Source organism: Numenius arquata, chromosome 18 (assembly GCF_964106895.1).
Source record: "Numenius arquata chromosome 18, bNumArq3.hap1.1, whole genome shotgun sequence".
NCBI lineage: Eukaryota > Metazoa > Chordata > Aves > Charadriiformes > Scolopacidae > Numenius > Numenius arquata.
In genome coordinates this window covers 6,261,828-6,399,069 of record NC_133593.1, presented here as the reverse complement: position 1 = coordinate 6,399,069, position 137,242 = coordinate 6,261,828, and the positions used below count along the sequence as shown (strand labels likewise).

The 137,242-nt window shown below is 44.7% G+C and overlaps 12 protein-coding genes and 2 non-coding genes across 16 annotated transcripts in view; 6 read left to right on the top strand and 8 right to left on the bottom strand.

The window, feature by feature from the left end:
- GUSB (glucuronidase beta) overlaps window positions 1–9,294 on the top strand; it is a 12,097-nt gene extending 2,803 nt beyond the window's left edge. The window contains exons 4-12 of the mRNA XM_074160713.1: window positions 638–780; window positions 1,300–1,487; window positions 2,403–2,555; window positions 3,360–3,538; window positions 3,918–4,064; window positions 5,197–5,281; window positions 6,839–7,015; window positions 7,660–7,795; window positions 9,069–9,294. Coding sequence (XP_074016814.1) covers window positions 638–780; window positions 1,300–1,487; window positions 2,403–2,555; window positions 3,360–3,538; window positions 3,918–4,064; window positions 5,197–5,281; window positions 6,839–7,015; window positions 7,660–7,795; window positions 9,069–9,226 — 1,366 coding nt within the window. The 3' untranslated portion in view covers window positions 9,227–9,294. The remainder of the gene's footprint in view (window positions 1–637; window positions 781–1,299; window positions 1,488–2,402; window positions 2,556–3,359; window positions 3,539–3,917; window positions 4,065–5,196; window positions 5,282–6,838; window positions 7,016–7,659; window positions 7,796–9,068) is intronic.
- Window positions 9,295–11,649: 2,355 nt separating this feature from the next.
- Window positions 11,650–28,445, bottom strand: VKORC1L1 (vitamin K epoxide reductase complex subunit 1 like 1). Its single transcript, XM_074160677.1, has 3 exons — window positions 28,222–28,445; window positions 16,470–16,579; window positions 11,650–15,768 (listed from the first exon to the last, which is right to left on the bottom strand). The coding sequence occupies exons 1-3, from the start codon at window positions 28,413–28,415 to the stop codon at window positions 15,542–15,544; spliced, it is 531 nt and encodes a 176-aa protein (XP_074016778.1). The 5' UTR covers window positions 28,416–28,445; the 3' UTR covers window positions 11,650–15,541.
- Window positions 28,446–32,072: 3,627 nt separating this feature from the next.
- CHCHD2 (coiled-coil-helix-coiled-coil-helix domain containing 2) lies at window positions 32,073–34,624 on the top strand. Its single transcript, XM_074160558.1, has 4 exons — window positions 32,073–32,252; window positions 32,753–32,999; window positions 33,596–33,758; window positions 34,285–34,624. Exons 1-4 carry the CDS (start codon window positions 32,203–32,205, stop codon window positions 34,293–34,295), a joined length of 471 nt encoding a protein of 156 aa, XP_074016659.1. The 5' UTR covers window positions 32,073–32,202; the 3' UTR covers window positions 34,296–34,624.
- A 1,513-nt stretch (window positions 34,625–36,137) lies between these two features.
- Window positions 36,138–43,822, top strand: PHKG1 (phosphorylase kinase catalytic subunit gamma 1). Of its 2 annotated transcripts, XM_074160496.1 has the most exons (10): window positions 36,138–36,208; window positions 38,466–38,599; window positions 38,886–39,061; window positions 39,391–39,445; window positions 40,008–40,073; window positions 40,262–40,425; window positions 41,026–41,116; window positions 42,087–42,240; window positions 42,324–42,449; window positions 43,073–43,822. In XM_074160496.1, the coding sequence occupies exons 2-10, from the start codon at window positions 38,517–38,519 to the stop codon at window positions 43,322–43,324; spliced, it is 1,167 nt and encodes a 388-aa protein (XP_074016597.1). In that variant the 5' UTR covers window positions 36,138–36,208; window positions 38,466–38,516; the 3' UTR covers window positions 43,325–43,822. The 2 variants fall into 2 exon arrangements, with proteins under 2 accessions (XP_074016597.1, XP_074016598.1); XM_074160497.1 differs by lacking the exon at window positions 36,138–36,208 and having other exon boundaries at window positions 38,517–38,599; window positions 38,886–39,039; window positions 39,396–39,445.
- A 360-nt stretch (window positions 43,823–44,182) lies between these two features.
- On the bottom strand, window positions 44,183–50,407 carry SUMF2 (sulfatase modifying factor 2). The gene is made up of 9 exons (XM_074160498.1): window positions 50,353–50,407; window positions 49,734–49,890; window positions 47,637–47,751; window positions 46,997–47,041; window positions 46,635–46,785; window positions 46,050–46,105; window positions 45,513–45,597; window positions 44,816–44,981; window positions 44,183–44,403 (listed from the first exon to the last, which is right to left on the bottom strand). The coding sequence occupies exons 1-9, from the start codon at window positions 50,405–50,407 to the stop codon at window positions 44,298–44,300; spliced, it is 936 nt and encodes a 311-aa protein (XP_074016599.1). The 3' UTR covers window positions 44,183–44,297.
- A 1,015-nt stretch (window positions 50,408–51,422) lies between these two features.
- On the bottom strand, window positions 51,423–59,322 carry CCT6A (chaperonin containing TCP1 subunit 6A). Its single transcript, XM_074160501.1, has 14 exons — window positions 59,157–59,322; window positions 58,789–58,852; window positions 57,173–57,307; window positions 56,366–56,539; window positions 56,098–56,201; window positions 55,283–55,393; window positions 54,581–54,740; window positions 54,243–54,325; window positions 53,752–53,848; window positions 53,476–53,623; window positions 52,542–52,675; window positions 52,328–52,430; window positions 51,943–52,015; window positions 51,423–51,763 (listed from the first exon to the last, which is right to left on the bottom strand). Exons 1-14 carry the CDS (start codon window positions 59,288–59,290, stop codon window positions 51,691–51,693), a joined length of 1,593 nt encoding a protein of 530 aa, XP_074016602.1. The 5' UTR covers window positions 59,291–59,322; the 3' UTR covers window positions 51,423–51,690.
- LOC141473464 (small nucleolar RNA SNORA15) lies at window positions 55,536–55,671 on the bottom strand. The gene has a single exon (XR_012463561.1). It is a non-coding gene; the product is annotated as a small nucleolar RNA SNORA15 (small nucleolar RNA).
- Window positions 56,675–56,806, bottom strand: LOC141473465 (small nucleolar RNA SNORA22). Its single transcript, XR_012463562.1, has one exon. It is a non-coding gene; the product is annotated as a small nucleolar RNA SNORA22 (small nucleolar RNA).
- Window positions 59,323–63,347: 4,025 nt separating the features above from the next.
- On the top strand, window positions 63,348–74,532 carry PSPH (phosphoserine phosphatase). 2 transcript variants are annotated; one of them, XM_074160751.1, is made up of 6 exons: window positions 63,348–63,500; window positions 69,459–69,617; window positions 70,304–70,438; window positions 72,026–72,171; window positions 72,950–73,098; window positions 74,349–74,532. In XM_074160751.1, the coding sequence occupies exons 2-6, from the start codon at window positions 69,478–69,480 to the stop codon at window positions 74,457–74,459; spliced, it is 681 nt and encodes a 226-aa protein (XP_074016852.1). In that variant the 5' UTR covers window positions 63,348–63,500; window positions 69,459–69,477; the 3' UTR covers window positions 74,460–74,532. The 2 variants fall into 2 exon arrangements, with proteins under 2 accessions (XP_074016852.1, XP_074016850.1); XM_074160749.1 differs by lacking the exon at window positions 63,348–63,500 and having other exon boundaries at window positions 69,284–69,617.
- Window positions 74,533–78,173: 3,641 nt separating this feature from the next.
- On the bottom strand, window positions 78,174–93,882 carry NIPSNAP2 (nipsnap homolog 2). Its single transcript, XM_074160926.1, has 10 exons — window positions 93,654–93,882; window positions 89,172–89,311; window positions 89,049–89,094; window positions 86,107–86,201; window positions 84,097–84,167; window positions 83,555–83,695; window positions 83,095–83,126; window positions 81,753–81,847; window positions 80,822–80,905; window positions 78,174–80,008 (listed from the first exon to the last, which is right to left on the bottom strand). The coding sequence occupies exons 1-10, from the start codon at window positions 93,737–93,739 to the stop codon at window positions 79,944–79,946; spliced, it is 855 nt and encodes a 284-aa protein (XP_074017027.1). The 5' UTR covers window positions 93,740–93,882; the 3' UTR covers window positions 78,174–79,943.
- A 595-nt stretch (window positions 93,883–94,477) lies between these two features.
- Window positions 94,478–98,200, bottom strand: MRPS17 (mitochondrial ribosomal protein S17). The gene is made up of 2 exons (XM_074160728.1): window positions 98,078–98,200; window positions 94,478–96,789 (listed from the first exon to the last, which is right to left on the bottom strand). The coding sequence occupies exons 1-2, from the start codon at window positions 98,198–98,200 to the stop codon at window positions 96,499–96,501; spliced, it is 414 nt and encodes a 137-aa protein (XP_074016829.1). The 3' UTR covers window positions 94,478–96,498.
- Window positions 98,201–104,522: 6,322 nt separating this feature from the next.
- On the top strand, window positions 104,523–124,961 carry LOC141473354 (merlin-like). Its single transcript, XM_074160811.1, has 18 exons — window positions 104,523–104,530; window positions 106,020–106,137; window positions 107,892–108,017; window positions 108,377–108,499; window positions 112,164–112,247; window positions 113,006–113,074; window positions 113,291–113,373; window positions 114,588–114,663; window positions 115,076–115,213; window positions 116,942–117,016; window positions 117,794–117,907; window positions 118,350–118,472; window positions 119,049–119,266; window positions 120,174–120,276; window positions 121,029–121,156; window positions 121,744–121,894; window positions 122,582–122,791; window positions 123,803–124,961. Exons 1-18 carry the CDS (start codon window positions 104,523–104,525, stop codon window positions 123,836–123,838), a joined length of 1,983 nt encoding a protein of 660 aa, XP_074016912.1. The 3' UTR covers window positions 123,839–124,961.
- An 8,302-nt stretch (window positions 124,962–133,263) lies between these two features.
- LOC141473301 (C-C motif chemokine 5-like) lies at window positions 133,264–134,018 on the top strand. The gene is made up of 3 exons (XM_074160729.1): window positions 133,264–133,336; window positions 133,640–133,748; window positions 133,925–134,018. The coding sequence occupies exons 1-3, from the start codon at window positions 133,264–133,266 to the stop codon at window positions 134,016–134,018; spliced, it is 276 nt and encodes a 91-aa protein (XP_074016830.1).
- Window positions 134,019–134,271: 253 nt separating this feature from the next.
- On the bottom strand, window positions 134,272–136,499 carry LOC141473371 (E3 ubiquitin-protein ligase PHF7-like). Its single transcript, XM_074160835.1, has 9 exons — window positions 136,475–136,499; window positions 136,196–136,287; window positions 135,994–136,095; window positions 135,568–135,692; window positions 135,326–135,485; window positions 135,101–135,207; window positions 134,863–134,976; window positions 134,502–134,620; window positions 134,272–134,396 (listed from the first exon to the last, which is right to left on the bottom strand). The coding sequence occupies exons 1-9, from the start codon at window positions 136,497–136,499 to the stop codon at window positions 134,272–134,274; spliced, it is 969 nt and encodes a 322-aa protein (XP_074016936.1).
- Window positions 136,500–137,242: the final 743 nt, after the last annotated feature.

Here is a 137,242-nt window from a genome sequence, read left to right as displayed (position 1 = left end):
AGGAGGAGAGTGCACTGAGTTACTGCATGTGTTTTATACGCAGGGAACTGAAATTAAGTGCCAAGTTGAATCAGTGGCAGATTTGAGAATTATAGAGTGGTTTGGGTTGGAAGGAACCTTAAAGATCATCGAGTTCCACGCCCTGCCCTGGGCAGGGACACCTCCCACCAGACCAGATTGCTCAAAGCCCCATCCAGCCTGGCCTTGAACCCCTCCAGGGATGGGGCAGCCACAGCTTCTCTGGGCAACCTGGGCCAGTGTCTCACCACCCTCACAGTAAAGAATTTCTTCCTAATATCTAATCTAAATCTCCCCTCTTTCAGTTTAAAACCATTACCCCTCCTCCTATCGCTACACTCTCTGATTGAGAAGCTTAAATTCAGCTGGAAACTACAAGTACCAGCTATCCTGAAGGATCAAACATATTCAGTGCATTAGATATTCGTTAATTGATAGTTCCCTTCAGTGTAGCAGCAGTAGCACAACTGAGAAATAGACCCATCCTGTTGTAAAGACTATTTTACCAGCTAGCATCTATTTTTACATGGCTATTTTACATTGCTAGCATCCATATGCTGCCTTCAGTTCTTGTGTAATGAAACATAATGTAGCCATTTCTCCTGTCTTGCTCACTCAGGTATCCCAAGAACTATTTTGTACAGAACATCAGGTTTGATTTCTTTAATTATGCTGGAATCCATCGCCCGGTTGTGCTTTACACCACTCCTTCTGTCTACATAGATGATATTACTGTGACAACTACTTCATCAGAGAGTGTTGGTAGGTCCAGAACAATTACAGCAGCTACCTCAGGCTCCAAATGGAGATGACAAGGGCAGCAGAGAAAATATACTGCAAAAGTCTGATTAAATTTGTATCACAGTGGCTTTCTCTTGGACCTGAGTTGGTCTATTGCACAGCTCAGCAGCTGCAAGAATATGATAGAGAGTTCAGAAGCAGCAAGAAAATAAAGAAGCACTTGCAAAAGACTACTGTTAAAGTGAAAGGATGATGAGGTGTTTCTCAAAGTAGAATTTCTCAGTAGGGGCAGTCTTCCTGCTACTTAAAGCAGGATTATCTCTAAGTAACAGAATTGTGTGATACACAAATTTTGCTGGAAACTTCTGGACCTCCAGACAGACAGGTCATGCTTCCTACATTCTATTCATGCCACTCTGTTGCTGTTCTACATCTCCCTAATTTTTTAATGCTGCTGTATGTGAAAACCCTCTAACATTTAATGCATGTGTTTTTCCTTTCCTGGCAGCCTCTGATTGTCTTTTGTTTCCTTTGAACCAGCAATGGTGCAGTATCAGGTGTCGGTTGTTGGCAGCACACTCTACTCCTTGTCCCTGAGTTTACGTGACCAAGAAGGGAAAGTGGTTGCTACAGGCGATGGGCCAACTGGAGAGCTAAAAGTCCTGAACCCAAACCTTTGGTGGCCTTACCTGATGCACGAGAACCCTGGATACCGTTACTCCTTAGAGGTAACAGTGACATTTCTTCCTTTCTGTGTGCGTTCCCTCTGACTAATAGCGTTAAGGAACTGCCATATGGCCCATCTTCCGTACTCATCTTCTCCCGCAGATCCTGTTCATGTGACCAGAGTGGCATTGCTAATTAGATAGTAATCAAATCAAGCTTTGCCAGCTTCCTGGATGCTGAATTGAAGGGTCTGTCGGTACGAAGAAGGGGGAATGCCTGGAGTGCACGCACACACTCTCAGATGCTTGCTCTTCGCATTTAGGGCCCAATCCATCCCTTACCAAAGGACTGTTTGACACAACACAGGGGAGGAGATACCACAAAACCAGAGAGTCTCTGAGGAGCAGGCTGCTAACCGCTTCCACATGCTTTGCCACGCAGTGAGCTTTCTTCCCCCTCTGCAAGAGTTCAGTGTCAATAGCATGAGCCTGAAAGACTGAGTTAAGGATGAGTAGTGATGTAGATGCAGAAATCAGGGCAGATGAGCTGCTGTGAGTTTCCAGGGGCTCAGGTTTGTAGCTCTTGTGAGCATCTTGTGACATTTCAGTTGTTGGTTGGTATCAAGGTGCAGAGCAGAAGAGGTGTACCGCTGCCTTGCCAGGAGTGATGAAATGGCCCAGATGAATAAGGGGAGACAAACAAGCCCCAGAAGGGTCATCCAGGCTTCATTCTTCATCCTTCAGCTTCCCCAGCTTGGATTTCTATTTTCTGTTCAGTCAGACCTTGCTCCTTCCCTGAGGAGATACATGGGGACCACAAGAGGTGGCTGAAGCAGTGGCGAGGAGCAAGCAGGGTGCCGAGGCAGGGCCGGGAAATGGATGGGCAGTCAGGACAACCCTTACAGACAAGGGGGAAGGAGGACAGGGCATCCCTGTGAAGCCCAGCACGTCACTCGTGTCTCTCCTTTGGGAATCCAGGTGAAAATGCAGGCGCAGGTGAACGGGGCATTGCTGGAGGATGTGTACACGCTGCCGGTCGGCATCCGCACCGTCCATGTCACCAGCACGCAGTTCCTCATCAACGGCAGGCCCTTCTACTTCCACGGCGTCAACAAGCACGAAGACGCAGACGTAAGTGTGCAGTGCAGGTGGCGGGGGCACCTAATGGCACCTCGCTTTGTGCCGCTCAGGTGGCAACCGCTCTTACCTCTCCTCTCCACCCAAAGGGGCTGTTTCCTCACACCCTTCTCCCGGGTGGGAGCTGCCAGGGTGAACATTAAGGGGACACCATGCCCAGTCCTGCCATAGTCATGACATCAGGGCTCATTGGCGAGCCCGAGCCCTGCTGGCAGAGGAGCTAAACGACCCCCCGGCCGTGGCTTCCAGTCAGAAATAGCGGCTCCCGGCTTCCCCACCCGGGGAAATGCCGGTGACCGGAGTCTCCGGCGGGGAAGGTCCGAGCCGCAGGGCTGCGAGGCGCGGCCCGGCCGCTGGGCGGCCCCACAGCCGCGCCGGAGGCCGCGTCCCCGCCCCTCACCTCAGGGGCGGCGGGAGCGCGGGCTCTCCTCAGAGGGGAGGGCACAGGGCCCCGCCGGGCCAGGGCCTCCTTCAGCCCTGGTCACCTCATGGCTAACAACTGTGACAGGGAGGGAGAGGGCAGCCCAGGCAGGGCAGAGCAGCGCCCCGAAGTTGCCAGTGCCAGCGGCTTGGCTGCAACCGCCATCCCCTCTTGCTTCTCCAAACACTCAGGGTCTTAACTGTGCGTGTGGCAGCTCCCCTCAGAAAGGCACACAGAGGTGGTGCAGTCTAGAAATGGTGCCCGGGGCTGGAAGCACTCCAGGAGCAAGCAGGGCAGCAGTGGTGCCCAGCTAATGTGTGAGGAGAAGCCCCCATCTGACAACATGATGGGGTGTGATGTCTCTGTCCCTTCCCCAGATCCGTGGCAAAGGCCTCGACTGGCCCCTGGTCATGAAGGACTTCAACCTGCTGCGCTGGCTGGGGGCGAACTCCTTCCGCACCAGCCACTACCCCTACGCCGAGGAGATCATGGACCTGTGTGATGCCTATGGCATCGTGGTGATCGACGAGTGCCCGGGAGTGGGGATTAAAATGCCGTAAGCAATCGCTCAAAAGGACCCTTCCCCTTGTTTCCAGCTTCACCCCTGTCGCCGCGTCCCCTTCCCCTCCCGCGGCGCCCATTGTCCTGATAATGGAAGTACTTTGCTCTATTTAGAAATCGGCCCATTGCGCCACGTGTGCCTGGCGAGGTTGGGCAACGGCAGGGCGTTTTGCCACATGGCCATCGCGTCATTTGGTCTGGCTTGATTAACAAGCCCAAACCATGGCCCTGAACTGTGCAGCAGGCTTTGGGGAAATAGGGCAGAAGCCATATTCAGTGTCCAGGCTCAGAGGCTTGAGTTTTCACAGGGAAAGGCAAAGGGGATGGATTTTATACCCTCACCTCACTGGATCTTTCTTCCTCTTGTCTTTAAGCGAGAGCTTTGGGAACAAGTCCTTGCAGCATCATCTGGTTGTGATGGAGGAGCTGATCCGCAGGGATAAGAACAGGCCGTCAGTTGTGATGTGGTCAGTAGCCAACGAGCCGGCATCGGAGCTGCCCCCAGCAGCTTACTATTTTAAGTAAGTGCGTCTGCTTGTACACAGAGCTGAGGCTTGAATCTTGGCAGATGCTGCTGCTGCTTCCTTTAGGATGGCATAGAGAAGTAATAAAGAGCGAGCAAGCATTTTTTTTGGGAACCCTGAAACACTACCCAGAGTTGCAAATTAAAAATGTAACCACTGCATGTGTTGAACTGATGTTCAGAGACACACAACAGTCTCAATCTGTTATTTTTGAATCAACCTATTTTCCTCTGCAAAATTGCCAGGAGTCCATTTGGTCTGAGCATCTCTTCTTGACCGAAGGGTCCAGCAAAGGCAGACATGATGGGAACAGGATATTCCTTGTTACCAGTGGAAGACAAGTGCTAAATTCAAAGCTGAAAAATAATTTGCCTTTAATTCTGAAGACGAGGTTCTTCAGTTAATGCTAGTTATTTCTCCCTACAGACCCCTGGGGCTTATTTTTAAAGAGATTTAAGCTTTGGATAGCCAAGAGTACCCCTGTAATGGGGTAGCAGCCTGTCCCTAGTAGCTGTAAGCGCATTAGGAGGTAACTATGAATTTTCATTCTTCAGAGTGATCCACAACCTTCCTGCAATATGAAGGTAGCAGCAGAGCTTGACACTCCCGTTCTCTCTCATCTCCCTCTTTCAGGGTACCCTCAGAAGCAGCCAATCTTTGACTGCTCTGCCTGCTGTGGCGTAGGGCTGGGGCCTCGTGCCTTTGCAGGAACACATCCCAGGAGCTGCTTAGAAATTTTCCACTACCCTTCTCACATTTTCATCTTCAAACTCACTGTCCCTTCTCCAGCTTCTAAGCTGCTGACACCAACAGACAAATTAACATGCCCGTGTTTGGTATAGTTTCACTCTGGTCTCCTTTCAGGTGGAATAGCAACCAACTTTGTGACAGATAAAGGTCTCTTTGCCATGATATTTATACTTCTGCAGAACTGGCTAGAATTGCAGGCACTGTATAGCAAATGATCACTAAGTATCCTGCAGTATTTAATCAAAAAAACCTCTACCTACTAAATCAAAAGCAGCTCTAAATGTCTGAGGGGGGGTGGTGAAAGGACAGAGAGCTTGGGGAAATGGGGCTCTGTTTATCCATGTTGTTGTTGAAGTCTTGCTTTACTGTTTGCAAACAGGACAGTGATAGCTCGCACTAAAGCTCTGGATCCCTCCAGACCAGTAACCTTTGTGACAGATGCTAATTACGCTCTTGATCGTGGTGTAAGTTTACTTTATTTTCTAGCTCTTTGTTTTTAAGTTCATACATTACATTTCCTTCTCTTGTCATTTGTTTTACAGTCCTTTCCCCCCACCTCCCCAAGTTTACTGGAAATATTTAACAGGGAGAGGCAAAAGAAAACTTACGTTTTTGTTTCTAGTACAAAGCATCTTATCCTGTAGTTGTAGTCCAGCTGAAAAAAAATATCTGTTAAGAGAGAAAAACAGTTCTTTGTCTTAAGTATTAAAGATCGGACCCCTGGGTTCTATTAACACTGTCATGCTTTGCTATTCCATTGATTGGGTTTTCACTTGCAACTAAACCAAAGCTTAAACCTCTTTAAAATGCTAACAGCCCTTGTGGAAGTCTAAAGAAGGAAGCTTTGCTTTAATTCCTGCTTTAAACTGCTCTAGATCTTATTTGGCAGATGTCTGCTTATGTTGAATAATCAAGAAGCTCTTCCAGCTTTATAATTAAAGCCCTAGAGCTGTAGAAATAGCCAAAAGGCTCTTGGATGCCTGTGCCTTAAGCTGGCCAAAGCACAAACCAACGACCTTTAACACAAAAATAAGTTTCCAGGGTAGTTCCTATGTACGTTTTAATTTTTCAAGATGGCTTCATAATAGTCAGTACTGTACAATAAACACTTCTGGCAGGTGAGTTTGTAGGTATATGACACGACTACCGCACGTCCCCGCTACAGGTTACACCTTGTATTTATTTTTTTTCCAAGCTGTGCTACAATTAGCAGGAATGGCCTCCTGTAACTCCAAGAGGTCTGTTCCTCCCCACCCCAGGAAAATAAAAGCGATGGCCTTAGTTTTGAGGGTGCCCAGCAGGGATCTGCCCTCAGATATCACCGTTTCATCAGGCACACACAGACTCCGACATCCCATCCCCACGAGCGTGTTCTGACCAGCTTGAGGAGACACAGGAAAAACAGAACCAAAGAATACATCTCATACACTGATGTGATATTAGAACTTTTTTTTTTCCTTTTATTACAAAACATGTTAAGAGAACATTGAACAAGTTACATACAACATCACTTTATCTTTAGCGGGCTTTGTGCCCTTTTATCGTACTGTCCATGTGGTAGAAATGGCATATAACTTGCAGAATGCTTAGTCTTAGTATTGCACCATTGATGCACAGATTTAGTTGCTAGTCAAAATATTTGACCACTAACTTGATAATCACATTCCAATACTCAAAAAAGTACATCTAAGTGTACCAGCAAGCCAGAGACATCTTGGAAACTCAAAAACTTCTAACAAACCTGAGGATGAAATGAGTTGATCTTGTCTAACTCTTTGATTCCCTAAGGCTGTAGGAAAAAAGCCAAATTTATGCGCTATTAGCTTGTTAATTTTATCCTGCTTTTTTTCTGGGAAAAAATAAAATGTCACATTGGGAGGGCCTTAGTGATAGGGAAAAAGACTTTATTGTGTAATGAAACTGTATTCCATGAAACGGAGCAAAACGAGGATTTAGGTTTACGAGTGAAGGTTGTCTACCCCGAGCCCTGTGACAAAACACTCTCACCTTGTTTTCTGTAGGCTCCTTATGTGGATGTAATTTGTGTAAATAGCTACTTCTCCTGGTATCACGACCCAGGGCACCTGGAAGTTATTCCACTACAACTCACAACCCAGTTTGAGAACTGGTATAAAACCTACCAAAAACCTATTATCCAGAGTGAATACGGAGCAGACTCGGTTCCTGGACTTCACAGCGTAAGTGTTACAGATGCTATAGATGGAAATAAAGCATCGCTTACAGGGTCAGCAAAATTTAATTAGAAGACACAAGTACCATTGAGCCTGACTTCTTAGTTTTGAGATCCATTAGCTTGTGAGCATCCAAAATACGCCAGGATTGTAATCCTGCTCCACTAAAAATCAATGAGCTTTGCCACTGACTAACAAAGGTTAGATTCTACCGAAGGAGAAGTTCTTAGCTTTGAGTAAAAGCACTGAGCATTTTGAAATCTGTACTCCGGTATTCATAGGAAACACTTAATGGGAAGATACGACTCTGGAGAGCGGAGAATTCGTTTCACGATGCTGTCCTGCATTGAAGGGGGCGGCACTCCTATACCCATCACGATAGAGCACCATTACCAAGCAATACCACAAACTTCTCCCCAAATATATCTGGCGTTATGTTTGTACTTTATGTGCCTTTCCCGTTGTAACGTCAGGAGTCACTAATCATCACGAACAGCCATTGTTAATGCAGCAGCAATGAACAGACCAAGCAATTGTAAAGCTTGTTTTCAGGAAGCAGGTCCCCAATAAATAGGAAATTAACGTACGGAGGCTTTGCTGAGATTAACTGTCACCTTAATTCAAGGCCACCTCTTTTTTCCTGGCTGTAGGATCCACCTCTGATGTTCAGCGAGGAGTATCAGAAAGCCATGCTAAGGGAGTACCATTCCGTTTTTGACAAAAAGAGGAAAGAGTATGTAATTGGGGAGCTCATATGGAATTTTGCCGATTTCATGACTAATCAAGGTAAGCTTATATTTATATTCTAAGCAACTCTCCATCCTCCCTGCAAGTTTAAAGTGGTTTATGATACACAAAGAATACTGTGCTGTAGAGTAGGAGAAAAGGGCCCTCTGCTTACCAAAGACAGAGCACAGCTGGTTTCTGTGACAAAGTCCAGCATGACTGGAGCAAAAGGGACGGTCCTGCCTGGACTTAATGCATCCTCTCTCTCCAGCTTGAGCTCCTACATGTCCCACCTGCAAAGATGCTACCCAGAATGTGAGACAACGCCCTAGGGCAGAATGCCAGGGAAGCTCGTGAGCAGACCCAGGTTACTTTATTTCTTGGCCATCCTCAATTCAAAGCCTCAGTCAGCTGTTAGGGATGCGTCTCACTCACTTCATGCTTCATCTACAGCTGCCCTTAATAACACAGCACCTTAAATAACGTGTTATTAACTTGGTAGAGGTTTAGCAATAGAGGACCGGATGCCACACCGGTAGACAACTGTCCATCGCGATGCTCCATCCACATAAATAAGTGCATTCGCAGAGTATGGGGCATTACTTAATCTCCAGTGCAGACAGTCACACAGAAATTAAAACAATTACAACTCAGGAGACCTAGTAAGGAACCAGTTATGCATATGCCACCTGCGGTGAGTTAGGGTGGTGAACAGTCAGTGTTAATTTCAGGCAGAAAAACACCATTAGGAATAATCTGTAGAGCACCAATGTCGGTATTACAAAGCTAAGTCATCGCAGAGAAGCGGTCAGAAAAGTAGTACCAATATTAAATAGGAGAATGGAGAAAATGTAGACAGGTTTACATACACATAAGCAGTCCCAGTCTCTCTACATGTTGTGATCCTCTTCTCTAGTTTCCTATTAAAACTAAAACAGCCAAAAGGATACAGACACCACTAAAGACAGGACAGTCAAACAGTTAGTAATCAACATTTTCACCATCAAATTTCAAGGTGGAGCTAATGGCAGAAGAAACATCTGCTGTAAATATAATACTGATCAAGTTAATGGGCACACCTGAATTAACTGTCATCGACTTACCAGTTGCAAATACAATGGATTGCAGCAATATTGCTCAGTTACATCAATTAGTCTTGCCAAGATGACGCAAGTTACATCTGCCAAGTTCCCCGTTGTACCTGACTATCTGTAGAAGAAAGTGCATAGGTCTCTTCCACCTAACCTGATTAGTACCTACATTGTAACAGTTCACAGTAGGGGATATAAGAGCATTTTATATATACTTGATTTATTTTATAACTTCTCTACAGGGACCACACGTGTTTTGGGGAACAAGAAAGGAATATTTACCCGCCAACGACAGCCCAAGTCAGCTGCATTTGTTCTTAGAGAAAGGTACTGGAAGATCGCAAATGAATCGAGCTGTCTTCCTCCTATAATAAAATCACATTCCCTCTTTCTAAAATGAAATCAAAAGGTACAGTGGCTGGGTACTATGCTGAACTTGTTCATTAAATTTCTTTTTAAATAATACTTATGCCCGACTCAAGTCTTGCACATCTAATGCAATTTCTAGTCCACCTGAATTAGTGACTATAATACAAAGCAAATCAGAAACACTATTTTCCTACACATAGCCATGTCTGTAGGCTTCCTCCTTCCAGGTAGTAAAATGAATATTCAGAGTTTCAAGGAACTGAACTTAAATATCCTGACTGAGGTATCTGTTTATGGCAAAAAATAAAGTAAAACTACATGATATATAAATCAATGCTAAAGACTGAAAAAAAACCAAGTTACTCTAAACGAACATCACATCCCTCCAATGCAAATGAGGTTCTCCAGTTATATTCCCCTAGCAGTTACGCTACTCAGATCACAGCAGATTGTCCACAGGATTACTGACGAGCACAATTTAAATAGCTTCTCTGGCTGGACAGAACGTATGTGCCTGGCTGAGAAATTCTGAGAGTTCACAACATTCAGGAAGTGTATGAACCACCACTTCCGAGAGGATACCCGACACATTCCAGTACAGTATGGAATTCATACTACAGCAGCAAGGGGGAGTATGTAAGATAAGTAGGTACTACATTAACTGAACTATTAAAACTATTTATTTTAATCACAGTACCAGAACTGCCACTATTAGATGCAGTTTTACCTTCCAGCATGGAAGGGCTTCCTTCACATTAAATTGTCACTATGCACTACAGTTAACAGTAGCTGAGGGTAAATTTGATCTAAACCTTTTTGATACTGGTTTTGATACTTTTTGATACTGAAGCATTCTGGGGTAGGGCAATGTGTAAATTAACATGCACACACTACTTCAGACCGTGACATAGTGTAGTAACATCCTTTTCACACTGCACACCCAGTCTTGGAGGACTCCAAAGGCCAGGCTTTAGGCTGCAATAGATGATGCCAATACTCACAGAAGAGCTCAGTACACTTAGTCTGCAAACTTCTGATTGCAACATCCCAGGGTCGTCCCAAGAGCAGCCTCACCTGTAGCAGAACCACAAGATTGGAGGCTGCCTGCTGAATTTTGGAAGCTGGCACAATTATGTGGTTTCATTATTACAGTTCACAGATACCGCGTGAAACTCTTGCTCTATTTTTTCTGCAACTGGCTCTTCTGCTAGTACCACCAAAAAATTACCAAAATGTCTCTGCTATTATGAAGAAAATATTTGCTCTTACGTTGTGTGGTGGCCAAATTCTCTTTCCTTTAGATGTGGTACATTAGAAACCCACCCCACCTTCCACGCTGCCTCATGCAGAGTAAGGACATACACATTCACTGCAGACCTCAATTTTTCTTGTGTTTTTAAGGGGAAAAAAAAGAAACATACGATCAACATTCTGTGTGGTTATACCATATTAGGTCTACAGATTTTTCTATATCACTAAAAACCCAGAATATAAATGTCTATCCATAGTAAAAAGACGCTTGCTCAAGAGTACCATGGTATAAGAGTGACTACTGTATTTAAGCCCGCTGCTAGTGTTTGAAAGTAATTTCAACTTCTCCATCTCTAGACAGAAGTTTTTTTGAAACCTTTTTTCTTCCCCATCTCAACAGACGTGACACACCAACAGCCACCACGTCAAAATACAGATAAAGATCTGACATTGTTAACGTGTTACAAACTAGGGCTCGGATCCCTAGGAGAACACAGGGGGCTCACGGCTGCAGAAGAGAAAGCCATTACTTTCGTTCAGTCCAACAAGAGGGATGCAAAGATGAACATCCACACGTACGGGACGCACACGTTTCAGTCGTAGCTCCTGCTTGTTCTGAACAGCTCAGTGCAAAAACCCAACCCGCCTCATCCAGCCCTTCCCCAAAGCTCCCTCCCTCTCCCCAAAACCCAGGAAAAGGTACAGCGGTTTCCAGATACTTTGTGATCTCCTCAGAGAGCAGTCAGGCAGCCCTACAGATCCAAGGAAAGCAGGAAGCGCTACAAATAACATGCTTAACAGGGGTTTTTTATGTGCATGTTGCTTAAAGAACTGTAAACAGTTAAAGCCTCAAGTCAATGCTGCTCAACCTTTACACGCCCGCGTGCACACAACATCCAGCGAGACACGATGAAGCTGCAGAAATTCTATAAACTGGTATCTCTGGGGACCCAGGTGCTTTAACCCCTCTACTGCTAACACACGATGTCTATAAAACAAAAAATAATCACAACTGAGTACATTTCTAGAAACAGAATTACAGTACTGCCTTTAAAAACAGTTTCTAAGGCTCAGACTGAGTCCAAAAAGGCCTCTGATTGGGTTCATTCAAGCTCTTCTGTTTCGACTGCATGAATGCAGCATAAGAATGATTGCAGCAAGACATCCACAGGTAATTTCTACATTTATTTTTTTTTTATACCAAAAAAGTTATGTGCAACAAATAGAATTCGTACATATTTACATTGTTTTACCTGTTAGCAAAATTGTATCCTAAACCTCCAATAGAGAATCTCTCAACCTATATTGATAAAAGGAGCATCTGCCCAATGACTCCATTTAAATGGATGTTTAATTTGGAGTTTAAAGCACTAGTAATAAATAGTCGATGGAACATACTATACAGAACACACACCTAATATTTAGGCCATGCTTAATACAGTTTTATGGTAACAGAATACTTCATCTTTTCTGGACCGGTTTTGTCTAGATCACCTTTAAACAACATTGGCAGAACCAAAGCTATTTGAGATCTCTCTTTGACTTTAGCCCATAGAAATTAGGAGCATCCAGTGCTGCCTGAAGCACCTCACCAGTCGTTAGGAACAGTCGAGAGACTCTACAGCAGAAGACAAATGCATCCTACGGTACGCAGAAACCTCCTCAGAAGAGAGATTTGCTGTCACTTCAGAGATCAAAGGTGGCAGGGAATGTTTCATTGGCCTTAGCGTTGCAAACACTTTACAGAAAGAAACTTCCAAGAACATTCATTTCCTAAACAGGACTTGAAATCTTCGTTGGCCTTAAGAGTAGCGAGTACCTTACAGTAAGAGGATTTCAGGAATGTTTAATTCCTAAGCGGGTTTTGGGATGAGGTTCTTTTGCCTTTCCAATCGGCCCCTCCCTGCAGAACTTCTGAGAGACGGGAGAAGGGGAAAAGCCCAAATTCAGAACCACTGTTCATAGATTATGAATTTTTTCCCCTCCGTTCTCATGAGTCTTGAGAGTGTTGAGACCACAACCGGAATCTGCGTGATGGCACTGCCCCCCGCCCCTCTGCCAGAGCAGGTATTATTGACTAGCATTTTATCCATAATCTTATATCCTCAAGATTTCTCAGAATTTGCCTTCAGATTTGTAAGGCTCAAATTAATATCGAGCACATATTTGCCACGACGTTTGTTTCGGGTGGGGTCAGGCAGGGGGGGCCGTTGCATAGAGAACTCATTAGATTTCCATCACATCACTAATTGTAACCTGAGCCATTTTACTGGAAGAAATATGCTGTTTCTATCATTGAGAGCAACGAGGAAAGAGTCAAAGAACTGGAAGCAAAAAGGTCCAAATTTCTACTGCTAATATTATTTTGCCCTTTATTCAGGCCAACTGCATTTCTGAAGCACAAGAGAGAAAAGTAGAAGAGTTAAAGAGTTAGGGCCATTTCTAGCAAATCACTTCCAGTAAAAAGTAACTGCAAGAAAAGCACACAAGACAAGAGAGTTCACAATTAAGGATCAGATTTGCGAGATCGTGCACAAAGTGTAGCTGCAAATTCTTCCAGAGACCAAACTCAATTTCCATTTGATCCCTACGTGCACACAAACAAGGACTGCAGACACCACGGCTGAAAATCTGGCCCTAAACAATTTTACTAAACAAACTGAATTAACAGACTATGCCCACACAGACAAGCACAAGACACAGTGAAGTTAGTCAACACCTATACTTTCAGCTGATGGGGCTTTTTTTTTTTTCCCCTCCCTTGATGTACTACACCCAGAGATTGGACCAAGTAATCATTGATTATACTTGTCTCCATTGCTGCTTGTTCTGAGATATTAGCACTGCGACTAACCATTTCAGGCAGCACGTGTTCACCTCTTCCTTGGATGAGAAGACACCTTAGTGTAGATCACAGGAATGCATCAAAATAAATCTATACAACGTATTAAACAGTGATATTGCCCCAAGGCTTGTCAGAGAACAAAGTGAAGCCTTGAGGGATGTTTAACATCATTCACTCCCCTCATATCAAAGTTCAAGGCATTTGAGAGACAGAACTAAACATCAAGACAAGCTTTAACTATACTCTGGTCAATACAAAACGCATTTAATGAATTGTTGTCTAAAACTGTTAGACAAGAGGGACAAGTAATTTAGTGTTACATGCAACAGATGTTACTCATACCACAGAACTCTATACATAAAAGCAGTTTCCACCTACATCCTTGATACAAACCAGAAAATTACTTCAGTAGTAATTTAAATGCTATTTTGTGAATTCAATCTAAAAATTTCTATTTTCTCTACAGAACACTGCATGTTTCACAGTCAAGTTTATCCTCAGCAATTTAGTGTTTATAATCCACTTAGCCATACAACGTAAGTGTGTCTCTGACATTCATGTTTAAGCAAAAAAAATCCTAAAATTAAGTTAAACTAATTCTTTAAATAAATGGGTACGCAGTTGGAATTCTTCATATTTAGAAGCTGACAAGGGCAAAAAGCAGCACAGCACCAATTACAGAAAGTAGCTGAACCTACACATTTTGGTGTCACAGAGTCTGAAACACAAGTATTTTACTTTTCTGAATCACATCATCAACCTTCTATCGCATTGATTTAACTGAAACAATATTGCTACCACTTCTCAGTCTAAAAACTAAAATAGATCTCTTAATACTCGTCTATCCCCAGCACGTTTGCTGGGAATTTTGTTTGTTTGTTTGTTCATTTTTAAAGCAAGGACACTTCTGCCTGCCAAGTTCAACACAGAGTATTTGGTTTAAGATTTTAAGACAGAAGGCACTTTTTACATTCAGCCATAGAATACTGAGCACAGAAAGAACATTTACAATTTTGTTCCTTTGTTTAAATCTGCAGTTTAATTTTTTTTTTTTCCAATTAGTTATTAGAGAGAGCAATGATAGCACTATATCACATTTCATTTTCGGGAGCACATTTACTTACTTATCCCACTAAACAGGTTTCCCTTCCAAGGGATCTTACGTGCGTCAGGCCTAAAGTTCATTTCCCAATATAGCACAAACCAAAGATCCTGATGAAGATCAATTAAGTAACTGCTTCTTTAGTGCACTACTTGGTTATCCCACTCAGCCGGTGGTTTCCACTGCAAAATGCAATTTTATACTGCAGCATTCATATAACATCAAACATTAGTAACACTGGCTGTCTGACCGCAGTTTAAAAATGAAACAGCTCTGCATGGAAATTAAGTCCTTTCAAAGAACACTCTTTGATGCACCAATCCCCAATCTGCATCATCATCCCACTGGCAGCTTTCTATTGACCACAGAGAGCTATTTTCATTCTGTACAGAAATTAATGAAGTTGTGGTTTAATGAACATACTTCAGGTTTCAGCTTTAATTCCATTTTCATGACTGGAGACAAAAAAAACAAACCCACACCCCAAAACCGGAACAAACCCCAACCATCATTGTTGTGGAAGCACTAGCAGTTAGTGCAGCAACACGGTGTTCTCTATAGAGATCACTTCTTCCATCGCGTCAGTCGACTCCTGGCTGCACAATCTGACAGCTCCTAGGCTAACAAAACTCATCGTACTGTGAGTTCTCCAGGGATGAAACCAATATTTCTAATTTTATTTACAGTATAAGTCCTAGTCAAATCTAAGTCCATCAGCTAAAAAAAAAAAGTAATACACATACTGTAAACATGGCAACATTAAATATGGTAATACTAGTCTAGAATATTTAATGTCATGATCACATCTTGTTATACCTGAATTTATATACAGGATATTTTATAGCAAGTGTTACCCACTTCACAAGTGGAGGGGGAAGAGAGAGAGTCTAGGTTTTGCTGTGGCTAAAACTCCTTCAAAGTAAAGTTAAAGCTTGTCTTTGATTGTATTAGAGCTTTCTTTCATAACCACATTTAAATTGAAGATTAGCACAAAAAAAAAAATTATCTAGGGCCCCTTCAAATTTATAATTAAAAATTCAGTTATGATTCTCAGGGAAAGTGTCTGATATGGAGAATAAAAAATTACTGCAAAATAAACTTAATGGAAGTTGGGTCTTCAGACTGTCAGTCAAGAGTTCAAACAGGCGTTATTCCTGTTTGGGTTGGAGTTGCCGTTTCCAGGCCTCGTTCAAATAAACTAGTCGTTTGTAGTTGATGATAAAGAGAATGAAGTTCAGCAAGTATGTGATGACGCAGACAATGCAAAATTCCTTCAGCACGAAGTACAGAATGTACGCCAAGTACAACGACCCTACTACAGACACTATGGAGGATGTCATGAGGATTAGAGCTGCTACTGCACTTGCTGTCATACCTGCAACAAGAGAGAGAGAGTTACTACCGCTGCTCCCGTTCCCCCCCTTCCACACAAAGCAAACAGCCTGAGCACTCTAATGCAAACTGAAGGCTACTCAGCAAGTTTGTTATCACAGAAAAGTCTGTTTAAAATACCATGAGTTCAAGATGGCTGACAAATCGCTATTTGGAGGGGAGCTTCTAGGTTCTGTACGACAGTCCTTTCATAAGTAGTATGTGTTGTATTTAACATCTTCCGTATTCCTGAGTTATGGGAAAGTTACAGGTTGGTCAAGTTATGTCTATCAATATTAATAGCTTTATAGTAGTAGTTACAAAGAAACACACATACATTACACCATGCACTTTTTTTGCCTGCTACCTCTATTACTCCTGCAAAACTTGCAAATTCCATTTTTATTTCCTCTCTTTTCTATTGCGCAATCCAATGCTAAATATATTTAAGGGAAAATACCAGTGCAGCAACTGTCTTGACACTTATTAATAGCATAGCAGGAGAAAATGCAATTGGTCTGGTTATCAGTTGGGTTTTTAAGCCCCTTGGATAGATGTATCATTAGACTGGTGCTAAAAGAAAAAAAAAGATAAAAATCCCATGCATTTATCTGGTCTCTTGCACATTGCGCAATGTATAATGCACTACTCTCATCACCACAGACCTGTTATACACTTTAAGCTCTAAACTGAATTAATACTTACCAAGTAGCATTTGTAGTATATAAAAGACGAGTCCAAAAACACTGTTTGACTGATTTAGTGCACTGTCCTTTCCAAAGATGGAACCCAACAGACCGAATCCTCGACCCCATCTGTAAAACAGTGAAACTAATTAACTTGTATTTGGGCACCTGCTGCTTTATGTCAGTATTTTCAATTCATCGCTGTTGGGAAAGAAAAAAAAAAAAAAGATACATATATTCTGACATGAGCACTGCACTCCTATAAGAAGTTCAGGGTTATCTTGGAAAACCAAGCAGCTTGCACCAGGAGGTGCACTAGGTACAACTTCATCCCACACATCACTGATTAAAGGTATTTAACACACCAGAAACTATTAAGTTCACGCAGTTGCAACTTCACCAAATACCATGTCTGCTTCGTAGGGTCGTAGTTTAAACCTCTTTTGTCAAATAAACACTTCCTCCCTCTACCGATAGCTTCAGCAGTCCTCTCCACCATTGCAAACTGGACACACGCTCACTCTACAGCTGAGGGAAAACAGTACTGCTTGGTAACCAGTTACTGCCTCTGCCAGCACTTACCTCCCTGGCATCCGAGGAAGCAAATCCAAACATATGTTTGCACTTCAGCTGCTCCCGATCAGTCTAACACCTTAGGAGGAACCCAAATCTGTCAAGCAGATGAGCTGGGGATGGTACCATAACAATATTCACAGACCTCATTTGTTAGAGCCCTCGCACAGTGTGACATCTTGAACTAGCACCTTCACCACAAAGCGACTTTCAGCCTTTTAGTAATACGGTAGAAAGCGGCACAAGCCCTACAAAACTGCTGCTGCAATAAGGGGGATAAAAAGGTTAAATTAGCAAACATATTTGTGCTAGAAACCATTAATTTGATGCCCTAAGGCAGATCATGCCATTATTTGTAAAAGCAAAGCGAGGACCCCATTTATTAGTGTCACTTGAAAATACGATGAGAAGTTATCATTACTTCAACACGCAACGGAATTCACTTTCAAGAGGTTAGGATTCTGCCAGCGTGTCTTTGGAGCACCGAGTCAAGCACTACGCAAATGTAAGGCTGGGTTCACATTATCAGGTTGACTGTCACATAACTACCTAAAAAAAGGTGCAGTTCCCCACTGCTGGTACAGCACAAAACGCTGGCGTGCTTCATTTATGCCAACAGAAGCGCAGCTTCCAAATAACTTGCTGTACTAGAGGCGTTGGTTCTAGTAAACCAAGACACAGCACAGGTTCACTCTCCGCACGCTACAGGAACGTTGCTGATACACCTCACCAAACGTCTGAGACCAGTGAAAGCTACCACCATAAGTACAATTTAATGCCATCTCTAAAATACTTTATAATCTTGGATATGCAAAAGGTTGTCCAGCTATCAAATGTAGTATTAAAGAGCCAGACAAATATATTAAAGGTATAGTAATTTTGCATTTAATACTCTATTTTCATTTTTCTGTGTTACCACATTTATAGATTTTTCAGCTTACTATCCACAAGTGCAACTTATTGTTCTAGTCTCCCAAGTGAGAATTCTTTGTAGGGTGACAATAAACTATTTGAACACACTCGGGCTTTTCTTACCAGGTGATGGAACAACGTAACTCAAAGTGTGCCTATGGCTGTGGTTCACCATCAGCCCAGCTTAAAGGTACTGCAGGGTGCTGAACTCCTACCCTCTCCCTGCCCCATCTGAAGCTCTCACTTCTTCTGATGCTCGTGAGATCCTGTCGTGTTTGAGAGCGAACTCAAGCTTAAAGCCTCAGAAACTGTAGACTACAGAATCTGTTCCTACAGTTAATCCGCAAGTGAATAAAATGTTGTTAATGGAAAGATAACAAGCTCAAGCCCTTCCTGACACTCAGTGTTCCCAAGCGATCTCTTTGTAGCTGCAAGAAGGTCAAAGCGTGGTGAGAGCTTTTTCCACATGCAATAGTTCATTAAGTCTCTTTTTGGCCTTGTAGCAGCTTTAAGGACACCAAGTATTAAATTTCAGTCCATGGAGTACAGCTCTAATCTCACATCTTATTCCACACACATCAAAAGAGCAATGCAGCCTATGGTTTAAGATGAAGCACTTTTTCCAGCCTTATAAGGTTTGAAGTGTGAGGAAGTTTTCTGCAACAAACTGAAAAGCAAAACATTTAGACTTTGTATACTTCTATTTCCACCTAATTTCTATCAAGAATCCTTCATCAATTTCCTCCTAATTCTATCAAGAAGGTCCCAAAACCCACTAAAATGCACAATGAACCAAGTACTTTTGCAGGCAACTGGAGGAAGGAAGATGAGTGTGATAATCATCCTTCTCACACCTGAGTTACGATAACTTTGAAAGCCTAAAAAACAAATAGCAAGAAGATTGCAGTCCTAACAACAGAATGAACACCAGCAAATAAAACATCAGGAAAAAGGGCTACAAACTGCTCAGGAGTTCTTTGCGGAACTTGCCTTTCTTATAAAGAATATAATTTACAAGAACTACTGTTAACTCGGATCAATTTTTTTTGGATACAGAATGCTAAGTCAAATGAACTGCGCTAATTAGAGAGTTGTTTGCACAGCAAGATAAAAGCTTAGTCCAACATCATCAACTTTTTCCTGGTACCGACTTGCGGCTCCTCATCCCTGAAGCAGTCAAGCTTCTGTTGTGCAAATCACGCTGAAGTCACCCTGGGTGATTCAGAGCACTGTGACAAACATGTGGCAAACCGGCTTTTGCCACACCCCAGTTTCACTCCTATTTAAAAAAAAAAAAAAAGAAAAAAGAAAAAGCAATCTGAACTACCTTCAAGGAATCATAGAATCATCCAGGTTGGAAGAGACCCTTGGGATCATCAACCAGTTTTAAAATAAATCTTTAAGATATCTTCCCGTGTGTTTCAAGTAACTCCAATTCCCCTCTCTGTCGAAGATGACACCCTGCTTCACTTCTCATTTGCAGGCACAACTTCTAATGTTCTTCAAAAAAGTTTTCAGAATAATAGTTGAGGAAATTCATGACAAAGCGTTTAGAACTGTTCATGGAGTTTCCCAACATCTAACGTTTAACACGACAGTAACTTTTAGTCCAATGCGCACTTCCTTTTATCAAAACCAGGTCTTGAAAATTATTATCCACTCTCTAAACTGTGTCCCTTTGGTTTTGTGATATTTAATGAAGCTCAGAAGCATTGCATTTTTAGAAATTTAAAGCAGTATTTGCATGTGCTTGACACTTCTTAAAGACAAGAACCAAAGTCATTTTGATCCACAAGTGACACATCTCCAATAAAATCTTATACTGTTAAATCACTACCTCCTTCGCACAATGATCAACATCCTCTATGTTCCAGAACAGTGTATTATGGGAGTACACTTAAACTTTAAACATTTTACCATAATTTAGCAGAGACAGTTCCACTGGCAGAAAGGCAACCTCATGCAGTACACTGGTATCTCAGTTATTTTAAAGGACAAGTAAACAACCTCCACGTTTAACAAGCTCGAAGCTGTAAGACTTATCAGTATTAGCTCAAAAAGCAACAGAATTCTAAGTCTGCCAAACACAGCAAGTCAAACAAACAAAAAACTATGTATTTACCCAGGAGTCAGACTATTATCCCATCCACTCTCCGTAAGAAATGCTATATTGGTTTTTCTAGCCGAGCACCCCAATTCTGAGAGTCACCTACAGATGATGTTTTAAAGGGCTTTTACAAAGAGATTATTCCCCAAGATCTCTCCTTGACCTCAATTATCATTAAATTAAGAATCAGCTTAGGGAACTTCTGAACTGGGGTTTCACCTGCATCAACATGCTCAGTAGCCAATCTTGAAGCCTTCCCGAAGGTACCCAGGTCCTCTCTGAACATATACTTTTGACCTCCCCAACATCCTTCGGAGAGGAATGCCAGAATCATGTCACCTCAATTTCACTTGGAATCCTTAGTTCTCACGTCAAGAAAAGAATTAACTACTGTATATTCATTTTAACATGAAAATAATGATACTAGATCAGGTCAACTCCCCCTAGTTTCAGTACCATGCCCCTAACATCAGTGAGTAGCAAATGCCTTGAACAAAGCACACACGCTTCCCAGTTCGGATTCTGGTCTCCTAAATGCCTGACTGAAAACACTATCAAATCCTTCAGGAGATCAGATTATTAAATGGCACATGTGACTCAAAATCTGAGAACACTCTGCATTTGTGCAGCAGCAGGTTTTCCAACACATTTCTCTCTCAATTTTAAAGTTTGCTGCAAAGGGTAAACAACAACAAAAATTATTATATTTTTTAATATATATTATAGATTATAATATCTATTTTGTGTATATATATATATATATATATAAAGCTGTAAGGGAAGAACTCAAGTTTTGTTTTCTGAGTACTAGTAGATTCCTTAAAAGCCCCTCATTTCAGTATTATTGTTCATCCCATAAACACTATTTTGTTATCAATGGCAAGCACCATTTACTACTTTGCAACCCTGAGGAAACAATAAATATTTTCTAAAAAAAGCCTACACCTGATAAGTCATACGCACATTTCCTTAAGCGTCATCTGACTTTTGAGATAAATTATGGCACAGAATGAAAGTTCTCAGGAGGGGAGTAAAGCTGGCCTGCGCTCACCCATCGCCTTCAGTAAAAAGCTCATATAAAGGTCAAAGGATCTGGAGCAACGTTAAGAAAATTCGGTTGCAGCTTCTTTACAGCTTCACTAGGGGATTTTAGATTAAGCCTAGTTCATGGTTACAAGATCACTTACGCCAATCTAAGAGTTTTAATAAATTAAAAGCCTTCAATTAGAAGCCAAAAGAAAGGAGATTAAAAATTCCCCATTTGTAAGCTTGCCAAGAGTGCTCAAAAATTTTGATACGCTTAATTTCATGTTTAACTCTATTAGCAGTGTTTACCATAAGCAAATGCGATTCTGTTCTTTAATATCCTCCAGCTCTACCTCAGAAACAGTCCAAAAAAATCTCAGTGTCTATACCAGCAAAGTCTCAAGCAGACAGTAGTTAATTATTTTATAGCAGTCTTTACAGAAGCACTGGACATTCAAGCCACAAGCCAACAGCACTGTATTCCTTCTATATAATCTATTTTATTAAGCTATCATAAATGAAGCCCAAATTTAAACTATAGGCACATTATTAAATTTACTGTGCATCAGTCAAAATAATTCTCAGCCCTATTGCAAATTCCAATCAAGCTAGAAATGATGTATTTATGAAAAGCAAAAATACACGTGTGGTTGAGGCACCATCCCTGGAGGCATTTAAAAGACAGGCTGACATAGAGCTTAGTGACATGGTTTAGTGATGGCTTTTTATCAGAGTTAGGTGGATGGTTGGACTAGATGATCTTAAAGGTCCCTTCCAACCCAGACAATTCTATGATTTGCCACTTTGCTCTGGTGAGACCTCACCTGGAGTACTGTGTACAGGTCTGGAGCCCTTTCTATGGGCTTGATGGAGCGGGTCCAGAGGAGGGCCACTAAAATGATCAGGGGGTTGGAGCACCTCTGCTGTGAGGACAATCTGAGGGAGCTGGGGTTGTTCAGCCGGGAGAAGAGGAGGCTCCGGGGAGAGCTAATAGCAGCCTTCCAGTACCTGAGGGGGGCTACAGGAAGGCTGGGGAGAGTCTGTTCCCAAAGGCCTGCAGTGACAGGACAAGGGGCAATGGGTTTAAGTTGGAAAAGGGGAGATTTAGATTGGATATTAGGAAAAAGTTCTTTACTCTGAGGGTGGTGGAACACTGGGAACAGGTTGCCCAGGGAGGTGGTTGAGGCCCCTTCCCTTGAGATATTTAAGGTGAAGCTCGACGAGGCCCTGGGCAACCTGGTCTAGTTGGGGGTGTCCCTGCTGACTGCGGGGAGGTCGGACTAGATGACCTTTGGAGGTCCCTTCCAGCCTGGACCAATCTATGAATCTCTCTATGAATCTATGATTCTATGTGTATACACTGTAAGGTTGAAAAAAAAAAAAGTAGTCCTGTAGCTCAGCTACTGCTCAACTATTAAGCCATCAATTTTTGTTAAACAGATGAGACAAAAATCACTTGAACTATCAGCTTCTGCCGCTTTGGGAACAATTTGCTGTAGTTCCAACAAAACTGTTTTTCTACAAACGTTCCTGAAACACTTTCCTTCCCCGGCACAGGGAATAACCTGCAGCTCGCCCTCAGCACGCACCCTCCACACCCTGCCTTCCCGACCAAGTCCACTCTCTATCGGCTCTGTCTGCGTCCTGTTTGTGCTCCCGCTGCCCGGCTGGCTGGCAGACCACGCGTGACAGATAAGCTTAGCTCACAGGGCAGGGTTTTTTTTTTCCCTTCAGCAGAGGTATTACTGTGAGTCTCTCTCCCCTCCCCTTTGGCTCCGAATCTGTTTCAATAAAACTTTGTAACTCGTACCCTTTGTTAAATTTTGCCATACAAAATGAAAAAGTATAAAATAAATTAATACATAACAGCAAAATCTTCTCTAGAAACCAGGCTAAAAAAGCACTATAATACAACGTATCTTGGCCTCAAGTTGTTTGTGATTTTTGGCTTGGTACCCTTAGCCGTAAAACTTCTCTTACTCATCTAGCTACAGCTACGCCAATTCACCATCACCTCCAACCTGCAGCACTCCAAATCCTGCCGAAGCAGAGCACTTGACACACTACATGTATTCTGTCTACACTGATTTCCCCAACCCCAATCAAGGAACTAGAGATCTTCAACCTTTCCTCAGACCACAAAAAACAGTGAATCCTTGCTACAGAATAACGGAAAAAGGACCGTTACACCTGCTATCTAACAACTTGCAATCCTCAGAAGTCAACAACCACCAATTTTAAATTACAGGACAGATTATAGCCGAGTCTCAGGAGGCAACATTTTCAGGTAAAATATTTCAGTAGCCTAAAAACCACAAATATGATTCCTGTTGAATGACCACCAGCTGCTCCACATACTGCCCTTCAGCAGTTTAATTAAGCTTCTATACAGAATCAATGACACCTAACAAAAACAATTAATTTGATTCAAGTTCAAGATATTACTGACCAGAAAAGAGCAAAGACTTGCAGAACTAGTAAAACTTAAAAACAAAAAAAAAGGCACATGGGCCTCATTTATGTGCACTGGTTCACAAAAGGGACTCGACAAGTTTTTCCCACTACCTGCACAAAGCTACTTCTGCCATTCCTCACCTTCCATCAGTCACTAACAACTGCAGCTCAACCTCAAACGTATCTGAATGTTTGTTTGCAGATACGGCAATAAAAAATGCTGGGACATCAGGAACTTGCCATTAGTATGAAAGATAACTGCTATATTATGTTCTTAACCTGGAATCATGCAAACTTGACGGACATCAAGTTTACAGGAACTCTCCCACAACAGAACTGAATGGGAACCTGCAATATAAACATCAGGTTAGGGAGGAGGTCAGAGAAGTTTTCTCCCATGTCCCATTTCCTTAGATAACAGGGTCGTTCTCATCAACTTGATCTCCGTTACGGTCTGCACTCTATAAAGATGCACCAGAAGAACAGTGCTAGCAAGGTGTGCTTCGCTGAAAAACCAGCACTGGTCAAAGTTTTAACTGCAATATCTTACAGGATAATTGCATGGCCACTCTGCAGAGGAACCAGCATAATTATACTCACACAACACAGCGCTGAAGTACTACATCACAAGACTAAGCAATTCAAACATAATACAAGTCTAAATTCACTGTTTAAAATGATTTATGAAGGTGAGCAGAACAATACAATAATACTACACTTGTCAGAGGCCACACCTGGCAAATCCAGTAAAACAACTGCCTGTCTGCACACATCTGTCCGCAACACACAAGATTTTACAGATGTGCATTTTCAAGAAGTACCAGATGATTATTTTGGTGCATCCCTGAGAAGGCAAACATGCACATTAAACCTTTTCAGAATAGGCATTTCAGAATGGCTCAAATACAAGAGGACAATCCAAGACCTTGCACATTAGCATAAAAGTTCAGACATCTATCAAATTATATCTGAGTGAACCCAAGTTCTTAAAATCCTATTTTGAGTGTAGAACTTCTTCAGTGAAGTCAGCTAAAGATGTTAACCTAGATCAATATTGACTATTGCCAAACCTCTTCAGTTACGCAGCTGGCCAAAAGCTACAAATATTGCTAAAGATATACAGTGACATGTGCCCTTTGGTCATTCATGCCAGCTGTCATTAAAACACATGCCAGGCTACAAAACTTCATTCAAAAAGAGCCATCCACTAATCTGCTCTGCAGAAACCTTAAATCAATCGAGACTGAAAGCTGAAACATATTAGAAGACCCAAAAGTCTTTCGGGGCATGAAAAAGAACAAAGCAAAAAGCTCTGGGTCTCTGCATTACTACTTAAATGTCACGTTTTATTTCAAGCCACGCCACTATCCACACTACTCGAAATTCATCTGTTAGTTTAATTCCCTCTGTGAAACTACTGTAACAGCAAAACAAAAATATTTTTCAGAAACTGCTATTAGCCAGTTTCATTATATATAAAGCCATTCTCAACACTTAATTATTCTCAAAGACAGCAATTCACTTAAAACCTCTACATACAACTGCCAAATGAAAACGTTAGGTATTTCCCAAATACCTTCCCTTATTACACACTCCTTGGTTGTTTTTCTTTGTAAACTCTTTCATGAACTTTCCCTGTGATAAAAGCTTGAAATATGCTGACCATTAACATTCTGAGTAAGGGATACTAGGAAGGTATCTTTCCAACACAATCTTCTGGATGAGTCAGTCTCTGATATAAGATTTTCCACGCTCCTCCCTCTGCACACTGGTAATCTTTTCAACATTTCTATTCTCATTGTTGTGCCAATACCAGATTTGGCTTAAAAGCAAGACTTGGAAATACCAACAGCTTATTAGTAGAAAAAAAAAATATTCCTCCTCAAAGACCAGAACTTAGTTCCAAAGTCAGCCAGCTCGGGGAAGAGAACACTAATTTATTCTAATTACTCTATACAGTTAAAATTAATCCCAGCAGCATGATGTGCTTTTCAAAATTCAGTCCACTGTGAAAGTCAACCCTTGAAATGTGAAGATGGGTTACATTCCAAATTCCATTAGTAGATCTAGCTTCAATAAAAAGTCACACAAACGAACACTCTAGAAGCCAGCAAAAGCCACAAAGTACAAGTTTGTCACCCATTTAACTCTGTAAAGTTAACTCTGCTAATCAGCTAATATAATTTTTGACTGTCAGTGTAATATCTTAATGAGAAAAGAAACAGCAAAAGTTAAATCTGCATTACATGTGAAAATGCTGGAAGGCAGCGTTTGAAACTCTGCTATCTCGGTGAAATGTAAGTAGTAGTTAAAAGTTCCTTTTAGAAATCAAATTTCAGAGAAACTTTGGTGACGTGTGGCAATAACAAGGAATATTCCATTGGAGAAAGGGAGAGAGAATGACCGATGGACAGAGAGATGTGGCAACACGGAAAATAAGATTAATTTCTTTCCATGTTATTCTTACTTCAAAGTTTAATAACTTGCCCTCTAGTCTTAGTTTTAAAGCAATACTCCTTTTTTGTCTGTGTCCTGTACAGCGTTGAAAGCACATTCTTCTCCAAATATGGTTTGACTGAACAGAACTTGCAGGCTCCTCTTCTACAAACTCCTTTTACCACCTGCTCTAATTACCAGGATCTATCCTGACATTTGCAGCACTTCAGTCTTTAAGCATGATTCTCCTAGCAACTGCTAGGGAGATTTTAGTTGATTTTATCCCTAAGTGTTCCTGTTATTACATAGAATTCCTGCAGTAAAGTTTTTACAGGTCTTCCCATGGCATACTCAACATTTCAGCTGCAGCATTACTAACGAGACCTATTATTACCAAGCATTATTTCATAATTACAAATAGCTAAAGACATAGTTGGAATTATTTTATTACTTCAAAGCATTTAGTAAACGTACATTAAAAGTATTGCTTCAAATTCCCTGTCTCAATAGCATCATTTACAATAACAATAAAAAAAACCTAACGAAGGACCAATTCTATACAAGAGCAGAATAGTACAAAGGCTACTTAGGTGCTTAAATCTCTGTTATTCTCTTATCACCTCTACACCTGTGGTAAAATTTAATTACTGACAATACTCATGTGATTTAATCTCAGTAGTTTACACGTCATTTTAATTTATAAGTTGAAGTTTTCTGTCAAACTTATTTAAGTCTTCTTCCCGTTCAGATTGAAACCTCTCATTTCGTGACACTTCTCAGATAGAGGCATGAACAAGCACTTTCACAAACTAAAGATTATCTGATGACAGACAGAAAAGCGGAGTTAAAGCCCCCATTCAATCACAAGAGCCTCCTTTCAGGCATCTGTAGATACTCATCTCTGTAACATAACACAGTCCCACTTCTGTCACCACATAAGTGGTTTTAAGACTAAGAGTTTCTTCTATGTTTTGCCTAAACAACTTAACCAGCTTCCACCCGGGCAGAGTACGGGCGCATTCTCCCCTGTTGGCTTGGTACGATAATACGGCAAATACTTTTACAAACTGTGACAGCTTTCATGCAGGTTACACTAAGAAGAAAAAAAAAATAATCTCAAGTACTCATTCATCTGAAGGCACTAACATGATAACAACAAAATGCTCATATATAAAGAAGGAAGCATTTAATACATACATTTGCTGAAGGACCAAACCCCTCCCCTTCCCAACTTGTTACGTGTAGATGCCTCTGCATATGCCTTTATGTGTCTCTACACATATACACACACACGTATATACGTGCACAGAGCAGTTTTGAGATTGCTAGACAAATCATCTTATTTCTTTAGTTGAAATACTTGAGAATATGCTTCCAGGGGAGTATTTCCAGTAGCATATTTATATTGGTAGCACTTGTAACCATACAGCAGATTAAGTCTTTTCATTATTATAATTCAATTAACTAGTTACTTGACAACAAGTCAACCTAGCAGCATATAAAAATTTATACGTGGACTCTCCTAACAGGAATAACAACCACTGACCTTTAGAAAGCAACTGCTAAAGTAATTACTGACAGGAAACTGCACAATAAATCAAGATTTGGACCGGGCTTTTGCTGCTGGGGCATACAAACCTTTCTCAAATTAAGCATTTCCTCCATATCATGAAGGCAGATCTTCTGTGCTGCCAGGTAACATTATAATGAAAAAGCAATTTAGATGCTCCAATTAAAACAACCCAAACCAATCATCCACAATTGTACATGTTTACGTTGGCCACAACCACTAGTCACACCTACAGCTTTTCACTCCAAAGTGCATTTGCCACTAAAATGCCTGTCACTCCACCCAATTGCCATTGATTACAACACAGAAACTGCGGGTGCCTCACCCTCCTGGCGCAGTGATCCCCCAAAAAAGCCGTTCCCACACCAGCCCTCCAGCGAACGGGATGCTTAAACCGTGATCCCCGACCCCTCCCCTTCCTCGGCCTGCCCGCCCTGTGCCCCCCAGCACAGACCCAGCTCCCTTTACGCCTCCGGCGAGCCCTCCCCGGGCCGAGCCCCGGCCCGCAGCCACAGGCTCCTACCGCCCGGCCGAGCCCCCTCAGCGAGCCGGACCGGACCCCCAGCAGCCCCCGCCTCATCCCTCGATGCACCGGAGACAGCGCTCCGAGGCCTGACCCCGCCACCCCCCGCGCCTCCAGCCCCTTCTCCCCGCGGCGGCCTGAGGCGGCTGCAGGTCCCATCCCCGCCTCACCTGGAGGTGATGGCGGCGGAGCAGCGGACCCGCTCGCTGAGGTCGCACAGGGCCTGGTAGTGAAGGTCGCGGCCCTTCTCCCGCTCCAGGTGGCAGGCGTAGAGGGAGAGCAGGATGCCGGCCGCGCACACGGCGGAGCGGGCCACCCGCTCCCAGCGCGGCACCGACACTCGCAGCAGGACGGGCGCCGCCATCTTACCCCCTCCCTCCGCCTCAGCCCCGCGACGCGCACCCGGCGCCGGCCCGCCGCGCACGCGCGCCCATATCCCATTGGCTCGCGGGGCGGGCGCGCCCCTCCCGCCCCGCCCCGCTGAACGGCGCCGGACGTGGCGCTCCGCGACGACGTCACGTCAGGCGGGGGCGGGGGACGAGGGGGGGGGCCCGTGGCGCGGAGGGCGGTTATGGCGCCGCCTGGCGGCCGGATGGCGGCACCGCGGGGCGCTCCCTCTCCCGCGGCGCCCCCCTCCCGCCCCACGGATTTCAGCAGGAAAATGAGGGGGTTTCCCCGCTTTTTTTTTTTTCCCCTCAGATCCGGGCTGTTCCGGGAAGTGCTCACCCGGCACGGCTGGCGTGAGGCTCATGGGTGATGTGCCCCTTCGCTGGTCTCAGAGAGGCGGGCACTCCAGGTTTTTATCCCAATTTTGGAGAGAATGAGCCAAAACGCCACAGGCCGCGGCCACGCAAAGCCCAGCTGGTGCCTCCTGGGCAGAGGGACCTCGCCGAGGGCCTGTTACATTCCCAAAGTTTACCCTGAGGCTTTCCGGGAGGCACAATTTGCACAAGTGATATAAAAAGCACATTAAGTTTGTTTTTTCCACCTGACTCCCGATGAATTTCCCCCAAACCCCGCTCGGCCTCATCTTTTGGAAGAACAGGCTTCGCACTTGAGAAATGGGATGTCCTCATCTGTTTCAGGGATCTAGGATGACATTGGAATCACACCCCTAAATATAGCCGGCCGACCTGCGAGCCGATAGCGCTGCTCGGAATTAGACGGATACGACCCAAGGCAATGGGGGCTGGATCATCTTTCCCTTGTGTGTCTCTGGTTTCTATCAAAAGCAGCACCAACACCCCCCCGGCTGTAGTCGAAGAAGCAGCAAATACCTCTGGTCTACCAACAGAAGAAGTCCTCTAGTAGCTAAAAACAATCTTTGCTCTACTGTGAACACCCACCACAGCCACCATTACGGCTTTATTTTGAGGTTGGCCACCGGCTCCTTGTGTCTCCTTCCCTTCCCCGTTTTCCCGCAGGCACGTCACGGCCGGGCATTAGCAGGCGGAAGAGCGAGTCAGTACGAAAGGAAGTTTTTTCTTTTTCCCAAGGAAGGCAGGAGGAGAAAGCACAAGGGCGGCATTCATGCCGCAGCCAACGCCAGCCCTGCCGACATTGTGCTGCAAAACAAAAGGAATTCAGAGAGAGACCTGTTGCAAAATGACTTCAGCCACAAGAAGGAAGCCTGCCAGCAAAAAAAAAAAAAAAAAAAAAAAGAGAAAAAAGAAAAGGGAAATTGAAAACCATTAATTAAAAAGAGTTGAGCAAAGCAGTCATTAAGAAATGAGTTGTTTGAACTCTAGCTAGCGTATAAACTAAATTAAAAATCTCCCGCTGTCTACGCCGTCAACGGGCACAAGGGGAGAGGGACAATGGGAAAGGAGATGACCCAAGACTGAAGGGGCAACCAAAAAAATAACAGGTGGACTAAAGCTGCAGGAAAATAAATCACCTTATCTCACACATTTATAGGTTAGCCCCTAACTAAGACAAGGTCTAATCAAAGGTTTTCCTTTTCCTAACCCAGATGGACACCATGGGCCGTCGGGCGCTGGAAGCATCGCTGAGCCTGGCAGCAGAGGACGGAGGAACGGGGCTGAGCCCTGCTCTGCCGGGCTCGGAGAGGCCCTGCCGTGCTCCGGGAGCGATCCACCGCCATCCCGGGCCAACCGCAGGAGAGGGAGTGCCAAATCCGAAGTGAATTCCTCACCGTCTGTCTGCGGTGTGAAACCCATAATGCTCCGCCGGCGTTTGACAAAACCCCAAACCCAGAGCTGCTGGGGAGGGAGCCAAGATGGAGGGAGGCCAAGAGCAAGAGAACCAGAGGGAAGATGCGCGGAGAGAGGAGCTCCTGCGGTAACGCCAGCAGCCTGAACTAAGGCACACACCGCTGCTCTGAATATATATATTGTTTATATTTATCTCCTAATAATTTTTACGTTAACAGCAGCTGCTTTTCCGAGCGAAGCTTTGCTGTTGGATTATCACTGCTACATAAACTCACAATATGGGCGCTTCCCTCGTCAGACAGTAGTTACATCCCCTCACACGAGAGATCTTGAAATGACTGCCCTTGCGCAGCCACCTCCCTCACAACTGAAGAAATTGTGAACAAGCAATTTTTTGTCGAGATAATGGCTTTAGAACAAAGCTATAATGTTGCAGGGCGGCAATCGCATTGTAGGGATGAACGCGTATATATGGACTTTAAGGATAAGAAGCGAGGTCCTTGCTTACAATGGGAAACGGAGTTGTTTGAAATTTCACTTTCTGTTGAGCCTAATTTGAGTTTATTAACTCATTAGGTCTAAGCCTGTGTACGTTAGTCATTTGGGCTCTTTTCATTATTTTCAATGGTTCAAGAAAAAACCAAACAACTTGTGTGCTGTATTAACTGAGCAAATAAGGATCAGATTTCAGCAGAACAGTTTTACCTCTAGTATATCTCAACTTACGTAGTAAACTCTAGGGACTATATTTTAATTATATTCCAAGGTATGAGATATAACTTCTGCCCTTCTCCTTCTCCTTATTAAAAAATTCCTTCTTTCCTAAAGGTCCGCTAAGGTTAGTAACTCACAGCAGATTTCAGGAATCATTTGTGTCTTGTCTAAAGAAATCCCCCCATTTAACGAAGTTAAGTGCAGTGCTGTTCCCTTTACCACAACAGCTCTGGATCTAGTACCATGACTACACAGTGGAAGACCTGACTTTCATTTATTCTCTTCCATTTGCTATTTTTACTGTGTCCCCTCCCTAGGCTATGCAATATCAGTCTTTTCAAGTTGTTTTTCACCATCTGTCTCAAAACTTCCTACCCTTTTTTTTTTTTTTTTTCCCCCACAAAAACCCACAGCCACTTCCAAACCCTGATTCAGGTGTGCAGACCTCTGAGGACAGCTAAGATGGGGTCAAGCAATTGGCAACGCTGGCTCTGTCACGACGTATCCCGTGTTAGAGATGCTGTGCACAAAAATAACAACTTAATTAATAAAAGACATTCCTCAAAATATGGACAGTGCCTCAAAACAAACCCGAAGAGCATACACCAGCCTGTGCAGATGGGTCTTGTGCATGGGGCAGAGAGGGGCCGGATGTGCCCTTACTCTTTTTGGGGTGGATCGTGGTGGACCCCAGCCTTTTGGGTAAAACCCAGCAATTCTGTGAAAGGCTGAAGGCCTTCTGGTGGCTCCTTCACCGTGTCATATGTGCCAACTCTGGGCTTCTCCAGAGAAAGCGATCCTCACAGGGCAGGCACAGGTTTAAACGCAGTTTAATTGTTTATTTTCACATCCGGACCCGCCGCCATCCCTCCCTCACACCACCATCCCTCCCTCACACCTCCGTCGTACAGCAGCACCCGCCACCACCGCTCCCTCACTCCACCGCTGTACAGCCGGACCCGCCGCCATCCCTCCCTCACACCACTGTCATGCAGCGGGACCAGACACCAACCATCCCTCCCTCCCTCCTTCTCTCCGCCATCGCCCCCTCACACCGCCGTTTCCCGCTCCGGGGCCTCCCCTCAGGCGGGCAGCCGGAAGGGGCGGGGCCATCGCCAAGCCCCGCCTCCCCGCGCGGCGTTACGCGGTGACGCAGGCGCGCGCGGCTGTTGTCGTGTGACCTTCAGCGGCGGCGGTCGGCGTGAGGCCGCTTTCTCTCCTCTCTCTCCGCTTCTCCTCAGCGAACCTCCCCTCGCCGTCGCCATGCCCAGGGGCGGCCGGAGCCGCACGTCCCGCGTGGCGCCCCCCGCCAGGTGAGGGCCGCCGGGCCCCTTCCCTTCTCCTCGCTTTCCCTTTCCCCGTGTAGGCCGCAGGCGGCAGAGGCCTTTCCGCCATTCCGGGGTTGGGTGACGCACCGGGGTGGGGGGGTGGCCCGGCCGCTTTGAGTCCGGTGAGCGGAGTGGGGTGGGTGCTCGGCGGGGATGGAAGTGGATCTCCTCAGGGCTCGCTCGGCGGCAGGGCCTGAGCGTTAAGGCCCTGTTTAATCAGGCCTTTTGAGGTTATATCTCATTTCCCGCAAAACAGCGGGGCCCTTTCTGGTGTTGGGGGTGCGGTTAGTCTTTAAAACGCAGCCAAAAAGAAGCCTGTAAACCTGGCCCTGTTGTGCATAAATCACTCACCAGAACATTGAGTTCCTGCCGTCAATGTGCCGGGTGTAACAAGGACAAACCACAAATGCGCTCTGCAACCAGGCGGCCTCTGCCCGGTTTGAGTTTGGAGTGATGATGTGAGGTTCCTCTCTATGTCCTTGCAGTCGGGCACCACCAATGAGAGCTGCATCACCAGCGCCTGCTGCTCGGGCACCTGTCCCAGCAGCGGCACCACCTTCTGCTGTGGCTGCTCCTGCACCGAAGCAGCCTGGGCTGATGGCACAGATGGCTACAACTGCTGCTGGGGTTGCTGTAGGCTCTGCTGTAGGCCATACCATAGGTCATGCACTTACAGGAGGATTTGGTGGAGGAAGCAGCTCTGAAGCTGCGAGGCCTGATATTACTTACCAGGTAAGAGAAAGCACAACTGGACACCAACTAATGAGGCGCAGTTAACGTGGGACATCATGTAACTTGGGCTGATGTAATTGCTATAGATGTAAAGACCACACAAATCATGGCTGGGAAAGCTTGGGTGACTTCATTGACTCAGTCTCCAAGGTAACTACTGTAGTCACCGTGATAGTTTTAAATGTAGGTCAAAGGGATACATGAGCGCTTGTGGTAGGGTATTGGTGTTCTTTTAAACTGTAGTAGCTCTCGGATTCAGACAGGACTTCATGTTCCAGGTCTGATGATGGTAAGATCTATTGCAAGACCTTTTTGTGCTGCTCAGACATTACGACAATGCTATTAGCTTGCCCAGATGCTGTCCAGAGTTACCTAAGTGTTTGTAACTTACAAAACTTACAAAGACTGTTCAGAACTTGTTGTGCCACTTCTGGAAGCCTTTTTGTACTTCAGCCCATTACTTTTTAAATGGAAAACAAATAACACATTTTGACTAAAACGCAGGGGAGGCATACACAGCAAGCTGTATGGGGACAGTGGGGCTTCGTAGGCTGGAGCTGTTGCATGGGCATTTATGGAGGTGTCTGCTCTTTCAGGAGCCGCAGGCAGCCCAGCCTGCCTACCAGCAGCAGCAGCAGTCCCAGTTTGCTCCTTGCCAGTATGAAATGAAGCAATTCCTGGAGTGCGCGCAGAACCAGACTGACCTCAAGCTATGCGAGGGCTTCAGTGAAGTACTGAAGCAGTGCAGGTTTGCTAATGGTAAGTAGATAGCGCTACCAGACCACTATATGAGCTACTCAGTAAAATTATTGTGGGAGTGTCTTTTTTTTCCAATCCATCTGGTAAAGAATGGGGATTGATACAGAGCACGTACGCTGAAGTGAGCTAAAGCAAGTTGCCGTTCTGTTTGGCTTCCTGTTTTGGTCCTGTACGTGGAGCTGGAGGTGATAGGGTGGAGGGAGGATGAATTCCTGAAGCCTTTGTGCTGAAGCGAACTGTTTGAGAGGGTGGTGGCTGCAGCGTGCTTGGAGATCAGCGTAGCACTGCTGGCCTGTAGCGAGCGCCGGTTTGGCACAACAGAGAAACCATCCTGGCCTGGGAGAAAGGAGAATGCCCAACGCGGGTATCGGGGTGCTCGGCTGAAGTCTGCAGTTCAACATCTCCCAGCAAACAGACGGGGGGAGAGGGAACACCCTAACAATCTGCTTTAGAGCAGGGAAGACTCCCTCCTCCCCAGGGATTCAAAACTTACTCTGATTAACTGTGAGAACTTCTTACCTTGCAGGTTTAGCCTAAGCCTTCCGAACAAGGTTGCTGAAGACCATCTTACAAGAACTGACCTATGAATGAAAAAAAAGCTTCAGTAATAAAAGTCTAAAGCTGTCTGATATCTTGTTAGTTCCAAGTATTCACACTGTCGTCCTCCTCGTGGCTTGATTCCTGCCATAGCCGCTGCAGACGTGATACAACTTACAGCCGCAAACTAATTTAGCACAAAATGGGAGAATGAACAATAAAGCGGGATGAACTAATTTGGGATAACTGTTTTGCTGATTGTTGTGTTGAATGTAAGTGATACGGTGTATAAATAAACTTCTCTCTCTAGAAGTACCGTGCTTTAGTGGACTTTGGAGCCAAGTCTCAAGGGCGAGCAGGCCAGCACTGATTTTTGGCAGGTGTCTGTCCCTGCCACCAGCGGTGCCTGAGGGGCTGGAGCTGCAGCAGCTCAGCGGTTGCCAGACATCTCATGCTTGGGCGTTTGAACCCCACGGGCAACTCCTGCTGATTAAAAGCTTTTAGGAACAAGCTCTATATTCAGATTGAAGACGTTCTGAGGAATACCTTCCCTCTGCTCAGAGGGGATCTCGGGGGTAGGCTGTTACCTGCTCAAGCCTACGCGACACCGAGCAGCTCTGCGCTTCTATGATGATGCAGCCGCGCGTCAGACTTGCAGTTCCCTGTCACACAAGCTGTGGGTTTGTTTTTTTTTTTCATCCTCCATCCCATGATGGAAGTCGTGGACTGAAATGAGAAGGTCCAGTTGGCTGGGGGGGGGAGGGGGGGCTGTGGCCTTCTCTCCCCTGGCTTAGTGACAAAGCTACTGCTGCCACATGAAGAAAAAAAAAAAATGTAAAATTACTTAAAGTATTTACTCATTCAAAGTGCAAACCCTTCCATGGGAGGGAGCAGGGGTATGCTTTGTACGTCCATCGTACGCTTCAGGGGTGGTGTAAACCCTGCACCGCCGGTACCTGGGGGGGTGAACTCAGGCCAGGAGCGTGGCAGGGAATAACCTTGCACCGAAAAGTGCAATTCCTGCTAAAAATACTTCTCTGGCATGACCTGTTTTTCCTGATCTGCCTTCATGCTGCTGGGTGTTCTGCCTGTTCCCAAGAGCCCCCGTCAGTCAGTCGCTGAGCTGGAAGCGGAAAAAAAATCAGTATTCAGAATGGGGAGGGGTTACCCCAAACGGTGGTGGTGGGGACAAGGACAAATCCTGCCTTTTCCCGGTGACACGAGCAGCTTTGCTTCCGCGGCCCGAGCTCACATCTCGGTTACCGGGTGTTTCACCCTCCTGGAGGGGGGGGGGGGGGGGGAGAAAAAGAGTAGAAATTGAAGCAGTTTGGGCCAGAAAAGCCTGGGCTGGGCTGCGGCTGAGTGCGCAGCAGAGCTCCCTGAAACCGCTCTCGGGGAGATACAGGCTTCGGGAAAAGCACCGCGGCTTTACAACTGGCCGCGCCGGGACGGCAGCAGCCCCTCAGGCGAGCTGGGCTAACGGCGACCGGGCGAACCGAGCCGAGCCGAGCCACCTCCGCAGCACCGCCGTTCTCCAGCGGCTGGGACACCACCCGTCGTTTAGCCGGAGGGCCGAGCCCAGGGAAGGGTTAAAGCCGACGGGGGAAGTCTCCGAACCTCCGCGCCTCTTCCGCGCCTCACCGCGGGGGGTGCCCGGGCTCTCCCCCCCCACACACACCGCCGCCACCGGCCACCTCCTCGCCTCACGCCCCGCCATGCCGAGCCGCCTTACCCTTTATTTTTGGCTCGGCGGAGCCGGGCGGCCCTGAGCCAGCAGCCGGGGCCGCCAGTTCCTCCCCCCCCCCCCTCAACCCCGGTGCCCAGGCCCCGCTCCCCGCCCGGCCGCGGCCCTCCCGCCCGCCCGCCATCGCCCGCCCCGGGCCCGGGGAGGGAGCCAGGCTGCCCGCAGCGAGGTGAGGCCGGGAGATACGGTGCTTGAGGGGATTTCGGAGCCGGCGTTGGGGGGGGGAGGATAGGTTTTAGCTTGATTTCAGGATTATTTTAAGCGTTATCGCCGGGAGCCCCCGGGAGGTGTCGGTTCGGGAGCCGGGGGGGGGGGTGGTATCTGGGCCGGAGGTGTGGAGGGGGGGGGGAAGGCAAGTGGCCTAAAAGCTGATTTTAGCTTGGGCTTTCGAGATTTATCTCAATAAATATTTGCATGATATTGACTATTTAGCAAGGGGAACGCACAAACCCCCGTTTGCAGGCGCACGGCGGGGGTTGGGGGGGGGGCAACGGCCAGCGCCGTTCGCAGCCCGGCATCTCTGCCTCGGGACAGACCCCTTTGCCCCCCACCACCTCCCCCCGACCCCCTTCTTCCCCCCCCCGACCCCCCTTCCACTCCCACGGAGCTCGTACGGCCCTGATAATAAACCCGTATTTATTATCCTGTCCGTGCCCTGCGCCGGCTGGAGATTTTAAACAAACTCCCGGGCTCCTTCCTGCTGGAAGAAGGTCCAGGGACCCTCCAGCCCTTTCCCACACCAGGGCTTTTGATTTTCGGCTTCAAAGAAATCCAAGTTGTTGGCTCTCCCCCCACCCCGCAGGTGTTTTCTTTTCCCTGCCCCCCCGTTCCTGCCTCTCATGTATAATTTCAGCCCGGACGCGGGTTCGGCATCGCTTACAATACTTCCAACGGATAAAATTTTTATGAATTAAATCAAACTGGTGGCTGTTTAGAAATGCCGCAGCCCTCGTTAGGCATCCCTCCCAGCAGCAGCCAGATACCCGAAACACAGCATCGGTCTCTATAACCAGGTCAGGACAGATACGCATTAATAATAAGATTTAAATGCACTTAGAGCTGCAAACCTGCCTGGCGGTGTCCTGCCAGAGTTATTGCCACCTCGGAGAAAAGGGCAAAGGAAAACCTGCAGTATCAAGGCTCTCCTGCCCACCGACTGTCCCTCTCCCAGCAACAAACTGTCACCCCAAGGTGACAATTTTGCCTCCCAGGTTGTAAGAGCTGCTTTCTACACAAGCTGCTTGGTCTCCCTGTATGTTTGCGGAGCAGTTGGACCTGGACAGTCGGGATTTCAGCAATGCCGGGCGCAGGAACAAGCTGAGGACATCCAGTTCCCAGGGCTTAAAGGGAAATGCCAGTGAAAATTAGGAATCACGACTACTGATTATTCCCCCCCCCCAGTCAAAATACTGTCATACTGCTCCTCCTCCAGCAATGGGAGCACATACCAAAAAAAACCCCAAACCAACCCAACCACCCCCCAGAATTAAAAAATAAATGGGGCAAAAGCTTTTCAGGAGTTTTGGAGGCTGCTGGCAGCTTTACTCATGTGGCCGAGGAAGCTCGCTTGGCTGCTGTCCTCAGGCTGGCTTGGCCCCATCTGACCCCACAGGGCTGGCTGTCCCCAGCCACGTGGTCCCACACCCTGACCCACTGAGCCCCCTGCCCCCCAATGCTTCACCATCCCTCGCCACCTATTTTCCCTCCTAGGTCCTTTTCCCTTTACTTTAAACACTTGTTTTTTCCACCTTGTTCTCAGCCAAACTATTCTGGACAACTTTGTCGTCTTAAAAATGATGAGAAAAAAAATGAAGACAAAAAAAAAAAAAAGGCCATGCGGATTTCAGCGCTTTGCAGGGGTCTTTGGGTGGTGTCGGCGTGGGGTGACATTTCTGGAGGCTGCTGCTGCTGGGGACCTGCTGTGCCAGCACCCCCTTGCTACTGCACGCCTTTCAAGCTTAAGGTTCAGCTCAGCCACTGCCTCCCCACAGTGGGAGTCTTAGAAATTAATTAAATTGCTTTTCCAGGTGGGAGACACCAGGAGAAGTGTGGCGTGGTCCTTAGCACATGGTAGGAGCTGGAGGACGATGCTCTGCAGGAAGGGACAAAGTTTTGAGGTGCTGCAGTGCTTCCCAAAGCCCTTGGCCTCAGCCAGGCTGCTTCTGCCTCTGGGGACAGCCAGGCTAGGGGTGATTCAGTGGGGTTTCTCCTGTTGTCTTCAGCAGAATCTTCACGGGGTCCTGAGAGCAAAGCTTTGCTTATCCAACCAGAAAAATACCCCTTCTGGTCTGTGGTCCAGAATCATTATCCTCCTTCTTCTTCTCCAGCTCAACATGTTCTCCTCCGGAGTGGATCAGGGACGGGGCAGGTCTCTGCTCCTGCCCTGGGAGCAGTGAGTGCCCATCCTTGCTCTTTTCTCCTTGCAGCCCCTTTCTGTCAGCAGACAAGCCCAGAGTGGCGCCAGGCAGGAGGCAGAGATGACCAAGGAAGAAGACTTGCCGGACTGGAACTCATCCAAGGAGTTTTATGAAAAATATGAGCCGAAGGAGGTTTTGGGCAGGTAAAGCTTGTTTTTTGGCAAACTGTGGTTTCACCTGCTCCAGTACCTGATAGGAACAGCATCCTTTGGGAACCTGATATGAACAGGGCCCATAGCAGCAGGAGGTTAAAAATAGCATGAAGCAGCACTTTGCATCAGCTCAAAATCTTCTGTCCCACCAAGACAGAGCAAAACTCTCTTGTAGATGAAAATACCAGCCAGCCCAGGGACTGGTGGCACGGCCGCAAAGTCAGGCTGGATGGGGAGGGATGGAAACCCCCATCTTGTCTGTGTTGTCCCTTGGCAGGGGGGTGAGCAGCGTCGTCCGTCGGTGCATACACAAAACCACCCGGCAGGAGTATGCCGTGAAGATTATTGACATCACGGCGGGTAACATATCCCCCAAGGAGGTCCAGGAACTGCGAGAAGCCACCACTAAAGAGATCGACATTCTCCGGAAAGTCTCGGGCCACCCCAATGTCAGTAAGTCAGGCTCTGAGCTTCAGGGCAAGGGGGTTTTCTGCACCATTTATTCTTTGAGGTGTCCCCAGGAAGGGTTTTTGGGGTGAAATCCTTGGAGGGTCAGAGCTCCAATGGTCCTAACACAACACAGGGTGCCTGCTTAGAGCATTGTTTGCTCCACTTTGCACACACACCAGTAGTGCCCACGCTGCCCAGGTTGTCTCCCAACCAAAACACCAGTGAAGATCTATGGCTCCTCATTAATTCAATCAGCACTCATTAATCAAATCAGCAATTATGGACAGGAACATGCTACACGCTGTGCTCACAGCCCCTGTGTTTTATTGCAGTCCAGCTGAAGGACAGCTATGAATCCAGCACCTTCTTCTTCTTGGTGTTTGACCTGTAAGTACCAGCTTGCCCATCACCATCTCCCCAAGCCCGTTCCCACTCTGCAGGCGGCCACCAGCCAACGCTCGCCCCAGCTTTTTATGGCCCAAACAGGGCAAAGCCGGGGGACAACCAGCTTTTGCGTAAGGTAGAAATGAGCCGGCAGTGTTTCCCCTCCGTCAGCGGCTCAGCGCTGCTCAGGTTTCCCCGTAACCTTTGGTGGGAGCTGTCACACGTCCCTGCGGGTTATTTATATGCCCAGCGGGACCAGGGCGCGCGTGACGCCGCAACCCCTGATGCCGGGGAGGCGCAATGGACGTCAGCGGAGGAGGATGGCATTGGGAAAGCCCTGTCCTTGTCCCATCCAAAACCTGCCCTCTCCGGGGACAGCCTTTCCTCCTCTTGCCCGATGTTTTGCAGCGATGTAGAAGCATTTTTACTCCTTTTCATTAACAAGTTGGCTTGTCATTTTGTGCAATGGGTGCCCCGGGGCTGTTAAAGGGCAGCGATCCTCCCCAGGGGCACAGGGATGGTTTGCCACCCGTTCCCCTGCTTCCATTTTCCCTCCCACACACAGGATGAGGAGAGGGGAGCTCTTCGACTACCTCACCGAGAAAGTCACCTTGAGCGAGAAGGAAACCAGGTAAGGCCAGATGCAGATGGCTGGAAGGATGACCTTGCAGCCAGCATGGCACCCAGGGGTCAAACAGCACCTGGGCTGTGCCCTGCGCTCAGGGATGGGGGCTGAGCTGCTCGGTCCCTGTCCCCGTCCCCGGGAGCGCGGTGCCGGTGGGTGTTCAGGGTAGGAAAGGTGCTGTGACCCCTCCCCAGGAAGATCATGCGTGCGCTGCTGGAGGTGATCCAGTACCTCCACTCCATCAACATCGTCCACCGGGACCTGAAGCCGGAGAACATCCTCCTGGATGATGACATGAACATTAAGCTGACGGACTTTGGCTTCTCCTGCCAGCTGCGCGAGAATGAGAAGCTCAAAGGTAGGAGGATGACAAGTTGGGGGTGATGCTGGCGTGGCCCATGGCTACCCCGTTGCTGCGGTACCCACGGGGAGTCAGTTGAGTCTCTCCAGCGCCATTCTCTTTGGGGCCAGTCTCGCTTCCACGGGTGCAAATTGGTGCCTCTTGGTTTGGGGTGCCCTCCTGCTCGTGCATGAGCCCAGCTCTGCCTTTGGCACAGGCTCCACACCGCACTCCGTGCCATGACAAAGTTGCTGCCCATTAGGAAAACCATCCTATTCTTTCTGCTTTTTTTTTTTCCCCTCCAGCTGACCCTTGTTACCCCATCCATTTACTGCCCAACATTAAGGTTTTTCCCCCACTCCCACCCTGTGAAGAGCCACATAACCAACAACTGGCATCCTCGACACTCTCTTCGCTCACATTTTAGCCATTATAATCCACCAAGAAAAGTCACCAGTGAGATGCACACAAGCTGCAGTTACTCCCTTGTGAGCACCATCGCTGTAAAGATCCCACCTGGGATCCAGACCCCCTCATCGACCGCTTCGGGGGGCAGGGGGAGGGACAACACAGATCCTCCTGGGAAGCTCAGGAGGATGCTCTGCCCCATCTTTGCAGAAATCTGCGGCACGCCTGGCTACCTGGCTCCCGAGATCCTACAGTGCTCCATGGACGACGAGCACCAGGGCTACGGGAAGGAGGTCGATATGTGAGTGAGACACCTGCCTTCCTGCCTCACCCCTCGGGCTGCTCCCAAAACGCACCCGCTTTGAGGCACAGCAAGAGTTGTGCAGATTTGAGTAGTTGGAAGGAATTAAGCGATGCACCAAAAAACACCCTTGTGGGCCACATGGGGCTGTCCTGGTGATCAGGGGCTCTGGCACAGAGTTGGGGGAGAAGCAGCCTGGGGAGGAGCACGTCTCCCCGCTTTGGCCCACCAGGGAGGAGGGAAAGTGACACTTTCTGCTCATAAAAATCAACTTGGGCTGGACTCCAAGACACAGAGCTTTTTAACCACACACTGTACCAAGACATTAACCTGAGGCCCCTGAGAGAGTAGCCACCTCAGGAAAGCCCATCAGAGCCCTGCAGGGACTTTGTCATCATCTCTGGTGGCTTCAGGCACAGATCTGCAGCAGTTAGAGCTGTAACCAACCACTCAAAACACACCGGGGCACTTCAGCCCCCTTTCAGTTTAGATGCCTCCATTAACTCCCAACGCCAGGACACTGCAAACCACAGCCTGAACTGAGACAGCCCCAGAGCATCCAACCTCACTGGCACCACTGTGTCCCAACACATCCCACCCTCCCGCATCCTCTCCCTCCCCTAAAAAAACCCAAGAAAGAACCAAGAAAGGCAAGTACCCCTGACTCACAGCTTCCTCCTGCGGCATCCAGGAGAGCAGCTCTACATCAGCTCAACTCAAAAACCCCAAGCCCCTCCCCAGCAGTAGGGCAGCCCCTGCTCCTTATTGCCCATCAGGGCTAACGAGCCCCAGCAGCGAGCTCAGCCTCCCTCATCAGACACCATGCAGGGCGGCATCCTGGTTTTCCAGGGTGGGAAAGCCCAGCACGTCCCAGTTGAGGGGATGCATCAAGCCACCCTTGAGACACAGACCCATCCGGGTGCCCCTGGGTGCCGCTTGGGGCTGGAGGGTCCCTCTGGGCTGCCTGCAGGTGGAGCACCGGGGTGATCATGTACACCTTGCTGGCCGGGTCACCTCCCTTCTGGCACCGCAAGCAGATGCTGATGCTGCGGATGATCATGAACGGGGACTACCAGTTCGGCTCCCCGGAGTGGGACGACCGCTCCGACACCGTCAAAGACCTGGTAGGTGCTTGGGGATGGGAAAACCTTGGCAGAGGGTTGCAGACATCTGGGACATCCTAGCTTAATCCAGTGCCCTTGTGCAGATCTCCCGGTTCCTGGTGGTGGACCCACAGCAGCGGTACACGGCCAGCGAGGCGCTGGCCCACCCTTTCTTCCAGCAGTACGATGTGGAGGAAGTCCGGCACTTCAGCCCCTTCCGGAAATTTAAGGTGAGGTTGGGTTTGGGGGTGGCTCAGCACCCTGAGCCCGGGAGCTGCAGGAACAGGGTGGTGGTGGGATGGGTTTCCCAGCTGAGCTGGGACAAACTGGGAGTTCAGGAAGGCTGATGGACCTGGGCTTCGGCAGGATGTGGCAGCCTGGGTGGAGATCCTTCTCCAAGCACCATTGCACTTACTTTCTGGGACTTCCTAAGGACTTTTTCCCAGAAGAGATTAAATAAGAAAAGGGAAAAGCCTGCTGCCTCCTCAAAAAAAAAAAATCCATTATAAAAAGAAAAGATTGCTTCTAAGGGGAAATCAATAAGCCTGACATCACACGGGTGCATAAAAGATGCAATAGTTGATAGCACAGAGGAATTCCCTACAGCCGGCCATTGGGACAGCTCAACGGTACCCAAAGTGGCATTAGGTGACGCATTTAGGACTGACCCGCAGATTTGACATTAAGGGCACACTTGGAAAAAGCCCGTATTGCTCACATGGGACTAAATACCTGTGCCAGGAGCTGGGCTCCCTCCCGACTCCTCCACACGGAGAGCAGCCATGTGGGATGCGTTGGGGCTGGACCGGTCCCATTGTAGGACGAATTCCATCCTGTTGTGTGTCCCCCGCAGGTGATCTGCCTGACCGTCCTGGCGTCGGTCCGCATTTACTACCAGTACCGGCTGGTGAAGTCGGTGACCAGGGAGCTGGTGGTGCGGGACCCGTACGCCCTGAAGCCCGTCCGCAAGCTGATCGACGCCTGTGCCTTCAGGACCTACCGGCACTGGGTGAAGAAGGGGGAGGCGCAGAACAGAGCCGCCCTCTTCGAGAACACCTGCAAGGCCATTCTGCTGACCCTGGCAGCCGAGGAAGGGCTGTTTTGATCGCCGCTGCGTAAGCCGACGAGTTTGCTCAGTTAAGGCGAGTAAAACCTTTGAAAACCAACTGGTGGTTTCTTTTGCTTTTTCTTTAGAGATACGGCTGGCTTTGGGTCAGTGCAAATGCAAACCCAGCAGATGGATGTGACTTGGCCCTGGGGTATGTTCTCCTCCAAGGGATGGGTTTGGAGAAATTGCCTCCAACAGCCGTAACCGGCTGCAGCTCCCAGTGTGCTTGGAGCAGCAGATCTGCCTGGGGAAGGCTCAGCCCATTTGGGGCAGTCCCAGGTGGAGAAGGGATGAGCAGTGCCTGGAGGGGTGGTCCTTGCCCACCCCTGTGCTCAGGGCTTTGGTGGCAGAGGTCCTGCACAGCTGGTTTGTTGCCCTTAAGTTGGCTGTAACACCTGGGGGAGGTAGGTCACTGGTTTGTGTCACCCACGCACTTGGAAATCAGACACATCTGGTTTTGTCACTGTTTAAGGGTCAATAAAGGTGCCTTACTTCACTTCTGGGAAGATTCAGAGGCTGGTACGATGCTGGGGTTTCCCAAGGAGATGGGGACCGATGTATGAGTCCCCCTTCCAGGGATGTGTCCCCATCACTGCCCACCAGCAGCCCCACGCCGGCAGTCACAGGGGGCCTGTGGGTGTTCGCTCGCCCTGGCTGGGGCTGGGGGTTGGAGCAGCTCTGTCCCGGTCACACACACACACACGCGCGCGCGCGCCCCTCTGCTGGTTTAAAACGGACACCAAAAGGAGAGCTGTAATATCTACTGCACCAAGAGGAGATTACAGACAAACCACCCTGTCTGCCATTCCCAGTCACTGCTCGTCCCCAAACGTCCCAGTGCAGAAAGGAGTTTTAGCTGAAAGTATTTATTTTTAATTTTTAGAACTGTCTGGGTTTAATGACAGTGACTTCTGGGGCTTACTGTTCATCTCCACAGGAGAAAATGCCTTCGGGTCTTCCCGGGTGACCTTCAGAGCTCGGGTTTGGTCCGGCTTTTCTCGGCCGTGACGGGCAGGACGTCAGCAGCGCAGCGGAAGCTGAGGTTGTCGGAGGCTGAGTCCGGCGTGTTCCCCATTCTCACAGGGAAAAGAGACCCAAAGTCAGGGATCCTGCCTGGGCAACACTTACATCCTTTCATGTGACCCTCCGTAACAGACTAGAAACATCTTCCACTTCCCTTGAATAACTTCACGAAAAGCATTTCATTCTAAATACTGGATGGAAAATAGACGTGGCAGTGGGGTTGGAACGGGATAATCTTTAAGGTCCCTTCCAACCCAAACCATTCTAGGATTTGAGAAGCAATTAGGAACGTATCTATAGCAGGAACGTTTTTAGCAGTATTTTGAGTATGTTTTTCCTAACTGCTTCTGAGAAAAATGGAGCAGGAGCAAACAAATGTCTTTTTTAAAAGAAACCCCCCTCCCAAATAAATCCAAGCCAGAAGAAATCGCTGCCAATCAGCAGCTGGGCATTGCCCAGACCTACCTGGTAGTAACGCGAGCTTTGTGATTCGCAGACCCGTCTGCAGTGTCGATCCAGGAGGCACCTCTCAGGACCTGCATTTTCTGGGTGTGCTGCCTCGCCGAGCGCCCCGGGGGCACGTACTCCGTCCCAGTCCACTCCCAGGTATTTCCCAGCAGGTCATACAGCCCTGAGACACGCACCGTTTTGCATCAGGATTACGAGAGCGCATTTATAAGGGCTGCAAAAGCACTTTGGTTTATGGGAGGGGGTGGGCAACACTCAAAGCATCACTGCGAGAGCGTGGTTTAACGGTGAGACTGGGAACCGGGAGCTTTTTGCCGTATTTCAAAGTGGCCCCAGTTTAGAACTGGACCTTTACCGTGTCTCACGATTTCCCATCTGTGTGAGGGCACAGCATACGCTGCCCTCAAAACAACGGGCTCGGGATTTTCAGACAAATCACAATAAATGGAAAATAAGTGACTTCTAATTAGAAACAGGGGCTGTTTTGGTGCATTGCAGTGCACCAGGTGCACATCAAGCCAACTTCAGTAACGACCACCAGTGCTTTTGCTGGGCTCGGCTATTCTATCAAGATGCTGATGTGATCCCACATCGTATCTGCAACTCTGCTAACAACTACAGGATTTTATAATTAGTGTTCACTTAGGAAGCGGATGCCATCCCCAAAACCAGGGTGGGGATGTCTGCTCCGTACCGTAGTTGTTCTGAGGAGGGAACGCTGCCACCGGCGAGACGCCGTGATAACCGTCTTCAGCCGTGTCGACCCTCGGGAACTTGCCCTGCAGGAAGAAAGATCACTCCGAGCAGAGACCCACCGCGGAGACCACACAAAGTCCTGCTCTTCATGGGACCGCGTCACACTTAAATAACGGAAATAACTCTCCATTGTAAATTAACTCTACGCAGCATTTCTGGCCGAGAGAGGAGGTCAACCATCTGAGGTCAACCATCTAAAGTCCTCCCAAGACAACCTCCTTTTCAAACAAATTTATGTATGAATTTTTGGAAGCACTGAAATCCCAGTTTCCCAGGGAAGCTGGGCTGAGTCTGCTCCCTCTAAGGCTATTTGGGATAACCCACCAGGAGCTGAATTTCAATACCCTACAGGTAAGGCCAGCATTGCTTCCCAGGACCACGCAGCCTCCTCAGGCAGCCACCCACACTCTGTGGTCGAGTGAAACACCACCCTCAGAGGAGCTCAGAGTAGACAGGATGATTTTTAGGATCTTACCTGCCAGAGATTTGTACGGTTCGGCTGAAACTTGTTTCCCCAGGGATACACCCTTTCTGCCAAGGAGGAAGAGAGACCTGTTACCCCTGTGTCAATCCAGCCTCTGCATTTCCCTACTTTTAACCAGGCTTTTAGGACCATCCTTTTCAACTCAGCTCAAGACACCAAGGGGGGTTATAGGAGTGGGGATTGTTGGTCCAGTCCGTACAGACACTGCCAAGGAGGCGAGGAGAGACAGGAATTGGCCACAGGGACATCCTTGGCTCATGCCAGGGAGTCCCACGCTCCCCCCAGTGATCCGAGCACCGACATGGGGATCCCAGGGGGTCGCTCTTTGCCCCAAACCCATGAAATGGTATTTTTATAGCTGGCAGAAGTGCTTTGTTTATGAAGATACATTAAAACTAAAGATAAGCCACTACTTCTTCCTATATTATTATTATTATTTTGACTCCTATACCAAAAGTGGTGGCTCAGCCCCCCAATTAACCTCTGAAAACATCCCTGGATGGAGGTTTGGATCTGGTAGAACTACCACTACTTCACGCCTTGGTTTGGAAGAAGGTCAGAGCTGTTGGTACGTACGCTCCAGTCCTCCCCTGGCAGCAAATTCCCACTCCTCCTCTGTCGGAAGCCTCTTCCCTTTCCAGGTGCAGAACGCCTGCGCGTCGTTCCAGCTCACATGCAGCACCGGGTAATCCAGCCTGTCCTTGATGCTGGAGCCAGGACCTGAGGGCTGGGAGAAATCGCATCAAACAGATTTTAATTGACATTATAAACTTCTCAATTAAAAAGGGACTAAAGGACAAAACAGGCCAAGGCAGGGAACGTGTCACAACCAGAAATGCCTTTTTTCCCCCCTATTTTCAGTCTATAAGGTTCAGCACACACTAACGCATGCAGGCTCTCAGCAGGGAGAGGACTCACCGCACCTGATTTTTACCCACCTGCCGCCAAAAAGCCTTCTCGATGGGCAGCCACCAAGGGGCAGACTGGGAAAAGAAACGACACCAGATTAAAGCTGAACTGGCAACAAACACACCCCTGGCACCGTGCTACAGCAGCGTGTGTAAAGCAGAGCGCTTGTTAGTCTGGAAATGGTTAAATGCTGCAGTTTGAGCTGGGTTATCACAGGCATTTTGATAGTGCTCTCCAACAGAGTAGAGGCATCTTGATTTTAAAAATTAAAATAGCTCAAGCAGCCCATACTGTTTAGTTTTTCTATTTTAAGATTTAATTAGAAAAGTACTTTGAAATGTGCTTTGCTCTCTCCCAGCGCACTGCAGCATCTCAGGAGTCCAGTCTGACAGCTTTTGGAGAGGATGTGGACAGAGGAGTGCCATAAATCAGCCCAGGCTCAACCCCCCCGTTAGTTTCAAAAGCAAAACAACCCCAAACTAAAGAAAAACCACTGAGAACAGCCAGGCTCTGCACTGAGAGGTAGCTGCTACTCAGCAGAAAAGCAATACTGGTAAAGGTCTCCCCTCCTGGGCTTTTCTTACTTAAAACAGAGAGGTCAGACAGGGATGTGATCAGAAATACCATCTCCATCATCATCACTGAAACCCCCATGGGATTTAGATTTACCTCCAGTTTTTGGGTGACTTTTTTTTTCAGCTCTTCAGATACGAAATCCTCAAAGACAAAGCTCCAGCCAAACGCTTCTGCTTCTGTTTTGTATTTCTTTGCTCTAACAAACTCCCTGGCATAAACACAACAGGCTCAGGCGTCTGGGTAAGTTCTTCAAGAGCCGCACCACCAAACGCAGCCGTCCGCGCACGCAACAAGTTCAAAGCAAAGCAAAACGCGGACGACCTACAGACACCCCATCTGCCGAGAGTCCCGGCTCCTCCCAGCACAGCTCCGCTCGGTGTGATATACGTTTAACAGATAAACCAGTCCGATTTGCATCACAGATCTGATAGGGTCCGGTAAACAGGTAAACTCCCCCCCCTGCACTCCGGTCTTCTGTAAAATCTAACAATTGCACAGATCAAAAATCATAGAATCATAGAATGGTTAGAGTTGGAAGGGACCTTAAAGATCATCGAGTTCTAACCCCCCTGCCCTGGGCAGGGACACCTCCCACCGACCAGGTTGCTCAAAGCCCCATCCAGCCTGGCCTTGAACCCCTCCAGGGATGGGGCAGCCACAGCTTCCCTGGGCAACCTGTTCCAGTGCCTCACCACCCTCACAGGAAAGAATTTCCTCCTAATATCTAATCTAAACCTCCCCTCTTCCAATTTAAAACCATTAGGTGCTGGAGCAGGTCCAGAGAAGGGCAACGAAGCTGGTGAGGGGTCTGGAGCACAAGTCTTACGAGGAGAGGCTGAGGGAGCTGGGGTTGTTCAGTCTGGGGAAGAGGAGACTGAGGGGAGACCTTATTGCTCTCTACAACTACCTGAAAGGAGGGTGTAGAGAGGCGGGGGTCGGTCTCTTCTCCCAAGTTACAGATGATAGGACAAGGGGTAATGGCCTCAAGTTACGCCAGGGGAAGTTCAGGTTAGATATTAGGAAATATTTCTTTACTGAAAGGGTTATCAGACATTGGAATGGGCTGCCCAGGGAGATGGTTGAGGCACCATCCCTGGAGGTATTCAAGAGAGGAGCTGACATGGTGCTCGGGGATATGGATTAGTGTTGGGTGGTGTGGTGGTGTGTGTGTGGGTTGTGTGTGGTGTGTTGTGTGTGTGTGTTGTTTTTTTTTTTAGTTTTATTTTTTTTTATTGGTTGGACTAGATGATCTTAAAGGGTCCCTTCCAACCTAGGTGATTCTGTGATTCTGTGATTACCCCTTGTCCTGTCAAATCCCCTAAAAACCACTAGAACCTACGCCTCCTGTTAGTTAAATCTCACCAAAATGGAAAAAAAAAAAAGTCACATATCGCCGAATCGCCTCACCCTGCATCTGTCCCATTTGTTTCCCCATTGCCCAAGGCGCAGTAATTGCCACTACTGTGTGTCACTGGGCAGTTACTGGTGTGTGGGAGCGTTGGTTCTTTTTAACCAACACGGGCTGAGCCAGGCAAATAAAGGCTTTTCCCCCAGAGCATTAATCAGTGCTCTGTTAATGGGCTTTGATAAAATACGTGGAATGGTTTACAAATGGAAATGGAACCTGTAAAACCTGGAATCTGAAGCAGTATAGCCTGGTACGGAAAAGACACACACGCTAAAGACACACACACTGAAAAGCATGTTTGCAAGGGGAAGAGGAGGGAAAAAGGGGGAGGAAAAGGAGAAAACAAGGGGGAGAAGGGGGAGAAGAGAGGGAAAAAAAACAGGGGGAAGGGCAGGAAAAAGAGGGAGAAGGGGGAAAGAAGGGGGAGAAGAGTAGGGGGAGAAGAGCTGGGGGGAAGGGAGAAGAGAGGGAAAAAAGAAGGGATGGGAAAGGGGGAGAAAGAAGGGAGGGGAAAGGCGGAGAAAAAAGGGGGAGTAAGGGGAAAAAAGGGGAAAAAGGGGGGGAAAGAAGCACATTACAAGCTGCACTGGTAAGATGCTTCAGCTTACACCCGTAGAGGTGATTTATTACAGAAAGACACATTTTTTGTCCTAAGAGAAGTGCTGGGAGCATCGAGCGTTGGGTTCCGGAGCCGGGAACCAGCCCCAGAACCCCAGCACCAACAGCCACATCCCCCCCCCCGCCGCCGCTGGGGCCCTACGGACCCAAACCTCCGCTTTTACCTGAAATCCCTGTTTGTGACGGGGTATTTGTCGACAGCAAACGGCTTCACCGTCACCGCCCTGACGGGCCCCTCTTCATTCCTCTTCTCCAGGAAACTGGATCCCATCTGAAACTCGCCCCCGGGCAGCTGCACCATGCTCTCATCCTTCCCGAATGCTGAAAGCGGGAAAAAAATCAGTACGAGAATTTTAATTTTTTTTTAAGTTAATTTTTTCTTCAATTAAAAAGGGAAGAAATTCAGTACCAGAACCTTTTTTTTTTTTTTTTTTAAAGTTAATTTTTAAACACGACGGCACAGAACAGCCTGCATTATTTGCCAGAAAGTCACTTTATTTACTGGAGCTAGGGTGCCGTATAATAAGCGACTACGATTAGCATCCGTAGAGGTCTCGTGTATGTTTTGATAACAAGCTTAAAATATTTTTGAGTCCCATTTTCAGTATTCCCCTTGGGAAAGGAAGGGCTCCCAGCCTGGTTAAATCAGCACGGCAGCTCCTTTAATTAATGGTTTGCTGCAATTAGATGAAAGAGGAACCTATAGAGGGAGGAACGAGGTGATTTTTACGGCTTCCCACCGACGAGCCGAGGCAGAAGGGCCGGCAGAACCCGGGCACTCACCCGGCAGCGCCCAGTAGCCCAGCAGCAGGGCCAGCCCCGTCGCACCGGGGACCATAACGGGTACCGGGAGCTCCGGGAAGAGGGGCAGGAACGGCGGGTCCGGCCCGGAAACGCTGCGGGAAACGGGGAAGTGCTTCCGGGACCTCCCCACGGCGGGCACCGCCCGCAACACCCCACGTGGTGTGTGTTTCACATGCAAAAGGCGGGTTTCTTCTCTTTTTCTATTAAAAAAAAAAAAGAGGTTGTTTTTATAGTCTATAGACTAACGATCTCTGCTAGTGAAATTAAACCCAGCTCAATTCTTTTCAGTGCCCCTTATTCAGGGAAGAGTCCAAAAAATCATGGTACCATTGAAGATTTCTCCTCCTCAGTGAAGTCACCGATTTACTTGTGCCTACATAAAGTGAGAAAGCATTTATCTTAACTGAAGTTATGGTATACATTGTATATCACAGTCTGAAGTATAAAAATGCCGTATGGAACTTATAAAAGAAACCTCTTCAGGATCTAATGGCCTTTCGCTCTTAGGGTTGTCCGTTAACATAACGAAGCTGGTTTCAGGCTGCAGGAGCCCTTTCCCCTCCAGTAAACCCAACCCCTCCTTGTGGAAGGCTCCCTCTAATGATCTCCTAATTGTCCATAAATAAAGATTGCTAATCGTCCATAAGTGACACAGCAGGACCAGTGTCAAAAATCCACCAGTGTGTTATGACAAGGACAACAAACATGCAAGAGGTCTTTCAAAACACTTCAAACCTCCCGGAGTAAATTAACTCAACTTTACCTGTGAGCAAGTACAAAACTGCAGAGCAATTAGTTTAATCCACCTTTATGCTTAATTAATAAATTCCAGGTCTGAACTCGCCCCCCACCCCGCCAGCAGCGGAGCCTCGAGCAATTATTTCACAGCCCCTCCCAGGAGCAGGAACACTCTGCCGTGGCAAGTATCGGAAGCAATAACGGAGTCCAGCACAAAGAGCTGGGAGCCAGGAGCTGCTGAAGAACGGTCCAAGCAGAACATTCAAGACCTTGGCCCAAGGAAGGTGAAGTTTTAAATAACCGACACCCATAAAGCACAGAACATAACAGTTTATTGGGTAAAAAGGAAAGCAACTTCAGTTGTACACTTCAGTGAAATCAAAAATAAATAACTGATTTTTAGAGCCAAATATTTGACTAGTTGCTAATATTTTGAAGTGGCCGTGTTTACCAAAGAGGGGCTGCTCGTCAGAGCAGTAATTCCTGTTGCTGGGAGAATCCACCGGGGCCAAGAAAAGCGCGCCTGGGGGTCGAATTCAGCTGCCGGAGCTGAGCGCCGTCGCCAGCAGCAGACCCAGCTCAGCCCTTGAGAGAGGACATTCCAGCTCGCATAATTTCATCCACCAAGAGAATGTTGCTGGCAATCACCGTGCTAGGAATATTAAATAAATATTGTTAGAATACCTGTTTTGACATAGTTCATAGCTTCATTTCTGCTTTTCAAGAGAGTTTCCTCAATGTGGGACCCCTCGATTCCCCATTACTCGATCAATTTAAACACCCATTTAAAGCACCCATTGCTATTTGAAGTGAAAACACTGTAACACTTACCACGAATGAAGCAGTTGCTTTTTGACATTATAATTATCCCAGATTCCAGCTGCTGCAGCTACCATTGGCTCACCTACAGAAGAAATAAAAAAAGCCTTTAAATAACCAGTTCACATCATTCAAAGCAAGATTTTTCCGCTGTCTAACATCGGATATTACTCACTACATCCAACCCAGCGCTACCGTCTGCTTTATCTTCACAACAGACGTGAACAGAACCCATTTAAGCGCAGGCAGCAACAGGACGCCCGCCAAGGCATTCTGCATAGCTTTTTTAGGAAAAAAGGTCCAGCTTTCTGCATTCAGAGCAACTTTATTCCTGGTGGAGCTGAGCCACAACAGTTTTCTCACACGAGATCGTATCATTATTCGAGGAAGCTCTTACCAGTGTTCAGATCGACTCCAGTGAGCTGCCCCGATTCCGCGTGCTCTGTCTGAACCTTCACCAGTGTTTCCTGGGGATCGTAACCAGAGTTCTGGGCGAGAACCTTTGAGAGAACAGGCACGTTACTTCATGTTGTTAATTAAGAGACCTCCAGCAGAAAAACCGATGGCTCTTAGCGTGCTTTAAAGGCACTTTGTTCATGAGTTCCTCATACCTTAGGGATGATGAGCAGAGCATCAGCAAAAGCCTGAACTCCGAGCTGGGCTCTTCCTTTCACGTTAGGTTTATGCTTAACAAGAGCATTAGCTACAGCCACTTCTAGCGCACCTGCTCCTGGGACCACACACCCTGCAAGGGAAAACTCTATATTCAGACTTCACAATAAGCACCTATTCCAATTTAAACAGGTAAATTTTACTGTAGTCTGAGCTCTTCCCTCATCCTTAAAAAAAAAAGGGAGCTTGTATCTGATCAGGGCGTGGACCTGTCAGAACGGGTCCAGCAGACGGCCACGAAGATGATCAGAGGGATGGAGCACCTCTCCTACGAAGAGAGGCTGAGAAAGCTGGGGTTGTTCAGCCTGGAAAAGAGAAGGCTCCAGGGAGACCTCATAGCAGCCTTCCAATATCTGAAGGGAGCCTACAGGAGAGTCAGAGAGGGACTCTTTGTCAGGAAGTTTAGCAACAGGACAAGGGGTAATGGTTTTAAATTGAAAGAGGGGAGATTTAGATTAGATATTAGGAAGAAGTTCTTTACTGTGAGGGTGGTGAGACACTGGAACAGGTTGCTCAGAGAAGCTGTGGCTGCCCCATCCCTGGAAGTTTTCAAGGCCAGGCTGGATGGGGCTTTGAGCAACCTGGTCTGGTGGGAGGTGTCCCTGCCCAGGGCAGGAGGGTTGGAACTCGATGATCTTTAAGGTCCCTTCCAACTCTAACCATTCTATGATTCCAGGTAAGCACTTATACAGTTATCAACAACTTGTAAAATAGGAGGTGTAAGAATAGCAACTAAAAGCACTTCACACTGAAATACGCTCAGCTTGGCGTCTGACTGCATGGGATACCAAGGAAGCCGATACAAAATTCACTGATTTTGAGGTGAATTTCAAGAGAAGATCTTTAATATCGTGTAACAGAACTGAGACTTACCATCCTCAATAGCGTTTTTAACGGCACGCAGACCATCTCTTACTGCATCCTTGATCTGTGTCAGCGTATGCTTATTCGGCCCCCTGATCAACAGGGTAACAGAGCGGGGGTTGTCACATTTCTCAATGAAGGTGTATTTCTCTTCACCCTGTGAAACGGGGTTATGTATTCACGTCATACATTTGCTTAATTAACATATACATGTAATAAAAGAAAAGCTGGCATCAAGTCAGGTGTATTTAACCTGGCTTCAGCTGAAAGCTGAGTTGTACTCACCAACGTATACTCATAGACGAGCCCTGCGTGTCCCAGGCAGTCGGGAGCCAGATCCTCCACAGAGTTCATGGCGGTACCGCCACAGGCAAGGGTCAGCCTGAGAGAGAACACACAAAGCTCAGCACCCCCTTTACATTAAACAAAATCTGAAGTCACTAACGGAACTACAGCATTTCAGCATGCAGAACTCCACGCTTCCTAGGCTTGAAACAGTTTGCTTCTGTTCATGAAAGAGCTCTTCACAAAAACAAGCGTGCAAAATTAAGTCTCCTCTATAGGTGTCTACATTTGATTTACATTGATTAATTACATTCCAACGTCACTCCATGGGCTGAACTGACATTCCTATAGTTTGTAAAAACCACCCTTAGTTATGCCAGTAAGAACCGGACAGACTGAAGTCCTTAAAGGTGGATTCAAGCCAGACCTGACTCACTGTTCGAGTTTGCAAGAGCAAGTTATTTTACCCCCTCCTCTCCTCAGGAACTGACCTTTCCATGTTCCTCCTTTTAGCTCTCCGCAAAGCAACTATTCCTTCTTTTGCAAGCGCATCCAAGGAAAACGGGTCAATTCCCTAGAAATAAAGAAACTGACCATCAGGATAAAGAGAAAGCTAAAACCACCCTCTCTCAGTCTGACATTGAGTAAGTTCTTCCTCGGGGCTCAAAAAAGATCTCAAGTAGGAACCGTATTCATATATTCAGAAGTTCACCAGCTGAAATTCAGCTAGTTTGGTCTGAAGAACAAAGTGAGTCAAACAGCACACGGCTTGTCAAGCAAGCCAACGTTTCCCATTAATTTTTCTAGTTAGTTATACCCTTCATCTCACCTTCTGGTTGATCACAACAAATCCTTTATCTGAATCGCCACAAACTTTTCTTTTCAAGGCTATGATTTTGTTCACTCTGTCTTCAATGAACTTCCTTTCTGCTTTCACTAGCTTCTCTCTCTCTTCAGCACTTTTATAGAAGAATCCAGAGCTTACCTCTCTGTAAGAGAAAAAAAACCGAAAAAGTGGTAAGACAACTATCTTCAGCGCTCTAAAAATAAAACTTTAGCATAAGGAATCAATACTTTCAGCTATATTCTTTAAAAAAAAAAAAAAAAAAAGGAAAAAAATCAAAACAAACCGAACAAGAACCCTACCCCAAACCAGCAGGCTGTTCCTGCACTCTAGCTCAAAGCTTTTCCATTTGAAATTGAGTGCACTCTAAAGTGTATTTAGATGTTCACTCCAAAATATAAAATTATGCCCAGAAAGGAAAGGACTTCCAGCCTTTCTTCAACGAAACAACAAAATAAAAACCACTACGAAAGCTCTGCCTCTCAAAGACATTTTCTCAGCCACCAGCTTTTTTTCATAGAAGGACCAAAGAAGCAGCATCACCTCTTCCATTCCACCTTCTACACGACCTGCCTCGCTCTACAAGAGTCTATGCGGTCCCCTTCGTTCTTATTTAAGCACACCTTAAATAAAAGTCTTTTAAGATGGGAGCATCTTCTGCTCCTCACCTCGTTGCTGTGTACTTACGTTTTCTCATATTCTAGAGACACGTTGCAAGTAAGAACATAAGCATCTTCCACTCTTTTCTTCATGTCAGGATGACGAGCACCATGATCCAAAACCAGCCCCCGAATCAGCCTGAAAGATTAGAAAGCATTCTGTGTGTTAACACACACATACAGAAAATAGACACTTCGTGGAAGTGCAGACCAGTCAGAGAACTGACAGTGCAACTGGTCCAACAGAAACTGTGAACTTGTGTTAGGAGTAAACAACGATCATGTATCCCATTTCCAGGGGCGTGCCCATTCTCACATAAAAAGCACACCAATCAGAGTGCAAAAAGGGAATTTATTCTGGCATAGTGTCTGACTGCATTAGCTACTGAGGAAAGCTAGTGCAGAATTCGTCCATGCCACTGTGGTAAATAGAAAGCCTATGGAATATCCAAACAGATGACCACAATCCAGTTTCCATTTATCAAATGCTATTTTGTACTTGTAATGAACAGAAAAAAGCCTAAAGCATCATCGAGCAGCAGAAACCACTACGAAGAAAAAAAAGTATTTACTCAACATTGTTACATAAAAGCCAAAGCCAGTGTTATTCTTAGCTGTTCAAAAATCTCGTCAGAGAATCAAGTTCAGCAGCTGAGGAACTTCTGCTGTCTAGATAATTTATGGCTGAAATTGGTATTTCTGCCTTTCTTTTATTCCTTCCCTAATAACTTTTCCAGTGGCAGCTTTAGAACAGCCAAGTTCTTCTAAAAAGAAAACAAAATCCCACAGACTCCTCAAATTAGGGCACCATTAAACTGAAGCTCAAGGATACTCGTTACTTACGCTGTGTCAGTTTCTGATTTATGCTTCATCTCCATAATCTCTACCATGTGGAGGTCAATAGGCTCATCTGGTTTTCTGACTGTCAGAACAGAATCTACTACAGCCTGGAAAAGAGGGGAGGGGGAAAAAAGCCCCAAAAGGGCCATTAGTCTTTTAAAGTGCAAGTTCACACCTTTCCATCCACCCTTCACTCAAGTAATAATCACAGCACTTTAAAACCCGAACCTCTTCACACAAAAAGAGGCAGAAGAGACAGTTGGACACTCGCCTCTGTCAGGATGTCAGCAAGCTCGGTGTGGACTTTTGTACGGAGGGATGTTCTGGCAACATCTATAAGGGTCTCCCTGTCCATTTCCTTGGTTACTTTGACCTGCTCCAAAACTTCAAGTGCTTTCTCCTTTGCAATTTCAAATCCTTCTGCTACTATTCTCGGGTGCAAACCCTAATGCAAGGAAGGGAAGGGAAACTGTTAGACAACAGAAGACAAACTGACACTTTTTCACAAATAGAATCTGTGGTTTCAACATTCCATGTAACATCAAAACACAGGGAATATATGCATCCTACAGAGACAAGAAAATGTACTGTCCTTCTGAATACATATAAAAGGAATGCAAATCCTTCCAATGCAGAGGAAAAGTACAGATTATTCTAGCACAGAATTGAGACCAAGGGAACTACAAAGCACACTTGGGTGTTCACTGTGCAATATGAATGCCTACTCTGTAACTCTTAGTATCCAAAATACCTACTATCAGGGAGAATCTCCTCGTTAACATACAAGTTAAAGAAGTGTTTTCACTCACACAACACAGACAGAAGTAATAGCAGGTATCAGACAAAACCTTATTAAAAGCTACAGTATTCACAATAAGCTGTTTTGATTTTGAACAAGTTTAAGTCCTCTCTCCAGCTTTTCCCCATTTTACAAGTTCTGTGATGCACCCATTTTAAGCAGAAAAAATAATTTTCGTGTTTGACTTACAAGTATGAAGCATTAAACACAAAACAAGTTGAACGGTCTCAGATGAAGCTTTTAACTTGTTTACCTACAAAAGAAATACTGCACACATACCTCAGAAATATAGAGATCTGCCTGCTTTAGGAGTTCTCCAATGATCAAGACGTTTGAAGTAGTACCATCTCCAGTGATGTCATCTTGCGCTGTTGCTACTTTTGCTATCAAGGAGGCTGTGGGGTGTTGTATTTGCTAAACAAAAGAAGCTCAGCTGTAAGTCTTACTGCATTGGTACAGGAAGCAAGCAAACTGAAATCAGTTAAATAAAGACTAGTTGATGCTTTCGTAATTCATGTCAATTCAGCAGGTTTCACCAAATAACACCAATGAACAACAATCGCTTTGACAACAAGTTGATTGAATTAATCCACATAACACTATTTATCCCCTCATATTATGCATCTATACACAAAAATTTTGAGTGTTAAGAGCCAACCTAGTCCTCAACTTACAAGCCTGCCAGAATTCTCCTCCTCTTTAGGCAAAGGATGCACAATCACTAGACTACAGCTGGCACTAAAACCAGAATGTTTAGAATTAATTTAGGACTCTCTGAGTGAAAAGTGCTGCACATACGCTAACTGGTTTGCTATTCCTTTGGCAGTTTATTTTACTCATTCTAATGAAATTAAAGAACATTCAGGTAGCTTGCTTCTTGCCAGCTCCTCTGCTAAGTAGTACATATAGTGTCCCAGCTATAAGCATTCTGCCTGTCTGGCCAAACTTCAGAAACCCCACACAACCTTAGGTTACCTATAGAAGCCAGTCTTTTAATTTAAGGAACACACACATCACTTAACATCTCCAATGGCTGACTGAAGAGTATTTTAACATAGGTTTAAACCTATGAACCTATAGAACACTATCCACATTTGAAGAGGTTGGTGTTGGTAACTGTACTAGAGCAAGACAAAATCCAATGGGACCATTTATACTGCCATTTAGCTTTTTATCATTATTTTCTTAAAAGTACTACCACTAGTATGAAAGAGACGATTTAATGATTTTTTTTTTTTCTGTCTGTCAGATCACTGTGTACATCAGCTTCAATACTTTATGCTGAATTACAACAGACAGCTAGTGGAGTGTAACACTCCACACACACTAACAGGCTGTGTTCAGCCGGGGGCACACCCCAACCACACAGCCCAGGGACGCAGGGCCCACAGGAGACCCCATGGGGTGACACCACCCCTCGTGTAACCTTCACCCCTACGGCAGGGAAACTGTGATACAACCCCAGACTCGATGGGAAAGTGAGATGAGCTGCATCCATTACCCAGATTTAAACACTTTCCAGGCCATGCACCCATGAAGGACTCTGCTGTCCTAGGCCTGTTCAAGTGTAACAGCAGTATGCTTTCCCTAAGCAAAACGGAAGGAGACAAAAGTGCCAGTATCATTAAACAGCCCATGCTTCCTTTATAATACCCAAATTAGTTCATTTAACATCTACCAAGCTACATTTCTTTACCTGCCCAGGGACATATGCCCCTCAATGCATGCACAGGGCTAAATAACACAGAAATGCAGGCCCGGGGCAACAGGGGACATGCCCTCTCCCTCCCAGCCACAGGCTCTCAAAGAGAAAACCAACAGGCTCCTGCCTCCCTAAGTCCCCCCTCCACGGCTCCCCAAGGTTCCCACCCCCGCGAGGATAAAAAACAGCTTACCATTTCCTGCAGCAGCACGTTGCCATCTTTGGTCAGCTTGATGTCTCCAGCCCCCGACACCAGCCTGCGGGCGACAGGAGGCGGGTGAGCAGCCTCTCCCCCTCCCCCGGCCCCGCCACACGTGCCCGGCCGACGGCCCGCACCGCTCCCTCCCCATTCATTCAGCCCCACCCGGCCGGGCGGCCTCCGCCTTTGTTCCCCACCGCATGGCGGCGGCAGGAACGGCGCCCCGGTCCCACACGAGCCTCCCCCCAGCGCTTTTCTCCTCACGTTTCCCCTCAGGCCTTAACGGCCGCCCGGCGCGCTGAAGAGCCTGCCCCCTCCCTCCCCCCAAACCCCAACCCCAACCCCGGGGGGGTTCCCCTCACATCTTCATGGTGCCTTTGGGGCCCAGGTTGGTCCTCAGCACGTCCTGCAGCCCGCGGGCCGCGCTGATGTTCACCGCCAGCGCGGCCTGGGCACGGGCCACCTCCGCCTTGGGGTTGAGGGCCTTCACCGCCATGGCTGCCGCTCCGCGCTGGGCCAGGCCGCGCCGGGCGAGCCGACAGGGTGGGCGGGGACTGGGGAGGCCACGCCTCCCTGCCCGCCCCTTCTAGAACACTCCGGGGTGCGCGCACGACCATTGGCCCACAGCCGCGTTGGCCGCTTTCCCATTGGCTGAGGCGCCTGTCGCTCTGCCGGGATGTCCCGCCCCGCCGCTGAGGGGCCGCGCTCCCCGTTAAGCTCCGCGCCGCCGCGGTGGTTAACGGGGAGCGCCGCCCCTGAGGAGAAGCGAGGGGTTGCCGGAAGCGGGAATAATAAATAATTAAACTCGGCGATTTAACGTTAGGTCGGTGGAATTAATAGTTAAGCGGGACGGTTTAATAATCAAAAGGGTTCTTGGTAAAAAAAAAAACAACTCAGCCTTCAGAGTTGAGGTTGATGGACGCCGTGCAGGCCTGCACACCCAGCCTGATCCTGGGCCTGGGCCCTTCGCAAGGCTTTCTAAACACGGGGCACAGTCTCTCCCAAGGCCACGCAGAGGTTTTCATGAGGCTTGTGGAAGAAAAGCATAAAATATTACTGAAGTCAAGGCAACCTTGATGGGTGCTGGAAGTGTTGAGCCTACGCGGCCTGTCAGGGCCCGGTCCTTGAGGCTGCCCGATGCAGCTTGCCAGCTTTGGGCTCCCGAGTGGAGGAATATTGACAGTTCCCCTTGACGTGAGTTTGAGAAGACACACCATGGGCAAGGATTGCACCGAGTTTGGCTCCCACATTGCCCCATCCGGGCTTGCACCCCCGAACGCCCATCTGTTACTTCGGGGCACCTGGCAATACCAGGCGTGACACAACCCTCTGGTTATTTCCAAGTATTTCGTAAGGAAGGTGCCCGCCCCCAGAATAATCATGGCCCGTGGCTGCAGAGCTGTGCCAAGGGGATCCAGGCCAAGCGGTTTTCAGCGTTCCTGCAGCCCATCTGCTCCAGAAGTTGCTAACTCCCAGCAAACAGGGACAATTGGCCCCGAGGCCAGGATTTCCTCAGTGTTTGGTACAGAGAAGAAAGACAGCCTTCCCCAACGCTCATACACCAAGCATGAGGATGGCGCAGGGTAAATCTCCCCGACTCCATCCCAGTTTTTGTAGCTGGGAGCTCTGGATGCAGCCCTGGACGCTGGGCTTCAGCAACCCAGCTGCTGCTGAACGTGTTTTCACATCGCTTCCAGTAGTCAAGTCTAAGCCTGCTGTTGGGTATGATTTTGTTGCACAAGCATTTTGGGGGAGTTTGACTGGAAGAGTGAGTGAGCGTCAAGTGTCAGGGGCAGACTCCCCGGCTGCTGGCTTTGGCTATAGGCTATGGCACCTGCTGGGAATCTGCTCCGCTGCTTTGGGTAAGGATCTCAGGTTTCTGGGCAAAACGCCACGCTGTGCAGGAGGACTGTCACGCCTGGCCTGTCAGTCTGACTTGGCAGGTCTGGAGGGGAGAGCTGCTAATATGTTTTTTGGTTTTTAAACGTTTTAGATAAAGTTGGTGTTTGAGCATAGTGCACCACAAGTTTGGAGCGGTTTTGTTCAGCTGAGCAGTGCATGTGTCTTGGGAAATATTTTAATGCTGACACTTTAGTGTAGTGGCTGGGCTTTCGGTTCTGTTACTGTAACCATTAGAAATAAACATTAAACATTGCAAAATGCAGGAAATTACACCTGGCATTTCATAATTGGCTCTGGACCTCTCCTGTTAATGTTTAGTCTTCACTTTCGTTGGGATGCTACAGGCCTGCTGAAAACCGTAACAAACCAGAAGATGCCAGCTCAGCCCTGAGAGGCTGCAGTGCTAAACGTTCGAGGTGCCTAGATGCAATGCCCGGTTAAAACACCCGAATCCCCAGCTCTGCCCTAGATTTGGTAGCCAACGGGTCACACACAAATATTTTGCTATTCTTGCTTCTCTGGTTTGTAATTTTTTTGCCTTGATCCTCTCTCAGGGCTGTTCTCAGCAGAGGGCAGCCTTGTCAAACCCATACGCGTAGCAGCAAGCCTGTTGTATTTTATATTTTCCTCGCTGCTGTTCTGTGATCCTCGGGGGTGATGTCCCGTGGAAAGGCAGGAATTATCCATCCTAAACACCTGGGACATGGGGCTGGCTGCTAACAGCGATACAGCCATTCCCCAAGCAGCTTGAGGCTTGTGAGGGGAGTTACTGCTGCGAGAACATAAAATGTGCATCCTGGCAAATTTTAATTTGAATTTTAGATATTTTTAAAAAAATTAAAAAATAAAAGGAAAGCCATTTTCAAAGTTATTCTAGTCCTTCATGTCCGCTTTTTGTACAAATGGAGAGGTTTCGTAGTCACGTCCACGAGTTAGCTGCTGTGCTTGTGTCGATAGTCGCACAATCACGAGTTAATGTTTTTCGCTCTTCAACATCCTTTTAAAGTCTCCAGGGACAACTCTCCGTGTTTCTTTCCTGGATCACATGTCTGAGGATAGTTGTTTTATGGTATAGTAACATTTCTTATTAGCATTGTCACATTGAATGCCCATCTTGCAGCATTTTTCAGGCAACAGGACAAGCTTTTCTACATTTTTTTGGCCTTAGCTGTAGTTGTTGAACTGTTCTGCATATTTGTTTTTAATGCATAGTAAAAATACAGGGCAGATGCTTACTAGGCCTTAATTGTCCTTTGAAATCAATGGATTTACAACAAATTACATCAGATTAGAATCAAAATATTTAACTGAATTACAACCAACGTGTCTGTTAAACTAAGCCAAATAAAGGGAATAATCCTCCATGAAATATTCAGCAGCAGTTTTCTTAGTCGAATCATGCACTGCTTATCTTGGCAAAAAAGCTTCTGAGATTCTCAGTAAAAGCAGTTTTCTTTCATCTTTATCAAGATCGGTTTTCATTTAACCTTATTCACAGAAATGATTTCTAAATCCGTTTTAAAAACATACTGTCCTGCCATGATAAAACTAACAAACAGGACCAGATTGAACGGCAAATTACGTCACCAGTTTTGCAGCGAAGGGGCTTGGTACCAGCTTTTCCTGACACAAGAAGTTACTAATGGATGCTCACGTGGACAAACAATCGTGTACTGAGAACTTCTGAAAAAACATAAAGGAAGACGTGGGAGGAGAGGCACAGAGGGCTATTGATTTTAATAAATGTATGTAATTTTGAGGGGCAATACTGCCGGAATTGCAAAAGAGATCAGGCATAGAACGTGCCTGGTGCATGCAGTGGCGCGGAACAGTCTTTCAAAACGGGCAGCAGTCACAAGACTCCTATCACAAGCGAATGAAAGAAGCTAAATCAGCTAAATCTGGCTTTCTTGACTTTGAACCAACCAACCAGCTTCATAGTCCTGGGGTTGGCAGCCTCCTGTTTCCTAACCAAGGACCACGGTCGTGTCTGAGGGAAGCTCTTCTGTGGGATGCCAAAACACAAGCACAGACAGGTTTTGCAATTTTTCTGTTGCATTTGACAACATTACATTTGGGGAAACAAAACAGAGCTGTCTCAGAAGCAGAAGTTTTAATTTTGCCTTCAAAGCTTTTGATGAACTTTGATTCCGTTTTTGTGTGTGTAACATCACACGCTCTGATGCACCGAGTAACAGCTTAAGCCAAAATACAATATTGCAATCCTAACTCACAAAACCTTTCATCTCACCCACAGTGAAAGAAAACAGTGTCCCTGCCTCCCCTCCGATTTCACGCCAAGACAAACTCCTGACAGCGGCTTGTCGGAGCCCCTCCTCGGCTCTCGTCCCTCGCCCTCCCACGCTGGCGCTCTGCGTGGAGCGAGGTGAGTTTGCCAAGACCCGTCTTGCTCTCCGTGGCACAGGCTGGCTGTCGGGTGAGCAGGCTCTCCATCATCTTCGGCAGGGTCTGCTCCCTGCCAAGCCGTGCCTCCCCAAGCTGGGAGCGCCCCAAACTGGGCCCGAGCGGCTCCTCCCCCGACGCAGGCAAGGTTACACCTCTCTTCCCTACGCCTGTCAGCGAACAGCTGGACTTCTCTGGTTACATGTGTGCAACCATTTAAAAAAAACATCCAGGCTGGCTTACTCAGCAGATTATAAAAGAGTGATTTACAAAATGCGGCTTTCTTCCAGATCAGCTCGTGCCGTTGTATTTATGTGACTGAAGGTCTCAGCTGATCCCTACTTTTCTTGTGCAGCCAAGAGGTTTGCAGCAGCAGCAACAGCCACGGCCAGTACAATACTGTAAGTCACTGGGAACGTTTTTTTCTCTCAGTTTGGAAGGGGTTGGCGTTTGGCGTATCAGATCCATAACACTTACCATATTTTTCTAGCATAGAAAATGAAGAGTATCTCCTGCTGGGGCTGTGACCGTGCTGCCCTGCAAGATGCAGCAGCAGCAGCGTGGTGCCTGTTTAATAAGAGCAGCATGAATGAATGATGCAATCGTGCAGGGGGGAAGCATCATCATTTTTTCAGGACAGGCAAGAGGGGATTGGAGAGTTGGGAGGTGTATTGTCAACATCCACCAGGTTCCTTCTAGCCCTTTTCAACTACTTTTTAAAAGGTGCTTAAATAAATTCATTGTTAGGTACTGCTGTTCAAATATTAGTATATAGCTGCAAAAATTTCATTTCTTGATTTGCATCCAGGTTTGTGTTGCTACCTTTAAAACCTGAACAGAAAACCAGGAAGTGTGAAGCAGGCATAGTGAAGTTAGGGACTGAATCTTCCTATTCTCACACTGAAAACCACAGAAACTCACAGTTAGGGATGGATGGGTAGTTGAGTAGCACTTGCAGGGGTATAAACAAGTCACAATTTGCTTAAATATAACTAATCTGCTTAAATGTATCCCCTTTCCTCTAAAGCTTTCAAAACGTATGCTAATACAGAGAATTAAACCTCAGCGTAGTAAAGCTGTATCACTATATTATTCCCATTTTACAGACACAGGACTAGAAACAATGAGGATTAAGTGGTTTCTCTAAACTAATACCATGGAAACACTCCTGTGAACGTTCTTACAAGCAGGACCAGTCCTGTAGTGGGAACAGGTCCTGGGAAAAGTTTTGAGAACTTTTTTCTCCAAATCCCTTACTTTAAGCAACAGTTTCCCTTCAATAAAAGGGAAACGGTTTAATGCAGTTGCCTTTCTGTTAATCTCGCTGCATATTCAATGCAGTGTTATTCTGCTGCGGGAACGTATCTCAGTGCGTGTCTCAGTGACGTGCTCACTCTCACCTTGTTAAATGGGAAAGTGAATCAGAAACAGAAACACCAGAGACTGTTGGCAAACTGTAGGATATTCCCGACTGATTTGTTTCAAAACATATTTTAGGTAATATTTCATTAAGATTCACTTAATCTTCATTTTTTCACAGCAATAAATGTGAACATAAGGCAAAGTAGCGGCACTTCTGAAAGCTGAAATATGGTAACAAGTGAAGTCTAGTCACAATGAGGATTTTGAGATCTCGTCAGGATCTCATCAAAATATACCAGCCCCAGAACACCTGGAGTTCTGAGTACCATTTACTTGTTCCTTTTGCACTATATGTAGCAGATACAGCGGCTGTTTCAGGTTTTCAGAGTGCAGCGAGTGCCCTTCTTTGAAGGGTCAGCAAACAGAAAAGATTTCAGTTGTTTTCCTTTGCCATGTGGTCTTACATAATTCCCGTGCTTGCTTCTCTAACTCCACCCTCTCTGTTACGAAACAGAACTTGTGGAAATACCTTTCTTTTTTTTTTTTCCAAATGGTTCAATGAAGTACTTCATAGTCTGGAGACAAGGAGATCTCATGGGAATTCCATTTTTCCCTTCCTTTTTTCCCATCTTTATTTCAAGTTTCACTCTACCTCTCTCCCTCTATTCTTACGTCTTCTCTATACACTTGTTTGCCCATTGTTTATTACCTTCCCCATTTTCTGCTTTCCAGCTTTTCCCCACTATATTTTATTACCAGACCTGTTGAAATTTTTGCTGCTTGGATGCTTTTCCAACATGCGGATAATAGGACAGGAACAGATTACCTATCTGAAATTAAATGGCAGAAACACCAGATTTTCTACCCGTGTTTTTCATATGGTGACAGAACTCATTATTTATGGGAATTTCTTTTTTCTTACCATCTCATTAAAACATTGATGTATTTAAGCAATCAGATACCCTGAATTTCAGAGTAATTAATCTCTGCCAACTGTAGAGGCCTGTACCACTCTGAAATAAAAAATTGCTGTTCTGTTACTACAGCTGTTAGAGATTTGTCCATAGAAAGGTTTTACACAGCTTTCCAAGTGACAGCTACCTGTGGACAAGCTACTGTGTCTGTCCTTATTTCCTGTGGTCACTTACCCGGAGGTGAGTTCTAGGCAGCTTCTGGTGGACGACATGCCAGGGCGGCCCACTGAAAATTTTAAAAACAAGGGAAGCAGCTGAACCTCTCCTGCTTGTATTTCCGCCCCCCACTGCTTTTGCCCGTTACTCACTCACTGAAAGCCTTGCTGTGTGCTCTCATCTACCCTTAGAGCTGGGAAAAAAATGTCATGAGTTACTGAAATTGGCATGTTACCATTTGGAATGGCACTTGCCAGCCTCTGGAGCTGATGGTGACCCCTCAGGCTCTGCCAACAAGGGCAGAAGAACCTTATTTCACTCCAAGTGAACCACCTTTAACTCCTAAGATTTACTTTTCCCACCAGCAAGACTCCCTGCAGCAGCTGAAGCTTCCTTCATAGGTTCTCCTCTGTGTGAGCTTCCCTACTTTACCGTTCATCACAAGTTCTCTAACATGTGCCAAACATGTCTCCATACATTAGCCAAAACCAGGGCTGCGTTTTTTGGGACTCAGCCCAGCTATCGCAGAAAGTGGAAAGATTTTAACAGGTCACAGGCTGAGGGAGATCAGGAACTACTGATGGTTTCTGCATTTCAAAATGCAATTCTTCTCTTCCAATTTGTCATTTTTAGGCACTATAAATCACAGCTTGAAACTCTTTTGAAAGAGGTATTGCATGGAACAAAGAGAGGACAGAGTTAATTCCAACCATGGCTCTACACTGGTAATTCTTCCTCTGACTTGTCTATTTGTCCACCAAAGTGCAAAGTCCACCACAGCGGTGATCTCCTCATTGTAAGGAGCATCCAGAAGAGAAAGGAGTATGGGAAGTGTGGATACCAGAGAGAAGGAAAAGTTAAAGTCTCTTCCGTCCTGCTCCCAACGTGTGTTTCTAGAGATACCATTTTTTTCAGAGAGATTAAAATTTTGAAGATACGTATCCAGAAAGTTATTTCAGGTTCTCGCCAAGAAATCACATCACAGTGCGGTGTCCCCACACAGTGACATTGCATCACAATGTGGCACTGTTGCAGTGCAGCCTCAGGTTAGCGTGAGGCAATGGGATGGCTTTGCATAATAAGGAATCAGTGTTGGAACACCGTGACGCAAATCTGCCACAGTGATGCAACAAGTTTGTCCAGTAGAGCAAATCTTTAAAATTGGCACCAAACCCGTGGCTGAATTTTTGGTGGACTTTTATAATTTCCAGTAGGCTGGAAAAAATTAACTCCCTGCCATTAAAAAAATGTTAGTGGATTTTATTTTTTTTTTTTAATTCCACTGCACAAATATATCTAGCAAATGGCTGTCAAGGACTGCCCTAAAGTCAAAGCCCTCCTGCTCAGAAAAAATCAAAATCTTCCACTGAAAACACAAACACAGTGCTGTGGAGCCAATGTCAAGTCAAGGCTAACACAAAGTAAACTTGGAATTCACGTGTCACTTGTCCACCCACAGCCAAGTGACAGTGGGTGACACCCGCACCACAGCTCAGAACCAGTCTCTGTCAGAGAGAAGTTTTTATGGCCATTGAGAGAGAGAGGTTTCTCTTATGTACCACGCTGATGGCATATAACTATTTCTTATATGCACAGCGCAGTCTTTATAGAAAAATATAAAAAACATATGCTGTCTGCAACAAATAATTCTTTAGTGATGCTTCTAAACCTAGACCAGAGTTTTACAGTACGTGCATGGAACAGCTCTGATGCATCAAGAGCAGAGACCTCTCGAATTATGGTTCAGTCCTTGTTTCTACCCTTCCCAGAGATGGAGTTTGCGAAAGCCCTTTCCTGGAATATCTCCTCTTTGCTGCGTCCCCACTCACCTTTGCTTTCTGGCACAGTGGGGAGGTTAAACCCAGGCTCTGTCCTACCTTCCCACACCTAAACCGAACGCACAGGAGGGAAGTATGTGCTGGGTGATACCTGCTCTCCCATTCTCACACCTGCGATGCAGATGAGCGCTAAGGAAGCTTCTGTGTCACCTTCTCAGCCTTGTGCCAAAGCCACAAACCCACTCTGGTTACTATAGTAGTGCATTCACACCAAAAAACTCAAGAATAGCTAGAACGACCCTCAAACGGTACTGTTTCGTGGCTGCCTTTAAATAGCTTTGCCTTTGATGTGACTTGCTCTGTCTGTTTCTTGCTGTTTCATATCCACCTGTTTGTTAAACAGAGATTCTCTCTTACAAATATGTTCCTTAGCTGTTCACAACAGGTTTCCCCACCTAGGTTTGATGGCTTCATTCATACAGATTTTACCTTTCAATGAAGGACTGGAGTATTCTCTTTTATTCTACACACATGAACAGATAAAAGATGAGTGTGCATTCTATATGTTTTTTCAGTGATTATGGTTTTTTTTCATAAAGCCTTTTGTATCTCAGTATTCACCATAGGGTTACTAGTCGTGGGAATAAACCCAAAGGTTCCTCTTCCTGCTTTGGCCATTACCCACTGAGCTGTGATCTCTCAGTGAACACTCAGCAGTCACCTCAGGAAACAGCACCGGTGTTTACCGTGTGCAATCCCTGGATGACTCCTGTCTGGCAGCGAGCTACAGCAGTACCCATCAGCTCCTGTACTTTTCCACAGCAAGGTACATAGTGATCATCTCCATCTTCACGGGATGTCTTTTGTATCTGGGGATGCCAAATTTGTCCAAAAAGGGTAAAAAATGAAATGTTTTGTAGGAGCTTGTGTAAGACCTCTCACCCTCAAAATTCACATGGTGTATAGGAGAAAAATAAACTAGCTTAGTGAGAGGAAAAAAACCTATGAGGGTATATAACATGCTGTTTGACGGCATTTTTTCCCCTATCCCAGAAAAAGAGAGAACCTGCTACTCAGATCAATTACACAAGATGTGTCCTGAGAGACGTCTAAGTAGAAGAGACAACAACACAAAAACTTTTACAAAAATCTGGGAAGTCAGATAGAAAGAATGCTGTTATTTCTGTCTAAATGTACAGATTGGTAAATACTAGTCCACACTGAACTCCCTTATGAAAGGGTGAAGCACAAGATGAGTAGGGTAAAGTAAGAAAACACTTGTTTGACACTCATGCTTCTGATCTGCAGAAGTGCTCAACATAAATTTAAGTGGACAGATATAAAAGGGAAGAAAATAGACTTTTGTCAGGCGTTGCTATTGAAGAAGTTGTGTCATGATGGGATATCTTAATGGGTTGAGTGAAGTTCTCAAAGTTCAAGACTTTAATAGATTTTATAAAAGACTAATTCCCAATGCTAATGGCTAAATCTTCTACGCATTCATAGATGGTGAGAATATTTAGTTTATATTAATCAGGACATGGAAGAGAATCTAAACCTGCATGATTTAGGGACAACCACTCACTAATAGGTTTAAGATAGTTAAGTCTACTGCGATCAAGCAAATCCTTAAAGGGCTGGCTGTCTTTTACTATCCCCTGGAGCAACTAATTTGACACACGAGACTGGGTCTGATGAGAAAAGATCCATTTGAGCGGTGAGGGCAAGATGAGGCAGAGAACTGCAAGTCCCACACAGCAGTTGGCAGTCTGATGGTTCAGCAAATGCCAAGTATCACAACCTTGAACCCCGTGTGAACATCAGTGGGCCGAGCCTGCGGAGAGCAAATCAGCAACTGACCAAAGCTCCACGGCCCACCTGTAACGTAAATTGAACATCATAGGCAGCAACGGCAGAGAGCAAATCAGCAGCCGAGCCAGACCTCCACCGCCGCTCACGTTCTTTGATAAAAGCTGGCTACCAGGCTGTGCTCGGCCCTTCTCGCAAGAACCAGATCAGTTGCTCAAATGGCTCAAGACGTAGTGCAGTGCTTTCACTCAGAGAAAGACTTTATCTTGTCCCCTCACAGTAAGAAGGTTCCTAAAAGGATGGCGTCCCTCTTAGAGATGAAAGAAATCTTCCGCAACGCTGATGCAGTGTGCTTTGATGTGGACAGTACGGTCATCAGGGAAGAGGGCATTGATGAGCTTGCAAAGTTCTGTGGAGTCGGAGATGCCGTGGCAGAGATGTATGTATATTTGCTGTTTACTTCATAGGAATAGTAGTAAAAAATAAGCATGGATAAGGTTAATCTGTGACAATGAATTTACAATAGGGATTAAATCACCTCTGTCATAGGGGATTATTACAGTTTAAAAGGGATTTGGGGAATAATAAGTGGAATTAATGCATAATGAAGTAACTTCTTTTGGAATTGTGAACCCACTCAACAAAACTATACCAACATAAATTCTCTAATGTAAATTTTTTTGATGGACTATGATCAGCCCTCATCATTAGACTTGGCTAAGCACTAGCAAACCTTATTATGAGATGGAGGAGAGGGGACAACTGTCTTAACAGGCTGATGTTGTTTCCATTGAAGCTTGTAGCAAAAGTTGTGTTGCTTTCCAAGAACAGCACCTGGGCTGCAGTTCAGGAAAACTGGTTCCAGTGGCTCAGATGCACTCACAGGGAATGAAACAGTTTTCCTTTGTCTCACTGGTTGTCACAAGAGCTCTGACCTGTGGAGATCTTCTACCAGTGGTTGCTACCAATCTTCTCAGTGTACCAGTCTTCTCCATAGATATGGTATAACCTAGAAACTATGGCCTCTTACCTTGTTCCTTGTTATTCTTCTGAGGAGTGTTATTCTGAGGAGAAGCCTCAACTTGTTAAGTGTCATTGATTTCCTTTCTTTGGATCACAATTTAGGACCCGCAGAGCGATGGGTGGCACTGTGACATTCAAAGCAGCTTTAACAGCACGACTAGGTCTCATACGTCCCTCCTATGAGCAAGTGCAGAAATTAATATCTGACAACCCACCTCAGCTAACACCAGGAATAAGGTAAGAAGAATTTCAGACGATCTGATGAAAACGTCTTCCAAAAGTATGTGGCATAAATCAACAAAATTCTGTGACGCTAGTGAGGCTGTAAGACCGAAGAGCTGATTTAGATTGCCTTCCTACTCCATTTCCATGTTGTTTGTGTACAAAGCTTTTATCAGGAGCTTACAATGGCCTGACTCCACGTCAAGTGGCTAGACATCCACGTAAAAAGAAAAGTGTGTTAGGTATTAATTGCCATTTTGGTTGGTAAACTCAAATTCTGGCTCTAGGATTAAATGGGCATGGAAAACAATCTGTTCAATCACAGCTGTGTTTTCATGGGTGATGGAACTGGGAGGAGATTTAATGCCCAGTATGAACTACTGGCTTGGTTTATTCTGCAATTATATTACTTCTCTCTTAGAATTCTGTGTGCAGTCACACCCCTGAACTCAGCTTCAGAGCTACCCATTTTGTACTGAAAATCCCTCAAAAAGTATTAAAAAATCATTAAGGGGAAAGACATATTTATGTCTGTATTCATTTGGTTTTGGGTTTGGAATAAACATTAACTATTTAAACTGAGAAGTGTTTTTTTCCTATTCAAATTGTTTCAAACAATTGAAATTAAATTTTTTACTACAAAATCTGGCCATAGCTCCAAGTCTAAAATATTTTTAGCACATACAGTAGTTTTAGATGATATTGCACTTGTATTTTCTCCTTGAAATGAAGCACATGCTCAGCTTCTTCTGTAAAAGGCATAGCTTGATCTAACTACAAAGAGAACATTGTTTCCTTGTTTAGAATCACATGATTTCCCTTTTCATTCCTTCCCTTTCTTCCTCCTTTTCTGTGTAGCCTGCTTTAAGCCTCCACTTTGCTTTTTAGTATTTAGCATTTCTGCTGTTACTGCTACCACTTCTTACCCTCAGCATTGCTGCACGCTGACCTTCCTGCTTCTAGAGCCAAATCCCGTAAAACTTTTAACTGCCCTCAAGCCCCGTTGACATTAACTGCGTCTGAAAAGTTCTATTTTTTCCGATTCCTTTTTTGTTGCTGGTGCCCTCTTCTAAAGATGGCATCGATGTCCAGCGTCTGGGGAACCAACTCTAAGTTAGAAAATGTTTGCGCTTTGCACATTTTTCAGCCCACTTTTGCATTTTGGCGCAGTGGCTTTATCTCCCCCATATTCCCTACTTTTTTTCTGCATTACAGATTCATTTTCTTGCTTGTTGTTTTACTTCAGAAAAAAATCTGAACTGCATCTTCTCTCATTTTTTCAAGGGAACTAATGTGAACAGTAGGAAAGTGTAAAGAAAACTTAGAGTGCTTCTTTCTGAACAACTAAATACCTGTTTGTCTCTAGACGTGATGGTTTTGTTCAGCTTTTTTCAAGCAAGGTGTATGAACAAACTTGCAAGGGAAAGAAGGAAAAGCTTTGGGAAGCAGAGTTGGATGGAGCTGGAAAGCAGCACACATCCTAACTAAATTGGAATAACACTAAAAATGGGCAGGCTCGTCTAGGAAAGATGTATTTTAACTTCCTTGTTACCACTGGATGCTGCCGTGCACTCACGCTTGGTGACTGCTCTTTCTTCTCAGGGAACTGGTGAGCAGGCTTCATCAACGGGGGGTCCAGGTCTTCTTGGTCTCTGGGGGGTTTCAGAGCATCGTGGAGCACGTGGCCTTGCAGCTGAACATTCCAACAGCAAACGTCTTTGCCAACAGGCTGAAATTTTACTTTAATGGTGAGATTCCCTTCAAGTCTCTTTTCTCTGGTAATTAATGACACTTTTTTGGTCCAAACTGTCAACTATTGGGCCACAGATACTGTCGAGCCTACATGACCTTGTTACCAATGCAGCTACCTCCAAGTAGGAAAATTGCAATACCTTACCAGAAACATGAGTTCTGGTAATTTTCCATATATATGAAAGTTACTGTAGTTACTTTTTAATTGCAAGCTGTGCCAAAGGTAAAACATGTTACAGTTGCTGACAGCAGAATTTCATTTTCTCTTGCTCCTCCAAGTTAAAAGAGTTTAACCCACTTACCTGCTTTCAGAGGCAAACTTCACTCTCAGGGACTTTGAGGTATGTATGGAGACGGATGTACTTTAGCAGAGCTGCTCTGGACTTTAAGCTAGTGTAACCAAGCAGAACTGGAGTTAGTGAGGTTTTTTCTTACTCTCTGTTTCACACACTGTCTACACATCATACTTTTGAAATGTTTACACCAGTATCACCAGACCAGAATGACTGGGAATGGATTGGTAACACTACCCATATGGGGTTTCTACTTTTGTCTTAGCATTTCAGCTCTTTGAAAATATCCCCACTGGAACCTGGGTAAAATCCTAATTTTTACACTTACCTTCAAATTACTTTTTTGGGATGCTGATATTATGAGGCTTACAGGACTGCATGTAATTAGCTGTTTTCTGCAGTAAAGACCATAGGCATGTATCTTTCTTCATTTACAAGAAAATATGCTACGTGTCTAACTTGTCCTTCCACTGTGTTCTAGGCGAATACGCAGGATTCGATGAAACACAACCAACTGCTGAATCAGGGGGGAAAGGAAAGGTTATTACTCATCTGAAGGAACAGTTCCACTTCAAGAAAGTAGTTATGATTGGTGACGGAGCTACAGACATGGAAGCCTGTCCCCCTGCTGTAAGTATTAAAGAACTGGAATTCTAAATTCCTTTTGAGCAAATCCTTTGGGGGGAAAAAAATGGGGTTTGAATTCTTTACAGGACTTCAGGGAAGATCTTTGTCACTTCCCACAGCCTAAAAGATCTGCGAGAGAGGCAGTTTTCCTCTAGAAAGGCCGCATCAGGGTCCAGCAAGACTGTGTACCAGTCTAGGGACCTGTCTCAAATCAAGCTGGTATTATCACATCTGCCTTCCCTCTGTGTCCCCACAGTAAGTGCTTGCTTCTGTGCAGAGGCCTCCCCCTACCAAGATCCTGGCCCTGAACAGTGATGAATGGTGCTTACCATGAAGGTCTGGCACAGGTCTGGTGCACATTTACCTGATACTGGCCTACCAAGAGGGTTCATCTCACTGCACAGTGATGATACCTTTGAAGACAGCAGCCCTGAGAGGGTGATATAATAAAAAAAAAGAACATAAAGACAACTTTTATAAACAGTCATTTTGCAGAGGAGATACCTTAATTCCGTCTCCCCTTTAGTGCCTTTCTCTACATAAAAGTCCCCCAGTACCCGTTCTTCACCAGTGCTGAGGGACAGATGTCCCAGTGCATGGAAATGCACAGGAACAGCCTCTGCTGCTGCTGGTGTTAGGACAGCTGGTCCCTCACTGCTAAATATGGGCATGACCAAAGCAGCTTCGTATTTGCTTAATGCTTCCTACCTAAATGCAAAAAAAAAAGAAGCAGTGGAAATTTTAAACACTGCACTTTCACTGCAGATGGTTTTCTGAGATGTAGAAATGATGATTGTTCCTGGTTAATGATTGAAGACATGGTTAATGTTTCCTTTTGGTATCTATCAAATGAGGTAAACAGAGCTAAGATAAACAGTATAGGAATAATGGTGAGATGCTGCACACACATTTGCACGTTAACTCATTCCTGCGTATGAAGGCTTTATGTTGCATCACATTTACATGAAATTTTCAGTAAAATCTCTGATTTGAACAATCTTGAGGTCACGAGGCACCGAGACACAACTTTCCTCTTGGAAAAAACCTCTAATAAAGTGGTGCAAAATTAAATGTTAATAAAGTTCTTGTTAATAAATTTGAAAAATGAACATGCAAAGTGAAACAGGGGAAGAGGCAGGGAAGAATATAATAATTTTAAAAACCTGTCTTAAAACCAAACTTAATTGCTGAGAAGCTCCGTTCCTTGCATGGGACTGCAATAATCTATGTGCCCATTCTTTCCGTTTTGCCAGGACTGCTTCATTGGATTTGGAGGAAATGTAATCAGAAAGCAAGTAAAGGAGAAAGCTAAATGGTACATTACTCACTTTGATGAACTGCTAAAGGAACTGGAAGAACGATAAATTGTACAGTAAAATAATATATTTAACAACTATAAATCCATTATACAATGCCATTAAACATATATTTGTTTGCAAAGTTGTGTTCTGGATTTTTTAAACGATTCTGGGTGTTGGGTACCTTCATCTCTGGCCTGAAAGTTGTGTTGCAAATGGCACCATTCTACTCAAATATTTTATAATGAAAATGGTAAGATTTTTTAAACATATTTTCCAAGGTGGAAGAAGTCAGTTGATTATTCACTCACGAGTGAAGACCAAAGGTAGAAAATTATCAGTAAGTTAAAAATACCTTAATGAATTTGCCCCCATCAGTATTGCATATCTAGTGTTTCAGAATCATTGAGGCCAATACCTCTGCTTACGTTGTTTGGCAAAAAAAAGGGGGCCACAAACAAGAAGTTTGTCTAATCAATTATAATAATAATAAATAATATTATAATTTATTATTTTTATTAACTTTTATATTTTAGAATATTATGTATTATACAATATAATTATATTTCATATCACTTATTATATTACTGTAGTATTATATTATATATATTAATATTTTAATAAATAATAAATAAAATACCTAAAAGGTAAACAGTATAGTAAGTAGTTTCCATTCCAAAGAATCCCAGAACTAGGTTAAAAAGTGAACAGATAAGTAGGAAACATTACTAAGTATCTCTGATTTCATTGAAATATGGCTAGAAGAGAACCTGAGATGTCACCTGTTACTCAACATCACTGTTACCCAACCTGTGTCTGAAAGACATGAGATGCAAATCGGAGATATGTGCAATATTCATCAGTGTCCAAAAAGCATATTTTAAGGCTAGTGACATAGTGGTTCCCAGACTTCATTAAAATACTTTAAACTAAACTCCAAACTGGAGATTTTGTAAAATGGTCAGACTGTTTACTTAACTGTTTTATTTATTTAACAATCCACCCCCATCAACATATAACTGGACAGAAGGTAATTCACCAACCTTTAAAAAAAAAAAAAGGGTCTAGTGGTTAAGAAAATACTGTGAAACTTCTCGAGTCTTTGCCTCAAGTGTGGACCAACCACCCTCACACTCTTTGTGCTGGAAACAAGTCTAACCTCTTCTAAGTAAGTACTTCTCTGAGCGTCACCCAACAAATCCTACTTTCTGAAGGATCTGTCTTTTGTGGCCGCAGTGGCTGATGCAAGAGGGTTCTTACACAGAAACGCTGCCTTTTTGTCAGCAAGTTCCTGACAACGCTTCCGAGTACGTCTTTTTAACCAGCTTTGCTGACACACCATGGTACTTTTATTTCCCTGACTTACAAGAATCTCATCTCTGATAATGTGAAAAGCTTTACTAATATCAAAATACATGTCACATCTTCCGCTTCCTCCTGTCCACGTAATACCGTCACAGGAGAAAGATGGGTTGCTGTGACGTGATTTGCCCGAGTAGAAAAAGTCTATGCAGGCTCTTACCTCCTGGGTGCTGACAAACAGAGCCAGGATTTTTCTGGAAGCTGAAGATTAGACTGAATGTGCCAATTCTCTTCTAGTCCACCGCGTTTTTCATAGATAGGAAGAGAAACAAGTGATGCACTCACCTTCCAAAACCTTATGCTCTCTCCACGAGATAATCACAGGTTTTCACAACTTGCGCTAGATTTCCTTAATTTAGTACGATTGTCAGATGCAATATGAGGGCTCCTGTCCGACTGTTTAAGCATCACCAACAATTAAAACAAATACTGGTTCTGTCCATTTTGCATCATCATCAGAAAGGATATAGGGGAAAGAGGCGCTAACAAAGCCCCAGAGTGATGACTGGCAGCTCTCGGTGATGCCATCTAATGTTTTTGGCAAAAAATGGAGGGAATAATTGCTTGAAGTTACAACAGCCTTTAAATACTAGTGAAGTAGAATGGTTAAAAAGAAAACAAACCCAGAACCAAACCTCTGCTGGCTTTTTAAAGGCAGACATATAAACAGCTACACTGAGTATCCGTATAGAGAGTTTAGAAACCTTCACAAAAGCCCAGACAGACAATAGCTGGCAGGCTGCTCACCAGAACCCTTCTGGGAGTATTAAACATGATCTCTTTTAAATTCCTCCTGAGAAAAAGCCCAGCCAGCTCCAAGGGCAGCTCATGTACAATCATGCTTTTGTTTAGGCAAGACTGCATGAGTAGAACAAGTATAAACTCTTTCTGCTCTCATTCAGTGTGTTCCCCTGCAATTCTACAGTCATGAAGCAAAAGAGAAGTGTTTCTGTTTGCTGCAGTTTCCTTTTGAATTAAAAGGCCACTAAAAAAATCCAACATCTAGCTAAACCAGCTACAGCTACAGGCCCTGGTCCTGCAAACGCTGTGACACGCTTCGTTTCAAATCTATGTAATTTCATTAATGCCACAGTCAGAGGACCACGCAGGACGCTCTGTGCCACAGAGATGTTAACATTCACAGCAGGATCTTCTGCCGGTCTGAGCGCCATGGAAACGTGGCCTCATGCCAACCATTTCACAAGAACCCTTTAGGTCTGACTGGTTTGAAAAAAAAAATAATAAAATACCACCCCCCTTCCACTGGGCAAATATCAAGCCTGACCTCTAGTCCAGGAGGTACCAAAAGGATTACTTAGTGTTGTGAGGGACTAAGCTCTTTTGCCTGTAAAATACTGGAAAAAAATAGGAGAATGAAGCAAAGTGAGGGAAGTTTCAATGTTACAACCAAGCTACCGATTTACCTGAACGTACGCCATCACAGCAAAGCCTGGACAGCAGCACACATCAGCAATAGCTGGTCTTCAGGTGGGTCTCCTGACTGAGAGCACGGGGAGGCACCGCTTCATATAGAGCCTTTTATTTTAATGTGATCATTCAGTGAGGTGGAATTCTTTAAGTTATATATTCAATTTGTATGAGGGAACTTCTTAAAAGAAGAGTTTGCAGCCTCTTCTAGGAAGACTACAGGACAGCTAAACTTCATTGTGTCTTCGTTACAGTGGAACAAGAATTGATAATTACCAGAGACCCTTGCAGGCATTGTTCCCCACTTTCCAACCACTGGAAAGTGTCTTCAGCTCTGAACTCTACGAATTCTGCTCTAAGAAATGCTGAAGTATTGCTAGTTGAAGGAAGAAGGCAGGGTTGGCCAGGAAATTAAGAGGGAAAATCACAACAGTGTTCTCAACAGGGAAAAATCAACTTTGGAAAGGGCTCAGGCAAAGGAAAGCGAGGAAAGATTGGCATTACTTACTTATCTACTGTGTTGTGTGAGTTTACATAGTTATCTGTAACTAAAATAACAGGAACTAATCTCTCTCTGATGACAGCCAGAGCAGGAGTCTGAAGCTCAGAATGACAGGAGGCACATTCATAATCCATCACAACAACTGGTGGGAATTCGGATCTCGGGTAGCGCATGAAGACTGGAGAGACTTGTACAATGTAGTGTCACCCCACAGAACATCCAATTATTCCTTCAATTTCATTTTCATGTGAAACTTCATGGTCCTTAAGTAATTAAATTCCTGATTGAATTTAATTCCTAGTGCTTGGGGGTGAAGGTAAGAAACACGGATTGCATCAGAAGCCACAGAATCCTGTAAGCCCAAAAATGTTTTTTCGCCTTTTGTCTTTGACTGAGATTGCTGGTTATGAGGGGTAAGTCACCAGGAAAATTCTCTTGGAACAAGAAATATGGGAGGATACTGGGAGAAATAACAAGGACTGCAAGCTGATACCGTCATCCTTTTTCTCCTTTTGCAGCTTAACAGTAATCCCACAAGTCTGGAAAAATGACAGCCTGAAGTGATAGCGCAGCTCGTGACTGATGTACAAGAAAGAACAGCTGAAATGATGTACTTGGCCCACTGAGAAAGCCAAGCTGAGAACGTTCAGCTAATAGAGTACAGAATTTTAGTCGGTAACATCCCATAATCAGTTGACAACAGGAGGAAAATGTGAAAACAGCCAAGAATCAGATCAAATATTGACTTTGTTCAAGATGGAATTCAAGTGAAGGCAAGAGTGTGGTGTATTTCACACAGGAAGAAGAAATCAGACCTGAAATATTAAGCACAATTTGTGGAGAAAAATCAAAAGGAAAAATATTTTCTGTTCATACGACAGCACTTATGCCCTCTAGAACACTTAGCAAAATGGGATGTAATGGAGATACTGTGAATTCATTTTGGAGGAGGAGAGCATAGTATTGAAAAATGTTGTCCCCGACACAGAGAAGTGATATTGGCTAAGCAAGCTGAAATATTCTATGCAATTATTCAAATTTTCCATAATAAACGCTGCAAGATGAGAGAACAACGCAAGTGGTGCAATACATATAAAGTGCCAGTAAAATGTGAAAATTAAAAGGATTTTATTGACTGGTATGTTCGTCCTGAAAACTCATTGAAATGTACAAACTGGACATTCAGTAACTGATTTGTACATTCTGTATGTTACACTGAATTTTGTAGCCACTTTAAAAGAGAGAATATTATTTTCACTTACAGGATGTTCACATCATTGCAGACACCAAAAGAGTGGATATATTCTAGTCTAAAAGTGAAATCAAAATAGAACTGGACATAATGGTACACCGCTTTATGCCAATCCTATCGACTCAACATGCGGCAGTTTCACACATCAATTCAGAAGTACCTACTGTACAGTTAGTGAAACACCCGACCAAGCATATGTCTGAAGTCATGATTGCTTATTAAATTAAACCCCTTTTCCTAGACTTCCAAGTTATTTGTAGAGAGAAATGTATTTAACTGAACTTGATTCTCTGCAGAATGTTCAGGCAATCACGTCTTGTCAGTACCTCTTTGAAAACCGTAGGTCATACTGCACAAAATTAAATTCAGGTGTAGGTATCTACACAAATGTGCGATTCCAACAGGCTTCAGAGTCCTTGCAAAACAGAATGCCCTATTCTCTGTCCATAAACTATCACCTGACAAACAGTATTACCCTCAATTAACGACTGCCTATTTGTAAATTTAGAGCTACTTACTGATTTCAGGCCTGCCAGAACAGGCAGGTGTATTTCAGAGCTGCCTGAGGGCTTCAGAGCTTCTAATTTCAGAACTCCCCCGTTTGTTTTTAAAATCTGCAGCCATTATAATGTTACACAAAGGCCACAGCAACTGTAATGCTCCGTTCTGCTGCTGTCACTGAACGCTGGGCACTGTCTATGTGGCAGAAGATATTAAAATACTGTATGCCATACTAAACCTGAGAAGCTGTCTCACAGAGGAACTCATCTATGTCTTTGTACTTGTTTTCAATTAACTAACCTTTTAATTAGAGTCTTGTATTTCTTTTTTCCCTGGTACAATTCTAAGAGCAAAAGGTCGTTAGATTCTAAAGAAAAGAGGTCTTTTTTATAAGCTCAGTACAGTACTTTTATATTTCAGACTATGATATACAATGTATACCATAAATTAATTTAAGACAAATACTTGTCACTTTATCTATGTAGGCACAAGTAAATCAGTGACTTTACTGAAGAGGAGAAATCTTCAATGGTATCATGATTCTGGACTCCATTTCCTGAATAAGGGGCACTGAAAAAAATTGAGACAGGGTTTAATTTCACTAACAGAGATCATTAGCCGTTCTGCACACTCAGTTTGAACAGGTATTGTCTTCAAATTACGCTCCCCGCTAGTGCATGCCAAGTCAGCAGTAACCACCAACATTCCTCTAACTGAAGCACAGTAGTTTGAGAACAAGTGATTTTTTAATATAATCTGTCTGCTCCTTTGAAGACAAATATTCGTATTCCTTTTCACCTTAATGAAAGTTATCGCACATTTTTCTGGTATACTTCCTTTGAAAGGTACCCTATGGAACCAAAATCTGACGTTCTTGGCATACTTTTGTGAGTTTTGTTATGAAAGATTATCTTTGATCTCAAAGATCTCCTGGCTTCTAGTTCCGAAGTCTAAACTCCCTTTTCAAAGGAATGCATTTATCAAGGCTCCCATGTTTCATGAAATATTACAGGTAGTAATTTAATATAAATTTCACTACTGGCTTCCTAATTTTTTGGACACAAACTTAAGCATTTACACAAATCTGTTCTTCTACAAGAGAGGTGCTTGTATAAAAACTTACTATTAATGTAATAATTTTTTAGCAATTAGGCAACTTTTCCAAATGTGTATTATCAATTGCAAAATTCAATTTTCAGTGAATTTCACTTTTCAGCTTAGTGAAATGTCCCTCCTTTCCCTTACAGTAGAAAAACTGACACACAGACATACACACCCCCCAGAGATGCAAAACTTTTTATCATTGTGCAATGCACCGAAGAACAAAAATGATGGCACGGACAAAAGTCTACCTCCAACATCCCAGGGAAGTTAATAGGTTACCTGTGTAATAGACTAGTTCATCCCAGCCAGGTTTATTCCACGCAGCGTTCCTTATATCTTCTCTGGTTTGGAGATCTTTGTAAGCTGGTGAGGGAAAAGAACAAGCATAAAGCTTAGAAGCAACTCCGTTTCCTTCTGCACGTCAATAGCTCCCTTAAAAGTGTTCTAGTGGGTGATTAGGAGGCCGCAAACACTGGGAAGGAAAAAACTCAAGAAGTTCTCCACAAAAAGGAAAAGCTCCCAAACCAACACAAACAGAAGAAACTGGGGAGAGAATGTCTCAGACACAGGTAAGACAGATAATACAACAGAGAACAGTTCTACGTGAGTGGTATCAGATTTCTAATGCTGGAATATAATATTCTGAGTTGCCAAGATATTAAGATAATACTGCATATTTTCTAAAATAAATATCAGACAATGAGTTTCTTCAAGTTGAAACAATCCTAACATGTGAAAAGCAGTTACCCATTTGCAGAAACTAATGCAGAGAAAGCCAAACCACCACAATGTAGTAATGTAAAGAAATGCTTGACTCTCCTTTTTGTAGGTGTGGTGTATGTGATGCTTGAAACTAAACTGTAAAATCCTGACTTCAGCATGAACGGGGATGGAGAAGAGAGATTGCAGGACATGGCTTGTCTTGCTTATGTTATTGACAGCAAACAAACAGTCCCTGATAAGAAAGGGCCATGAGAAACTGTTGAGGGAAACAGAACAAAACAAGAAATGTTCACTTCTGCTTGCTTGTTTGAGAAATAAAGGTACCTACACAAAAATTAAGAAAATCAACATTGTTGGTGTAAAACAAAAAAAAAGCCTCGTAAGACATTCCTTTGCCTTTTGTAAAAACCTTTTCTCCCGGGCAAAGTCAACAGTCTGTTCTGGGCTGATTCAGTGAGAAAAGAGCAGAGAACACAAACAAATTTACCCCAGAGGTGATGAACCATATAAAGCTGTCCAATTTGTGAGAAAAATCCTCCAACTGCTTCATTATTATCCTGTCGGAAACGAATTGCACGAGCCCTACAGAAGAGCAAAGCAGCCATTAGAAACAGCAGCTCTGGGTAGGAAATAAGTGATAATTGAAAGGAAGCCCAAATGTTCAACAGCATTTGCAGTACATTTCAGTAATTAAAAATGAGAAAAAAAATCCACAATACACCGATTTTAAGCACTAATTAATTAAAACATACCTATATATCTTGTTAAAATGAGTTAAAATTGGAGGCTTACAGTTTCACTAGACCGTGCATTAATCATTCTTTGTCTTCAAGATTATCCAGTATAATAATAATTGCTGGCACGGTGTCAATTGGCAGGACATTTTTATAGCAGGTTCTTCTAAAATTAAATCCTTCAGTTTCAGTCATATCATCTTTGCCACACTCACTCACCATGGATTTTGTGGTAGTGGAACACAGCTTTTTTATTCACAGGGACCTTTGCAATGCATTCGTCCTATGAAACACTCGGTGATTTGTTGTGTAAATAAGATCAGTATCTCTCTTAACTATAAATTTGTTGCATCTTCTAAACAGACTGGCTACCACTACAGATATGCCTATTTTATAAATTCAATTTATGTTATTCAAATTGCTTTAATTAAATAAATTATATTGGTGACAAAGACACATATAACAATCCAAGTCCTCACCTTTGTCACAATAACTGAAAATACTCCAAATTATTTAGCTATCAACCGTTAGAGCTGCATGGACTTAGTGAATGTAAACTGAAAGAAACACACACTGGTTTTAAATATAAGGATATATTCAAGTGAAGACTGTCTCAAATGCTTTTAACCTAAGTACTAAAATAAAGATGTGCTGCTCAACAGGTTTTCAAGAAGCAACTTGACATTTAAAGATTAAAAGAGCCAAGACTTAGGCCATTTAAACTAAGTGTAAGTCACCTTCTAGTGGTGGTGTGAAAGATCAACATAATCTCAAGGAGTTCACCACCACTCTTCACTGAGCACTGCTTTCTGCTGAAAATAAATGGTTTCTGCTAAATTACATCAAACTAAAAGGGTTATGTGAAGGAAAGCCAAACCACAGAGCCCACAATGTTGTTTGCACACAGAATTCCTCTTTCTTTCCTCAAAGGATAAATTAAGGGTTAAAGAACTATCTCACAAGTTGCCTAAGTACAGAGGCAGGCCATTAACTGAGTGACTGAAATGCTTTGGTACCATTCTGCCACCTCCACTTCATGATTTTTAAACACACATCTCTTAAAGAGCAGAACGCAAGCGCTAAAGCAACACTTACCAGTAATTTCCCCACTCAATCATTGTTCCGGGCTACAAAAACAAAACAGACTGTTAAAACTGTAGTTGAAAGAAAGTTAGAATATTTGGACAATTTTCACAACATTTACATATGGAAAACACTATGAATTAACAAAATCACTTCCTTCACGTGATAAACGTTATTATTATAATCTCTAATTACTCTGTTTACTAACTGTATTACTTCTTCAGTCATTTGCCTGAAGTTTCCTTCAAATGAAAACACAGGGTCTTCAGCCCTGAAGATATTAGCACCTTGTTGGAACCTGCCTTCGTTTTGGACCCCACACTTTGAGAGCAACGATGACTCACACGTCAGCTTTGATAAGAACCAGATTTTTTAAGATGAGGTCTGTTTTCCATCTACACCGTATAAACATGCTTTGAACATCTTATGACAGCGTAGAACTTAGAAAACAAAAAGAAAAATTTCAACTTACTCTAAGTTGATAGGATCTCAGTTCATAAATATTAGGCCCCTCTCTGGGAACAGGTTCATTCCAGAAACTGAACTCCAACAATAACTGGTTCTTGCGCGAGAGAAGCATGTTACCTCTTTCTTTGCGAAACTCTGTGAATTCCTGAAAAATAACATGATCACTGTCAAATTGTGTCTTACACTTCAACAACAAAAAGCAGTATGCAATATGGTGGCTTAGATATGTTTCTTTTAATGCTGTCTTGGGGTTTTGGGATATTGAAATCCTTTAAATTGTAAAGGCATCTTAATTCCCCTGGCATATTTGGAAATTTCAAGTGGCATGTTTACACAGCACTAAGCGTCAGTGTTTCATAAAGTATTCAGGTATTAAAATTCAGTATTTCTGAGTAAAACTTTTTCCAAAGAGGTTTCTAAGTTTGTAAGGAAGTGATGAGACACTGAAGTAAAAGCGGGTATGCAAACGGGCAGGTTTTTACTCTGACTATTCGTTGTTCTCTTCTGAGTAAAATAACCAATTCTAACAAAATCAATGTTTTTTACCTTATTTTGACGGAGTTTACTCATGACCTCATTGAGAGCTGGATAACCTCCCTCGTATCTCCACAAATGAACTGAAACAGAAAAAAAGGAAGTTTTTTCAGGGCTGTCACACACCAGTGCTAAATCTTACGGAATATCACAGTAGAAAATGCCCTTCACATTACAGAATTATACAAAAACAGAAATCAGGTAACAGGTTTAAAAATAGATTTTCATAAAGGAAGCGCTGCACATTTGAACATTCTAAGACTAATGGAATAATCTGCTTTTTTGAAAAGGGTTCTTGGAAAATTTTGCAATCTACTCTGAAGATAACAGGTAAATTTCTGAAAGGACGTTTTGTTGCCATGCTAGTGAGATGTGATGACTTTATATGACTGTAGTTGAAATTGAGATTCAATTTAAGAGGATGACTTAATTCCAAAAATGTGTTTTATACCAATTTCACCTAAGAGCAATAGAGCGGTAGACTTTTTAGTTCAGTAAATTAAGCACAAATAGCAACACACTTTCTGTAGGACATGAAAAATGATGCAAATGTTATTTTTGAGGCAAGCATTACATTAAAAAAAAAGCGGATGTTATCTGAACATGCTAGAATTGTTACATTTGCTAGGATTTTCCCCATAAAAAGCAATTTCAGAACAGGTATGTACATTTCAGTTTTTTCACAGCATTCTCTCTTTAATAAATCATAATAAATCCCTTTAATAAATCCTAACAAGATTTATTTACAAGCACTCAATATAGCAAGGCAACAATATTTCACCTCAAAGAATCTCCTCTAAGAGTTGTGCCTTTTCCAGGAGAGCGAACTGGAGACTAAGATACGGCACTTCATCCAGCGTGCCTGCTTTTGCTGTCTTATCCCCAGGGCAAATTTGAGATATCCACCTAGCATTAACATAGCCTGGGCACAGCACTGAACAAGTCAAACCCCCATAATCTGCTTTATTACACTGCTAGAACTGTTGCAATCACATTTTCAAGGCAGGCTTTGGATGCAATCAGAGGTACAGTCTGTGTTAATACATTACAAAAGCAATGAATGAGATTTGTCTAAGATACTCTCATTTCAGTTGTCTTCCCTCCCCAATTTCCCCTCAACTTTTAGAACTGTTTCTCAGATATTATTTGGTTTATCTACTGTTAGTTCTTCGCCTTTGTTCAGTGTCAATATTGCAATATGCTGTCAATGGAGGAAAAATTAACTTGTACATATTTTTCAATAACGAAGCAGTGACATTGATACTAGCACAGCTCTAGCAATGGAGCTACATAACAAACTCCGTAACAAGTATCAGTACACCACTCTGTATTTGTGGCTTCACATTCCTTCAATTTCCCAGAGCCCAGGAATTTTTTCAGGTTTTCTCTCTACACTAGACTCTGTAGTTACCTCTGCAGCAGTTCTTCAGTAATTTCCAGTTCCAATATATTTTCAATCTGCACAGTTAGGCAGTATCCTTACGTGAACACGAACAGAAATGTTTTTACTTTCCTCCAGTAGAGGCTTAACTTATTGTTGAGTTTACAATGCAATCATTTTTTTCAGATGGCGGGAATGATCTGCATTTCATTATCATACAGCAATTACAAGATCAAAGTCTGAGTAAAGCTTTTATACTGGCCAATGCAAGATAAACTCTGTCTTTGTAAGCCTTTGCCTTTACCCCAAATATTCAGGAACATGATCTGTGCCTGCAAAATATTACAGGACAACATTTTATAAGCATTTCCCAAAACGGTTAATCTACCACCTGGAAAACATGAAAATGTATTAACAATAGGACAAATCTTAGGAATTAATGCTTTACCGTCAAACTCAACAAGACAAAAAGCAAGCACTGTAAATGTTAATATGACTATTGATAATAGATGCACACACACCCTCAACTGTATACATTGCTAAAGGTTTACTGTCAACAGAGATGATTTAAAGAGAAGAAACCTGCCAAGCACACGGTTCACTTGTATGGTTTTACATTCTGTTGTACTTCTATCTCCTACCAGCCTGATCTTGCTCTCCGTACCACGTGTTCCAAGTCCCCACCAGTGCACATGGGTAGTGTTTTTCTTCATGAATCTTTGGCAGCACCTCTTGACTTGAAAACAAGGAATACAGACACTATGTTGCATTTCCTCCAGGGAGGCTACAGTTGATATGTATAACAAATTACCACACGTTTATCATTATGGTATGAAAATTCACAAGCTCTACTTTTCAGAAGAGAAAGCTGACGCACAAAAATCTGCTATGCAGGGGAAAGATAGCTACTACACGATGAAAAATTAAGGAAAGTGTTACCATTTCTTAGACTGCATGACAAATGAACAGCATGGTAGAATTCTTTTAATGCAATAAACTATGTCTATCACATACAAGGCTACCCAACACATTAGGAAAATAAATATCAGGATGTCTCACTGGCAGAAAATGCAGCCTAACTCCATGGGTGATCTGCTTTAGGAAAAGCTTTTCCTTAGCAAGGGAGGTAGAATACACAAAAACAGGAAAGGACAGTCTTCTGTACCAGCTACAATGTTATTAATTCTGTTGAGCTGAATGAATAAAACCAAGTATTTTGACAGCTCAAATGATGACTGTGCTTCACTGTATGCAATCTCATTGCTTTCTACCATTTCAGAAAGCGGTTTTGGTTTGAGGCAACTTACCCATTAAAGCATACAGTGAAACTGCCTTAAAAATACCTCCAATACAAAACTCTGACTATTTCCAGTATTTCTAACATTTTTTCAAACTTTAAAAGTGGCCTACATCAGCATTAGGAAATTAAGTTTTACCAATTGCTGACTTGGTTAAGACAGCTTTCACTGCACTGTATTTTGATGAGTAAGTCAATTATTCTGGTTGAACTTTGCCTTTTAAAATTTTTCCCTGAATAACTACCCCTCCTACTCAGTTTGGCTCAGGCAATGAGTCTCTGCACAATATCAAATAATAGGAAGTAGGTTGGTCTCGGGCCGAGAGTCATTAGATAACGAGGTTTCCTCTTGATTCTGCCACTGACTTTTCAGACAACCTTGACCAAATCTCATTACCAATGTGTACCTCAAGATTCTCACTACATAGTGTAAATAATGACAGAATGACTCTCCAAGGGTGTTTTCAAGGATGTTTCACCAGCAGTTTGTTTTTGCAAAGCATAATAAGATCCCAGAATGGCAGCTTTAAACAGGAATGCAAAATTATTACAATAACCCTGAAATAGATTTTTTTGCAAAGTACAGAAAAAAATGCCCACACAATACCTTATGAACACCATCTTTTTCCTTTTTAAAAATAAGGGTTCCTAATTCTTCAGAAGGGATCCTTAACCAGTGATTCATGAAGTACTCTCAAATTGTCTTCATTACATTATTTCTTTATTAATACACGATGACTAATCCTTATTCTGATTTGATACAGAATAAGGAATTAACCTGTTCATCTTCAATTTAGGGAAAGGAAAGAGGGAAGTTCAGGGAGACTTGGATTTTTTTATTATTCCATTCTTAAGTTTTCTCCTTCCCTGGAATACTTAAATTTGCTTTGGTTTGGAAAGAGTAAATCTAACCACACATACTTCATCTGATTGCTGTCAGCAGCTTCTTTCTTTGCTGTTGTCTCTTTTCTTGAAAAGAAAAGCCTCTGCTTTCACTCAACATTTAGGGAGCTCATGAGATATCACGGAGAAGTTGTTCCCTGTTTTGTATAATTGGACATGTTTATATTAAGCTTTTAAACAGAAAGCTGGCTGAACGTTAACTGTGCTTCTCTGTGTATTTATTTTTTTAAAACAAAAAAGCTAAAAATACCTTACAATTCAATGTTATTCTAGTGGATTTCTATGTTTGTACAGCAAGCAAAACATTTCTGGGTTATCTAGCCCCATTTCAAAGCTGAACACATGAAGGCACAGAGCTGTTACGATGACCTACTCATGGCTGTACAGCCAGCCAGTAACAGAGTCAAAGACATAAACTGGGAGTTCTGGACTTGTTCCCCTCCCTCCAGCCCAGCGGGTGTTCTCACCAATACACCAATACTTAAAAAATTGGCTGCAGTAAGGTATCATTATGCTAAGAATGTTTTATTTAACTGACAAGATGATCCCTGGCAGTGAGAAAGCACTGCTCTTCCCCAATGTGTGAGGCTCACCACATTTCCAAATTTAAACATACAGTTCTTGAAAAGGCAACTGTTCTGGCTCCAGAGGAGTGATTACGTAGGCAGAACAGGACCAATATTTCTGCAATTTTGTCCCTGAAGTACTAAATTCAAAATGTTACCAATTCATACATTTTACGAAGCTGTAACTCTTAGGAAGACCCATAACAGTACCACTCCCTTTGGAGGATACCACCCCAATGCAAAGATCCTACCAAGGATTTGCACAGCTCTTTAAGAGTAGATCTCAGCAATATTACTTTTGTAGAAGGATATAGATAAGCTAAGAGAAAGACAATCCCCGCTTTTTTAAAACCTCCTTGAATTTATACTTCAATTTAATACTGGCATGTAGTTTTACTTAGTGGTGATCTCTCCCTTTCCTTCCTGTAAGCAGACAATAACCACCCTCACCACATTCCTACACGGCCGCTGGAGTGGGACATGCTGGCGTACCCGCACCTACCCCCATGCACCAGCAAGTGCAGGACAACTAAGGGAAGGGGGAGAGCATCACCAATGTTCTCACAAAAGGCATCATCCTAAACTGCAGCTTAGGAAAATGACACCTCCAAGAGGGAAGGGCAGGGGGTGAACTGAGTAAAGTATCTTTTGCCATCTCTTTCCAAGAATAATATAAACTATTTAACACCATACCCTGCAAGTAAAAGCAGAATTTTTCCACCTCCCCTCTAAATAATTATAGTATTTGGCAATTTTCAGAACAGCTTGTGATCAAATCAACATGTCTAAAATGTGAAAACATAATACGTAAACTTACCAAAGCTTGTTGTAGGCGTCTAGACATTCTGGTTTTACATTGTGAACTGAAACAACAACATTACGTGAGAAATGCAGGAATAGAAAATAGAAATATAATGTTAAATATAAAAATATCACTCACTCTGTAGTTTATACAGACTGCTGGTCTCTCTTTTCGCTAGAAGGTTGGAGTGAGCATCTTTCCTTGGATCGACTTTGCGAACAAATAGCGATTTTAACCAACTGTCTTCACGAGGTCTGCTACCTGAAGATGCCAGCCCCCTACATATTAACAAGTACATTTTACTGTCACTGAGCGTGTCTTGAAAATGTCCACAACACAGGGAAGATAGGCACAATCAAGTTTAATGCAAACAGTATTATAACACACAGTTACATGTACATCTGTTACTAAAATTTTCCACTGAGCCACTTCCTAACAAGGTAAAGGTAGTTCTTTCCCCACTGAGATTTACCCTCTCACAGAGCTGAAGAGTTAATCGTCCGTTACCCACTTTTATTCTTTGTGCACATGGCAGGGAATAGCTGGATGGCTGCTTTTCCTGTCTATTTATCTTCTTTTTAATCAAGTGTCTTTGCTGAAGAAGGCTGGGTCTGTCCTGATGTGTGCAGACAAGAGTGAAAAAGAGTGAAAAGACAGTGTGCATAAGGAAAAAATTGTACGGTGTAAATAGGAATGTAACTGCCTTATGTTCCTATGTTGCTTAAATGTAGCTCTAAAGAAGGAAAAGTTAAATAGTGCATCTTTCAAGATAAAAAATACAATGGAAGTCTAATTTGAGAAAAATCACAAGTGGCAGGAAGCAACCAATCTGCAAATATTTCAATTCCAAATTCTGGCAACTGTACTATGTAGGGGTACAGATCCACATTTTTGGTACAACATTCACAATTTCCCTTTCTTTGAAACAGAAGAATTTCACTGTCTTTTTTTTATCTAATCTTTATGCAGTTTCTGCAAGCACTCTTCCAAAATAATACCACTTCCCTTTACACCACAGACTACACAAAACATTACAACTGATAACTGTGCTTTTTAAAAAATGATGTGTTAAAGGAACTGTCCTCTTTTCCAGCTCACAGGAGACCCCTCAATCACCAAACATTGTACAGAAGGGCAAGAAAGGTGATGTATTTAACTGATTCTCTATAATGTATAATAGGGGGCCCCAAGCTCAAACGTTCCTTCTTCTTTCTCATAAGAAACACTTCCTTCAATTTGCCTCTTGATATGAGATTTCTGCTGAAAAACTACAGTATTTCTCTGATATACTAAAAATGCGGCATTGCAGCTGGAAATTTAAACCTTTTCCTGCCTCAGAAGTCAACTTTTCACCCTTATTTACTGACTAGGAGATCCAGAAGATAGGTGTCAATCTTCAACTATAAAGTTGTCTTCCAGATATCAAAAATTTGTGACAATCATCCAAGGGAAAAAAAAATAGGGAAAGAAAACCTCAGCTTCCTTTAGGAAAAACATCTTCATGAACATGCCTGTCTGTACTACACAAAAATAGTTCACCCAGCAGTGTTTTTCAACAATCAACCTTTTAGTCCTAATGTCTGAGAATAACATAATGAACTGGTTCACCCCATGGAAGCAGGACAGAGAAAAGGAAAAGTATTTCATAGCAGAAAAACAGTAACAACCAGAAGAACAACTGCAGCTGAGATGACCTTCAATGTTAAGAAGTAATTGGTAAATACCTTATTGGTGTATTTATTGAAAACGGTGCCTTCTTTGGCCCTAGGGCAAACACACAAACATGTTACTGTGTTGAAAGACAAGAGGCTACTCCTGAGTACAAGTATTTAAAAGGGCATTCCACGATAAGGCTCTTGCCAGAATAGAGTGAATGCAGCTGCCTGGAGTCGACCTATCTCTGCTCTCAGCTGGAGGAGGCGAGGCACAGGTGACACATCTACATCAGTGTTGTCACATCGACATCAGGTGTCACAGGAACACAAGCTGTCCCAGATGACAGGGGGTAAACACCACCTAATAAATCCACGTTGTTTTAAAAAGCTCCCTTAAAGTAAGCGCTAATGCTCACTGGACAGCAAACAGGGCTCTAGAAGACAGTACTCAGTTTCAGTCCTGCAGTGCTCACTTTTGCAACCCAGATCTGTAAACTATCACCATTTCCTCCCCTGTATTAAATAGAGTTCGCAAACTAATCTGTGGAATGCTCTTCTATGAGGATTATTGTTTGCAGCAAACTCTGAAGACGAGAGATAAATAATCATGATCCTCTTTTTGTGAACCAGCTTTATCAGTAGCAAGAGTAAGCTGGAGTTCTGGGGATAATACTGGAAAGTAAATTCCTTGGCTATTAAGAGAGTCTCACGACCTGAATGTTAAACTGCACCTAAAACTGGAGGTATATTTAATTTTCAATACAGTGAAATGAGTAATAGTTTACATTTATATAAAATCTTTTACCCAGCAACTGTAAAGCTCCTCATAAACAATGACTAACAAATCACGACTATTCATCTAAACATAAGCTTTTCTTATAATAGAGGATGGTAACAGCTTAAGTTTATTAAAACAGATATTCAGTGCATCCAATCTGAGATGTTAGGGCCTTATTTTTAATCCATCCTTATTTTAACCCTTAGGGAAGCCCTACACTACGGGTGTCATTCTAGACACCCACAAATCAGGAAGCCCTGAACCGATTTCCAGTTCACTTGTGTGGGCATCGTGTACCCAAGATTAGCTTTGGAAGAGCAGGGATTAAATTCATGTCCTTGGACTTCCAGTTGTGAGCATCAACCACAAATTAGTTCAAAATTAATCCACCATGCAAAAGATCTACTTTTAACTAACTTCTTAATATTATGCCTGACAATATTATACTTGTTCCAAGTAAAACAGATATTGGGTCCAAACTGTTCCAAAACCCAAATACCACTGATGAAAATATGAATATAGACATAGAATTAACATATATGGAATTAACACCACAGCTCACAATTTTTTATTTTCTGAGAGCAATACTTGTTTTTTCATGCAGTTTTCATGCAATCATTTAAGGCACTGCTCGACTTTGCTAGCAAGTTCTTATCCTACAAATGTTGCCTATGGGCTTAGCTTTCTTGCTACAAAGATTGGGCTGTGAACACAAAAGGATAACACTGAATAGCTTGCTTAGATTTAAAATTATGGTGAAAACACTTTTATCCCACTTAGCTTCTGCTTTAGCACAATATATAAACTGGGTGGGAGATACCAGGTCAAATATTTAGATTTTGTAGTAACCCATGTCTGCTTGGAAGAGAAAGAATAACAACTTGTCCATAATTGACAGGTTTTGATCTGTGGTCTAAGCAAAGTTTATTTGAAACTAAAAAAAAAACCCCAAACATGCACATAAAATCTCACAACATATACTCTCCACAACTCTCCCCATTCCTGTTTTAAACAGCTGCTTGCAGTGAGGCCTTTAGTCTTGCGCAGGGGCTGCTGCCCATTCTGAGGCTTGAGACAGCAGCTTTCCCTGTTTCAAAGAAAGGGTAGAAAAAAAATGTGTGTAGACCCATCCCAGTTTGGCTACTTCTGTGTCTCTGACACCCAGGGAACACGTGTGTCTGCTTCCTATACCCCAGACACGTGTGCGCACATCTGTGCCCTGACAGCTGTGTTGCGTGCCCTGGAGGTGTGTGCGTGTGTTGGACCCTTCACACATCAGACATGTGAATGTGTTGTAAATCTCTGCACCCCAAAACTCGATGGATGTGTCTGTGCATCTGCCCTGACACCCAGGGGCTATATGCATGTGCACACACATCCCAGCTCCTAAGGGAAGTACGAATACACATGCCCTGACACCCAAGGGGTGCACAAACATGCTGGGGTCCATCGTGAAGGCAGGAAGATGCTGGTGTGTGCAGCCATGCACCCTGACACTGGGGGAAACATGAATGTTGGGTAGATGTGCAACCTGGCATCGTGAGGGTGGAGCAGTAGTGTGCCCTGACACAAGGGGTGGTGGTGGGTGTGCAGCCGTGCTCCCCAACACCAGGGAACATGAGATGCAGGGTGGCCACGCACCCTGTTGCCTGGAGGAGTGGGGATGGGGACCACCTGTACACCCCAGTCCTAGAGGAACACCTGGGTGCGGGGCATCTATATACCCCAGCACCAGGAATACACACGTGCAGGGTCGCCGCGGGGTGCCTCCACACCAAGTTGCCTGCTGGGTCGGGGTGTCACTGCAGCCCGAGCCCGGGGGACAGGCGGCAGGGGGTGGCGGGCACCCCGTCCCCGGCGGGGCAGGGCATGGCTGCGGCGCGGCGGGCCCAGCGGTGCGGCCATCATCCCCACCCAGGGGCGGACTCGGGGGAGGGAATGGAAGGGGATGGCCTTGGGGCCCATGACCTTGAAGGACACCCCGAGCGGGTCGCACTGCCCGCCCCACGGGAGGGCCGCGGGCCCGGCCCGCCAGCTGCCCGCCATTTCCAGTCAGGAAAGTGGGGGGGGGGGGGGGAGGGAGCGAGTCTACGCGGCGGGGCGAGGGGAGGCGCGGACGGCGTCGGCTCCGTCTCCATCCTCCCTCGGCGGCCCTCTCCCGCCCGCCTCAACCCCCTCAGGGCTCACCTGAGGGCCAGGCCGCCGCCGGGCGGGAGGCGCGGCAGGGCGCTGGCTCCCGCCAGGCTCCGCCGCAGCAGCACTCGCGCCGCCATCTTGCTCCGGCCGCCGCCTCCCTCCTGGGCCGGGGGAAGGGGAGGGGGGGGGGGGGGGCGTTGCAGCGCCGCCGCCGGACGCGAGGGGCGCAACGCCACGGGAGGGGGGGTGGTGTGGTGTGTGTCCTCCGGCCACGCCCCCCGGAGGGGGCAGCCACGGCTGCGCATGCGCATAGCGCGCCGGGCTAGAGGCCCCCGCCTGCGCTCAGGTTTTGGGGTGAAGCAGCTACGGTTTGGGGTCTCGCCTGAAAAACAACTTAAGAGCGAGCCCAGGCGTTTATTGAATCACGTGCAAAAAACCCGTTTCTGACTCATTTTTCACCCACAGGGAGTTGAAACGTTTTCTTCACGCCGTTCCAGCTGCAGTAGTGTTTAATTTGGCTAAATTGGTGATGCAGGCTAGCATCAAATCTTTAAATAACTCTAAATTAAGAATAAACTTATAATTAGGCTAATGGTTAAAGGACATTTCTAAAAGCGACTAGCCAATCAACAAGAAACAAGCTAATGAGCAAACCTCATCTTTTTATGTAGCACATACAAACTCCGAATCATTTCGCTCTGCAGCTTCCATTGCCATTTTAGGATATTTCTATCCGCACAGAGAGTAAATCGGAGGCACACGCAATGGGCTTCAGCATCACTAAAATACAATGTTCGTGGTGCCTCTTTAAAAACCAGTTTACCCTACAGTTGCCATCATTCTTAAAAAAAAAAACAAACAACAAGTTACACTTCAGACGATGTACGTTTAATCACGTTTTGATCCGACAGCATGTCGAGTTCTCCAGCAACCCTCCCAGAGCCTATCTGTACGCTGAAAAACACTGACAACCCTCTGTGATGAGCCAATCTTAGAAAAAAACCAGGACATTTTCATAGCTACTCAAACAAAAACCACAGGAGATACAGGGAAAGATGATTTACTTCCCCAATTAGATGTAACTCATTAACCAAACAGGTACCTTACTCTGTTTTTTTTATAAATATTATATGCCTATTTATTTGAACACTCCTATCCCAAGTACAGAGGGTGAAGTTCCTTTTCCACCTGCCTGGATACAACTTCAGTGGGTTTCCTACAGCCCAGGGCCACCTTCCAGCTGGGTCCGATTTCTCTCAATCTCTGCTGGGGATGAAGTTTCACACTTTACATTCACCAGAGCAGGAGTCAGAGCCCAGGTTTCCTTCCACTTCAATGAAGACGTTAATCAGCCAGCTACAGTTACCAAGTGATTTACATAAACCCAATCCACTTCAACAAACATATCACCAAGAACAACCTCAATGATTTATAATCAATAACATCATTGATTTACACCGAGACATGTGAATCAAGGCGTCTTGACATCCCAGCTTATCGATCTGACAGGCAGGACAGTACCTGAGGACTAAAATTCAAAAAGCTGTATTTTTCGGTTTGAAGCACTGAAGAAAATTTAAGTCTTTCATTCTTCCTGGCCCAAATAATTTGCTGAGTTCAACTAGATTTTGTTAGCAGTTTGCAGGCAGCTGTAACTGATTTTGTGCAGGTGAAGGAAGTTAAAGGGCAAGTGATTTACACCACTCCAACCATGGAAGAAAACACAACTGGTAGCTCACTAGTGTAAGCTGGCTCAGTTTCTTCAAGTAAGGTATATTAGGGGAGAGGAACTCTGTTCAGATACGCCTTGCTTAACTTCTGATCTTAAATGAAGACCAATTACACAGGTAGACACCTCAAAAAGGATTTCTCTTCCCCCCCATACAGGGGCATGGAATGCCATCCCCACAAACACTGGGTTTTGAGGCAGATGCCCCTTTAGATCTGAATAAAAAAACCAGCAACACAAGGCTGCTCCACCAGCCGCACACTCCTCATTTGCTTTATGTCCTGGAAGACAGGACATAAAATCCTCAGAGCTTTAGCATGATAAAGTGATCTTTAATCATTAACTGCTATGGCCTTCTAGTTTCATATTAAAGTATGCAGCAAATCAGTACCCATCTCTCTCCCAAAACATGTTGTTTTAATTAGATTTTCTGATGAGACTAAATCTAGCCATCTTTACTTTTACTTTTTTGGCTTTGTATTCTCATCAACTTCTATTTCCTGCCAGCAGCTCAAAGAGATCCACCTCTCCCAGAACTAAATACTTCCTTTGGACAGGTTACAAAGGCAACCAGGCTAAGCTACCCAAAGTTCTTATTCTCACCTCACTGCCAGTATAAAGGCAAGTGGCTCTGTTTTTGTCAGGGATTTTGGAAGTTAGAAGATACTGCAATGTGGTATGAGCGACTGTAAGAGGAAATAAGGACACATGCAGGTAGCTTGTTTTAAAATTCTACACTTCCTTTCAAAAGACATGTTTAATAGCATTATCTTAAGTAATCCTACAAACCACAACAGTCTGTCTGAAATACAGAACAATCAAATAATATAATGACTCTCCTACCAAACTTAAACATTATACAGTTATATGCTTGTCTTCCTCAATACAGAAGGAGTCACTCCAAAAGAGCAGCTGGCTTTTTAAAGTGTGAAGGCTCAGGGCAAAACTACATGCAACAAAATGAAGCGTTAACACTAAACTCACATTTTCTCTGTATTTTCATTTAAAGATTTGAGGTGCCTATCAACATCTGTTCTTATAAACAACTATGTTTACTATTTATTTTGACTACAGATTTCACTGAAACATTTAACATAAAACAGCAGGGCCCCAAACATCCCAAACAGAGACAAGCTGAAAAGCCCTCTGTTTAAGTATTTCCCCTCCCTATTTGTCTGTTGAACAAACTTTAAGTTCCTGAAGTTTTTCACTTAGATATGTAGTATCTGCTTCTGTCAGATTTTCTGAATCTGACAGATTTTCAAGGAATCTGGTTCCTGCACAAGGCTTTCCTGTTATTGGATCTATGACATTTCCAACCTTGAAAACAATTTCAGCCAGTTCGTGTTTCACATGTTTGCTCCTTCGCTCAGGCAAAGCTTTCAGAAGAACAATGTCTCCAACAACGCACTGCTGCAATGGATCGTGGGCAAAATAGGTTTTTCGTTTGTTAAAGAACTGTAGAAGGAAAAAAAAAAAAAGGAACATTGGAATTAGATTTCAAAATTGAGCAATTGGCAAACATATAGTTAATATAAAACAAACTAAATATCACTAAGAATTAAAGTCTTATATATTTTTTAAATGAGATTCAGTTTGGCTCATGGAGAGAAACGCAACTGTGCACTCTACTGTTTCCCCAAAGAAAGCACAGCACCACCCTCCCCTGACAATCTCTCTGGTCAGGATGTTGCTGCCAACCAAGCCTTTAGAAAAAGGAGATGGGGAAGAAAAAGCCAAGTACAAAAAGCTGTTCATAGTGAACATGTGGATACAGGTAAAACTACCAAGCTCTTCACTTAACATGGATTCCCTTTCCTAGAATCACCACTTCCCACAGCCTCTCTGCTCTCTAGTTCTGCTGTGTTAGCCTTTCTTCTCCTTAGGCTGCTTCACACCAACACCGCTTCAGCAACACAGCCGACTTGGCTCTCCCAGGCTGAATGACTTTATTGTGTAGTCCACACTTCCAGAAATGGTATCAATTCTTATTTATCCTGTTATGTCTAAAGTTCATCAGCCCTGACTGAAATCAGGATTTTGAAGTTTGCCATTTGAAGGCTTTCTTCCTCAATTAATTTTCTTTCATCTAAAAATTCAATATTTATTCTCATTGGAACAGCAGAATTCAGTCTTTTAAAAAAGAAATTAACAGGTTCTTCTACTGGGTGAAGTGGTGGACTGGGATCTAAGACCCATTATCTAATCCTGACTCTATCCTTAACCTTCCAGTCCTCAAAGGCAAATTTCCTTATCTAAAAATGGAGAGAATACTAATTTTAACCTCCCCATTTGAAATGCATTGACCAGAAGTGATAAATACAAAGCTCATACAGCACAGATTCAAATACTAAGTATGCTTACAATTATGCATACAGAAAGACTGCTGCAAAATTTATTGTCAGTGACTAATATAACGCCAACTTTCCAAACCAAAGTACACTCTAAATCAATATGAAAAATTAAATTCAAGTGTGAAACAACAAAAACTTATCTTCTCAACTGACATCAAATGAAGTGCATTAACAAAGCATTTCAAAGAAATGCATTTAGCAGATAATCTGTAAGGAAGTTTCCTCACAACAGACTGCTTTTCAGCATTTGCAGTTATCCCCACAGAAAAATCCTTACCCACATTTCTTAAGGAGTTTGCATTATAAAGAGCTATCAAAAAATCCAAAAGTCAAATCAATAAAACATTCCTCCACGCAGTACCACACAATACAAGATGTTAACCAGCTTTTACCTTTAGTAAGTAAGGATCTAGCACAAGCCTTGTCACTCTCACTTTGGCAGTTTTCTGCATTTTGGTTCCTATTACTTTCCCTACTATCCACTTCGCGTGAACAGCTCCACGTGGTACAGACATTGTTTAGGTATGGTCATCCAGTGCCTGGCAACAAGCAAGCAGATGTTATTTTAACATCCCCCCCCAACCAGTTTCTGATCAATATCAAAATCATGCTTTCCATTTCAGATTAATTTAGGTCATTATGTTGGAAAAACAGGGTAGATAGAAGCAGTGCAAGACTCCATATATTGCACTGCCTCAGCTTCGTTTTACCATATAAGAAGGGATCTGAACATGTCCCCATTACCAGGGAAAGATGCTTAAGGACAGCAGGAAAAATGGACATAATAGTGTGAGGATGAGACATTCCACAAAGTCCACAAAATTCCTTTGAATCGTACCAATTGTCACAAACACAATCTTACATAATACACAGAAATGTGTAGCTGTGGAAGTTATTATTTTAGCTCATACTCCAGCAGCTGTTTTTGCTGGAGACCTGCTAATCAGGTCTGCTTATGACCAGAGTTAACCCATACAGCGAGTTGCCTATAACTTTTGTTCAGAAAGTCATTTGCTTCTGTGTCTCATTAGTAGCTGAGCTGATGAAACCAAAGAAATGTAATAAGCTTCTCAAAGCATAAATGGCATATCACAGATTTGTCTGACATACAGTAAGTGTAATCACTTTTGAGTTAGTTCTTTCCTGTAACTAACTACGCTGCATTACCTTATTTGTTTTGTTTAATTATGGAGAGCTTTCTACACAACTCTTGCAAGAGTCACGAGCAAAACAGACAGCTAAGCATTAGAAGACTTGAACCAATATGAGTATTGATTAAGACTAATGACCTTTTTCTCTTTCCATCCAGCTACATACAGTTAAGGACAACTGAGACCTGTTGAATTCTCCATCCATCCATTTTGTAAGACCTAATGACACTTGGTATTGCAACATATCAAAAGAAAAGTTTAGTGATAGAGACACATCCATAGGATGAAATGCTTCAAGCAGCAATACTCAGAGTTGATTTTACCATCCTTGACTCAGTTGCCAGACCGGCAGAGATGAGGGAGGGTTATTGTAAGAGGCCCTCCTTGTGTCCAACAGGACTAACCACCAACTACCACACAGTGACCAGGGTGGGGAGAGGCAAACGTGTACAAGTTAAGGAACACCCACAAAGCACAAGGGAGCTACCAGGAAGACACGAGGCAGACAGCTGGGCTGGCCGTCTCTTACACTGAAGAAGGCGATAAAAGAGGGCGTTCAAACAGACTGGGAAACTGGGAACCTGCCGCCGCCCCCCCCGCCCCAGGGTCTCCACAGTCCTCCCCACCAGGCCAAGCACCAGCAACCTCCCTGCCAGCGGGGCTAAGGGCAGAATGCCTTGTCTCGCAGGCACCGGGCCTCAGCTCAGCACCTCAACCGCCTCCTAGAGAACACCTCTGGCCCAGGGAACAACGCCAGACCCCGCAACCGCAGCACCTCAGCCCCTCTCACCGACCAAGCTCCCGCCGCTGCGCCTCAGGGGCCTTAAAGACACCGAGCCGGAAGGGGCGGAGCGGAAACCGGAAGTGCCGTGCGGCGGCGGGGAGGGGCGGAGCCTCCTGAGGGGATTTAAAGACGCAGGGGGCGCCTTCCACCACTTCACAAGTGGGTGAGGGAAGGGGGTGTTGGTAGTTTTACGCTGAGGCTGGCTCAGCGTATGGTAGGAGAATAAAGCTAATGAATTTGAGGTTTTTTTTCCTCTCCTAGGCTGAAGGCAATAGGGGGCGCTGCTTAGGCCTGCAGCTAGGGGAGATCAGGGAATGGGCCTGGGCACTGTCCCTTGTTCCTTAGGGAGCTACTGTCTGAGGGGAGACCTGCTTTACCTTTGGCCCCTGTGGGCTCATACAGCTGAACCCGGCCTGGTTTTTGCTATAAATAAGTCATCCAGATGCTACATTCAGCAGCTATGTGTTGTGCTGTGGGGCTGGACGTAGTCTGCAGCAGGCCTTGCTCTGGAGCCATGGGGAGGAGGTAGAATTGTGAGAGCTGAGGGGCCATTTTTGTGTGCTGGATTTCAACGAATGAAGGTGACTGTCAGTGCAGCCTGTTTTTGTAGCTGTGTGGCACTGAGGTCTGTTTCTAGAAGGAGTAGTTTTGTGCCCTTGCACCTGCTGTTAAGTAAATGAGCCAAATCTGGAAAGTTTTCCGTGTAAATCTGGAATAATTGTAATGTATGAAGTGAGAGTTGGCCTGTTGTCCTTATTTATCCACATCTTGGTAGAAATTCCGTTTATGTAAATCTGTGTCTAAAAAGGACATTTAAAAAAAAAACCACTTTACAAACTGAATAAAAAAGACTTTGCTGTTGCCTTTGAGGTAATGTGCTCCTGGCAGCTCATGGAGCTTGTCTGTGTTGCTGTGGCTTCAGGCTGAGGCCATCCCTTTTTTCATTTAAATGTGTTCATTTATCTCTTTCAGCTGGCAAGTATTTTGGCTGCTGCCCACTTTTCAAGCTTGTTCTCTTCAGGCATTATTGTCCCATCATCTCTCACCACAGGAAGAGGGCAGGTAGGGAGCTGTATTTACTCAATAGGACAACACTGTGCAGCTTCCCTTTTTAAGGTGGCTGGGTGTGGTGAGAACAGGCTATTCTTTGTATGACTGGAGACACTGTTGAAATAGGTTGATCAAATACTATCAAAGGAGCTACCTGGAAATTCATTATCAGTTCTTACAGATATCCAAGTCAAGATTCATAGGCTTCTCTTATTTTAGTGTCTTACTTCTCGAATTAACAGTGGTGAGAAGTTGGGAGGAGTCTTGCTGGCACCGGCAGGAAATGGTTAAGAGCCTCTCGTATCACCTGGGAAAGCAATTCTTTGATTTTTCAGAGGGCGCTAACATGCTGCAGTTCATAGGAAACAAAGGAGAGGGGATCAAGTATAAAAGTTGTTCTTGGATTTTATTTTCAGTGGCATAACTTCTAAGGGCTGGATATTGATGTCTGCTGAAAAATACGGAATTTTGGATTAAAAAGAATTTTTTTCTTCTTATCTTTCTTCAGAAAATGATCTGTGAGGTAAGTCTTGTTTCTATCTGGTGACTTTAGATAACTTCTTTTTAGATTGAGTGGTAAGAAAAACCTTTATATTGCTGACCCATTTTAAAACAGTGAATTCTTTGCTTACATTGTTACTTGGGCAGGGCAGGGAGCACAGGCAGAAGTGTGAGTCAACAACTGTAAAAAGCCCACAATGCTTTCCTGTATTGTCTGCATTCAAATTCCTTGCATTAATTTCTGAGCTTAAGTATAGAAATTCAGGAACTGGGAGAAACATAATGAGTCAGGGGAATTTATGATTAAGCGTTGCAGTAAATATTCAGTAAATATTTCAATAAATATGACAGGGGGCTTTCAAATTGTAGTAGTGTCTATGTTAATGTACTTTTGCAGCTGATGCTTCAAGCATCTTCTATTGGTGGCTCTTAAAAGTACTTCCCAAACCTTGTTTCTGAAGAAACATGCTGCACTCCCAAGGGTTTTATATTTGCAGGTCGTTTAGGGACTTTGCTAGCAGGTAGTGCAGTTGCTGCCCCTGTGCATATGCTGGTCCTTAAGAGCCGGGCTGGTTTTGGGGTATGAGAAGGGTATCACAATTGCCATTAATTCCTAGCCTGTCTGCAGCTGAGACTAAGGATGTCTCACCTTAGAAAGCGGTGCTGGCTTTTTGGTGTGTGTGAAAACAGATGCTTTTTCGCTTGTGACTGACCCAAGTGTGATTGGATGGTAATAGCTCATGCACAGCTGTCACTCAGAGCAAGTGCCATGTGAAGGGAAATCTTTGTCCTGTGGAGAGCCCTGCAAACCATCCGTTTACCTTGGAAATGCCAAACTGAAAGTAAATTGTACTCTCACTCTTGGGAAGGTTGTTCATTGAGGTATTTCCCTGTGTATGTCTAATGTACTGAATTCTGGTGGATTTATTGAGCTTTTGGGAGGGGAGAGCTGATTTTGTTTTCTTTCCCTTTGTACTTTTCAGTTAATGCTGTAAGTGGTATCTGATGTGCGAGTTATTTCCCATTTCAATCAAATGTGCAACACGGTGGTGTAACGTTGCCCATCTAGTGCTGTGATACAGATAAGCATCAGTCCTTGCAAGAGTCGTTTTGCTAGTTCTTCTTGCTATTGCCTGCTGTTCCCAGTTCTGCTCAGGCACTAGATTCTCATTGTCAAGAAGGGAGAAGACTATAATCCAGCCAGAGCTAGTGGATGTCAGTTCTTTCATCTTGGACATGAACATGCCTAAAAGGCAGAGTCAGGACCGTTTAGTTCCTGCAAATTATATTCCTCATCACTGCATTTCTGTTCCCCTCATCAAGCAAAGCTTTTATTGTCTTTCTGTTGGTTTTTATAAGGTGCAGGAGAAGCTGTGAACATTCACAGCTTCTGAACTATCTGTTGCCAGATTCTGGCTGGACAGGAATCTTTTATTACCCTGCCCTATTTTGGATTAATGTGTTATTTGGTAAGGTTATGACATGCTCTGATGTTGCTGCTTCTGGGTCTTGAGCTTAGACCCCTCTGGCAACTGGAGAAATAAATCACTGGAACTCAGTGACAGAAACTCTTATCATGAAATAGGTTGCACGTGATTCACAGTTAAATGTTGTTACTAGCAGGGACCTGGAGAGTGGATTGCTTTTGCATTTAAACAAAAGATTGCAAACCCAGATTGTCTTATTCAGCAAGTTTTCTCTTAGTTGAAAGAGTTATTTTTCTACAAACTTGACTGTTAAGTGCTTTTGCTTCTGTTGTCAGTATCTGAGATGTAATTTATCTGACACTTAGAGTGAAAACCTTTTCTATTTCTTTACCAGTGCTATTGATTAAAATGCAGTTTACATTGCTTGGGAAAATTTGATATTCAAAAATGTCTTTTCACTGTGAGTCAGAATGTACTTTTCCATGGAATAAAAATTCTGGAAAGGAAAAATGCGATTGGAAATGTTGAACAAATTACATTGTCATTTCAACCAGGTTATACAAGAAAAAAAGAAAGAACTTCAAAGTAAAAATGAAGGGCTCTGGTGTATTTGTCATATTTTGAGAAAATTATTACATTCTTCTGTAGTTGTTCAATTTTATCTGTTCAGCATTTTCCATATGAAACTCTTTGAGAATGTTCTGTACTGGCCGTAACTCCAAGTTCCTGTTTAATTCAATTGGCCGTTTCAAATTACCTATTAAATATGAATTATGAAGCTTTTTTCTCCTTTGTCTTCAGCCGTTGGTGTTTCTTCTAGAACTAACAGATGAAGGGGTTGTTTCCAGTGTTGGATAGTAGTTTGTAGTTCTCATGCTTTAACTGCTGTATCCAATGGTACAATTATTTACAGTAAATCTCGGGTTTTGAAGAAAACTGGACAGGAAAGACCTTTGGAATGTAACAGGTTAAAATATAATTTTGCTGTTAGATGTGTTGCAACTTGCAGATTAGAGATCAAAAAAATACTGGAATAATTACTGCTGTTTCGGATGCCTTGCTGATGCTTTCCAATATTACTGTGGTCACAATACACCATACTATTATGGTAATTTTTTGTTTTTTAAATATTCCTTTGCCCTGAATTGAAAACACTTTTCTATGCTAAATAGAAAGGACCTGAGCTCTGCTCAGTGTGCACTGAGGTGTTGCCTAAATTATAGAGGAAACGCACTCTGGCAAGGTCTGTTTTTCACTCCTCTAAAAAAATATTCCCTGAGGACAAGGGGGTACTCTGAGGATGATGGGATTTGGGCTCTGGATATTCCTATCCCTGAAGCACCCCAGCTTGCACTGATTTGTGGCAGTGAGAACTGGGCTGTCCTAGGACTAGTGGCAGGGACCAGCAGAAGGACCAGCCTGGGAAAATGCCAGTCTTGAGGTGGCAGTAGATACTGTCACGCTGTTTCGTATAGAAGTTCAGAAAGATAGAAATTCCATCCTATGCTTTTCCAGTGTCATAACGTTCTTATTGTTAGTGATTTTTTTTCTGTGTGCAGTCTGTCTGCAATTTAATTAAGCCCATTATTCATTGTCCGAACCACTGTGGTCATGAAGAGCAGATATTATAGTGTCTCACCGCACTTGTCCCTTCTCTGAATTAACCAGTACTTTCATTTTACCACAGATTGTCTAGCCCTTGGATGTCTCCTTTGGATTCTCTCCAGTTAGTCCATTATCTTTCCTAAGTGTGTTGTCCCAAAACTAACAAGACTTCAGCAGAAGCTTCATCAGAACCAACTGGAGGGAGAGGACTCCTCAACTGGTCTCGATGGTGTCAGAAAAATGAGTTTCCTCCTGAGCCTTTCTTCCCTGCTCTGAGTTGTCTCAAGTACTTGGTCTCAACTCTGCTGCTGATGTCCATATGATTTGGTAACTAACTCATCTGTTCTCTGCCTCAACTTCCCCACAATTTGAAAAGAAAAACTTCCATATACATTTTACCTTCTATTTAGCTACTTGAAATTTTTGGATGAGGGGCATATACAAAGTAAGTGGAAAATAATCACTATGTTTGCAAGCCAATTTAGAGCTCAGCAGAAGGAAAGAAGGCGACAAGGTATTTTATAAAATCCTGGACGGTACAGACAAATGGAACTTTTCAGTATGAGCTAGAACTTTATTTTGGAATTCCTTAAGGAGAGATTGGAAGTCTGCCACACTGTAATAGTCTTACATTGTAGGAAACCAAGAATGCCTCAGTCTCTTCTTTACCTATGTAGTTCACAGATACTAACTAGGTTGTACAAGTCTAAGCTGTTAATTTTATAAAGTAAAAACAAAAATAAAACTTTACAAGCTGATTTCCTGGGCTCAGAAATAAACATGAGAACTGCATAGTGCAGATTAACACTATCATTTAACCCCAACTTCCAGCTTTTGGTTTGAACAGTATCCACAGAACCCTCATGGCTGTGGAAATAGCACATCTCATCATTTTCCTTGATGGCATGCAGTCAATTGCATTTAGAATAGAAGATTTGTGAAGGAATTTTCTGTAGGCTTCTGCAAAATTAAATTCATTTCACTTCACTGGAAAAAAAATTGTGTTCTAAATAGCTTTCATCATTGTGAGTTAGTATGCCCAAAAGAACAGGGTAAATCCAGCTTAATTTCACTGCATGTATTCTTGGCATTTGTGTAATTTCAGTGAGTTAAGATGTAATTTTTTTAAAGAAACTCAATAGGTTAGTTGCTCAGGGAGCCATAACTGATGGATAAGTGAGTTGGATTTGATAGCATAAGGTTTTGCTGTGTGATGTAGCTCTCTGCTGGGTTTTACAACTGGAGCCTCCACTGATGCCTTTGCTATAGGTACAAACTGCAGAGACCTTTACTGCAAAAGGGACTTTTGCTTGGATATAGTAAAAGGGATTAGGAATGTTGTATTTCTGTTGGCATTATTCAAAAGCTATGTATTACCTTTATGAAACTGTAAACATTCATCCATTTTAGTGTTTTGTTGCAAGAGGCTGCTGGATTACCTGGATGTGTGTGATTATACGGAGCATGAGGGCTGGATTGGAGGTTTCCTAGATGTCCTCAAGTCACAGTGAGGGGCAGGCCCTGGATCCTGCAACACGAGCTCTGAATGGTGTTCTTTCTAGTACTCTGGGAACCCAGTGTTTGCAAAAGTCAGAGAAGAAAGACAGGAGTGACATTTTTGGAGCAATTGATTTATTTTTTTTTAAGGAGTGAACTAAATGTTTTGTTTCAACATTCATTCTTATAGTCTTGGACACAAAAATGCGTATTTGAAGGTGACTTTATTCTGCAAGTTTGGACTGATCCTACTTTGGAATCTAACCAAGAAAATGTTACTGAATTTCTAGCCCTAAATGTAATGGGTGTTTGATTTCAGGTGTGGCTATCCTCATAAACTAAAAAATATGTCCATCCGAGGCCTGAAGAAGAAACAACCGAAGACTTTTAAAGTCAAAATTATAACAGTGGATGCTGAAATGGAGTTCAGCTGTGAGGTAAGAGTCCTCAGCAGAATGCTAGAAAGATGGAGATTGACTTTTGTATTAGCAAGGCATAAATTTGAAAAGTTCACATTATCAGTTCATGGATGGTCTTAAAACTGACCTATTACTTCTATAAACAATGAATTAGTTAGGATCAGATGCATTCTTCTGTTAAACAACTCTGTTCAGAATTTAAAGCTGTTTCCATGAAATCCATTGACACTGTCATTGACTATGACACAGCTAAATTAGCAGCAGGTCTTATTTCTTCATAAGCATTCCAGCACATGATGCAGGGCCTGTTTGTAAGCATGCCTACTTCTTCACAAAATTGTTTCTTTGGTACGTGACAAGGCTCTAAGACACTGCGGGCTTGGATAAAGAAGTCTGGTCAGAGCTGTTCTTAAGATGTTGCTTATAAAATAATTTATAAGATGATACTTTTGTGCTCAGTTGATCTGGGACATTCTTTTCAAATGTGATTTGCCTTTTGTAAACTCCAGTTTATTTTGTTGGCTGTTATGGCTGGTTTACATCTCTGGGCAGAAGAGAGAAATGATCAAATGAAAAAGCTAGCTTTTCTCTTATTAGGGCTATTTAATAAATTGGCTAGAGAAATCATGACTGAAAAAAATACGGAAGAAAGCAAATATAGCAAGTGATCAATTGCTGAATGAATTGGGCTGCACAGTTGAGGAGACAGAACTGTGCCTGATTAATTCCTAATCATCCAGCAAAAGCAAAGACAGACATACAGTTATTTTGAGGAGTTAGAAACCTGAGGTCTAATAGGACTGGTGTTCCTGATGAAAGATTGGGCTGTCTTGTGCGGCATTTAGTATTTCATTTACTAGGCCCCTCAGAGGCAGAATAGATTAGTCACAAGCAGTCACAATGATCTAGAATACTTGCAGGCAGAGTTGTGAAAATACAGGATTTGAAAATTTGATTCAGAGATCAGAGTCCTTGTTATCAAATCCAGCTTGATGTATTCTTTCCTTCTCCCCAGGTACTGCTTTTTTGCTGGGATGATTTCCTGCTTTCCATCCAAATATTGCTTAAAAGTTCTTTTATTTGTCATTAAGTTTTTAGTAGCTGACCCGTGCAATTAGACAAATTAATCTTTTTAACATGTAGCCAGACAGAAGAAACAAATGCGCTGCCTCTTCAGTGAAAATGAGATGTCATGTGTGTGTGTGAATTTCAAGGCCTTTAATCAAAGTTTCTGTTCTCTATGGAGCCAGGCTAGGAAATTACCCTAGAAAACAGGCTCCTGTTCATTTAAATCAGAGTAACATAAAGGCTTGGCACCACTGAAATAACTGAGGTTTATGGATGATGGATTTGCTTTGATTGGCATTTCTGTGCTGTGCCCTGACACTCCTTTGATTTCCCCTGGCCTTCTCTGTCTCTTCAATTTGTATAAACTAGTGAATAAGATTTTTACAAATATTAATAAAGCCTTGCTGTGTCCTAGGAAATCAATGGTACAATCCTCATTCCCTGTGCTTATAAAGTGCATGGTGGTGTGGTTAAATGACCACAGTTGCTCTGTGAGTACTTCTCTGGAGGAGAGAAAGAGGAGTTTGAGCATTTTAACTATTGCACCTTTGCTGTAGACAGCAATAAGCATATGTCATTGAAAAGCTAAAGCTGAAATAAAAGTTCATAGGAGAAAGGCAAATGGTAGCCTGGTTTGCTTGACTAAAAATGTAGCAAATTCATTCAAGACATACCTGTTTTTCTTAATTTTCTTTTTCTTTTAGATGAAGTGGAAGGGAAAGGACTTGTTTGATCTGGTGTGTCGAGCGCTTGGTTTAAGGGAGACTTGGTTTTTTGGCTTGCAGTACACAATAAAAGGAATGTGCACCTGGTTAAAGATGGACAAAAAGGTATAGGAAACAAAAAATAACAGCATGGCAATTTTCTACTTAAGGATTTACTTTTTTTTAGCACAGGAGCTAAAGGAATGTGTTATGTGAAAACTCAATTTTAGATGGTATCATTTTTTTTAAAACTAGATTTTGTGTGTTACTTGGTCTGATTGCTTCTATCGCATTTGGCCTGAAGTATTACACACTGATCACCGCTATCTGCACTGATTGCTATTAAAGCTCAGCATTGCCTGTCCTTCTAAAATATGTAAAGGCTGCTTTAAGTGGATTGTCTGCTTTCTGATTATCCTCTGGAATACTATTTTGAGACGCTTATGTACTATTTTTGCTGCTGATTTTATTTTATCTTTAAACAGGTTTTAGATCAAGAAATCCCCAAAGAAGATCCCATTAGCTTTCATTTTTTGGCTAAATTCTACCCAGAGAAGGTAGAAGAGGAACTATTACAGGAAATTACCCAGCATTTATTCTTCCTTCAGGTCAGGAACAGTTTTTAACTGTGAATTCCTTCTGTATTTACCCCAGTCCTTTAGATTTGTCTTTGATCTTGTTGGCAGCTGTTAGTCTCAGAATGATTCTGCTGGCAGTAGTATCAGTGTCTCTAAAGATCTCGTTTTTATGAAATACAAACATCTTTTCTGACTGCTGTGGTTTTGTGTACTGGTAAAGCTGAATGTTGTTTGCTTTCTGCAGGTTTTTGTTCTCTTGATGGCTTCTCTCACTGTTTGTGTTAGGAATGGAAATTAAATTGCTGGAACCTGTAGTTGCGTGTAAAATGACTTTTACACCTAGCTGTTTGGGTGATAATTCCACATCTTGATATTCCAGACTTGTTTTGCTCCTATAGTATGTGTTAAAAAAAGAAAATATCCATGCAACACTGCCATTGCTTGAAGAACTGTGAGGTTTTTGCCTAAACTGGTCAGTACTGAGAAGCTTAAAGTGAAGCCATCGTTTTTATCAGCTTCAGAAGTTATGTTGAGGACTCTGTCATCTGGTTTGCTCTGGCTGCAGCTAAGTTGGATGAAGAGAGTCTCAACAGCTCCTTGTCATCATTGTCTTAGACCTGCTGGTTTAACCTCTTGTGTAACCATTCCCTAACCTAGTTCTTTCAAAATGAGCAGAATTAGAAGAGACCTGTTATTAGATGTACACACTGTGTGGGGGAGTGACTACACAAGCAATTACGGTGGCAGTTGTGAAGGTGGAGAAGAGTGAAGGAATGGTGATAAGCAGTTGGGGACAATAAGCTTTTTCACCTGTATCAGCTGCAGAGAGAACAAGACCTGTGACCACAGCCTATTCCTGAAGCTAAAACTTGCAAGTTCCTAAAAATAGACTAGGTGGTTACTGGGAGATCTTGTTGTGTATGACTGTAGAAGGCACAATCACTAGAAAACAAGAACTCCCTAACCTGTCCTCCTTAAATGTTCATTTGGGATTATAGGGGAAAAAAAGATCATAGAATTTGATAGCCATTCTGAAACAAAGGTTTGTTCATCTAGCAAGTTTTGAAAGGAGTGAAGCAGCATACACAGCCATGACTCAAACAGGAGATTCACCACAATGTGTGATCCTTTTAAAGACAAAGTCTGGAGGCATCATACTGTCAGCCCCTGCATGTGAAGTGCTGTTCCCTTGATATGGTGTTGGTATTCTTCTGGAAAGTCTAGACTTGCACACACTGACTTCTGCCAGTCAAATTACCTGGTTTGAGTTGTCTTCTACTTGTGCTAGCAGAATAAATCCCCAGCCCTGGCAAATCTTCATTACAGGTAACAGAACCCATTTCAGCTCTGCCATAGCAGCAGCTACTGAGGAGCTGCAGGACAGCAGTACTGTGCTCAAGAGTAGAGTTGTTAGCTCTGTGGACACAGCTTGGTCTGTACACCATGGTGGTTCTTACAAATCTACAGATTTCCATGAGATGGAAACCAGTAAAAGTAATAAAGTTAACCCCACATATGCATCGATGCTTGTAGCTTTGCAGAGGCAGCTTTCTTATTTGCCACTTGGTTTTCTTTTGTCCCAGAAACTGTTAAAGAGTTCTCTTACCGCCATTAGAAAGTAGATGAAGGAGCAAATTCTTGGAGCACAATGCTTCATTATCAAAATAGAGGTGCATTGACCAAGCAAAGCTATGCTGTGGCTCCGTACCTGTAGCAATAGGTATACGAGCATTGAGTTTTGGGTAGTCACTTGTTGGTCAGCTATTTGTTCCAATGTCTGTGACATCCGGCTTCTCTGCTGAGTTGCTGTGGAGTCCTCTGCAAATCTGGTGTGTTGCTTTATTCTGGTAGTTTTCAGCAGTATATGTCTGTGCATGTAGATTGGGTGCATGGAATACATTTGGTCTGCATCTGTAAATAAACACAGTAAATACACTTGTTCCCTGAGGAGGATGTGTTAATGAAGTAATGAGAAAATGCTGTTGTCTGAGGGTTAATATACTAACTAGAACTTCATCCAGAACCCTTAACCACTTGGCAGTTTGTTTCTTAAGCTAATTTTGGAAAGGAATGAGAGGGGAGAACTCTTTTCCTAGTCTTTTAATCCTGATTTTTTTTCACTTTTTTTTTCCTCCTTGAACCTGCCTTGACTAGCAGATATGCAATTAGCAAATTCTTCTCATTCCAAAGTAGAAAAACAAGACTGAAACAAATTTGAACTTGCAAAGTTTCCTGACTATAAGAACTTAAGATCACACCTGGATGCTAATAGGAAAAACATGTACAGACATCTGGATGCCTACAGATTTCAGCTCTACTGACTTACTTAGACCTTTACAAATTAATGTGGCATAACAGCTTTTTGCAAAATGTGTGAATAAATGTAAATGACTAAAGCTAAATGTCTGCTTAAAGATTAAGTAATTTGCTCCTTCATAAAGATGTGTAACAAAATGTCCCTGTAAGACCTGAACAGAAAGAAAAACCCAGACGTTTATGGGGGATTTATCTTAAGTTGTTCTAAATTCTGAAATGTATGATTTGCACCATGGAGTATGAAAGCTGAAGCTTTCCAATTTGGAAGAAAAGTCTTTTCAGTCTTTTCATTCTTTCCATTTTAACAGTCTAGAAAGAATTTTCCCTGTACTGTAACTCAGGTTCATATATTGTGCTCACCAGAGACTAAATTTAAAAGAAAAACTTTCTTTACGGTTCATTTCAGTTCACAGTACCTACAGTGCCAAAGTGTATTTGTAAAGATAGCTCAGTGCTATCTCAAGTAATTTTTCTTTATGGACATGTTTAAGACTGTGCATTATGCAAATTTTTCTTGTCTTGTGCTTGTTAGTAGGTTAAATACATTACACCTGAGAGGAGAATTTGTGGACAATAATTTCCCCTTCCCTCTTCAGGTTTTCAAGTAGAAAATACCCAACTGATTTAAAATCAAGCAACATCTTACCACTATTACACCTCTGATCTTGGTAGCACCATAGATTATTAAAATGGAAAGTATTTTAAAAGACTCTTTACCATATATACTAGGCTTTTATTTTTAACCCCCTATGTTTTTGTTGTGCTTAGACCACTCTGATTGAATAAAGTGCTCTATTAATCAGCTTCCCTTTGTGGGGTCCCCTTTATTCTCTCACTGTGGAAAGCTCGAGAACCTACTATCATGGTTTTCAGAATGTCTCCGTCCTTGGCAGTACCAATCAGCTGGGCAGCCCTGAGCGATCTGGTCTAGTTGGATCTGCTTTGACTACGTGACCTCCAGAGGTCCCTTCCAACCTAAAATGTGATGTTTTACGTGTTGTAAAGCTAATTCTTCCAAAGCAGGAAGAAAAAGAAGAATTGTTAAAAGGTGTGTGAAGTGCAGACAATTAAATTAATCTTTTATAACACATTCTTTTTCAGGACTCCTTATATAAATGTGTGGAGATATAGAAATGCCAGTTGACTGAACTTAGAATTAAGATACTTCAACTTTCACAAGTTGGGGTTTTTTTTCATTAAATGTAAAGCTAAGAAAAGGTTTCCTGTGTTTCTGAATGCCTTTTTATTGTTGCTGTTATTAACTCATAATAGTGTTTTGTGCCAAGTTATAGTCCGGGCATGTCTAGTTTCATTTCAAGCCTGGCCTAAGTTCTGACTTTGAGCTTCTTTAACTTGCCCCCTTTTTCTCTTGATTTAGGTTAAGAAACAAATACTGGATGAGGAAATCTATTGTTCTCCAGAAGCAACTGTTTTACTGGCTTCTTATGCTGTTCAGGCCAAGGTTTGTGCATAGATGTCCTCTTTTTTTTTTAATTGATTTATCTTTTTTTTTAACCAGTACATACACATGCTGTTATGTAAAACACAGCAGTGTTAAAATTTGCTATTAAAGAAGTAGGTCATCTTGTGAGGTTCAGGCACAGCTAGAAAAATAAGCATGCGATGCCACTACAAGGATTTTGATATTATATACTGTGCTTTCACAACTTAAGGGATTCCTTCGGCCCTAACATTTTAATGTAATCCCAGCTAGAATTCTTTCCTGTTATTTTAAAAAATGTCCATGGATACAAGAAGTGCTGATAACAGAGCTCCCAGTGGAAGGACATGATGTTTTTTAGTATCTCTCAGAACATAATTCACTTTGTGCTACCAAGAGCCCCTACAATAGCAGGAGGTGAACACAAATTCTTAGCAAGGCCGGCTGTGCAGTGGCCCAGCCTATATGCAGGAGGCTATAGGAGTAGGGGAGCTTATACTCCTGAATGTAGCCTGTAGTTCAGAGAAGGTTATGAAGTCATGGGAGATTCCTTCATATCTGCAGTTACTGAGAGCTGCTGGAGCTCAAGTCTGGGGTTATAGGGCACCTTAGTGGCTGTATTGGAGCCATGTGCATAGCACAAAGGCTGGAAGTAGCTTCCATGGACAACAGGCAAGGGGAGCCTGTTTATTATGTGTTGCCCTGTATATAGAAGAACCAAAATAAACTGTCTCAAGCAATTGCATCAAACTGAAGTTTCGTTTCTTTTCTTGGGACAGTATGGTGACTACGACCCAAATTTTCATGAGCCAGGCTTTCTAGCCCATGATGAACTTTTACCCAAAAGGGTAAGTCTTTATTCTGTATCAAACCAAACTTTGAATCTACTCTTCCCAGCACAGATATTGCTGTGGGATTAATCAGAGCATTAGAAACTGTTTTGTGTTTGCCCTGAACTTGGCAAACTGACTGAGCTGTGAACTGTGTTGCTGCATTCATGTTGCTTGGGAGAGACAGCACATGCATTTGTATCTTCAAAGGAAACCAAACTCTTTCCTTTGTAGGTCCTCAGGCAGTATCAGCTGACAGCAGAGATGTGGGAAGAGAAGATTACTGCTTGGTATGCTGAGCACAGGGGCATCGCCAGGTATGGAAAGTGTTTCGTTCTTTGGAAATCCCATACATTTCAGTAACCGGTTATTTGTTGTCTTCAGTGAAATTTGGCTTTTGTAGAGTGAGAAAAGAAAAAACTGGTTTCCAAGCTGTGATGTTAATAGGTTAATTTATAACTAAGGATAAAAATTTACCCGCTCATTGGGGGTAAAAAGTGTCTTGTGTAAGGGCTTCAAGTGCTTGTAAACTGGAATTGCTTTGAAGTGCACAGAGGGCTCTTGCAGAGTTTCATGACCTAACATACCTAAAATCAGAGTCCTGTCTCATCAGAGTCCATATATGCCAGCAGAGAGAAGTTCCTGCAGAAAGTTTGAGCTGTGTTGAATTTGCAGTTTGCCCTGTGAGATTAATCTCTTCACTTTAGGCTGTCAGCCTGGAGCTGCTGCTGTGTATGCCTTATGCAGCAGCTGCCTTTCGGGAGCCATATCATGCCAGTCTACCTCTAGAATAAAAGAGTCTGATATATTTTATACCTTGTGAAAAAGAGTGTCACCATACTTAGCAAGGAACCAAAACAGTGAAGACATGGCATCGTTAATTACAGGATTGAGTTTTGATGCTCCATGTGGGCATTCAGCTACTTCTAACACATTCCGCATGTCTGGAAATTCAATTAAACAAGAAGTAGGAGCTGTTGGTGCCCAGAGGGAGCCTTTCCTAATGTTTCAGTTCAGTTTCTCTTTGCCTGTTCTAGATGCTTCTGAGCACTGTTTTTACTGCATATTTTCCTCAGGACTTACTGATGCCTTAACTTGAAGGGAGAAGAATGGTGGTGGAGAGATTCTCACCTTTCTTTGGCCTCTGCCCAAAGCTCTGTTTAGAATTTTTTAGGACTCCTTTCACCATGAACTGTATTTCCTGAAGGAAATATCCTCATGTCATAGAAAACAATAGTAGGGTATATCTCCAAGATGGAATAATGATGGAGTGGCAACACTAACACAAGGATAAGTCTGGACTTGAATTTTAATAAAGATTGCACTGTACATGATTCAAAATTGGTACAGCTTTCCTGTCTATTCTGTAGAGGTGCTCTTTCCATTATCCTTTTTCTACTGTTGTGAGTAAGAAGGCAAAATTAAAGAAAGTACAAGGAACCAGATTGCCTGTTCTTCTGAGTGGGAAACGTAGAAAGGACAGAGAGGTTGGAAAGGAGTCTCCAAGTATAATCATGGCCTTATTCCCTAGGGATGAAGCTGAAATGAACTACTTGAAAATTGCCCAAGACTTGGAAATGTATGGTGTCAATTATTTTCCAATTGCTGTAAGTGCTTTATTTTAGCAATTTTCAATTGCTGTAGATGATGGTACTGCCCTTTTAAAATCCTCCGGGGAGTCTGGAACTAGGACTCCTGATTTCTGCTTTTCTCTGCTGATGGTGGGATGTGTACTGATTGTCCTGACTTGGTTGACTTGCCTGCTAAATGAGGAGGTGAATAAAACAGTTAAGATTAATGTTTTACAATCCGACAAAGGTCTTGAGTAGCTCTGGGTATGTAACAGGAAGGAGGAGAGAAAATTTGAGCTGCTATAGTCAACCTAAAGGACTGGGTTTTTTAGCTAGCAGTGACAACATTCATAATATAAATATCAATGTGTTAGAATAAGTGTGGTTCTTGTCTGTGGTTTTTTAATATCACCATAAATGGCTTTTACTGCTATCTATTGTTTTTTAGCAAAATAAAAATCATACAGATCTCCTACTTGGAGTTGATGCCAAAGGTATTCACATCTACAGCATTAACAACAGGTTCTCTCCAAATAAGTCGTTTGAGTGGAGTGCTATCAGAAACATTTCCTATAGTGAGAAAGAGGTATGATGGCTTTGATATATTATTCTTTTTATATGGGCATGGGTGTGGACTGGGATTCTTGGAACAGGCTGAAAGCTATCTCTGTTTAAATAATTTGGGGGAGAAGGGGAAAATCCTAGGGAGCTTTGTTACGAAACTAAAAATAACAGACCTGCCTTTCAGATGTGCTGCATAACCTTGGTTCCCTGAGGAGCCAAAGGCTGCACTCAGCTCTCCAGACTTGTGGAGCCCACTGTTCTGGTTCCTTCCCTGCTGCTTGTCCTTTGCAAAACAAGCGTGTTGATCTCTGAAAAAGATATTAAGAATGCCACTGTGACTTCAGTTATCTTAGCAGGAATTAGATGATCTGTAAAGGCTTAATGCCATTTTCGTATGCAGAAGCTGTCCTCACAGAAGAGGTTTGAAGCACGCCTGGCAAGGGGACATGCAGGGAGATGTACATGTTTCTCTGCCTGAATTCTGCCAATTTGTCAGTGTGGGATTTCAGTCCAGCACAGCCCTCCCGCTGTAATTTCACTGGGGTTTCAGAGCCCATCTTTTACTTATAGAAAGTATGGTGGGGAGTGGGTGAAATCTAGTCTTGTTACAAATCATGTGCCTACCTGGAAAGCTGTAATCAGAAAAACAAAACAAGAAAAGCTACATTGGTAGTGGAATACCTGGAATTTGTCAGCCAAATGACAGCACAGCCTGTTCCATTTTCTGGGGGCCTTTTGAAAATCACTGAGGATGAGATTTGCTGTCTGGACTCTAAATCAGGCAGGGCAGTCTACAGGAGTTCTGCCTCCAAAAAGTTTTCTATCTTTACATGACATTAAACTTCTCTGGTCAGTGATAACTCCCTATTGTTGGGAAATTGAGCAGCCCTATATTAAAGCTCCGCTGTATTCAGTGACACAACTCACAGCCTTGCTCCTCGCAAGGCAACACATTCAACCAGTTGTTACCCACGGGGTGAAACAAGCTGTAGAACATTATGAACTTGGTGACTCAGATGGCTTGAAATTATACATTGCATTGCAGATGAATTATAGGAATAGAGTGCTAGCTAAGCCATGAGTCACAGAAAACAGGATCTTAAAGAATGGAGCCATATTTTGTTATGCAGCCAAACTGAGCACAACATATGAAGCAAAAGAGTGTGTACTGACCTGGCAGCATGAAAGCGCTTCCTGTCCTCTGGAAACAGCTTGGGAGATAGGACTGAAAACTTGAGAAAGCAGGAGCTCCAGGACTTTTCTCTGATGGTCAGAAGAACAAGTCCTTCAGGCCCTTGATACACTTTGTTAACACCTGCAATGATTGGTATTCAGAAGGGTGTTTGACATCTCCCTGACTTTACTAGTCCCCAGAAGCAGTGATATTCTTAATGTATTCTGTTTTCCTGATAAGCAGTGCTTGTTCCAGAGCTCTTAGTATAGTTCGCAATGCACAGATTGTATAATTATGAAAACCACCGTTGAAACTGGTACCAGGGTGGGTCTGTGGAGGCTTTGTCTTCTACCAGCCTGCTACTGCAGCAGATGAGCAACCTGTGTAACAGCAGCCCTGGTTCTGATTATTTTGAGCAAAACATTTTTGCATCACTTTCATCACATTTGTGTCATAAATCACTGCTTCCCTGGAGAGGAGTGGAGATGGGCTAAAGTTTGCATTAGTATTAATAGCTTCAGCTTTGTTTTTCCTCCTTCTCACTGTTTCCTTTCTTTTTTTCTTTTGCCTGTATAGTTAACTATTAAACCTCTTGACAAAAAAGCAGAAGTTTTCAAGTTCTTTTCCTCTCAACTCAAAGTGAACAAATTGGTAAGTGTTCTGCTTTCCTTCTTTAAAACTGAGCCTAGTAATACTGACTGATATCTGAGTGAGAAATATTGTTTGTAAAACCTATGGAGAGGCCAGGGAGCATTGAGTGTCATCATGTGTTTTCCTGAGGATTGCTGTGTCTGGGAAGTCAGGGTGCATATGTTTGTCCTCTCTGGGAAGGGGAGATGATGGGTGGGAAGTGAGATGTGAAAGAAGGCACAAATCACAAAAGGAAATCCAGATGGTGGAAGGGGAGGATGTAGCATATGGAAAGGTACAAAGCCACTGCAGCATCTGCCTGTCTGCCTGCTGTGGGTTCTTAATCAGCTACTGCCTCTCCTTTTCTGGGAGAGGAGCAACAAGGAAGGGATCTAATCAACTGGCTAATTATCATCACTGATTGCTTCCTAACATCACCTGAGGTGTAAGGCTGGATGGCTTCTCAATGAGGGGCCATCACAGGTGACCATTCCCACAGCTACATCTTGTGTACTCTTGGCTGAGATCTATTGCCTGTTCTTATTTGGGAAAATGGAACAAGAGTGGGATGAAGGACAGAAGGGACCCCTCATCCTGTTATGAACTTTTCTAAACTATTATGTACCTGAGTGTGAGCTTGCCCTAGGTGCTGATTTTCTTGGAAGGGCAGCAACTGCCAGCACTTGTGCTGGAGTCAGAAATGTCAGCTTCTGCCCTGTGAGGCCAGTGTGGAGTTGTTGTCCCTCTGGCTGGGGCACAAGTACATGAAACCACATTTGCTTTGCTTTTCCTATCCAGATTTTGCAGTTGTGCATTGGAAACCATGACCTATTTATGAGGAGAAGAAAAGTGGACTCAATAGAGATTCAGCAAATGAAAGCACAAGCAAGGGAAGAAAAAGCTAGAAAAAAGGTAGATTCTTTCTGCTCCTCTATTGTTGAAAACACTGATTATTATTCCAGCTGGTGCCCTTGCTGTCCATGCACTGCATCGATATGTGTGTGGGAGGTGAGAAAGTGCAGCAGGATTGAATGTGAGAACAGCTCTAGTGTGTTTGCAGCATCTGAGGTTGTAAGGGATGTTTGTGAAACTGAATGGGTGATTGCAAAGATTTGGGATACATAACAGATCGATTCAAGTGCTCTTCCAGCAGTCTGAAATAACCAGTATTACCTGTTAGAGGACTTCAGTGCTGCAAAGTGCAAGCAGCTTCAGTGTGGCATCTCTGGTGAGTATCAGTCCACTAGCTAGAGAGCAGTCCCTTCTTCATTGGATTCATATGCTGTGCTGCCTTGGGCCCAGATGAGATGCTGCTGCAAACCCACAAATGTGGTATTGCTCATTCTGTTTGCAGATGGAGAATCAAAGGCTGGCCAGGGAGAAGCAGCTTCGAGAAGAAGCTGAGCGAGCCAAAGAGGAGCTGGAAAGGCGTCTTTTCCAGCTGGAAGATGAAGCCAGGCAGGCCAACGAGGCCCTGGTGAGTAGCACATTAGTCTGAATATTCTTGTGCTTGATGGGCTTTCTTGGTTTGGAAGCTTTTTTTTTTTTTAATGACTCCTGTGAGACACCAGGAATTATGGCTTAGACGAGGCTAGACTGTTCCTGACCACTGGTGGAGAGGGCACGCTGGAATACCGAGGAAAACTCTGATCTGCCATAATCTCTGTTTGCTGTGAGCCATTTGCTCCCTGTATTTGGCTTGTGGTGCTTTCTTCATGAAGGAAGAAAGGAAGCAACCTTGGAGCTGAAACTGGGAGAAAGGGGCAGGTTATGCTGGCAGCTGAAGGGGCCAGCTTCAGGTTTTAGTTGATATCTTTGTCCAACTCTAAGCAAATGTATCTCCTTGCTTTGTAGAAATGAAAGGAAGGAAGTTAGGCAATTCTGGACCAGAGGAGGAACACCAGGCCCTACAATTGTTTATTATACTTTTTATTTTAATGTATAATATATTTATCACTTGATCTTTTGGGAAAAGAGGTCATCTTCCTGACTGTCTGCAGGGGTGATTTTGTAGATGCTAACAGGGTAACTAAGAAAAATTGTTTCTTCTTAGCTCCGATCCCAGGAAGCAGCAGAGTTACTGGCTGAGAAAGCTCAGATTGCAGAAGAAGAGGCAAAACTGCTGGCCCAGAATGCTGCAGAAGCTGAGCAAGAGCGACAGAGGCTGGAGATCACAGCTCTGAAAACCAAGGAGGAGAAACGCCTGATGGAGCAAAAGATGCGGGAGGCAGAGCTGATAGCAGTGAAGCTGGTGAAGGAGTCTGACCGGAGGTTAGATTTGCCTGACTGGGGGTTGTGTGGTCTCTACTGAGATACCTAGGTAGAGAGAGTGCGGCTTTTCTCAGAGCTAAGCCCAGGAGGGAGGGGTTGTTTCCTAAGCAACACTAGAAGGCTTAGTCCCTAAGTGTCCTGTTTATTCCAGCTGGTACCAGTGGTGGTGATGCAGGTCAAGAAGTTTACAGGGGATAGGTGCAAGGCTTTAGAGTTGTTTAGTATTAAAGACCCAGAATGCAGAAGCACTTTCTATTTTGCGTTATCAAAAGAGCACTGGCTACCTATCTATCTAAACTTACCAATCTCTATACCTTGTGAGTTAGGAAACTGTTTTAATTCATTAGTACCAAGTGATGATCTTTTGTATCCTTTTTAGATCTTTGGGAAGTGTAAACCAGGTAAACTTGTGTTGAATATAAATCCCTCTGTAAGCGTTTACGTGTTCCGTAGCACTGTGCTGCCTGAAGATGCAGAGCAGACCAGTGTTGACAGAGGATGTTTAACCTTGCTATTAAGGGCCTTCTGCTTGTTTTAGGATACTGCCAAAAAGCTTGCCAAAATAAAGAGCAGATATGTTGCACCTCTCCCCACCTCAGGGAGGATCTCTGACAGCCTGGAGAATCTGTATCAGCAGGTCATAATTGAGCCCATGGAAACTAGAAGTAGAAAAACCATGTTAATTCAGCCAGTTTGTGCAGGATTATCTTTGAAAGCATGTGTCATGCTGTGATCAATTAGTTCTCCATGCGACCATCCTTCCACAAGGGTCTTTGGGTAAAGGAATCAGTAATCACAGTAATGGATCTTGCTCTCTGGAAGCCAGTGAGGTGCATAGCCCCGAAATCCATGTGTTGCTCTATACTGGAAATCACCAGCCGTTCACGTCAGGATATTTGTCTTACAGAGCCAAGGAAGCAGAGCATCTGAAACAAGATCTGCATGAAGCCAGAGAGGCTGAACGGAAAGCGAAGCAGAAACTCTTAGACATAACCAGGCTTAATTATCCTGTAAGTTTCTGCTCTACTGGGCACCCCTTCATCTTCAGAGACAGTCAGATGTTGATTGCATTTTTATAGCCCCATCAAGCTGAGTAGTAGCATGTCTGTATCCAGCTGGGGGACAAACACCTATAGGACTAACTGATGCTTAAACACAGGGTAGCTGGGATGGAAGTTGTATTTGTTCAGGGCAGTGAGTCAGGATGATAAGAAAGGTGAGACAAAAGTGAAAAACAGGACTAGTGTTGGGACCTAGGGAGCAGATTGTCTTGCCTGTGTTCATGTCTAATGCTGACTCTGTGCCGTCTCAGGCAATGCTTTGTTGAGGTGGTTGTACAGAGCCAGCTGTATTGTCCTGGCATCTGAGTTGCCCATGAGCGTCTTTAGGCAAAGCTGATGAAGCTCTCTCCATCAGGAAGGCAGAACTAAGGCTGTGTGCCACAACTCTCTCTTCTGCCTCCAGTCTTGCTGAGAATGGATTTTGCCGAAATAGAAATTAACATTGCAACCAGGATACTTGGATGTGTGGGTTGTTGAACTTCAGCATTTCTTCTGATGCCAGTCAGGCAGGGGGGAAGGGCTGCAGGAGCATCTGTGTGTCTCAGAACCCATAGGTAACTTATGAAATCACAGAATGGTTTAGGTTGGAAGGGACCTTAGAGATCATGTAGCTCAGCATGGCATTCTTGCAGAAGCTGAGGAGATAAACCCGAAATCACGCAATCAGATCTTACTGACAGTGCTTGTGTTGTTTCTTTCAGCACATGGTCAAGTACCCGCAATATTCGCCAACTGACACCAGAGATGCCAACTTTGACAAAGGATCCATAAAGCTGGATTTGAAGGACATTGACCTCAAGAGACTATCCTTTGAGATAGAGAGAGAGAGGTATCAGTATGATTATGGTGTAAATAAATGAGAATATTAATCATGGAAAGTACAGAAAGGAAAAAATCTCTGGGAATCATAGTTCATCTGTTTAACAACTCACGAACTCAGGATAGCCTCCTCCTTGTACATACGGCTGGAAGTGTAGATTATGTCTGTCTAAGACTAGTTATTTACACAGAGGAAGAGTGTTGTGGTGGCATCAAGCCATGACAAGCCCAGAACACTTCTGTCTTGGAGAGCATTTTGTCAGGGGTGAAGTACTTTGCTGGAGTAACATCATGTTAGAGGACAGAAGTTTCCCTCTAGTGTTAAAGTATGGTATTGCTTTGGTATAATACCTCGAGAGGCTTTTTCTCTCTTGCTCTGAAAGGAAATGCTTGGTAAAAGTGTGTGAATGCTGAAGGGTGGAAGTGAGCCCCCTTCTGACTGGGTCAGGGGAGTTGGGCTGACATGTGCAGGACTTTAATTTTGTTTTTTTGATAGCTAAAGTAAACAAAGAACTTCCTCTCTCCTGCGTCCACACACACCTCTTCTTGAGCTGTGTCATGCCAATAAGCTTTTTGTCTCCAATGTGTGGACTGCAGGCTGGACTACTTAGAAAAGAGCAGAAAATTTGAAGATCGACTGAAAGAACTGAAGTCTGAAATTCACGCTTTGAAACTAGAAGAAAAACAGTCTGGGCTTTACTCTCATTGGAATGAAGTACTGGGATCCTTGGATCGCTCCTTAGGAAATGTATGTACCCTGAATACCTGCTACTTTTTTTCAGCATAAACCATAAAAGAGAATCATGTGGGTGTGCCAAAGGCAGTTGCTGTATTCCAGTTAAAGGCGCATAGTTTAGTACCCTTGGTAGTAAAATATGAAAAGCATGAACACAGACAAGGAAAATGCATGTCAAAACAAAATGTAAGAAGCTTTTCTTGGGCAGGATACCAGTACCATAAGCAAAAAATAATGTTATTTTACAGATTATGAAATCACAGTAAGGGTTTAAGGTCTTGGAGCAAACTAAATTGTTGTAACTTAATAACACATTTAAATGTGGTTCCTCAAAGTTTGCATGACATCCTCATTCACATGCTTTGTGGTTGCTAAGTCATAAAAGCCTTGGTGTATTTTTTTTTAAGGCAGTGAGAAACTAAACCCAGATTTTTGTCGTAAATTTCTTGTTACTTATATGAACACTCCAGCCTCTTCCTGAGCCAGTGCAAGAATGGGGCTGGTTTTGTCTTTCCAGGCTGTTCCACATGTAGCAAAAATGGCTCTGAGTCAACAGTTTTAGAGAGAGGAGGGAGGCTTGGAAAAATTATGAGGGAAGATGGCCTTTATTTTCTGACTATGCATCTGATGTTCTTTTTGGCTTAATAAGTGTTGATATAAAGAGGGCATTAAATTTCCATGTGTTCTTTTCTTTTAAAGACCCCATCGTGGATGAAAACCTTTGAAACTGGAGATTCATTAGATATGAATCTTCAAAGACCTTTCCCTGCTTACTCGTTAAATACTACAGGCAGCTGGCCTTGTACCAACAAAATTCAACACACAGTGCCAGTGGAAAAGTCATCTTTTCAAGCAAATTCCTTGGTTGCCAACAGTGTGGGCACAGGAACCAGAAAACAGATTATAAAGGTAAACAGATTTGTAAGTAAATTTACAAATGTTGACTAAAAGTTTAGAGTTCAGAGAGGTAAAGAATGTCTGGCTTTAGAGACCTGTTTTGTCCAGCTCTGTCAGCACCTCTCAAATGATGAGTTAATGCAGGGTTTGGAGACCCTGCCTTGGTGCACAGTTTGGGACTGTTTATAACTTGAGGCCACTTGTTTTTTCTCACTTATGATCTGAGCTGGAATGCAAAGCTGTAAGCCTTGGTAAATGAAACAGAGATGCCCGTATGCAGTAGGAAGATGTGTTTAAATTTTGTTTGTATCAGCTGGATTTGGAAATGAGAACGTGCTCCCAGGTATAGAGCTTTAGAACATACTGTGCCTGTCTTCTGGTTTGAAGGGGCAGGGAGTAACATACCAATAAATGCCTGGACTTCAAACAGTTTTTATTTCTCTTCCAATGTGTTCCCTGTCAAAGGGTTGTGAAGAGCTCATGAGTCGGGTCTTATGAAAAAACAACCTGCTTTTAAATTTCATTAAACTGGAGAACCTAGTATGCATTCACAGAGAACTGCAAAGGCATGTGGCCTTGAACAGGGAAGGGGAAATCAGCTTTCTCTAGGCAATGCTAATTGTGCAAGGTATTAGGAATAAAGAAGGCTTGATGTATTTGCTGCTGTTTTATATGAACAAAACTGAGGGGTTTAGGATCAGTTGGAGGCTCTAATATATAACATTCCAGACCTGCATGTTCAGGATTGTATGCTTAGAGCTAGAAGGAACGCAACTGAGTGTAGCAACAGATGAGGAAGCAGTTCTTTCTAGTGCAAGTAACAGAAGCAACTTTTAAGACTAACCTAATCTGAATAGCAGGGCTGAGGCAAATATGCTTAAGAAGGAAGAAAAAGCTATAGCAGAACATCTTGCAAAAGGCTATGGAGTCAGAGGTAAAGGAATAACTGGACGAAAGGGAGTTACTTTGCTTTAAGTAGGTGTTCAGGGCAAAATTAATTTTTCCTATTTGACTTGCCTTTAGGTTCAGCAGCATGACTCGGATGTGATCTACATTTGAAGCCTTGTTTCGTTACCAGACTGGTAGAACCCAGTGGCCTTTTTTTGGCTGCTGCAAAATGCACCTACATGAGGACGCTTGCGCCGCGGTGTCTGCTGACAGACACGGGGATGAGAGCCGTGGTACCATAGTTAGAGCAGTGCCGTTCAGCTTCCAAGCAGGTAACAAGCTGGGAGCACTAAAACTGCCCGTGTAAAACAGCAAGTGCCTTTGGGTACAATGATAAACATACAAACCCAGAGGAGTGTTGTTTACTACTTAAGCACTTTTGAAGAAATACTTTATACTTCGCTAAACCTTCCTCCCCCTGGTGTGTTTTTACAGACTGACTTATCAGGATGGTACTCTACTTTTGTAGAAAGGATGCTAGGCAGCAAGTGTTCAGGAGATGTTTGGGATGAGAAAAAAAAAAAGAAAACATGAGCTTGGTGTTTACCTACACAATAGACTAATTATGTTTTTTGGTTCAGTCCATGGGACATGACTCCCACAGAGCTGCTTGACATCTCAGTGTTTGCCTGCCAAATATTTTCCTTTTTCTCCCTAAACATTTCTTGGTTCACTTAATTGATTTGCATTTCTCTGTGAGAAATCTCAGCTTTTAATTCCAGATGTAGAAGTGGATGTCTTCAAATACCTCTCATTCCTGGGGGAATCCTTTGTTTGGAATGCAAAGCTTCTGTTCTCTTTACAGTTTCTCAGTAGATCAAACACTTTCTGTTGCTTTTGCTGCTCCAGCAAACTTTGCATACATTAACTTGTTCCCCAGTTCTGTGTAAAACAGCTTCCAAATTAGACAAAGACAAAAGATGCTATTGGTGTCGGCTAAAGTTGGACTTGCTTCTGATGGAGAGGCGCATGCAGCGAAATGTCTGCCTCATTAGTAAAACCTACTTGTGTTTTCTGGTTTTGTGTGTGTTTAAGTGTGTGTTTCACCATAAATCTTCAGTCTGAGGACTTCTGGGGAAGCAGACAATATGCAGCTGTAGCTAAAGTAGTAGCACAGTTGAGCATGTGACATGTGATGTAAAAATGAATGTTAACGTTGTTAAATACCTTGTTCTAAAAGCTAAGATTAAAAAAAAATACATTCAATAAAAAGCTTCAATTTCCACTTGCTAGTAACAGCTGTGAACTGAATGTTGTGTCAATATTACAACTACATTAACAAGGCAAGTTGGAAGAACAAGCACACAAGTCTCCTCTGTACGCATCTACAACAGGGTGAGAGCACCGTGGGGGACAGCATCCGTAGCCAGCTCTGGTCTCAGATTCTTACCAGTCATGACAGTTGCATGGAGAAGCACATAACAGCGATCCACAGTGGTGTCCTGGTGTCGTCGTTTTCCCAGCTGTGAGAGTAGTTGCTGCTTCTGGTGTGCAGAGAGAAGGGAGGGTGCTAATTCTCTTCACAGCTCTGCCTGATGTGAGATGTTTGCAAACTATGCATGCAAGTCAATAGTTTCTGGTCTGTCTGGGAGAAGCCCCGTGTGCAAGATGGAGAAGCTGTCAGAGGTGTCAGACTGAAGAGGCAGATGCTGTCAAGGTCCCACGGCTGGGTAGGTGGCACTGGCCAGGACTTGGACAGCAGTGAGACAGGAAATGGTCCTAGAGGAAAGCAGTATGGAACAACTCTGGATGTGGCATTCTTGGCTTTGAGGGTGGGGAGGAGTGCTGGCATTTCCCTGGTTCTTCTTTTCCTGTTTCCTCTTTTTTTTGTGTGTGTACCTTTTGTGCCACAGGTAACTAACCTTGTGCCCTCGTTTTGCCACATGTGCCAAGGCTGCTTCTTGCTGTGGTATCTGAGCTGCATCATGGTATAGGGCATATAGGAAGACAACTCTTCCATATGCATGATTGATTTCTTTGGACTAGTTCCTGTATATCACAGTGTAGAAAAGGAGAGGGTCACACTGCTGCCAGCTTAAAAATGAAGCCTGTCTGTGTAAGCCTCTTCTCAGCCTGTGGGCTTGCAGGTATTCTGGCTGTGCATTGCTCATGTGCAGCACCATGTTCCTGCGTACTTATATGGACGTTTGAAAGATGAGGTGGGACAAGAGGAGCTGGGACCTGCTGGAGAAATGCTTGCACAACCAGAGATGAAGTCAGATGTACTGGGCTGTTGCTGGGAAGGCACTGCAAAGAGAAGTGCCACCCTGGTGTTAGTTTGCTTAAAACCTAAATACATATTTGCAGCAATTAAATTTTGTATGTTAGTGCTGCTGGGGCTCGTACTTACTTGCAGTGTTGACCACTTTTTAAAACAGGCAGTTACAGATACATTGAGGAGGATGTGAGATTGTCTTTCAGTTGGAGAAAGTATGAGAAGCGTGAGCCCTGGTTTTCCCAAAGTAGGGAAGACAACACAGGAATCTTGTTTCAATCAGTAATGGCAAGTTTGTCACTATAAGAAGCGAGGTATTTGCCTGATAACGCTGTCAGCATCTTTGAACATTCGAGGCCCAACATACAGCTACGATGAAGACCCGTGGACCTGCAGGCAGCAGTCGGCAGATGGTGCTGCAATGCAGCTCTGCCACACAGCTGAGATGTGCTCTACAGCAGCTCAGAAAGACCTGGCTCAGAAACCCTGCATTGCTTCTTGGGAATCGCTGCCAATTTCTCTGTTCCCACACTAGCCTGAACTTGCTCATATTCTCTTCCTGGAGTTTAACCTGACATAATTTTTGATGGGGATTCAAAATGTGCAAGCAGTATACTCTGAGAAGTGATTGCTGCCCAAACAGCTTAGTCCCATGGGCATGAGTTAGCTCCCTCTATTACCAAAAAAATCCTGTCGTAGTTCTGACACATCATTGTCATCATCAGACTGTGAAAATGGCCTTATTGAGTGGATTTCATCCATAACTGCCAGAAGCATGTGGGACCCCACAGGTCCGGTGCTATGTGATATTTTTATTAATGCTATTTGAAACAAGCATAGGCTTGTTAAATTTGCAGAGCGTGGAAGGATTGTGGTGTGAGTCTAACCAGGGTGAGAGAGGCCTGAGAGCAGTCTGCGAGGGTCACTGCAAGGAGCAAAGAACAAATTCATCCTTTGTTTTCATGCTGGATAAGACACAACATCCTGGTCTCAAACTACAGCAAAATGTGGGGAAAAAAAAGCATTGCAGCAGTGAGGAAGTGCTAGTAGGTCACCTGGAGAGCAAGGAAGTCTGTGCCTAGAGTGACATGGTGAGTGTTAATCTGTGTGGAAGTTGATGACTCTCCCCAGCCCTGTCTTCTGTGTTTCTCTGAAAAGCCACTTGCTCTAACCCCAAGGGGCTCTCCCTGCCTTCATAAAAACCTTAGATGGGAAACTGCGTATTCTTGCTCAGCAGGGTGCTCCTGGTCTGAGCTGTGGGAGTGAGCAAATGCCGTTGGGTCCTTAGAGACAGCATGTCCTCTCCAGGCACCTGTCTGTTAAAGACCAGCCAGTTCACATCCACCTAGCCTGGATCCAGGGTTCTGAAATGTGGGCACCACGGTACCTATGGCTGACCCCTGAGTCAGCTCTCTTGGCCTTTTCCACTCTGCACTGGTGCTGTTAAGGAGTCCAGTCACCAGCAGCAGGATGAGTTCACATCCTGCTCTCACAGACTGCTGGTGCAGGACTATTGACTCGGCAAGAGAGGCAGCCCAGGAAGCTCTGAGGGACTTGCAGCTGCCAACCTCGTGTGTCCTTCCCAGAGCACCCTTGGCTCTTCTGCTCAAACCTCGGGAGTGGAGGTGGGGGGGAGGCACTAGGCTACCACCTTTCATTTGCCATTGCCACATGTGCTCCCAGCCTGCTGCTCTTGGTGATGAGGGTGGTGGGGACACAGTCCTGGCATGTGTGAAGAGTCCTTGGTGGCAAGGACAAATCAGAGGTCGAACTGGTTTCATGCAGCTCTATGGGCAAAAGCCAGGCTCAGATGCAAGACTGAGCTGTATGGTGTTATTTCTGATTCTGTGCATGCCTTGGCCTCCTTTCCCTCTTCCTGCAAGGCAGTTTCAGGGGTAGCAGGGTCAGCTTTTTGGAGGGGCTGTGGGCACACAGGGGATCCCACCCCCAGGGCTGCACTGAGGCATTTAGGCTGTGGTAGAAAGTAGTTTTCACACCAAAGAGTGTTGAATTAAAGAATAAGGCTAGGTATGGCTTGAAGGTTTGCTCACCTAAGTATGAGTTAGCAAATATAACTTGGCTGACCACAAATAGGGGCCTACACCCCTGCAGAGCTACGATAAGTAACAAGACAGGAAGGTACCTATGTAGATAGCAATTGTGAGGCCAGCACAATGTTATCTTATCTCTGACAAATGGGGGGCTCCAAGAGGGAGGTAGCATATGGTAATGAGTTACTGGAAACTAATGAATATGTTAAAACTCCTTGCATGAATATGTATGTATGGTGTGCATATATGTTGTTAAACTGACTCTGTCGGGCACGCACATTTGGAGGAGCTATGCCCTGTGCGTCCAGCGCTGCAATAAAGGATACCTGCTTAATAGTGATCCCGACTATTGAGTCCTGATTTCGTCTTTCACGGCATCAGTGTTCTGAATCCAGAGTGATACCTGTGCTGGAAGGAGAAGGCTTTGTCCTGCTGAATTATACCCAGCAGTGGAGTCTGCAGGAAGGCGCTGTCTCTTAAAAGGACAGTAAAGACCACGCGGACAGCGGTAGCGGCAGCCAGCCGCAACAAGGTTAGAGCACGTGCCAGGGGCGTGTGTGAGCAAGGACAGTATTCTAGTGTGCGGGATCACGCGTGCAGAGCGTGTGGGGCTTGTGCACAGGACAGAGGGGAGTCAGTGAGTGATCAGTCTGTTCAGGCTCAAGGGAGGAAATAGCAATGAAACGCCCCAAAGCCCCTGTGAAGAAGAACATGGGAACTCAGACCGAGCTCCCACACCAAGATGCAGCAGTTCAGGGCCCTGGCTGTACCGAATGCCTGAGCCTGGCTGTGGTACCACAGGGACTCAGAAACACCCACTGTGTGAGATGTGAGCAGGTAAACGACCTGCTCGGGCAGGTGGTGGAACTGAGAGAAGAGGTTGAAAGATTAAGAAGTATTAGAGAATGTGAAAGTGAAATAGACTGGTGGAGCCGCACCCTGCGGCAGCAAGAAGAGGCTCCAACAAAAATAGATGATCCCCTCCCGCCCTGTCACCGGACAGAGAGAGAGGACTTAATAGAAAGGGGGGAATGGAGGCTGGTCCCTCCTCAGAGAGGGAAGCGGAACCCCAAACAGCCTCCCTCACCTTCCCAGTTACACCTGCATAATAGGTTTGGACTTCTAGATTTTGGAGACGAGGTAAATGAGAACAATGAGAACGATCTACCCAGTGAGGCACCCAGGAGTAGTCACCCACCCCCATGCCTCAGGACCTCATCAACCAAGAAAAAAAGAAAGGTGGTTGTAATAGGTGACTCCTTTCTGAGGGGAACAGAGGGCCCAATCTGTAGACTGGACCCATCCCACAGGGAAGTCACCTGCCTCCCAGGGGCCAGGATTAAAGATATACAAAGGGAAATTCACTCCCTGGTTCAACCCTCAGATTACTACCCTCTTCTGATATTTCAAGTGGGCAATGATGAGGTGGGCACTAGAAAGCTAAAAACAATGAAGAGGGACTTCAGAGACCTGGGAAGACTGGTCAAAGGATCAGGAGCACAGGTGGTGTTCTCTTCGATCCTACCAGTCACAGGGGTGGATGAAGGAATAAATAGGAAGATTCAAAAGATAAACTCGTGGCTAAAAGACTGGTGTAAATGGCAAGGCATTGGATTCTTCGATCATGGGCAGATCTACAGGTCACCAAGCATGCTGGCAGCAGGCGGGGGAAACCTAAACCAAAGGGGAAAAAGGCTATTGGCACAAGAACTTAAAACTAGATTTGAAGGGGGATGGGGTTGGAACCAGGGTCACTAAAGTGGTGTCTGGGAGTAGCGTGCCAGTGCCACAAGGTAAAGGTACCAGCAAGGCCCTACAGCCTACTACAGCAGTTGATGTAGGGGAGAGAGACACAAGTGGCAGAAAAGACATGAGGAGTAGCGACAAGATAGTAACTGCAGAAAAGCCTGCACATGGACAGGTGGGAATTAGTGCTTGCCCTCCCAGAAAAATAGTGGGACAATTAGCCCGGCTGAAGTGTATCTACATGAATGCACGCAGTATGGGCAACAAACAGGAGGAGCTGGAAGCCATTGTGCAGCATGAAAGCTATGATGTAGTTGCCATCATGGAAACGTGGTGGGATGAATCAAATGACTGGAGTACTGCAATGGATGGCTACAAGCTCTTCAGAAGGGACAGGCAAGGAAGGAGAGGAGGAGGAGTGGCCCTGTATGTTAGGGAGGAATATGAATGTGTGGAGATGAATGATGGTAATAGTAGAGTTGAGTGCCTGTGGGTACGAATCAAGGGGAGGACCAGCAAGGCTGATATTGTGTTAGGAGTCTATTACAGACCACCCAACCAGGATACAGAGGTTGATGAAATGTTCTATAAACAGCTAGCAGGGGTCTCGAGATCACTTGAACTTGTCCTGGTGGGTGACTTCAACCTACCAGATATCAACTGGGCACTCCACACAGCTGAGAGGGAACAGTCTAGGAGGTTTCTGGAGTGTGTCGGGGATAACTTTCTGACACAGCTGGTGAGTGAGCCAACTAGGGAAGGAGCGCTACTAGATCTGCTGTTTGTAAACAGAGAGGAACTTGTGGGGGATGTAACGGTTGGAGGCCGTCTGGGGTACAGTGACCACGAAATGATAGAGTTTCTGATTCTCAGGGAAGCGAGAAGGGGAGCCAGCAGGACTGCCATCATGGACTTCCAGAGGGCAGACTTTGGACTTTTCAAGAGTCTGCTTGACAGAGTCCCTTGGGAGGCAGCCCTGAAGGGCAAAGGAGTCCAGGAAGGCTGGACATTTTTCAAGGAGGAAGTCTTAAAAGCGCAGGGGCAGGCCATCCCTGTGCGCAGGAAAGCGAGCTGTCGAGGGAAGAGACCGGCCTGGCTGAACAAAGAGATAAGGTCACAGCTCAGGGAAAAAAGGAAAGTTTATGTCCTTTGGAAAAAAGGACAGGCGACTCAGGAAGATTACAAAGGTGTAGTAAAGTTATGCAGGGAAAAGATTAGAAAGGCCAAAGCTCAACTAGAACTTAACCTGGCCCTGGATGTTAAAAACAATAAAAAGAATTTCTATAAATATATTAATAGCAAGAGGAGGACTCGGGAGAACCTCCACTCTCTCCTTGATATGGAAGGTAACATAGTGACAAAGGATGAGGAGAAGGCTGAGGTACTGAATGCCTTCTTTGCCTCAGTCTTTAGCAGTGGAGTAGGGTGTCCCCCAAGTGCCCAGACCCCTGAACCAGCAGACAGGGGCGGGGAGCGGGATGAAGCCCCCATAATTCTAAGGGAGATGGTGAGGGACTTGCTCCAAAACCTCGACATAAACAAGTCTATGGGCCCAGATAGGATTCACCCGAGGGTTCTGAGGGAGCTGTCAGAAGGGCTTGCAGAGCCACTCTCCATCATCTGAAGACCCTGGTCACCATTAATTACAAAGGATTTATTCATTTGTAGCCCCAAGCACAGAGTGGCTTAAACAGAAACAAAGGGTCCAGCGGAGGGCCACGAAAATGATCAGAGGGCTGGAGCACCTCTCCTATGAAGACAGGCTGAGAGAGTTGGGGTTGTTCAGCCTGGAGAAGAGAAGGCTCCGGGGAGATCTTATAATGGCCTTCCAGTACCTGAAGGGGCCTACAGGAGAGATGGGGAGGGACTCTGGATCAGGGAGTGGAGCGATAGGATGAGGGGTAATGGTTTTAAACTGAAAGAGGGGAGAATTACGTTAGATATTAGGAAGAAATTCTTTGCTGTGAGGGTGGTGAGACACTGGCCCAGGTTGCCCAGAGAAGCTGTGGCTTCCCCATCCCTGGAGGTGTTCAAGGCCAGGATGGATGGGGCTTTGAGCAACCTGGTCTGGTGGGAGGTGTTCCTGCCCAGGGCAGGGGGTTGGAACTCAATGATCTTTAAGGTCCCTTCCAACCTGAGCCATTCTATGGTAAAGGCAGTTGGAGAACGGATCTGGAGAGGTTGTTTCTGTTCATACTACCGCCCTGAGGCCAGACCAGCACTGCCTGGCTCCTCCTGAGCATCTCCAGTGAGATGATTTATGCGTGCTCACCCGTTCTCACCTCCATCCTATCTTTTCTAAAAGAAACAATCACAACCTTTTCTCCCAATCCTAGACAAGTGCTAGCTTGGAGGGATGCATCCTTCAAACAAGGCACCTGCTGGCAGGAGGAGGTTTTCTGGGCAAACGGCCATCGCAGCCACCGAGAGGTTTATCCCTGCGTGTGAATGGGGAGCATCGCCCCTGCCCCGCAGTGGGGATGGGAGGACGGGAGCAGCCATTGCTCAGCTTCTTGGTGAGTGAGACTTTCCCCTTGAATCAGGGCGGTGGGAATTAGTCACACTAAGGGTCAGGAGGCTGGTGGTGAGAGGCCAGGGGTTGGTGTGACAGCTGGGAGCTGGGCACCAAACCTTTTGTGGCACCATGGGGCAGCATCATGGCAAGGCCAGAAAAGGAGAAAATAAGGAGAAAGCAACAAGTTTGGCAGCTCTTTCTTTCTGGGTGTGCACCGGCATTTGGGAATTACCCTCTGGGCTTGCAAATGCTGCCCTTTTTCAGTCGTGCTACGATCTCCTCAGGGCTTCATCTGCAAGGCTGCAATGAGCTGATCTTGGTGTGCACCAGCAGCATCCTCTCCTCCCTCCAGATTCTACTCTTAATGCCTGGTCTCCTGACATAGATTTGTTTGCTTTTTTGGGGCTAAGCCAGTAGAGAGAACTTAAATTGGATGAAATTATCCTACTTGGGAAGAAGTGGGCAAGCAGTAGTTGCAACAGCTTGACTGTCAAGAGGCTGCAATGAATGGGGTGGTTGGAGGGCAGAGGGAATCGCTGCCTAGATTCCCTCCTGTTGCAAAGGGAATCGCAGCCTGGAGCTTCTTGCTGGTGTTGCTTCATGGCTGCCAGCTTGGGATTTCCCTCGGGACTCTGGCCATGGAGCTTTGTACACCAGTCTTGCTCATGGCTGGTGGGGTCCTTCCAGCAGTGGCAGGGTCAGTGTGGTGGGGGTTTGGGCTGCGTCCGGTCCCCGCCGGGCACCCGCATGGAATCTGAAAGTGGCAGCCGCGTGGCTGCACTTCCCCTTCTGTGGTTTCCTTGCCTGCTCCAGCTCAGCAAATCTGGGTGATCCTGACATAATTTCCCCGGTATGATGCTCTCATTTTCTTTCCTTGAAACCCTGCGCCCGCCCCGTGGCTGGGGATAAAAGGAGGGCACGGCCAGAGGGGCCAAGCATCGTGCAGAGGAGAGCCCTGCAGCCCCCGCAGCTCCAGCTCCGCTTGCGGATCCCAGGCCCCCGCAGCAGCATGAAGGTCCTCGCAGCCACTCTGGTCGCTCTCCTCCTCGTGGCCACCTGCTCCCCGTCCCAGGCTCATCTTGGTGAGTCCAGCATCGCTGTCCCCCTCCGGGGCTTGGTGTGCCACTGCGGCATCCAGAGAGTCCCATGCCCATCATCAGGGACCCTGGGGCTGTGGGGAGGGCTGGCAGCAGGAGACACCGCCAACGCTGGGACTCGGGCTTGGGGTCTCAGCCCCTCCCTGGGGGCCACCACCAGGGAATATGACACAAGGCTGGGGATGGGAGATGGCAAAGCCCTGGGGAAGCCCAGGTGCCGGTGGGGCCAGAGCCTGTGCTGTGTCCTGTGGTCTCTCACCAGGGCTGTCTGTCTCTCTGCCCTCACAGATGGCGTCCCGACTGCGTGCTGCTTCAGCTACCAGAAACGTCCCGTCCCACGGGCCCTCATCTCCTCTGTCTACATCACCAGCAGCAGCTGCAGCCAGCCGGGGGTGATGTGAGTACCCACCGCTGTGGGGGCTCGGGGCGGGATGGCTGGGGGAGGGCCTTGAGGGAGGCTGGGAGGGGGACAGGGACAGGAACACGGCTGGGGACACGGGTACTGCTGGTGGGACCCAGCGCAGGCACCCCACTGCCCCGGCGGAGCACCCAACACGGGTTTTCTCCCAACAGCCTGGTCACCAAGAAGAAGAAGGAGCTGTGCGCGGACCCCCAGGCGCCTTGGGTGCAGGCACATCTGAAGCACTTCCAGACCCTGAAGAACTGACCCATCCCTCCTGCCACCCGCCATGTCCCCGGTGCTGCCCCCAGCGGGCTTGTCTTCCAGCCCCAGGCACGCCAGAGAGTACTTGAACTGCAGCCTTCTTCAACAGAAAGTTTATTCTATTTAACTTATTTCAGTTAAAGTAATTATTTTTTGTTAATAAAAAGGAAAATTAAATAATGAACTTGTAGTAGGGATTTCTTGATGTGGCCCAGCGAGGCAGTTGGGTGTCAAGATGTCAGAGGACACGGGCCTCTTATTGCTCGGCCGACGCACCTGGAGCCGCGGCGCTGCGTGAAGGTCCTGCGCCGGAGGGGCTGGAGTCCTGGCCGGCTGCAGCGAGGGGCAGGGAGATGATGAGCACAACCAGCCCAAGCCAAACTCCCTCCCTCCCCGGACCACAGCCCCGCGCCTGTCTGCTGGTCTCGGGCGGCTGTGGTGGCCACTTGGCCCTGGGGACCCCGTCCCCATGCATGCACCACTCACCTTTGTCTATCTCCCTGCAGTCACTGCACTGCCAGGACTCGGCATTTGCTTCCATGCCGGAGCAGCGCCGGTGGGTCCCTTGGGAAGCACAGGAGCCGCAGAGAAGAAGTCTCCAGGGCCTGGGGGAGCAAAGGGAGCAACTGCCACCAAATTCCCCCGAGCTGTGGGCTGCCAGCCCTGGTGCTGTGCAGAGCCCACCTCCACCCTGCTCCCCCCTGGCAGCTGGGGCTGAGCTGCCCACACGCACCCTGCGCCATTCGCCCGCTTGGCACCCCAGGGAACCTCCATCCCTGCCCAAAGCCGGAGAGGAAGGCATCGTCTGCTCGCTGGGGCTACGGGGACCGGGGTCACTGACACTCACCCATTCTCCTCTGCCTCCTGCCGTCCTGCCGGGCAGAGGCACTCCTCAGCATCACAGGAGCTGTGCTGTTCATACAGGTCCTCAAAGTACCCGTCCAACTCCCAGGCAGCATCCCTGTGGGAGTAGAGGAGTGCTCAGCCCTGGAGTCCTGGGGACACCTTGCCACAACCCAGGGAGGCAAGAGAGGGGCGTCCAGATCATCACAGAGGGGGAGTGAGACAGAGGCGATGGCACCAACCTGTCAGGGATTTTTATGCCCAGGCGAAACATCTCCTCCTGGAATGTGGCCATGTCCTGGCACAGTGGGCAGCGGAAATGGTGCAAGGCAGAAGACAGTGCCTGGCCCTGGGGCAGAGATGGCATCAGCATCAGTGGCAGCGGGGTCCCATTTGCTCCCTCAGAGCTGGGTGATGGGGTGATGATGAGGGTGCTCATGTCAAGGGCCTGGGGCGATGTCACCTACCTGGATGCAGCGTCGGTGGAACCAGGCGCTGGTGCAGGTGGGACACACCAGGGTGTCATAGCAGGGCCGCTCTGCCACCGCCTCCAGGCAGATGAGGCAGCTCTGGCCCTGCTGCAGTGCCCGCACCCGCTGCACCGGCCGGTGCTTCCAGCAGAATGACCTGCGTGACGGAGGTGACAGTTCAGCCCCAGCCCTCCTCCGCCCCAGCCCCAGCCCCAGTGCTGTGGGGCAGCTACACTCACTTAAACTCCCCGAAGAACTGGGAGAGGCAGCCGCGCTCGATCCCACAGGGGAAGTGGAAGATTCGGTGGCAGCGCCGGCCCTGGCAGGTGACCGATGCTCCCGGCAGCCGGCAGATGCAGCACCTCTGGGGATGGAATGGAGGTGGATGGTGTTAGTGCCACGTGCCCCCAGGGAGCCCAGTTTGCCCCCGGCCAGCACACCACGTTCTGGTGTGCCTCCTGGCCGGTGACACCGGGCCACTGCCAAATCCGCCGACCCCCCTCCAAATCCCCATCCATATAAATGGGCCTTTTTGGATGGAGGAGGATGTGGAGGTTACTTGCAGATGGCTTCCAGAGCATCCCTGGGGGATTACTGGCCTGTGCATTGCAGGACAGAGGCATGGAGACCATGGTGGGGACATATGTTCCCCTCCCCGGCCTCACCTTCTGTGCCACCCGCTTCAGTTCTTGCCGGATGTCAGGGAAGAGAAAGCCGTAGAAGCCCTCTTCGTCGGCTCCTCTCTGGATAAGACCACTGGCGTGGTACTGCAAGGGAGGAAAAGAGGGCACATGGCAGGGGCTGCCGAGGGTGCAGGGCTGGGAACTGTGGGGTGTCGGGAACCAGTGCCGGAACCAAGGGACTCACCAGGCAGTTTTCATGGATGTAGAGCCCATCCTGCTGGCACAGCTCTCCAACTATCTCAGTTTCAACGTCTGCCCGCCGGCACAGCCCACACACTGCTGGGGGACAGCCCCACCGTCACCCCCAGCACCATGCTGCCAGGGTGCCCATGGGGGTAACGGCAGGAGCGAAATGGGGGAGAGGCTGGGGCAACTTCCTACAGCACAGGGGCCTCTGCTTGCATGGCCGGGCACCAGCCAAAATCCCCTCTGGTGGGTGCCCGTGGGGATGCTCATCACTCACTTTTCTTCTTGGGGACCTGGCGCATCCTTTTTGGCTGGGGAGGCGCACAGGAGGATCCTGCCTCCTCATCTTGGAGCCCGGCAGAATCCTGGGCAGGGGGCGACTGGGGGCGACGTCGTCGCCGTGCTCTCCTCTCCATTACTGCTCTTGACGACAGAAGGCGTTGATGGACGTGGAGACGTTGGTGTGGTTAAAGACCACCCAGGTTCTCCAGCGCCTGTGGCAAACACTGCCGCTCTTGACGACAGAGAAGGCGTTGATGGACGTGGAGACGTTGGTGTGGTTAAAGACCACCCAGGTTCTCCAGCGCCTGTGGCAAACACTGCCGCTCTTGACGACAGAGAAGGCGTTGATGGACGTGGAGACGTTGGTGTGGTTAAAGACCACCCAGCTTCTCCAGCGCCTATGGCAAACACTGCCACGCTGGGGGCAGCAGTGCAGGGGCATTTATACGGCCTGGAGTGTTTGTGACACGGCACCGCACGCATGTATATGTCACACACATGGTCCCGCCCCTGCCCGGCAACGCCGGGTGGTGCAGCAGGACCGGACCACTGCCTCATCTGCCTGGAGGTGGTGGCAGAGCGGCCCTGCTGTGACACCCTGGTGTGTCCCACCTACACCAGCGCCTGGTTCGTCCCACCTACACCAGCGCCTGGTTCGTCCCACCTACACCAGCGCCTGGTTCCACCGGTGCTGCATCCAGGTTGGTGGCATCTCCCAGGCCTCTGACATGAGCAGCCCTGCTGTCACCTCGTCACCCAGGTC

What these genes read in the sequence shown, in the direction of transcription:
- VKORC1L1 (XM_074160677.1), bottom strand. Translation starts at nt 28,415, where the DNA reads ATGGCGGCGCCCGTCCTGCTGCGAGTGTCGGTGCCGCGCTGGGAGCGG. An exon ending in TCCGCCGCCATCACCTCCAG is followed by an intron (nt 16,580 to 28,221) that starts GTGAGGCGGGGA and finishes ACTGTTTTACAG; the next exon opens with ATGGGGTCGAGGATTCGGTC. An exon ending in TATACTACAAATGCTACTTG is followed by an intron (nt 15,769 to 16,469) that starts GTAAGTATTAAT and finishes CTCTTGTTGCAG; the next exon opens with GTATGACAGCAAGTGCAGTA.
- CHCHD2 (XM_074160558.1), top strand. Translation starts at nt 32,203, where the DNA reads ATGCCCAGGGGCGGCCGGAGCCGCACGTCCCGCGTGGCGCCCCCCGCC. An exon ending in CGCGTGGCGCCCCCCGCCAG is followed by an intron (nt 32,253 to 32,752) that starts GTGAGGGCCGCC and finishes ATGTCCTTGCAG; the next exon opens with TCGGGCACCACCAATGAGAG. An exon ending in GGCCTGATATTACTTACCAG is followed by an intron (nt 33,000 to 33,595) that starts GTAAGAGAAAGC and finishes CTGCTCTTTCAG; the next exon opens with GAGCCGCAGGCAGCCCAGCC.
- PHKG1 (XM_074160496.1), top strand. Translation starts at nt 38,517, where the DNA reads ATGACCAAGGAAGAAGACTTGCCGGACTGGAACTCATCCAAGGAGTTT. An exon ending in CCGACACCGTCAAAGACCTG is followed by an intron (nt 42,241 to 42,323) that starts GTAGGTGCTTGG and finishes GCCCTTGTGCAG; the next exon opens with ATCTCCCGGTTCCTGGTGGT. An exon ending in GCCCCTTCCGGAAATTTAAG is followed by an intron (nt 42,450 to 43,072) that starts GTGAGGTTGGGT and finishes TGTCCCCCGCAG; the next exon opens with GTGATCTGCCTGACCGTCCT.
- SUMF2 (XM_074160498.1), bottom strand. Translation starts at nt 50,407, where the DNA reads ATGGTCCCCGGTGCGACGGGGCTGGCCCTGCTGCTGGGCTACTGGGCG. An exon ending in GTCACAAACAGGGATTTCAG is followed by an intron (nt 47,752 to 49,733) that starts GTAAAAGCGGAG and finishes TGTTTATGCCAG; the next exon opens with GGAGTTTGTTAGAGCAAAGA. An exon ending in AGAAGGCTTTTTGGCGGCAG is followed by an intron (nt 46,786 to 46,996) that starts GTGGGTAAAAAT and finishes GATTTCTCCCAG; the next exon opens with CCCTCAGGTCCTGGCTCCAG.
- CCT6A (XM_074160501.1), bottom strand. Translation starts at nt 59,290, where the DNA reads ATGGCGGTGAAGGCCCTCAACCCCAAGGCGGAGGTGGCCCGTGCCCAG. An exon ending in ACGTGCTGCTGCAGGAAATG is followed by an intron (nt 57,308 to 58,788) that starts GTAAGCTGTTTT and finishes TCTTTTGTTTAG; the next exon opens with CAAATACAACACCCCACAGC. An exon ending in AAAAGGAGGAACATGGAAAG is followed by an intron (nt 53,849 to 54,242) that starts GTCAGTTCCTGA and finishes GTTCTCTCTCAG; the next exon opens with GCTGACCCTTGCCTGTGGCG.
- PSPH (XM_074160749.1), top strand. Translation starts at nt 69,397, where the DNA reads ATGGCTCAAGACGTAGTGCAGTGCTTTCACTCAGAGAAAGACTTTATC. An exon ending in GGAGATGCCGTGGCAGAGAT is followed by an intron (nt 69,618 to 70,303) that starts GTATGTATATTT and finishes ATCACAATTTAG; the next exon opens with GACCCGCAGAGCGATGGGTG. An exon ending in CAGCTAACACCAGGAATAAG is followed by an intron (nt 70,439 to 72,025) that starts GTAAGAAGAATT and finishes CTTTCTTCTCAG; the next exon opens with GGAACTGGTGAGCAGGCTTC.
- NIPSNAP2 (XM_074160926.1), bottom strand. Translation starts at nt 93,739, where the DNA reads ATGGCGGCGCGAGTGCTGCTGCGGCGGAGCCTGGCGGGAGCCAGCGCC. An exon ending in GGCGGCGGCCTGGCCCTCAG is followed by an intron (nt 89,312 to 93,653) that starts GTGAGCCCTGAG and finishes GTTAATATGTAG; the next exon opens with GGGGCTGGCATCTTCAGGTA. An exon ending in TGAGATCCTATCAACTTAGA is followed by an intron (nt 83,127 to 83,554) that starts GTAAGTTGAAAT and finishes TTGTTTTTGTAG; the next exon opens with CCCGGAACAATGATTGAGTG.
- MRPS17 (XM_074160728.1), bottom strand. Translation starts at nt 98,200, where the DNA reads ATGTCTGTACCACGTGGAGCTGTTCACGCGAAGTGGATAGTAGGGAAA. An exon ending in TAGATCCTTACTTACTAAAG is followed by an intron (nt 96,790 to 98,077) that starts GTAAAAGCTGGT and finishes TTCCTTCTACAG; the next exon opens with TTCTTTAACAAACGAAAAAC.
- LOC141473354 (XM_074160811.1), top strand. An exon ending in AAGAAAAAGCTAGAAAAAAG is followed by an intron (nt 117,908 to 118,349) that starts GTAGATTCTTTC and finishes TTCTGTTTGCAG; the next exon opens with ATGGAGAATCAAAGGCTGGC. An exon ending in TGGATCGCTCCTTAGGAAAT is followed by an intron (nt 121,895 to 122,581) that starts GTATGTACCCTG and finishes TTTCTTTTAAAG; the next exon opens with ACCCCATCGTGGATGAAAAC.
- LOC141473301 (XM_074160729.1), top strand. Translation starts at nt 133,264, where the DNA reads ATGAAGGTCCTCGCAGCCACTCTGGTCGCTCTCCTCCTCGTGGCCACC. An exon ending in CCCGTCCCAGGCTCATCTTG is followed by an intron (nt 133,337 to 133,639) that starts GTGAGTCCAGCA and finishes CTGCCCTCACAG; the next exon opens with ATGGCGTCCCGACTGCGTGC. An exon ending in TGCAGCCAGCCGGGGGTGAT is followed by an intron (nt 133,749 to 133,924) that starts GTGAGTACCCAC and finishes TTCTCCCAACAG; the next exon opens with CCTGGTCACCAAGAAGAAGA.
- LOC141473371 (XM_074160835.1), bottom strand. Translation starts at nt 136,499, where the DNA reads ATGCGCCAGGTCCCCAAGAAGAAAA. An exon ending in TCCACCGACGCTGCATCCAG is followed by an intron (nt 135,208 to 135,325) that starts GTAGGTGACATC and finishes TCTCTGCCCCAG; the next exon opens with GGCCAGGCACTGTCTTCTGC. An exon ending in CAGGAGGCAGAGGAGAATGG is followed by an intron (nt 134,621 to 134,862) that starts GTGAGTGTCAGT and finishes TTGCTCCCCCAG; the next exon opens with GCCCTGGAGACTTCTTCTCT.